Raw genomic sequence first — 144179 nt, 5'->3', positions numbered from 1 at the left:
TATGAATGATCTAACATGATAACTATATATATATAGCCCCTCCTGGACTACAATTCCTCCAACTCCCCTTACTCTGCCACAATTATATATATATATATATATATATATATATATATATATATATATATATATATATATATATAATAGAAAACTTAAATAAGGTTTACACACCACATAGAAAAGTAGCAACATAATTGTGTGTGGTATTTGAATTATATTTAATATAATTCTATATTACTGTTGCACCTTTAAGAGACCCCAAAAGTTAATGGGAGATGTAGCTGGAAGATATTGGGAACGGATATCAGGACTGCTCAGTCCCTGACCCCCTTCCAGTGCCTCCTGAAGACATACTTGTTCAGACAGCATCTGTAAACCTAACTTTCCACTATACTGGGCTATATGGCATCCAATTGTATCAGTACTTGCATCATCTTGTACTTGCACTTAACTTAAAGGTAACCATAATCACATTGTTTTTAATTTAATATCATTCTTATCCATTTATTGCACTTACTACTTGCTCTTAATGTAATTTACTCTTACAAGCAAATACCGTTACTATAAGTGTAACTTCTGTGAATTCGCTCTTAAACCTAATTATCTTTATGTACCCTTTATTTTGCTCTTATTTAAATTTGCTCTTATTTTCTTCTGATTTTATCGTATTTTATAACTGCTCTTATCGGTAATGTGATACTTGGTATTGTAATATTTTGTAACAACTGTAAGCCGCCATGGATAACGGTGTATGCTAATAATAAATAAATAAATAAAATAAATCTAAAATACTTGAATACTTGGAAAATCTTGTGTTACAAGACCCTACGAATAATGCAGCTACATGGCACCATTTTAGTCGAATCCATTGTTTCAAGGTTTGCAAAACCGTCAAAATAAGAGAGGGAAATTATCCAACAATCACAACCAGCTTCAATATACTGCCTTAATTTGGAATTGCAATAATCTCAGATTCAAATAACCCAATTTTGATTGAATCACGCAAAAGATCTTTGTCATATATAGTATGCTTATGTAACCTTTCCACACCGAACACTTAACAATAACAAATTATTACTAATTTAAAACAGATCCTTATCATCATAAACACATCAACACGGTTCACTAGCGCAAAAAAAAAAAAAAAAAAAGAAATGGAAGAATAGAATTATGACACACTGTGATGGTCCCACCACTTGTATGGCCGTTGAACATACAGCACATCGGTAGAAATAATTTTAGCGTGGTGGCAAGCAAATATATATATATATATATATATATATATATATATATATATATATATATATATATATATATATATATATATACAATCTCCACAATTTACCTTGCCTGGAGGCCTGGAACTAGGAAGCACAGTCAAGCAAGTGCAGTACCCAGCAAACTGATACTTAATCAACTATCTGAATCTTCAAAACACTGGATAACCTTCCAAAAACAAAATGAACAAATGAGACCTAGACATTATTTAGTCTAACCAAAAAATAGAGACCAAATCTTTTTTCCCACACACACCTAACTGAACTGATTGCATAGCAGTCTTTACAGCTGGACAGGACAAAACCAGGTTCAATTAATCAATCAATTGGGGGGAAAACTGAATGATCCCCTGGCCCAATCTTTAAACTACAAACTTCTTCACAATGCAAAATAATATGTACGTCTTATATTTTCAAAGCACAAAATTAAGCAAAGAGCAAATACACCAATTAGGGTGTTACCTTGACAGGTAATTATTTTATTTTTGAGTTTTTACATAATGCTGCACTATATGTAACAGTGGCTACAGGGAGACCTACCAAAACTAACTAAATACGATTGTTCTTGATTTTAAAACAGGCAACTGCATTGTATAAGATTGCATTTATTCAGAACTGTCTACCTTTACATGGATGCAAAAACAATGATGTGAGAGCTGATTTTAATCTTTTATTCTGGGAATATTCAGATGGTGTAATGCTTATAACATTCCATTTTTATTGATTTGCTCGGTAAGACTGAAATGAATAGCTTGCTTGTGAATCTATTGTATATGGAACTTGAACTTTTATAGTACTGTTTTATGTTACAAATATAATTTAGTCTGCCTGTAGCAGCACAGCAGAAAAGCCCTGCATGTCAATAGGGGAAAGGCAAAGCCCTGCATATAAATGTATTGTGTTTATTATTATTTAAGAGGAAATGAGTGCTTTGTTATTGTTAGTATTGGTTTGAATGTATTATGATTTAAATGTATTTTGTGTTTATTTAAAACAAATGTATTTTGTTTTTATTTTTGGCAATGTTTAGTTTGTTGTTGTTTGGCAGCAACTCTGTGCAGGAATGCCCATTTCCTGTAAACCCTGTGCAGAAGGTGACTATCTGCAGTTTAATTAATTAATTAATTTGCAACAATTAATTTGTTGCTTATTTGGAGATGGTCACTGGTATAAAAACCCTGCAGCTGTGACTGAGGGGGGAGTGGAGTGTCTAGGAGTTGAGAACAGGAGTAAGAAGAGTTAAAGAGAAAAATAACTGAAAAAAAAAACAAATGCTACTCATGCTGGCTTTAAAACCAGCACAATACTTGTTGGATTTAGTGTTCGTCTTATTTTGTGTTTTGTTTGTGTTTTTGGTTGAAAACCTTTTTGTTTATTTATTAATCAATCCCTATCCCAGCTCTGTGGTCTGTGTAAAAGAAAGTTGTGTTTAATTAAAAATAAGTGAGCAATCTAGATGTTGGTATTTTAAATCAGGGGTCCAGTGTAAAAACATGATAATTGTGTGAAAAGACTGTGTGTTCCCCCATTACATTTCTATGTGGCAGTAGTAAGTCAGTGTTATGTGCAGTTCTAGTTGTCTGTTGTTGCTTTTTATTTCCGCCTCTGCAACACTTGCTCCTCTGCAGCTGAGTGTCCTTTTAGCAACTGGTAACAAATTGGTCTGCTGCAGATGGGACCTTCCTTGTGAGTCGCAGACATGTTTGGGCATGTATTGACTTGCCATTTGCCTTTCTAGAAACATGTTAAGCTGTGTTTAGGAGAAGACTACACATCATTATGTATAACTCTTCTCATAGAGATCTTGTCAAATCAATATTAGTACTAGTATGAGGTGTGTTACCTACATACTGCTTTGTAGGTGTTAGAGGTGTTACAAAAACGTATTATCTTTATAACATCTCTAACCTCTAAGTAAGCTACTGATATTCTTTGGTATGGCAATATAGTGAGTCCACTGCCCCGACATGCCTTTCAGTATGAAGCTCTCTGCTCGAGGACACTTTTATTAAAGAAAGCACAAAACACAACATCAAGGAGCACATAGGCCTAGATTCTGAGTACTTACTCCAAATGGTCATTACCACATTTTTTCAGGTAGTAAAAACTCAATTAAGTCACCAAACCATGAATAAACAACTCAGACATCTGATTTAGGGTGTTGTGTGCAAAATAAAGCTGTTTCTTATTTGTTTTGCTTTTTTTTCCTTTCAGTAAAAAATTGAGCTAATGACAATGTGAATAAACGGGCTTTCGGAATATAGCCCACATACTGTAAGACTAGTTTTCTCATAGTCTACTGCTATCCTCTCCCACGTTAGGGTATTTATGTTGACCTAACTCGCAGAGTCACTTGGTAACTCTGTTTACAATATGGAAAACAGTAAATGTATTGAGCGACTATGCTCATTTGGAAATGTATTACATATTATGTGATGTGAGTGCTGGTGTTTGTGTAAATACCAAGGAGAGGCTGTGTAATGTTACTGAACTTTGCCATCTACAAAGATGCTTTTGTGGAGAGGATGGTGCTGAACTACTTTAAGCTGCCTAATTTAAGTAAAAGTGGGCTTTGGCCCTTAAAATACATGTTAAGACTGTGCTGTGATTTTAAAAAGCAACGCTGAACTGCCATTACTCACGACATGGTGCCCCAATAATTGATTCTAAATGTACCACGTTTTGTCAAATAGCCCACAAATAAATAAATTGCCTGCTTAAAACAGCAACGTTTTCAGATTACACATGGCAGGGGTCCCTCCTCTCTCAATGAAACAGCTATTTCTCAGTGGGTGACAATAGTTATGGATCCTGGTTGCAGGAGACAAACTCCCCTCCCATTATTTTATGAGAAAGACACATGCTGTGGCCAGCTTTGGCTTTTGCTATGTGTAATTTGCTGCACCTGTGATCTTTCTGTGTTTGCGTCTGATGTCAGCTGTTCCACTTTCCTACACACAGGCCTATTATCCTTTATTTGACCCTAAAACTAATCTTCTTAGCTTATACATGTCATCATATTCTCCTGTGAATAGGTTGCATAATAAACAGACACCATTCAGTAACAAGGAAAGGAAAGCTGCAGGGTCCCACAATCACATTCAATATTGCACAAAAAAGTGTGAGAGGCGCCTGCTCTTTCATTTAATAGGGAACCATGCTGAAAATGTCTTTAAAATGCATTTTACAAACAGTCATGTAATGCACATGAGTTAGCAATGAGGGTGCTTTTCAAAACTCATAACTTACCAAGCCCATGGCTTGAAGTTGAACAGTTCCGTGATTGCTATTAGGGCAGGTTAGTATCTGAGAGGGTGAAGCAGAGGAAAGATAAGGGGGGGTTCCCTAGTTTCCCCAGTACCTGAACGATATCCTAAACCAGTTCCTTCGGGGGGGGGTGGGGGGGGGGTTGGGGGGGCACTTGCGTAGCTACCTTAGAATCACTTAATACCTGAGGCAGGCATACTAAATGTGTTCCCACAAATAAATATATTGTCCAGCCATATAGCCTCATTTTAAAACCCATCAATATGATTCAGTTACTAAGGAACTCTGTATAACACCCACCACCTACCACTTAAAATAGAAAATAGTGCATATTTAAGGGCAGAAACTACTGGAAATCCAATCAGAAGACCTTTGTCTACATTTTGATACCAGGAAACCTTTGTTACCAGGGGGTGCAGCAGATTTCCCATTGATCTGATCTTAGCACATCAGTTATAAATGTAAGGGACTTACTATATGTGGTCTGGAAAGTATGATATGTTGGTTTATGAATTATTCCTTTTCATCTTTGAACTTACAGTATGCGACTAACATGACAGTTTTGTTTTACTTTCGTGTTGCTGCAAGGGCAGCAACAATAACACAGACAGGCAGGTTCCATGCAAGCTTCCCCTCATAACTTTGACTTGGATTCCCATGTTGTTTAGTCCTGGTAGTATCTGTTTGAAAGGCATCCTGGACTCAATAGCAGGTGTTCAGGTCTGGATACACATCAGGGATGTAAGTGCAGTTCTCATGGCACCTGCCAGAACTGTACCTAATTGTATTCTTTGCCTGCATTTCTCATTGTAAGCAACTAATGTAAATTCACAAGGGGCAAGGGTCTATGAGACTGGATTTTGCTTTCAAATGACAGCCAAAAGATTTTGCAGAGATTTTTTTCACCTTTAATTAAAACTACCATACAGTATTTGTAGAAATGAACTTGTCAATGGCCACAATCTTATTTTTTCCATGTGTATTGAATCATGTGAAGGGCCACTTGTGCACTGTTATTACTTTTAACCCAATTTGACCTATTTTTTTTTTACCTATTGTTTAATATGAGAATTATTTTTTAATGCCAACTCTGTATAAAAACCTGAAAACATCAGCAGAGCTGTATTTTTTAAATCTGCCCCATACAGTATGATGTGCATTTGTTTTAGTAATTAATATCAGTTCTTTACCCATTTGGATTAAATTTAAATATGAAGGTCCAACTTGTGTGAAAGTGAACATGTACAAAAACAAGATGAATGCAAACAATATATTAAGAAAAACCCAATAAAAAAATAAAAGTTTTAAAAAACCAAGCTATTTATCAAGCTAGGCTGCTTCTGTCCATATCCTCCATTGTATTATTATTCCACATGAGTTCTACACTAATACAATGCAAGTAAGGATGTGTGATATGTGTAAAAGCTTACAGTGCATGTGCCTTTGTATCTCTGAATTATTTCTAAAATATGTTATGGGCCACTTTTATATATTTTATTCTAGTGTATTAAACACAGACTATGTCTAAATAATACATTGTATAGTTGCATAATTCTAACTTTCGAAAATATAAGTATACACAGTGTTTAGTCTTATCTTTTTCCTTTAATCTGACTGCACCAGTAAGTCACACATAATGAACACAGAGATATATTGGTTAATACTGACACCCTAATCCAATACAGAATGCGTTTTCAAATAATTACCAGCCTTTGCTATTCAAATACTAAACAAATGTTAACACAGTAGCTTTGGTTAATTCCGAGATTAGCAGTTGTTCTTGATTATCACCTGACTTTTAAAACAGATCCCTATAGCACGGGTGATCCTTATTGAATCAGTGTTGTACTAAGAATTAAGGGAAGGGAGTATTCTGTAGAAGGTGATAAGGGCCCATCTGTCAGTGTGTTTGTATCTCTGTCCAGTACGGCTCTGATGACCAACAGCATTAATGACTGTTTATCCATGCAGAAAAACACCTTGAGCACTGCCGCCCTAATTGCCCCCTGAATAGACCATCCCAGCAGTCTGTTAAAAGGCCAGATGCACAGAAAGGTAACAAGCTCATTCGCATTAGCCAGCCCTCTTTTTATGTTAATCAGACCAGAGTTTAAGCACTGTAACTGAGCATTATAAAAGCTTTCTAATGCCTCATAAAGGATCCCCACAGTTCAGATGTAAATCGAATCAATAATGATTGAGTCTCAAATGCACTTTGATAAGACATTAACAAAAACAGTTATAAGGTACAAAGATAAAGATCTTTGACATACAAAGACACTTTGGCCCATTAGTGTGTTCCGTTTGGGGACTATAAACTTAAATAGGCTGTTAAACATAACTTGACCCACACGTGAAGACTGACCTTAAAGCATGTACATTTTGAAGTGGTCAAAGGGGGACCATTTGACATCCCACGGTCAAGCAAGGTTGTATTTTAAATTGTAACTAGAAAACTGGCATAAAACCTACCCATATGTTAATAAGTTTAAATAGATGGGCCCAAAGTTCTGCGCATGTCTTACCAGTAGGTTTAACTAGCTATAGACAGGGTTACTTTCACTTACTGATAACTTTTTAAAACTCAAAAGAGCTGTTGCCTGAAAAGGGATCACCAACATGTCTTCAGTTTGTACACCAGATTGTAACCATTAACTTGGCCCTGCACAACACTGCCCTCACTGGAAATACCACATCTGTTCTCAGACATGTTTAAGAGCTTTATTTAGTCCTCTGGGGTCAGGATGGCACAGAGTAATACATATAATAAGTATTATTATTGGACAGCAATCACATAGACACCAATATTGTCGTGAATCCAAAGCACTGTTTGGGTTGTGTTTAACTTCGATTAGCTGCTGCTGTCTACTGTTTTACCAGAATCTCATTGCAGTTGAGCTACAATCGCAGTGTGTTTAAGATCCTATTCTTATTTGTCTACAAATACTGTCAGGTTCACAGAAGCGTCACATTGGCCACATTTGCATGGCTGAGCCATGTGTCTGCAAATAAAGTGGCACAATCACCATGATCTCATTACTATGAGGTAAAAGAGCTATGTCAGCCTTGTACAGTACAACAGCATCAGTTAAAAAGGCCTTGCTTGAACGGGATATGGTAAGCAATCTGTAGAATCAGCATCAGTCTGCTGGAAACCATGACAAGGTGGGTCAGCAGACATATATCCAACAGCAACCAAAGGAATTAGATCTTCACTCTAGAGATCTAGTACAGATTGCTTCTTTGTTTGACAGTAGCATGTGACTGTGATCTTCAACATAGATCAAAGTCAATAGAAGCACACAGTAAAAGGCTGCTACCAGCATGCTTGGTATTACCGGACACTAGATTAGCATCAGCAGGATGTCCCAATCTTGCATGGGAGTAATCCTGACCCCAGTATAAATCATCAGCCTATACTTTATTTACAGGAAATAAACTACAGCTATGGCTAAATGTTTTGCATCGCCTGATAGAATTAACTAATTTTGCTTCATAAAGTGGAATGAAGCCTACTGAATAACATTAAATACCACTTTGTAGTCTTCCATATACTTAATAAAACACTGACAACAATTTTAAAATGAGACATTTCGAAATCTAACGTGAAATACTGTACTACTATTATGGGTTCTGGTGGGCTTTGTAGTTTCCTTGATTGTGTGGAGCACTTGATAAATATTGTTCTCCAACAGCTTCAAATAAATTACCATTCAGAAATTTTCCTTTGCCATAATGTGTGCATTTTTCACAAGGAAAACCTGAGACCAACTAAAATTATAGCACTATACTGTATAGTAGGTAATATTTACTAGGGTTATTTTGTTAGCACCATGTACTTCAATAGCAGTACCATAGGGTATATTTGAAAAAAACAGTTCACATTAAATTTTGCTGTGATTTAATGTGAACTTTAATCAATACCTTTTTTTATATTTATCTCATAATGATAAACAACAAAATGGATTTGGAAGCTATTTGCTCTCTAGGTGACCTGTCTTAATTTCTGACTATGCTTGATTTATTAGTAAAGGTTTTATGTATCTTTCTCTTTCTGTCCATGTGAGGCCCGTAGAGTGCTAACTGCACAGAAAAGCAATATTTGATCTGCCAACACGAATAAAAAGTCTCCTATTACCTTGTTACTGTGCTCTCCTTCTTTCAACCACATTTATTCTTCGGGGAGGAACAGCACTGTATATGATGTTATTGCAATTTGAACAAAATTGGATTTTCTCAAAAGCTTTGAAAGGTCATGCTGACATTGGTTGCTTGAGATATTTAATATATATTACCTACTAACTGACTTTTAACATCACTGTTAGAGACAGATTATCCCTCCTTATTTGGAAAGTAATATTTCTATCAAAGGTAGAACTAATGCATAATGTTTTGTTTTTTTTCCCCTCAAAACAACAGTTCTTATCATTCTATTATAACAGCTATGAGATCATAGATGATTGTGACAGAGATGGAATGATTCTTGGTGATAAACTTTCACGCAGGCATGGCTGTTTGTTATTGTGTCGGCTCACGAACAGCCATCAAACATTTTGTCTCGCTCAACCCGGGTCAAATTGTGTCAACCCACATTCTGAGGTGAGCCACTGGTTAACCCAGGTCCAACCCAGGTATATGGTTTCACACAACGCAGATTTTTACCCAGTTAGGCCCAGGTAGGAGTGTCAGTTTGAAAGGGGCTGAGGGTGAAATGTACTAAACAAGCACAGTGCTGTTTGTGACTTTTTCAGGAATGCTTTGTGGCAGCAGTTTTTCTTTGCGGTTCAACCTTACACGTGGTCAGGTTAAAAAGGCAATCAACTAACCAAATTTAACCTGACCACATTCCACACCTGAATCTTTGCCAAACAAGGAAAATCCTCAATATTAATGCCCAGGGTCTTCAGGCTATCATAATGCAATCATCTGAGTTGCAAGCTTTTGATAAACAGTTAATTTTTTTAAACAAAAAAAAAAAAAAGGTTTATGTGTCCCTGACAATTGACATGCATATTTCTCAAAGACTCTCCGACAACTGCACTGTCCTTGTTGAACAAAAACACACTTATAGTGGGAATGAGAGTGTACTGTACATCTAAATATATGTTTGACAATTGTTTTTAAACTATTTTGTTATATATAATTAGTACTACTGTATTTCTTATAGCAATTGTACATTTGCCATATATTTCTATTATATATTCTATTTAGATTTAACATAGATGATGTGTTACGCACATATGAATTCCAAAGCTCTTGACATATTGTCACTGTCTTCAAAAAATTGTTTTATATGACTGGGTGAATAAACAAGGTCAAGGAAAATGAGTTAAGTCTTGAAATATTTGGTATAGTGTATCTGGAACTGAGTAACTTTTCACTCTTCCTCAATAAATGTCCTCCTGTTTCTAATAATCTACACTCTGCTTAGAGGTGCCAAAGTCAGTTACCTGCTGCCTCATGCGCGCAGTTGTCTATTTTTGTTTTTTTGAGAAAACAAAACTCTTCAGCAGCTGTTTCCCAGCTGCGGATAACCTTTTGTGCATTGGTAGAGGCTGAATTGTAGAAAGATGATCTGAAATCAGATTAAAATATACATACAGGAAGCATAACTCATTGTAGTTAGGCCAGAAAGCAGAGACTGTGCTGAGACTGAAATTCAATAAACGCTTCATGTATGCAGGTTTGCCAAGGCCTTTCCCCTCAATATTTTTTTTTTTTTTTTTAATTTGTAAATTCAGTAAAACACTACAGTCAGTCAATTGTGAGATCCAGGCAATAAGGATATGTTCCTTCAACTCAATAATCCTATATTGTCAGTATCTACGTGTGCTAAAATTACGAAATGACAAATCCTTAACAAATGATTTTCAATCACAATACAATGACAATACATGACCGTTTCCAAGGACTGCATCTCAAACACATCACATCAACTTTCACCTTTTCTGTCCCTCTTATTGTTCCATCAATTCACATCCTTTCTCCTCCCCCAATACCCACCCTTTTTCAATGACCCTATGGTCAACCTCATGGGATCTACTGTCTTGCCCAAATAGCCTGACGAAGGACCCTCATTCCAAGTGGATTTTAACAAGGGCAGCCAAGGTGGTATCAAACATTGATAAATGATACCAGAGTGGTAAAGTGTTAACTTCTTGACACCGGTAATCCATTGCTGTACCATTGTACCTTATCATTAACTGAGGTAAAGAAACACTACAAAATGGGTTCCAAATCCTGGTAAGTGGTTGTCGGTGCTAATGGTTTGTTGGCTTGATTTGAGTAATGCACTCATATTGTAATGGTACCTCAGTACATTTCATATTTTTCTTTAAAGAAAGTGAACCACTAATATATTTCCATTGATTTAAGTGAGAGTGCATTGCATTAGAATTGCAAGTGCCACCTAGCCTCTAGGATAGACATGGCAAGAAATGAACATGATAACTAGACTTACTGGTTTTCGATATTAATCGGTAAAGCTTGTGAAACGTCGAATTCCAAAGAAATGAGTTGGACTGAAATATATTTATATAGGATAAACGTTGGTAAAACAACTGGCTATTTTTTTATTTTCTTTTTATTTTCTTACCAAAAGTAATCACTGTCACTGTCATTTCACCCTATTCTGACATCTCATTACCTGAAGCAGCGCTAGAATGCTCTCATTCGTTTAAATGCCTGACATCAGACCTGCACCGACTGTGCACTTTCGTTTGCCAACTACAGTGTCTGTCATTCGACTTTGAACTTAGCTGGTAAGGTGTAGCTAAGTTTTTGCTACATATATAGTGACAGTTACTTGTTAGATTTAAAAATGTGTTGCAATAGGAAACACTAAATGATTATTGTGCAGAATACCCTGACTTTGAAGTGAAAAATGTAAAGAAACGTGGGACAGGAGATGAAGAAAATATCCTGGTATGTAAACTGGTATGTAACTGCAAAGCAGAAGTCACCACGAAGGCAAACAGAATGGTTGAACAAATGCGATCAGAACAAAGGTCATTAAAATATGAAGGATAGCACTCAGAAACTGTCTTTAAAAAGTGAAATGGAAGCTTGCTTGGTGAAAATGCAGGAAATAAGCAAGAATCCAGTGCTGGTTTCCCTCATGATTTAATGGGTGCTCTGTGTTTTGAAGCGATTCTGCTCAGTGCTATTAGTTGAGGGAGGTGGTGTGGAAACATGGTATCTGAGTGCAGCTGTGAGAGGAGGGGAAGCTACACCGAATAATAAGTGCAAGTTAGTTCTGTAAACTGTGTTGAGTTCTGTGCATATTTTTACTAGTAAATGTATGCTATAAAATTCTGTGTAAAAAACGTTTATATGCTGCGTTTTCTACTGTTTATTTGAGACTTTTTTTTTAATTGTCTATATCTATACAAGGCATAGCTCCACACTGACCAAACATCATTTCAATTTGAATGTTGTTCTATTAGAATGTTGGTGACCATGGTTTTGTTGCACGTTGAATAATAAAGGGGTTTCGCAATGGCATAAGCAGTCAGTCAGTTTTTTTAAGCATAAAGGTTGACTTGATCCACTCTCTGCTTGAATTGAAAAATAAAGATCGAAAAAAAAAAACTGGTAAATTCTTTAAAAAAGAAACATCGATATTAGTCGTCGATTTGGCCACCAAAAAATATCGAATAGTCGCAAGCCTAATGATAATATACTGTATGATATTAGGGGGATATAATTATCTTAATATATTTTATTAAGAATAAATTATTAATATCATATATAAATAAGGCATATATTTAGATATTAAAGTACCCTACCTGAGAGGGGCCCTTATAAGAGTTACCTGGTAAATTTGCACAGTAATTTTTCAGTTTTCCCAATCTTTCACTATGCTTTACCCCTGAGGCTTACAGTGATTCTTTATGTTTTATTGGACTTTGTTATGCTTTTACTGTGGGAGACTTCAATTTGTTATGTTGTAATAATTGAAACATAACCAGTTGAATGCCTCCTTTGAGGCCCAATAAACTGGAAAGCTGGTTCCTCAGCAAGTTGAGAAGTTTCTAGTTACATGCAACCAGACAACTGGTTCTTTAGATAAACCTGTGGTCTATATCTGGTACCGGCTGCTTGCAAGCAAGCCAACAGTTGCTGTGTAGTTGTAAAGCCTATGGGAGCCTTTGAAAATTACTGTACATCCAATTATATGACATGGGCATTAGGCAACTGCATACTGCAATCAGTGTTTACTAATAATATGACATAATTACATTCCAAATGGATGTGGACATTATTGTCACTGCTATACATTGCCTGGACTATCCTATCTACACCACAATATTGTATCTTTGCAGTGAACATGTCTACACTTGTCTGTAGTTCAGGGGCATGTCTGTACACAGTGCCTGATCAGTGAAGTACCAAAAATGGTTTTTAATCTACAATGCACTAAAATGAAATGAACTTGGATAAAGTACAAGTTATAAATAGGGCCTGGCATCTCGGATTAGGCAAAGCACAAGTAGATCATATTTGGCTGTACTGTATGTACGAATTGTAGACAGTGGCAGCAGCGCGGTATTGAATGGAATATGTTGTGGACAAGGGGGACCACTAGACATTTTCAACATGTATCTGCTTATAGCCAAGACATCTGGCTGAAAAGTTCAATTAAAATAGTTAATAGAGCATGTTTGTCAAAGACTGATCTCTTGCCTGTTTACCTGTACTTTCTCTGTCATTACACTATAGCATCTGTGCTCTCTCTTTGAGGCTGAAAAAAAACAAAAAAGGTACACTTTCTACCACATTTTTTTCCATGGTTAGTCATGTTTTTCACTATGCTTTACTATGCTTTCACTATGCTTTATTACACTTTGCTATGCTTTTAGTTTACATCTTGTTTTCTCAATCCTACAAAATACTGCTTCCTTAAACTTGGAGGAGTATATAAGCTAATGTTTTGTTTTAACAATAGCACCATGGAAAGAATTGTACTAAGGCTTTGGTGTTTAGTGACGTCCCTTTGTGTCGTATCTCAGTGGGGGCTCTTTGTTGACACTCAGTGGAAAGCTGTTGCTCTGTTTGAGTAATTAGTCTGTATGGTGTTGCTCCTTCCCCAGACGAGTGGTCCCTGATGCTATGTCAGCTAGGACTACCTTCCTCGCGTATGTCCCTTTCATCCTCTAACAAAAACAGGCGCAGATAAAAACAGCTTGCTTTAAAATCCCACTTCTTAGCATTTGTCATTGCTGCCTTATTTCTTTAATGACTGGCTTTGTTTGAGATCCTGAAGGGATGAAGACAAGTTTTGATTCAAGTTTCGTGTGATATCGTCAGCACATACACGTCTGTATAGTATGGAGAATATATATATATATATATATATATATATATATATATATATATATATATATATGCACACAGGTATAATTGTTAATACATGTTCTTTCAGGTGTGAAATGTCTTTAAACAAAAGTTCATTTGTGATGTGCGGCCAACAGGGTGGTGACACCTCATGTAACACGACACATCCAGCATGATATATTATGCCTGATGTACGGGACACTGTGTGTACAATCATGCACTTGAGCGACACTCTATATTGGAATAGGTACCATTTTAATACTCCCAAATTAAATTAAATTACATTTAACAAATAAATGTACAAATCTTGAATGTAAATAATAAATACAGTATTGTGCTGCCTCGATTCTAAATGTGAATTGTCAAAACCCTATGCAATTAAACATTTTTAGTTACCACAGACAGCCAGGTTTCTATCTTCTTGGTAGCTTTTGAAAAAGTTTTCAGCTGAGAAGCACACCCTTTTTTCTCATTCAGTAGAGGTATTCACTACACTCTACTGGCTAAACATTATTAAACATATATCTTGCTTCACTTCTGCACAGACACTAAAGCCCTGTCTCTAAATTATAAAATCGCCAAACATTACATGCTGGGTGTTTCAAAGCCTCTGCAGCATTGAAAATGATTTTTTGAAGCAAGGCTGACTCCAAACTCCACAGAGACTAAAATAAGCTTGCTCAAATACAGGGAAATGAAAGCAGACAGATTCTGGGAAGCATTTGCACATCCAGTTCATGAAGTCAGGTTTGCTCAGAAATCAAGAATGTCAATATTTCCACAGCTAACTCCAGCAATCTTTGGCTCGGTGTGGACACTGGCGTTCAGAAAGGTCAGCATTGCTGAAGACATTTGGAAGCTGTTTAACTATAACAGGTGATCCAAAAGGAATATTAAATTCCTTAGACGTTTACATTGGTAAATTTGCATAATAATTTCCATATTTAACTTATACAATGCATTTCCTATATCATACCATACTTCTCTGAGATTTACCTTGCTTGCCTATGCGTTAATGCTCTATGCCTTACTACACTTTATAGTGGTATAATATATACTTTTAACATGTTGTTAGCAGTCGATAAGCTCTTAATTTACCAATTGACTCAATTTTACCACTCATACCAGTTGTAATAGACCTTCTCCTAGTGGTCGATGTGGTTATATTACTGACACCAATGTAAGACCTTTATTTACCTCTCAACTTTGAACTGTACAGTTTGCGGTTTGCATCTCACTCTTGCCTTTACACTCAGTTATAGAGCTTTTATACTAATCTTTTCACCAGCATTTGTCAACTGACAAATGTTATAAAACTCACTTTTATTGAAAAATAGGGGCATAAATACGTTGGTTTTCTATCTGTCAGGAATGTATTTTATGGCCAGTGTAAAAAAGCCTTAAAAATAAGAATCTGTGTCGGTTTATCGATATGTTGGATGTTGGATATATATATATATATATATATATATACACACACACACACACACACACACTCACATTTTGAAAACAAAAAACACTGAAATTATTATTATTGAAAAATGTATTCCCTATGTTTATTTCTCATGAGTTCAGTGTTTACCAAGCAGACTGGATGTTCCATACATATGTCTATTTGTGACACATATCTTTTAATTATATATAGCGGTAATTAGACATTTTGCAACATTTCATTTTGTTCATTTAAGCCAGCAAATATAAATATATTCTTATATCATGTTAAATATATATATCAAGAAAATAAAAAGCTGACAAATAGAGCCTGTTATACATATTAAATTACGCTTGTGCACCATTGGTCATATTTATACAAAAGAATCAGAGTGATTCTCCAGTACACAGGACTAGTGAAGTGAGGCAGATTTCAAAGCAATTACAGGCAATTTTACTAGGAACATTATAGTTTTAAACAAAGCACAGACTTTCAAAGGAGGCTGAATGATGAGCAAGCTGCATGAATGCATTTTGTCATAAAATAAAATAAAAACAAGCACTATGTTAACTCATGCTTTTGTGGGCATTTAAATCTGTATTTTTGCTACAGTACAGTTTCAGTGGTAACATAAATGTAACCTTTTTCAATTCATAGTACTATTTTAAAGACTGCATACTGGGCTGTATCCTTGTATTATTCTTCAGATTGAGGGTGTAGATAGCAGTTGCACACATTTATTAAAACCATTGAAAACTGATTTTCAGAGTTACAGAAATTTCAGACTTACGAACAGCCTCCATTCCCAAGGGGTTCGGAACTCTAAGCTTCTACTGTATACATGTATACATATATTTTCTCAGATATTGGTACAAAACTGCATTTGGGAAAATGTATAGACTGTTAAAGAGCAAGTAGCAGGATCTGAAAAATACAGCATTACACATTCCCACATGAACTATAATATGTACATGAGCCCCCTGGAAAGATGCTTCCAGAACATCTACTATCTTTCACAGCACTGGCTATTTTGTATGTGGAACATCAGGCAATGGAATGTCAAAGTGTCAGTAACCAGTTACTCTGACATCACTGCACCAAGAAAACCTAACTACTGTCAGTGGGGGGGTTGCATCTGTCTGCATGGGATGGTATTTATAGAGATAGCCTGTCTTGTGAAATCAGTTATCTAGTTACCCCCAAGGTCTGTCCCTGTGGTCTGAAATTTCATAAGTCTTTTTTAAGGGTCCTCATTTTAAAAAAAGTATCGCCCAAGAAATGGGGAGGGTGACCCAGAGAGCTGCAGGCGGCCGGGAGGTGGTGCTGTTTCCCCTGAAGGGGGGACAGACTCAGAACGGAATCCTCTGCTGGAAGGAGATCCCAGTCCCACTGACCTGTTGGCTCTAGCCTTAAGAACCTGCCTCTGGAACTTCCCACAGATCGTGCAGAACGTTCTGTTGGTCAAAGCCGAGACAGAGTGTTCTGGTCCGAGGCATGAGACACAAAACTCATGTGGGTCCTCTGGGGGCATGTTCCGGCTGCAAGAACCACACTCGTGGAAGCCCAGCACAAGCCCAGCACGGGGGTGCATGGGGCACAGGAGTGCACAGGTATAGGTATGGGTACGGGTCTGCACAGGAGTGCACGGAGAGCATGGGGCACGGGTGTGCACAAGGCACAGGAGTGCATGGGGCACAGAGTGCACGGGTGTGCACGTGCGCGTGCCGATGCGAGGGTGTAGTGAGACACACTTGGGGAATAATCCCTCAGAAAACCTGATTAAAATTTAGATCTAAGCTAACACACAAGGTAGAAACTCTGTGTGCAGCTTATGTCTGGAGCAGGCTATGGTCTAATAAAGATCGCTGCTGTAGTGTTCCGTCAGGCCCAGAGCCAACACACACACACCTTGTTTTTCTCTCTGAAAGAAAGAAAACAAAATGTTAGTACAAGTAATAAAATAATACAAGTAATAAAAATAAACTCTCAAATAATAACAAACGAGACAGACTCAAAGAGTCAGCAAGCTGAAAAGAGCAAGAACGCTCAAATAAGTGACTCAGCAGAGTGCTTAAGGGGCAGTGCCAGCTGGCACGCCAAATACGAGAGCTAAAAGATGGCACCAAAACCAACCGAGCCCGGTGATTTTGCCACCTGCGCACAGCAAACGTAAAACTACAGCTTCAGTGAAATAAACCCGGGGAAGGGGCAGCAGCCGGATTTCCATGCACAATTAAGGCAAGAACAACCGTATAGTTACGTTCAACCCTGATAAAGGCTGAAAGCAAAAGAGGCTGAACTTCCTATGCTCTGCATAGTCATTCAGCACCTGAGGGGTGGTGCGCTGACATCAGATCTATGGAGGTCTAAAGGCAGCTTTTAAGTTAAGCTCAGCATAATCCTATCACTTGACGGTGATACCCATTAATTGATGGCTATTTTCGAATTGAAAGAGAACCCTAACCTCGATGTAACAGGGTTAAGCTTTTTTTTTGCACTTTATTTTGTATTTATAATTTAAGATGTGTCGTTTTTCTTTTGCACTTTGATTATTTTCTATTGATATGTTTTTTAAAGCACGTGTGAATGTGTGTGAGATAATTGATTAATTAGTCCAGTTGTTTGTAGCTGAATACTTTATAAAGCTTCATTAAGAACAACAAGGGGAGAGCTAGGAGGACATTTAGAATCACTAGCAGTTTGTGTGAGTATGGATACCGGGCTGGGACGCAGGAGCAGCGATAAGGGTCTTTGTGTGTGAAGTTTATGAACTGTAGCGTATACTGGCAGTGGTGTGTATCTGCATGTAGCAATTGAAGCTCATGTGTTGCCGCTGCTGCTACATTCTTAGCCTGGCACCGGCTCTTCCTGTAGTGAAAGGGGTAGAGAGAGAGCTGGAATGGCTCCTATGGGATTATTTAACCTATAAAATGAAAATCCAGTTCCTTTCTTTGCTAGGTGTGAGAATGGGATTATTTAGTCACTGGAATGCGTGCCCGATGCTGGGTATCGGAACTCGATTGGAGGCGAGATTGAGGACTTGATTTGGATATATTTTGTTGACTGAGTCCTCAACCACATCTCCAATTCACCAGTGTAACTAACTGGATTGCTTTATTCTGCTTAGGTGCCCTTCAGTGCCTTACAAACTGTGATGTTGTTTTGCGAACAATGGTGTCTAATTGTATAGCTGATAAGTAACTATTTACAAAGCCCTGGGAAAAAAGATCCCTTTGATATATTCTATTTTTATAAATGTGAAAAGCATATTTTACCTTATAAATAAAAACATTGAACTCCATTTTGCTTGTCCTCTACTTTCCTTGTGATTCATGCATTGCTCTTTCTCAATAAAAAAACCTGTGCTGTTAAACTAGAGCAAAATTGGAAAACATTACATCTGAGTTGCTCTTTCTTTATAGAGCTGTCATAGTCTGATTACCCCATAGTACGCTAGTGGCTTAGCCTGAGCGTAATTGTCCCCGAGGTAGCTGTGCACACTTCTATGCTGGTTTGGCTTTGTTACCCCTGCCCCCGTTACACTAACCCTGTTTATATTGTTTCTGTACAAATGACAGAGAGGTAAAGCACCCTAGGCCAAATAAGAATTCCCTGAAAGAAGAAAATGTTACAGATAGCCCTAATGCAGAGTTTGGATCAGGCTGTGGCAGTTTGGTCAAATATTCTCACCAGGGAAGAAATGGCTCTTGGTAAATTCCTAGAAATATTTCCAATTTTCAATGTTATTGTTTTAAAATAATTAATAAAGTTTCGTTTTCATCATTGAGCTGTTGTTGGACTGTTGTTTCTAATCACTGCATCACCGATGGACTATGCCCTATAAACCCCTTTGCCACAGTGTCCTTTTAAAGCTGACATGCAATTCCAAAAGAAAAGCATTCACCATTGAAGATGATTTGACAAAGTTGACAAAAGATTCCACGTAAACCACAGACAAACATTGCATCTTTTATTGATGAAATGGACAGTTTGTTAACAGGCAAGCACAAATTCTATAAATCAAACCACAGCTTACAATAAAATATTGATTTCCAGCAACATCATGTGAATGCCCCTACAGGATGTGATGCCAACACAATGTAGGGGCTCTGTAATTTAAGCTGTCTGCTTGGCTGAGAACACACAGCCTTTATTTATACTTACATGGGGTTGCTGTGAACTGATTCTACAAATATACAAAACGTGTGTGGAATACATTGAGGATATGGAATGTCCAAAGATTACTGTAGTTTTGATAAGTGGAAATAGACTAAGTACAGAGGGTAGGAGACGTTTCTTCACACAGAGTGGTGAGGGTAGGGAATGGGTTATCTAGTCATGATGTTGAACGTAAATGGAATCCTTTGAGACCCTACTTCACAAAGTTTTCAAACCAATCAGCTTCTAGGAACCAGATATGAATGGAAATGTGCTTATGTTCTTATGCTCTACTTCATGGGTGTGTGGGTTGTTTACTGAGTGAAAGAGCCATGTATATTCATGGAATATTCTGTTTACATAACAAATACAATGTATGAAAGAGAAAGAATGATTAAACTTAAATTAAACAGATTCATTCAGAAAATGAATTTCTTCAGATTGATTTCTGCATCTTCTTGGGAATTGTCCACAACTCCAGGCTATTTCACTGCCGACTGTGGATGGGAATTCCCAGGGGGTGGCGCACAATTGGGGTTGGGGGCTTAGACCCCTGTAGTCTGGCCAGACGCTTGCGGGATTGACTGTAAGATGCATTGTCCTCCAACGCTGTACCTCTGAGGTGGCTACATGGTGGGAAAAGAAGCAGCCAACAGACTTCGGAGGACAGCATGTGTTTGTCTTCGCCGTGGCGGTGGAAGCGGTGAGCACAGCCTAATAATTGGTTATTCCAAATTGGGAGAAAATAATAAGAAAACAATTGCTGACTAGCAAATGTATAAAATAAATAAATAAATAAAACATATATGTACTAATGAAGCTTTGGGCTAGGTGTCCTCCGAATTTCCATTAGCACTTTTGTTCAGATGGTAGAAATGCACCCAATTTAAGGCCTCATTTACTAAAGGTTCTTATGCGATAACAAACGTGTTATCTAAGGATAAAGCGCATGCTAGATAATCCCGTATTTATCAACCAAGATAAAGCGCGACTTAAACCATAAGACATGAGTTAGCATGCACGCCTTAAAAATAATACGACGCGTGCATTAGCATCTGCTGACTATGCAAAATGCATGGTGATGTATTCGAATGAAGTGAGAGCACTAATGAGGCTAATGATATTCAGGCGATGTTTACTAAACTGTGCTAACCATGAGCCACACCTTAAATCGCGTGCACTGATGTAAAGCAGGTGTTACAAGCCGAGATATATCTGTCAGCACAAGGTACAGGTATACGTTTGAACGATACTACACATCCGAAACTCTGTAAATAAATAACTCATTTTAAAATCAATGCATTTATATAGTAAAACGCACATATACCAGCCAACTAAAATAAAGTAGTAAAGAAAAACAACTTTTGAACAGAAAAGCGTCTGTACACAGGTTATGATTAGGGGTCTACCTAAATCGCGATTTTGCGGAAATCGTGAAATTGAGGGGTCACCACGAAATTCACCTCTTTTATGGGCTAATGCATACCGGACAAGGAGAGAAAAAAAGGAAACCTTGTTTAAAAGAACTACTGCCAACGCAAGCGACACAAACTACATATCATCCTTCTGTCGATAGTTCTTTTTTATTCCTTTGTCGTCCTGTGTGCATTGCACTTAAGCAAAAAAACAAACGAACAGAAAATGTCCACAAATAACATTTACAAAAATTTCTCCGAAACTGTTAACGTTCTTGTTTACTATTCAAATAACAACAAAGTTTTAATCAGCCTATCAGTGCTTCTGTACTGCTTTTCTCTGACCTGTACTGTGCAGTAGGTAGTAGGACAAAGTCAGTGCTGCGTTGTTTTGATTTAGATTGCTAAAATGTAGTTTTCAGCATTGGAGGTAAAACAGTAGAAATGGATTACAAAGCAAAAAAGCAAAGTATATTTTGGTGATTTGATCATGTCAAGATATTTCCCAAAGAAACTGTACATGCAGATGGAGGTAATTGTTTTGCATATCTTAATGTGTCTTTGGAGAAAATACGATCGATTGCTATTTATCTTCAGAATCATACATTATTCAAAAGGCTACAGAGGCTGCTGAACAAATCATAAAATAAATAGCTTTCAGAAACCAAACTGGAAAGTCAGCCCAGACAAAAAGTATTCCTGTCGGCAAATTAAATCAGTACTATAACGATCTAGCACAGCCACCTTGCTTCAACCTGCTGCTTACTTTTTCGCAGTAGGAATTTTAGACCGGAATAGCCACGTTTTCTTTGTTTTGACTCGGTACTAATAAAATAAATTATTGGATGGTGTCTGCGAGATCCACATTGTAAAACACAATGTACAGCAAGGCATCGATCGCTGAAATATGCCACCTGGTCTAAATGCCAATTCCATACTTCGTTGTATTCACAGTTTCCTTAATGTAGCCTAAGGGCTGCAGACTGATCTAATCAATGATGGATTCAAGAAAAAAAAAAAAAAAAAGAATAGGCTACTATGAATGAAATGAGTGAAATGCATTTTAATATACTGCACATTCATGATGGTGTCTAGGTAGGATTGTTTATAACGTTTTAATTATTTATTTTTGCGATCCTGCCTTTCAAATATTGTTATTCAATACATATACAGTGCCGTGTATTGTCCCCTGTCTGATTTTCTACATTTTGCATATTTTCTGAATTTTGCATATTTCTGACACTGAATGTTATCAGATCTTCAACGAAAATCTAATATTAGATAAAAGGGACCCTGAGTAAACAAATAACACAAAATGTTGATACTTATTTCATTTATTTATTAAAGAAAGTTATGCAACACCCCATGCCCCTGTGTGAAAAAGTAATTGCCCCCTTAGATTCAATAACTGGCTATGCCACCTTTAGCAGCAATAACTGTAACCAACTGCTTCCTGTAGTTATTGAATTCTTATAGCGCCGTGGAGGAATTTTGGCCTACTCCTTCATGCAGAACTGATTCAACTTAGTGACATTTGTGGGTTTTTGAGCATAAGCTGCTCGTTTCAGGTCCTGCTGCAATATTTCAATGGGTTTTAGGTTTGGACTTTGACTAAGCCATTCCAAAACTTTAAATTTCTTGTTCTTCATCCATTCTGATGTAGACTTCCTTGTTTGTTTCGGGTCATTGTCTTGCTGGATGACCCAGCTGTGCTTCAGCTTCAGCTCACAGACGGATGGTCTGACATTCTCCTGTAGAATTCTCTGATACAAAGCAGAATTCATGGTTCCTTCAATGATGGCAAGTCGTCCAAGTCCTGATGCAGCAAAGCAACCCCAAATCATGACACTACCACCACCATGCTTGACCGTTGTTATGAGGTTCTTACTGTGGAATGCAGGGTTTGATTTTCACCAGGCATAATGGGGCCCATGTTGGCCAAAAAGTTCCTCTTTTGACTCATCTGTCCATAGAACATTGTTCCAGAACTCTTGAGGATCATCCAGGTGCTTTTTTGGCAAACTTGAGACAAGCATTCATCTTCTTAGTGAGCAGTGGTTTCTGCCTTGCTACTCTGCCATGAATCCCATTTTTGCCCAGTGTCTTTCTGATGGTGGAGTCATGAACACTGACCTTAGCCAAGGCAAGAGAGGCCTGCAGATCCCTGGATGTTGTTCTAGGGTTCTTTGTGACTTCCTGGACGATTTTACACCTTGCTCTTGGAAGAGATTTTGGCAGGACGGTCACTCCTGGGAAGATTCACTACTGTCCCAAACTTTCTCCATTTGGACAATATGGCTCTGAATGTGGTTTGGTGGAGCCCCAGAGCCTTAGAAATGGCTTTGTAACCCTTTCTAGACTGATAGGCATCAACAGCTTTTTTTCCGGAGGTTTTCAGGAATTTCTTTTGATCGTGGCATGATGTGCCTCTAGAACCTGTGTGCTGACAACTTCACTCTGATGGTAAGGGCCAAAGATAATCAGATTTATATTGGGCAGGGCTGGTCCAAATCAGGCCTGATTGTTAACCAAATAATTCAGACAGCTGACCTTAATTATCCCTTTAATTGGGTTGAGTTAACTAGGGGGGGGCAATAACTTTTTCAACCTGAAGATTGCATGTTTGATTACCTTGCACACCAAACAAATGAAAGAAGCACCAAACTTAGTTTTTTTTTTCTCTCAGACTCCCTCTATATACTACTACAACCTACAAAAAGAGCAGACCAAATTCAATGTGAAAAATGTGCAAAAATGCAAAAAATCAGACAGGGGGAAAATACTTTTTCACGACACTGTACATTTAGTAAAAGTCAAGAACTGACAACTGCATATCTCAATCTCTGCTCATTCCTTTATAGTCAGTGACCTCTATGTCATAATTTCATTAAAACACGTCTTATCTTCTGTGGTAAGGCACGTCTTAATATGCTAATGATTTCCATAGCATGAGTCTTAATAAGCGGCATTCACATTAGTAAATACCAATGTATTTATAGTTTTAAGACGCGTGTTAAGGGATTGTTTTAAGACACGTCTTATGGCTACTTTTAAGAACCTTTAGTAAATGAGGCCCTGTGACAGAAATACAGTGAATCTTGGTTAATATCTCGCTCCTGAACTGTAAGGGCATAAGCAGCAAGAACAGAGTTCTTTGGACGGGCTGACCTGACTGTTCTTTCCCAGGGTCGGGAAATTGTTCAGTCTGGAAGAAGGTGAGACTCTGCTGCAAGAACGTATTGACTCGGAAGGGAAACGACGTAGCAGCTGCAGATTATAGAGTCAGCTGCATTCATTTACCAAGGGGTCATGAGTGACAGCATAAAAGGGGATGGAAAATCACAATCTATTCCTTAACTTAGTTTTGATTACAGACTAGAAGGACCGTGAGAGACCCCAGTGAAAACTGCAATTGTATTTGTGAGTTTTTTTGCTTGTTTGTGCTTGATAGTAATTGTCTTGTTTGTTAACTACCAGACAGTTAAAGCATATCCAGAGCTGTCGCCTTGGGCCAGCACAAAGCCGGAACAACACTACACCACAGTCACAAAAAAATAACCTGTTATCACCCACTACGAGCACTACTGCATGCATCCAGTCCTGGTGACCGTGTTCAATATTATTGTGGGGCAGATAAAGTGTGTTTATTAATTGGACTGCAACCTGTTATTATTTCCTCAGTGCACTACACATTGTTGTTGTTTGGTCACCAGACCTGGAATAATGATAAATAAAAGTCCTTTTCCAAACCAGATTACAGTTTCTGTCTGTGTTATTCCTGCACCTGTACCCACTCAGCAACCTTGTCACAGGCCTGCAGTTACCAACCAAGAAATAAACAATGCAGACATTTAATTTAGTGGCTTGTGATTAGTCTAAATGTGTTTATTATTTGTTTTAGAAATGCATATTGTGTTTTTATTTTTCCTTTCTTTCAGACAAATAATACACTAATGAGGATTGGGAGTAAATTCATTTGAGAATGTAGCATATTGACTAAAACACTGACAAATAAAATAATAAGCAGCAGAAATGAAAGCGGGAACACAAGATGCCCAACCCTCACAGCAGTTGTATAAACATCTGCCATATTGCCTATATTGAATGCAAAATGTATTGTATTTAAATTGAGTGCTCATTCTTTATAACAAATACAAAAGCTAATGTTTGTAATATATGTTATGGTCTAGAGGTTGTCATTTTCTGCTAAGACATTTAGGCATTCTCAACAGTTTTTGGAGTAGTTAATAAAAAAAATTAAAATCCCTGTTGCCTTGTTCTAATGTGAAGTTGCTATTGCAGTGGCATACATGCCAGCCGTCACTATATCGTCGGGTCAGTCCCAATTTCCTAGCAAATGTCCCGTGTCCTGATGCACAGGAAGACAGTTCCACTATTTACCCATAAAAACAAAATCACTTATTCTGCACAGTAGAGTTAGTGAAAACCACACGCTGTGCTCTTCGTGTGGCTGACACATCTGCTGATCACTAACTTATACAAAGGTAAGAACGCTTCATCATGTCTATTTTTACTGTCATGATAGTCGTGTCGTGTTGAATATGTTAATACGTCTATTATATGATAGAGTGTTTTATGCGTCCCGCTGAACAGTTTTCAAATGTTGGCAAGTATGCAGTGGGTGGGTTTTAGGAGGTTTTTTAATTACATGTGGGGATGCTGTTGTTGTAACCCACATAGGCCCAGCCCAGGTTGTTCCTGAGCTTTGAAAGGACATGTTTTGTAGGTTTAATCCCACAGGATTGTGTGTTTTGTTAATAAGTGATGACTGAGCACTGAGGGCTGTATTTGTTTCCTGTTGCCTACATGTTGATTAGTGACTTTGTTAGTGCACATGCCAGTTTACATTTTCACAAGGAGAACCCTGGCTGGCTGGCCTTTAGTCTCTTACAATACTTGACCCACAATGATATTTAGAAAATATTACCTGTAAATCTTAAAAAACAACCTACCTGGTTACTGCTGCTAAAACCAGCTTTTCAGAATGGAGTCAAACGCAATACAAAACAAAAAGATAGAGGTTCTTTAAGCAGGGTGACAGTTCTGCAACTTTAACCTGGCCGCATTCGCACATGGCTTTACAGATACCCTCCAATCAGATCACACCTAGCCCGGCTATATTCTAACACATCACTTGCCTATTGAAGAACACAAACCATGCCCTGGTACAAACATAAATGCTATTGACAAAAATGAACTTTGCCCTGCCACATCTTCTAATCCATAACTATTAAACACTCAACCATTCTCAATGATTAAGAAATACAAAAAGAAACTAAAAGTTTTGGTAGAAGCTTTCTAGCATCTTTTAATAGTTATAGGCTTTCTCTTTTACTTCAGCTGCCTAATAGGATCACTATAATCACAGTTGCAGTAGCATTACTCCACCCCCACAGAAAGCGTTAGGAAATCAAGTGTTATTGTAATGAAAAACTCATCTCTAAAAGTGACCTTTTAATGAAGCACATGGAGGAGGTACTAGACTACAATGCAGACACTGAGAATGGGGGCTTGTTCTTTTATTTACAATAACAGCTGTGACTTTAGTAATGACTGTGGGCTGAAGCTTGCTGCTAGGTAAGCTAAATCCCCATGGTGTCGAAAACTCCCACAGGTTTTTATTTGAAAATACAATGCCTTATTTTAGCAAAGCTGCTCACTTAAAAAAAAGTCAAACCAAATATAAATAATTCATGGCAGGGGTTAAACCGGTCCCATCCCCCGCCCTCCCTGGATACTCCGGCACCACTCCTGACTTCTTGCGTAGTGTATTTTTTAAGCCTCCCCTGCAAAGTTAACAGGCCATGTTAAATCACAAGATTGTTGTTGGTCTAACAAGTTGCTGCCCAGCTTTACACTAAGATACTTACTGTATAGGCAAATGGTATAAGCAGTACCAGTAGCGAGCAGGCAATTTCCAAAAGAGTCTGTCATTAAACACCACTAGGTTTTTTTTTTTTTAGCAGGATTGTTGAATTAACACAGTTCTTCACTTTTTTTCCAATTGTTTGATAGTAAACACTGAGGTTAGGGTTCAGTTGTACGGTCCTTGTGTGTATTATGTAACATCTCCCGTCACAGTTGACCTAACATGCAATAGCTTCCGTTACAGTGAAGGCAGGCAGGGGGGGGTTGTGAAGAAGCTTCAAAAAATTATAATCTATTCTCCAAAAAGGAGAATTTCAGCATAAGAATTATTTTCAAGATTTAAATAATTTATTTATATTGAATTTCCAGTTGAATAATTGTCTTATGCGTAATCAAATGCTTATTTGCATAACAATTCCCCTCAATTCGAATTGCCATGCATGATCCACACTGAAGATTTTCAATAATGTTTTGTATGACACTTAGTTAACACAGTATTTTAAATGTACATCAACAAAGTGTAAAATATGCATTTATCCACATTTTAAGAAATTGTCCAGTCTTTTTTGCCTAGTGTTCTTGCCTGGCCCACTATTCATAATACCATTGTAATTCATTCCTTTAAGGGTTAACTGGCTGGTAACATATCCTTTTAGTTCAGGTGACTGTAAACACAGGTCATTTTGAAAATGCATTCAAATCTGTTAATAGTGTACAATTATGATGCTGCACTCCTTCAGAAAAATAAATAAATAAAAATCTATAATTCTTATTTATTTGTATACCTGTAAGCCACAAGAAAACTACAGCTCTGTGCTTTCTATGATAAATGAATGTATATATTTTGGCCTAAGCAGCATCCATTTATAAGTTCAGTGCAGTTTTTATTTATTTTTTTGGCTGCTTCAACGTGGACTTAAAGCTCCTTTTCAGTCTCTAAATCATTCTAAAATAGTCCTTTACTGTGTAAAAATAGCCACTTTAGCAAATTTGGCAACTTCCCTCGCCATTTCCTTTACAGCACAAGTATACCCACACACCAGCTTCTTGAGCTGAAAATGCCATCTGAGGTCTGTCTAAATAAATTCGGTGTTTTATACATTCATGGGCTAGTTGAGGAACTATATATATATATATATATATATATATATATATATATATATATATATATATATATATATATATATATATATATATATATATATATAAACACTATGTAACACAATTTTTATTCCTGGGTAGTAAGTGTTATTTCCTAATTGCTTATGCCTCAAAGGTATAGAAAATGGTTATTATTCCCCACAAACTTTGCTTTTGTGACCAGGACAGTGATATTTCAAAATATCACTATTTCCAATGGGAAAACGGGCAAATGTGTGTCTTTTTGTTCACATAAAGTAAAAAAACAACAACATATGAATCCAAATGAACATGTATTTATACTAAAGTAATACAAAAATGACTACAAAAGATTAGAAGTGAGTAGTTTTTTCTGTAAATACAGTATAATCGTAAATCTCGAAAAACTACTCACTTTTAAATCTTTTGTAGTCATTTTTGTATTACTTTAGTATAAATACATGTTCATTTGGATTCATATATTGTTTTTTTCTGACTTTATGTGAATGAAAAGACACACATTTGCCAGTTTTCCCATTGGAAATAGTGATATTTTGAAATATCACTGACTTGGTCACAAAAACAAAGTTTGTGGGGAATAATAGCCATAATAATTATTTCTATACTTTTGAGACATAAACAATTAGGCTTAACACTTACTACCCAGGAACAAAACCAAAAAAAAAATCATAGTATCATGTCTTTGTCAAATGGCCTGAGGTATTTGACCTTGGCTGTGTTTTAATTAGCTTCCTCTATTGTACATTGTTTTACCCAATGGATGTTAGATCAGATATCTTCTCCAATAGCAATACAAGTCATGGGTAGTATGACGCTAGGATCTTCATTTGATTAGTTAAGAACATACATATGGAAACAAAATTCTTACAAATAAATGTGCAGCATTACATTCTTGTGCATTTCCATTCTCCAGAGGTACAAGAAACACATATTATAGTAAACATGTATTTCAAAAACAAGGTATTTGATACAACATTAGGTTTCATAGAAGTGTTACACTTGTTTCACTGACGTGCGATTAGCCAGTAACATGCTTTGACCCTGAAGTAAAATATCCTAGGAAGTGTGAATGTAACACATTTCCTCAGAGCAAACCATCAAAACTGAGAACTTTCTTTAATCAAATGTAGTGCCATAAATCATGTTTTAAAATTAAAATAAAGGTTTGCTATAACTCTATAATAACTAGTACATAAAGTTGACACCACGTTTTATTTACTTTTTTCATTCCTTGCCATTTCTTCACAGTACCATAGACATGTTTTCATAAAGTAATAACATGAGGTTTACTTGTGCCATTTTGTAGCTGAACGAAACCAAACAAAAACTGAAATGTAACTTTAAACACTGGAAATGGCATTGTAAAGTGAGGGGGAAAAAAAACTTGTTCTCGTTTTGGTTTATTATATTCCACATAAAGTCACAATAAAATATATACACTGAACAAAAATATAAATGCAACATGCAACAATTTCAATTTTTACTGAGTTACAGATCATATAAGGAAATCAGTCAATTGAAATAAATTCATTAGGCCCTAATCTATGGATTTCACATGACTGGGAATACAGATATGCATCTGTTTGTCACAGATAGCTTAAAAAAAAAAAAAAAAAAAAAAAAAAAGGTAGGGGCGTGGATCAGAAAACCAGTCAGTATCTGGTGTGACCACCATTTGCCTCATGCAGAGCAACACATCTTCGCATAGAGTTGATCAGGCTGTTGATTGTGTCCTGTGGATTGTTGTCCCATTCCTCTTCAATGGCTGTATGAATTTGCTGGATATTGGAGGGAACTGGAACATGCTGTCGTACACATCGATCTAGAGCATCCCAAACATGCTCAATGGGTGACATGTCTGGTGAGTATGCAGGCCATAGAAGAACTGGGACATTTTCAGCTTCCAGGAATTGTGTACAGATCCTTGAGACATGGGGCTGTGCATTATCATGCTGAAACATGAGGTGATGGCTGTGGATGAATGGCAACACAATGTGCTTCAGGATCTCGTCACGATATCTCTGTGCATTCAAATTGCCATTGATAAAATGCAATTGTGTTCGTTGTCCATAGCTTATGCCTGCCCATATCATAACCCCACCGCCACCATGGGGCACTCAGACGCCATACACGCTGTCTGCCATCTGCCCGGTACAGTTGAAACTGGGATTCATCCGTGAAGAGCACATTTCTCCAGCATGCCAGTGGCCATTGAAGGTGAGCATTTGCCCACTGAAGTCGGTTACGACACTGAACTGCAGTCAGGTCAAGACCCTGGTGAGGACAACGAGCACGCAGTTGAGCTTCCCTGAGACAGGTTGAACGTACTGTCAAATTCTCTAAAACGATGTTGGAGGCAGCTTATGGTAGAGAAATGAACATTCAATTCTCTGGCAACAGCTCTGGTGGACATTCCTGCAGTCAGCATGCCAATTGCACGCTCCGTCAAAACTTGAGCCATCTATGGCATTGTGTTTTGTGACAAAACTGTACATTTTAGAGTGGTTTTTTATTGTCCCCAGCACAAGGTGCACCTGTGTAATGATCATGCTGTTTAATCAGCTTCTTGATATGCCACACCTGTCAGGTGGATGGATTATCTTGGCAAAGGAGAAATGATCACTAACAGGGATGTATTTGAGAGAAATAAGCTTTTTGTGCATATGGAAAATTTCTGGGATCTTTTATTTCAGCTCATGAAACATGTTGCGTTTATATTTTTGTTCAGTGTATAATATATGCAGTCTATATAAAAATCACTACTCAACATGTTCAGGAAGTTGAATACTGTTTTAAGAGAGGCATTTCAGTCCCATGAGATTCTGGCTCGTTCTAAAGCAGCACAACGCATTTTTTGTCCCAGATGGCTTTCCATAGAGATCACTAAGGGTACACTTGCATAATCTGGTTTGTTTACTTTTTGCTGTCTAAAGCTTTAAGCTAGAGGCTCAAGAGCTGCTGTGTTGATTGTGTCGCTGGTGGCACGGTAAGTAAGTGCAAGGTATTTTTGTCACTTGTAGTGAATATGAACATCTCACTTTTTCATCCGAATACATGTAAAAAAATATTTGTTTGAATATTCAGATATTTTTTCCAGCACTATTTGAAAGCATTGTTCCTCACTTACAATGATATTCATGTTCCTGGCCCTGCCTCTCTGTGTGAGCTATTTATTCTCTGTAAACCGTCTCGTACTTTGAGATCGGCAGATGCTGGACACTTGGTTATTCCAAGAACTCCATTAAAAACCTATGGTTCAAGGGCTTTTAGTTTTTCGAGCTCTTTCACTTTGGAACCCACTTCCAAATGTTATGTGGACTGCTGAGTTTTGCTGTGTTTTCTTTTTTTTTTTTAAAAGCACCTCGGGTTGCTTGCACATGAAACATACTATAGAAATAAAACTGGTATTGTATGATAAAGCATTTTGATAGCTTACAAAAGAAAAGTACAGGATCCTGAAAAGAAAACAGAAGGGATTAAGGACCATGCTGAATGGGCATGTAAAAATTGGCATTTGACTTTCCTAATAAATAACCAACCCAACATAAGACATGACCTCAATATGTTGGAGAAGTTGTATTACTAAAATGTCTTTTTATTAGTAGCGGCCTGCTGGAGGAATAGATTGAGGGTGTTCACAGAAAATATTGGAAGTATTGGATTGGCTTTTCTGGGAAATGGAAGATGAAGCCAAGATTCTCATTCCAACAAAGCAGTGTTTGTTTTTTTTACGGCAAGCAAGAATATGTTCTGTGTGCTTACGTGTGTGGGCAGGTAGAAATTGAATTCTTGTGAAAAGTGCCAGATAAACAAAGTCTTAGGTGAGCAGAAACCTGGGACAAAATATGTATTCTATAAATGCCCAACTGAATTACAAAAGCCCTTCACCCTACTGTAGTGAATTGGCATCTCAGCCCATTAAATTGAGTGGAAAGGCAAAGGCTGGAACTGTAAACCATATGGTTCAAAGACAGAAGTCTTAGTATTTAACTAAAAGGCCAGCTCTGTATTTGAGAAGTCTTGTGCTGATGTCAGTATTGTTAATTCATCAGCCCCTAGGAGGAGACCTATTACATATATGTTGGAACTATGGCAGATGTGGTTTGAGTGTTGACTTATTGATCCTTCATTCTACGTAATGAAAGCTGACCAGAAGCGTAACACCAAAAAATGACCACAAAAAAATCATCGCGGTGAGCTGGAGCCTAACCCGGCAGACACAGAGCGCAAGGCAGGACTACACCCTGGACGAGATGCTAGTCCATTGCAGGGTATCACACACACAAACAATCACACAGAGGGCAATTTAGAATGACCAATAAACCTGAACAGCATGTGGGAGGAATCTTTAAAAAGATTCTGGTGTATATATATATTTTAGACAGTGGGAGTTGGGATGGTACAAAAGCAGTTAATAACATGGTTTATTCATTTTAATCATTTTTTATTTAATTCTAATAACTGTATCGCTAAAAATAAATGTTAAATAATAAGTAGGTTCAAATTACATTTTCTTATTTTTGTTTATTGTACCTTTACCTTTATTTATAGATATATGTAATCTAGGCTAGATCAGGCAAAATGTCTTTATCTTAGTAAGCACTAGCTCTGGCAGACCTAGGCTGCATTACAAATATCTACGGGAGGCAACTAGAATTCAAAAGCAGCTCCTGAACTAGGGTGAAAGCACCTTAACACAGACATAAAAAGTATTTGAGAACGCGCAATAAGAACCATGTAGAATGATTGCACACATCATAAAAAAGGTAAATGGCCAGTAAAACCAAATTAATTAGCTATTTACCAGAACTCTTTAAATATGTTAACATTTTAATAAACACATACAAAATATGCTATGAGTTCTTTATTTTTAAATAGGTAGAATTTAATCTTTTCTAACACCAGAACCAGACTTTTACTGTGGAGTCACAGTCTTCTTTGTGTGATATGAAGTTTATATAATTCTTGACTGTATTTTAAAATATATTTTGTAAAGCAATGCATTTGCATCTATGTAGTAAAAAAATATTCCCCATGCAATACCAAAGAATGCTGCTGCACGAATGGAATTGTAGATAGCTTCCAAAAAGTGAAAACTGGCTTCCAATTCAATTACAAGGCTGTTTATGCTCTGGGGATGACACATCTAGAATAAATACTATAGAAAAATAAGGATATAAAGTTTTCACCAGGCGTCTACAAAAACATAAGAAAAGATCTAACAATCTACAGCAGATGCTGGCCACCATCCTCATGGCATGATTTCACATTCGTCTTTTCTCTTTTTAAACAGATGACATTATTTGGCTTTCTGTAAGGAAATCCTGGAACAGTGTGGATTAATAAAAAAAAAAATCAGGTGCTGAGCAGCATAATTAGTTTCAAATGGTGTACCTAATATGACCTCCAAGAGATAATGCAAATAGAATCACCCTATGTATTATTATTATTATTATTATTATTATTATTATTATTATTATTATTATTATTATTATTATTATTATTATGCAGTGTAGGGGCTTTTTGTCATATAGAATAAATATTTGCACAGGGCCAGCATTAGTAAACACAAGGCAAAGACTGCCCAAGTACAATCATGCACAAGTCTATCTGTACTCTGATTCACTAACACAAACTTCACTATACAATAAACAGTAAATAATGAGGGTACACAGTGGCAATACATGCATGGGGGTTACATTAACTCATATGTTTTTAAAAGGATGTTCATAGGACAAAATAAATAATAAGCAGCTTGGGAGTGCTTAAGTGATGTTGAATTATATTTCTGAAAATAGGCACTTAAAAGCAATACCAAGCCTGAATTTCATTTATATATAGTAACTCTAACAAACAAGGGGTGGTCAGGAGCCCGGTGGGATCCACCTGCCAATCATGGCAGTGACACAGAGAGGTTGGGTGAGGGTATCTCTCTCTCTCTTTCTCTCAGAGTGGTTGGGAGGTGGGTCTTGGGGGGGTCGATCGACCAATAAAAATGACTCCCTGCTGTTTACTCGCTCGTGCCCTTTAAGGAGAAACAACAGCAGGAGCTTGGTTCGTAAACCAAGAGTACACAAAATAAAGCAAGATCGGCAGAGTCTGGAAAGAGAAAAGCGGCAAGCAAGCCCAGCTGAGGAAGACAGCCGCTACAAAATATTGAATTATTTATTATGTACCCAAGTGAGATGTTTACAGTTTAGTTGGGAAAGTCTGGGCAACCCCATGAGTGATAGTGAGGGAATAACAAAGAGTCACTGAAACTCGAGCCGCACTGGAGAGCGGAGGCTTCAGGATGCTACAAGAAGCAGCATCTTATTTGTAGTTTTGTTATTGTGTTTTGTTTTCCTTTTTTCTTTCGCCTTCTGTTTTAATACTATTTCAGCACCTGCGTGTGCATGATTCTCTGCCTGGACTAGACACTTACCATTGTTGGTATTTGTGAGGACAGTTTGCCATACAACAGAGACTTACCATTGTTGGTATTTCTCGTCCACGGTACAAGATTGCCCCCTTGTGCCTTAAATAAAAATTGAACACCGGTGAGGCAGTATCAAATAAACTTTCAGACTCCCGTGTGTTGAGTGAACCCACACCCTCCCACAGTCCCACCACAAAGTATGATTGTTTTTATAAAGTGTTGTTAAATTGGGCAGGGATAGAGTTAATGTATGGAATGTGGTCAGTCTCAAGCTAGAAAAGTGATTGCCAATTTGAGTCTGACCACATGTATAATAGAGGAGCCAACTCCATTGTTCTCTAGCTCGCATGAGCAGGTTTTGTCAAGCTTAGAGGCGTCAAATCCTTTTACCCAGAGAAACAATAGGCAAAGAAATGGAACAAGCGAATTCCACTGAACATCGGGCAAGTTCTGCTGTGGGGACCAGGAGCCGGTTGCAATAAAGTAGGTCTGGAAGTCTGGTGCATTGAACGTGGTTAGCTTTGTAACACACCCTGGTGATTTTCTTTTGGTTTGGTTCTCTTTGTGCTGGTTTTCTATATAGACTTCATTCACCAGTCAAAATAAGTTAATGAATAAATATACAGTGCCATGAAAAAGTATTTGCCCTCTGTCTGATTTTCTGCATTTTTGCATATTTTTGACACTGAATATTATCAGATCTTCAAACAAAATCTAATATTAGATGAAAGGGACCCTGAGTAAACAAATAACACACAATTTTGATACTTATTTCATTTATTTATTAAAGAAAGTTATGCAACACCCAATGCCCCCGAGTGAAAAAGTAAATCGCCCCCTTAGACTCAATAACTGGTTACGTCACCTTTAGCAGCAATAAGCGCAACATAACGCTACCAGTAGTTATTGATCAGTCTCTCACAGCACCGTGGAGGAATTTTAGCCCACTTCTTCAAGCAGAACTGGTTCAACAGAACTGGTGACATTTGTGGGTTTTCGAGCATAAACTGCTCGTTTCAGGTCCTTTGACTAGGTCATTAAAAAACTTTAAAATTTCTTGTGCTTCAACCGTTCTGATGTAGACTTGCTTGTGTTTCAGATCATTGTCTTGCTGCATGACCCAGCTGTGCTTCAGCTTCAGCTCACGGATGCATGGCCTGACATTCTCCTGTAGAATTCTCTGATACAGAGCAGAATTCATGGTTCCTTCAATTATGGCAAGTTGTCCAGGTCCTGATGCAGCAAAGCATCCCCAAATTATGACACTACCACCACCATGCTTGACCGTTGGTATGAGGTTCTTACTGGGGAATGAAGTGTTTTCGCCAGACATAACGGGGCCCACGTTGGCCAAAAAGTTCCTCTTTTGACTCATCTGTCCATAGAACATTGTTCCAGAACTCTTGAGGATCATCCAGGGTCTTTTTGGAAAACTTGAGACGAGGATTCATGTTCTTCTTAGTGAGCAGTGGTTTCTGCCTTGCTACTCTGCCATAAATCCCATTTTTGCCCAGTGTGTTTCTGGTGGTGGAGTCATGAACACTGACCTTAGCCAAGGCGAGAGAGGTCTGCAGATCCCTGGATGTTTTTCTAGGGTTCATTGTGACTTCCTGGACGATTTTACACCTTGCTCTTGGGAGAGATTTTGGCAGGATGGTCACTCCTGGGAAGATTCCCTACTGTCCCAAACTTTCTCCATTTGGACAATATGGCTCTGAATGTGGTTTGGTGGAGCCCCAGAGCCTTAGAAATGGCTTTGTAACCCTTTCCAGACTGGTAGACATCAACAACTTTTTGGTTCTGGAGGTCTTCAGGAATTTCTTTTGATCGTGGCATGATCTGCCTCTAGAACCTGTGTGCTGACAACTTCACTCTGATGGTAAGGGCCAAAGTTAGTCAGATTTATATTGGGCAGGGCTGGTCCAAATCAGGCCTGATTGTTAACGAAAATATTCAAACAGCTGACCTTAATTATCCCTTTAATTGGGTTGAGTTAACTAGGGGGGGCAATAATGTTTGCACACCTGAAGATTGCTTGTTTGATTACCTTTCCCACCAAACAAATGAAAGAAGCACCAAACTTTGGTGTTTTCTCTCAGACTCCCTCTATATACTACTACAACCCACAGAAAGATCTGACCAAATTCAATTCGAAAAAATGTGCAAAAATGCAAAAAATCAGACAGGGAGCAAATACTTTTTCAAAGCACTGTATAGGTAGTGACTCAAGATTATACTCTGATGTCCAGGTTCAGAGACCAACGGCTACTCCAAACGAGCCAGGCTGCAATAGCAGAGCAGACAGACATGACTTTATATTCCTTATATAATCCGCTGGTGTCACAGGAATGTGCTATTAGCAATTTTCTTTATGTAACTGTAACCCTCCCCCTATTTACCATTATATTTGATATATTTATTTGTTTTACGGTATAGGTCCAGGATATGTTTAGTGAAACTATTAAAATGTATTATCTATACACACTTCTCTATTAAAAAATAAATAAATGAAATAGATAATATATTTTCTGTATACATTAGGAATATGTAGAGGTGTCAACAACACATAACTAGTCCTGACAACTGCTTCTTATCAGTTTCATCCAACGCATCGTAACAATTAAAGTAAAATATGAAGTTGTTTTATTTTTTTACCAATGCAAAAATACAGCACTCCTTGAAAAATACAATTACTGCCAGCCAAGAATGGATCTAACAATAATGACCCTTCATTTGATATTAGAAACCTCTTAACCCTTCAGCCCTTACTACAGCTACAGAGCAGCTCCTGCCCAGTGACCCCCCCAGAGCAGCAGCTGTCTGGATTACATAACAGCCAAGCCCCGTCACGTGTGTCAGTTTTGCAGGGGAGTTCAATTGCATGCTGGCTGAATGAGACTTCGTAATGGTTTATTTTATTTTCCAGGCTCACCTGGAAAAAGGGTTAACTGGAATAACATTAGAAACACTGCATGACTTAAATTACAACACCAGCCTGGGTAAAAATAAATAAACAAGAAACAGCTGGTATGCATATCACAGGATTTGCTGTGTGTACGCCATCTCCAGTTCAAGTAAGACACTGTGGAGATTTTACCATATCAAAAGGACTTCACAAGGAAACCTGACTGGGGAAAGTTGTTAATTGGGTATAAGAAACAGCGTCTGATGTCACAGAGCTTCTTGTCTATTGATGCCCTTCTGTTGTCACTGTAATTCTTGGCTATTGATGTCAAAATGTTGTTTGCTACTGAAAGTAAAGGGCAGTCAGTCCACTGCAGCATTTCCACGTCTTCTCTGATAGACGTGCTGCTCAGGATGACAAACAGATACAACTGCAGCCATCAGGCAATGCTGCCATCTAGTGGAAAGCTGTGTTTTTAGAAAACTGCAAAGAGGAGATGAAGCTGTGATGTACCACCATAGTCACGTTCACTTTCATACAGTATATACTGACATTGGCACACTGTTCAAGTTTCTTTAGTTTCACTCATGCAAATATGTTACGCAGAGTCGTTTCCACTGCCTGGCGCTACAGGCTTCAGCTGCCCACGGCTAGCTATCGAAATTAAAAGAGTGTTTCAGTGTTTTTTCCAAATTCTTGCCCATCGATGACAGATTTTTCTTTGCAAGGCCCCATCAAATTTTGGAAGTAACCAACCAAAAAAGGTCAAAAACACTGAAGACTTAAATATACAATACACCCAGAGGCAGTATCTGCAGTTTTAGTGCTGGAGTGCATTTTTATTTACCATAAAACAAAACAGGAATCAGAACAAAAGTTTCAAGCAACTTGCTGATCTTCACTGGGGACATGGTGCTCTTGCGGGTCAGTGATATAAAATCCATGTAGAGCCAGTGATCTCAAGCAGGCACCTGCAGGACTGGCATTTCAGAGGCAATTGGCTTGGCAGGGCCCAGGGGTGCTTACAGACATTTTAAGTTCTCCTGAGCTACTATGGACAGTTGCTGCGTTAGGGAACCTAATTAGGAACAGAAAATTGGGGGTCGTATATTTGGACACTCTGAATGTGTGTGTGTGTGTGTGTGTCTATATATATATATATATATATATATATATATATATATATATATATATATATATATATATATATATATATATATATATATATATATATAATGTGTATTCATTATGTATATTTTATATACATTACTAGAACGGCAGTGCTTTATAAATACAGCCCATTATTGTTATGAGAATTTTTGATATACTCAGGTAAGCTGTTCCTCACAGAGAGAGTTAACATGATTAGCAAATTTATTGATACCAAGGTATGTAAATGCTTTTATGAAATCCCCAAATCAGGAAACAAAATCTAATCTCTGCAATTTCATTTACCAGGTCATCTAAGGCCTAGGATAATCAGGTTGCATAATGCAGCTGGTCATACCACCAGCAGAATCATTTCTTCAAGCCATAAATTAGAGCTGCATTTTGGAGAAATCTTTCCGTAGATCCCTGGTATGGAACCTTGCCGGTTCCTTGCCACAAAGTAACCCTGAAACTCACAGACTATACCCAACTGCACTGTAAAATACATAGCCATATAAATCATAGGGATCACCAAGGATTAACTGTTCTGGAAATAGGAAAAACTAACAAATGCTTGCAAATCCATTTCAGCTAAGTAAATAATCTCTTGCCTATTCATTTTCAAGAAACGAATGAAATACAAAATAGTTCAGCCCATTAACAAACTGAAATGACAGTGTACCACAGGCCTTGTTTTGCAGCACAGCATTCCCTATAACCCTCGTAAAGAAACACAACACACATACACGTGATGTTACGTGTAAGAAATTGTGTGACCAGAAGTTGGTGCAATTTTGTATTTTATTATTTTTTTTGTAGTTTTCAAAAGCCTCCATTCAAGTAATTACCTAACAAAATATTTCAAGTGCCAGGAACACCCATCGTTAATTTGTGTCAAATGTGCAGTTCTGAAAGAAACACATGTTTTAGCAAACAGTATTTTCATTTAAATACATCATATCTGGTAGTACACTGGGTTAAGGGTTACACTGACTTGTATCTCCTGGGTTATTTCACAGAGAAGGGGAAACTGTCTCCAACCCTTCATGAGTTCAAGAGCTTCCGATGCTGATCAAGTTGCCTTTGTTTTTTTCTGGAAATACACTGCTGTGCACTAGTGCTGGCACTTACTAATATAAAGATGTCCGCTGATCTAGCCCATATGTCTGTGGCAGGCAACTAGAACTGAAGAGCAGCTCCTGAACTCTGTCCAATCACCTTAACACATTAACAAATAAAACAGTGTCAAAGTTAGGAATAATTCACAACGAAGATTATACGGCTCTGGCCAAAAGTTTTGCATCACCTAATTCTTAGGATTGTGACAATTTAAATGAACATAATTTAGATTTTTATTTTAACATCATGTAATCAAAGAAACTACAAAAATCGCAAAAGTCCACCAGAAGTCATAATAGTAGTGCAGCATTTCATGTTAGATTTTGAAATATCGCATATGTCAATTTGTCAGTTTTTTCATTTAAGTATATGGAAAAACTACAAAAAGGTATGCAATTCAAATTGTTAACATTACATTATTCAACAGGTTTCATTTGATGATGCAAAATGAGTTCATTCTAAAAGGGTGATGCAAAACATTTGGCCATGGCTGTAGAATCTGCTATCTCTGACATAATGACTCATCCTGCCATTGCCACTTTTTTTTTGTACTTAATTTGATTGCAAAAGGGAAATTAGTTAATTTGGGAGTTTTTGTGGTCTGAAGATAAGCAGAAGCTGCTGTAGCTCTAGTGCACTTTTACTTCTCTTATTAAACCCTAAAATATTACAGGGATAATAAATAAAGCAAATGAATTGGGTACTTTAAGATCTGAATTGGGTCAACCTCAACCTCGAAGGTCTAGATGCTGTTGATGTTTTTACAGGATCATTTTAGCTTGAAGTGAGCACATTGTATGAGTCATACTGAAGAAATTGCAAGTTATGTCCCAGCTATTTTTAGTATTCTATTTTTTCTATTATGCTGGCAAAGTGCAATGCCTGAAATTGAAAAAGCTTTTCTTTCAGAGAACACAAGCCTGTAATTGTTTTATAAAGAATGTATCATTTATCTCTGTTCTTCCGCTCCACAGAAATGTCTATGTATGCTCACACACAATCTAAAGAAACAGTTATTTGAAGGTGAATTCTAAGCTCAGAATCCAAATATTATTCAGAATAAGCTGAAACTATAGGTAATTTTAATGTCTCTGATCTTGAATTCTGGTGTAACACGTTTCCTGATATTTTTTTCAGTATACAGCACCTATCATCAAGTCATTGCTCGCTGTACAAGTATTAAGAGCAGTGTGAGAAGTATAATCAAAAGTCACACAGTTTGAACGGGCTAGATAGAATTTGTTCATCTTGAGGAGGAAGTAGTACCAGTAGTTCATAGAGTTAGGCACTGCACTGAGAATATGCTGCATTAAGAAGATAAACCCACTTTCTCTTTCTTGCATTGAATATCTCTTTCCTCTTTTCTTGCCATTGTAACTGGGAGGCACTAGACTTGACTGCCATGTCTTTCTCCCTAGCATTTGTGGAAAAGGATTCGTTCCCCTTAGATGCCATCTTGGGAAGGACACTCCAGGCTCATTTCCTTGAGTCATCTGCCTACATCGGCCATGTTGGTTGGGGCAGGTTCCACTGGTGGACAAACTACTGGCCTTGGTCAATTGGGAGGTGGTGCTTGGGGAAATATAGGAGGTGAGCCTTTGTTCAGAAGCAGAAGCAGAGCTTTTGTTAGCTTATCTGTGTTGTCAGACTTTTTGGAATCTGATACAAAGCTACTAGTATGGCTTCCTTATTCTTTAAGTCCTTCTCAGGCAACCTTTTAAACTGCATTGAATCTTTTTGTTTTCACTGTAAATACTGAACACTGTTTTTCCTGAAGAGCCCTATGCAGCATCACTCTGGATCTTCCACAGTGAACATTATTATGAACTATCTGGCCTTAGTTTTCCACAAAGTGTAGCTCCTGGCATGTTGTTCAGGTATGTCTTGTCCAGGGATGAAGGTTTTCACAATGATTAAAACATGGCAATCGAAATGCAATATCCAGTGTTACATTCTAGTCACAAAAATGTAGGATCCAAATACCAAATGGAGTATAGAACTGGAACAGGCTCACCAAGAGAAAGACTTTGGTGTTGTAATAGACTCATGGCTGTCAGTAACCAGACGCTGCGAAATGCTATGATGAGGTATAATGCAAAATCAGGAGAAAAATTATAATTGGACACACTAAATAAAAAATATAAATTGTATTGTTGAAACAATCACCTGCGAATTGTATCTTCAGGGTTTTAAATCTCCACCTGCCTAATAACCATGCAGCAGCTGCCATGAAAGACATCATATTGAGCAGATGGAAGAGAGAATCATATATTATCAGAGAAGGTGCAATCCCTTGTGATGAATTTTAATTGCTTCATCCCATTTTTATATAAACCACTGATGGGATGCGATGGCCCTGCTAGAGTTTCTGAGAAATCTGAAACTCCATTTTGCTAAATGACAAAACTATTGATTTCCTCCCAGATGAAGGAAATCTATAGCAGCAGGGGTAGCTTTACACAGGGAGTACTGACCTTCAGCCAAACTGAACTAATAATACACAGTGAAATAAAGTAATACAACATTTCAGAGCTCAGCAATTTCTAGTGTTTGTGCTATTTCAAAATTACATTTCTGCATATCTGACACCTTTTAAAATGTATGCAAGGCCAATAGTGCTACCACAATAAATTGCCATGTTTCCCTGTTGTACAGCTCAAATGTGGTTTCAAAGTGCTTGTACAAGACATAATCTAAACTTTCAACCTTATAAGTATCGAACAGTTTGAAGAAGGGTAGGCTGCATTATGGCTCAAATCTAGGGCATCTTGCCTGCCTCAAGAGGGCAAGAAATGCATAAATAAGCAAGAATCTGGATGGCAGCAGATATTCAGTTTGTTTTTTTCTGCAATATACTCAAGCCAAGTATTCTTTGTTAACCTTTTCACTTAACCTCCAGTAATTGAAAAGGTAGTTGAGATGTCCTTTTTTATGCACAGGGTGTCATAAACAACATGCTATGTGAAAAATCTCACAGGAAGCAACTTTGAATGATTCTACACTGGCAGGATGTGGCCCCTTTAAGAGTGGTTATATACTTCACTCTGACTTTTTGAATGATTGTATGCAGAGGCAGAGAGCAATGTTCTGAAAGTGTGAAGCTTTTCCGATGTCTGAAGGAATTAAGTAGTGATATAATGTAAGGTAATATGTTAACTGGAACCTACTTCCAGCTGATGTTATGCCCTGTTTAGCTCCTTAGCCAGCCTCCTATCTTAAGGGACAGTCCTCTCTAGTGTGAAAGACCCTCTCCTGCTAACCGGATTGGGAGATTTCATTACAAACTACATGGGACAATGTCATGTGACTTGGTCTGTCTTTATACTTTTCATGGAAGGACCCAGCTGCTCTACAGGCACTTTGCCTATGACTTGTGTACATCAAAGCACGTTCTTCGAAACTGAATGTGTTCCTGTCCATATTAACTAGTTACTCTTTGTAAATATGAAACAAAAAACGATTTTCTGTAGTAATGTTTTGTTTCTATCATGCATTGTTTAGGAATCACTCAGTATACACATTAAAGTGGTTGTAAGTGATCTTACATGTTCTATTTGCTATGTACTATAGGTCTGAAATGTGTTTTTCAAAGAAACACATGGTACAGCAAACAAGTCTGCATTTTAAATCCTGACATCTGGCACTACACTAGGTTAAAGAGTCTGATGTGTGCTTTACTCTCAGGTAGTCTGTTACTGCATCACTTCCATGGATGTTTCACCTCAGCAGTGTCTTCTGGGTCAAAGCATGTTACTGGCTGAAAGCATGTCAGTCAATAGAAGAAACAGCTGATTGGTTGCAAGACAACCAGATGTGTTGAACCTAGTCTGCTACCGAATAATTTTTCTAGATCTTTTGTATTTCTTTCATCAGAGAACAAAATAATGAATGGAAGTCAGCACCAAGTAGATGGAATTATTTACAACCACTTTAAGAGTGTAGTACAGTGGTCCTCAAAGTGGTGCTCGCGAAGCCAGGCCATCGTGCCTGCTGCAGCTGTTCTTAAATTATGGGTCGTGAACACTTTTCTAGTGGGTTGTAGCTGGGAAAATAAATAAAGCTTTAAATACATTTTCCAACAAAAGCGTCACAGCAGTCTGTTGACAGCGCCGCTCGCTTATGCTGTGCTTGCATATATTCGTTCCTTAAGGGCCTCTGCGATACGATCAACAAATTGAATATCTGCATTTTCTCTGTGGTAGCCCAATCGTAAGTTAGCTGGGTGGGACATGTCTGTTTCAGTTGCAGGTACTGACAGTAAGTGTAACCAATAAGAGAGTCAAATATCTGCCAAGTTTTACGCAGCTGTCCAATCATAAGCAAGCAGAGGCCGTTCACGGTATTCTGCATGAAAATTAAAGGTGAGTGAGTAGCCAAAGGGAAAGTGACAGATCTGACAGCTGTCCAATCATTCATGAGCAGAGGCGGGGTGTTAATTTCGCCGACTGTTATTGAGAAAAATAATACATTTCAGTATTTAGAATTTTATTTTCTCTGTATATATTTCTTAATTTCACCAGACAAGGGAAACACCGTAGTAGATTTAGTTACAAATCCACTTTCTCTGAATAATTGTACTGGAGATGACGATCTTTAAAACAGAGTAATGTTGACAAATTTGCTAAATTGAAACAAAGCGAGACACCATCTATCCTTTTTATTTTAGTTTATTCATGGTTATCTGTGTAAACATGATATTTAAAAATATTTGCATTGCATATTTTATTTAAATTATTTAATGTATAAGCGCAGAAAGCACAATTACTGCCTGAGAGTATTTAATATAAGAACCTATGCAATAGTCAACGTGCCCGCAAACAGCCAAGTAAGTTTCATTTATGCCCATGTCCAAATTACTTTGAGGACCACTGGTGTAGTAGAACAAAAATGACTCCTAATACTAGAGCTTGAATATATCCTACCACTTCTAAAAGAGTACCTTTGGTTCACAGAGACATGGAATGAGCTGGTTTCAAGATGAGCACAAACTCTCCTATAAAGTTACCATAGTAAAAAGACAGCAGTGTAGTAAAGCATAGTGAAAGCATGGCCAAACATAGGCAAGCATTGCAAAACCCAGAGAGATGTGGAAAAGCATATTTAAAAACATGGAAAACTATGATAAATTCATAGTATAGTCATGGTAAAAAGTATAGGAAAACTGTATAGTATAGTGCAAATTTACCTTGTTAACAGGTGCATTCTTCCCTACTGAAAATGATATTAAAGGACATAGAGGAATTACATTTGAATGTACAATGTGCCATAAATGTGAGACATTCTAGATTTAAACTGTGGTAAGAATGATGGCAATGGGGGTCCCCCGAGTGGCTCACCTGTTAAAAACACGGAGCAGGTTTGCATCCTGCCTGTGGGTAATTGCCATCTTCGCTGAGGATTCCTGAGGGAGCATTGGCTATGGGGCTCTCATGGAGGCAAAACTGGCAGAAACTGTTTCTCCTCATAGCAGCGCTACAGTGGACCTTACAGTCTGGGCTCCTGGTGAGCTGAAGCAAACACCAGCAGGCCTGTCTTCGAGAGATGGGGAGCTTCCTGGCATCCACTCTCCAGTTCCTGAGTGGAAAGAGGCAGCTTGATAGTGGGTTCAGAGGACACCTACATCAATTCTCCTGAGCTGTTGTGGGAAATTATTACAGAAAAGGAACATAATTGAGCATTGTAAAATGACGAGAAAAACAGGGGTAACATAATTGATAGGAACTGTATGGTCAGTTTCTGAAAGTGATAATTACATGCACCCTGGTTTATGTGCTGTGCAAGGCAAGGGTCTATAATCCCAGGTTAATCATTATTTGTCAGGGATGATCAGGGAGAGGATAAATGACTATTTTATCATAAGGCAAATCAATATGAATACAAATATTTTGTTGAAGTGACTTTGTATTTGTTTATTTGTTATTAAAGAATATCTTTATAATGCTAGCTTTACATTGTGTTGTTGCTTTTGAAAACACCTCTACTAAAGAAGCAGAAAACAGTTAGCTGTCAGACTGGAGCTGGTATGCCTTGTTAATTATAACCCGTACACAAACTTATTGTAATAGATTGTTGTTCCCATAGAAGGTCAGGATGTAGATAACAGCAGGTCACAAGCACAGGACAAATAGCACTAACTTCTCAATATCTTCTTATATGGGAATCGAAGAAAATCATTCAGTTTGGTGTTTTCTTCTCTACAGTCTAAGCACACAAAACGATTGTTCATAGACTGTCTGGATCAATGGATTTTATACATAAATACGTCCCTTGGTTAACATTCAAGCACCTAACCATGGATTGAAATGCTTAGTGCCTAAGGATCAATTCAAGGTAAAGGTTGCTATTTCACTACTGCAGGTGGTGTCACACAATGAATAACACATAGCAGAGGTTTAATGGAATTGAATTGTTAAAAAGTGTTGCAAGGATAGTGCAAAGTGCAGGTCTCTGCTGGGGATTCCGCAGGAACCATTGGAAGAGAGGCAAAACTGCCAGGAGCTGTTTCTCCTCATCATGCCACAATGCACCATACTGACTCCATGGTGTAAGAGACAATTGGATTGGTCATGGGACACCCACTGACCTTCAGTTCTCCTGAGCTGTTTCTGCAAGAAAGGACTGTAATTGGAGTAAAATAATTCTAAATTTATTGAAAAAAGGTGTTGTAAAGCATAGTCAAGATTGTGTGCTTTCAGCATCCAGTCCCTGGTGTCTTAAAGAGTAAGTAGCTTTTTAATTGAAACGTTACATTTCTATTACTTTAAGTGGTTCTGAGTTCTGTCGCTCCAATATTGAGCTATCGTCCTATCTGTCTTTAACTGAGCTTGCTTTAAGCTTGCCTGGAAATCCTAACTGCCAGCACTGAACAACCTTCCTCATTCCTTTCAACTCATTTACTCTAGAGATATCAATTAAAGAACACTTGAATTCTTATGTAGGACTGAGTGACTAAATTAGATGGACTTTTCTGTGATAGCCAAGTAGCATTTTATTGTCCCTTAGGATTATTCTGCCCGGCATCAACTGCTCTTCTACCCAACCATTTTCGGCGCAGTCTACAGCCCAGCACCTACAGCACAACGCCGACCCCAGCCCCGATTGACTTGCCGCCGGTATGACCATCTTCGGCACCGTCTATAGCCCGGCACCGACCTCAGCACAGATTGACTCTGCACCTCTCAACCTATTTGCCACAGCAGAGTCCACTCATTGCCCCCTATGGTTCGCCATGGAGAGAGACGGGGGCCCCTTGGGAGTAGATGTGCTAGCCCACCCCTGGCCACAGGGGCTTTTGTATGCGTTCCCTTCGCTACCATTATTAACTCTGACACTAGAGAGGATCAGGGTGGAGAGAACACAGGTTCTGCTGGTTGCACCCAGATGGCCGAGGTGCTCCTGGTTTTCTCTCCTCTCCGACATGTTGTTGGGTCAACCGTGGCAGCTCCAGCTGTGCAAGGACCTCCTGAGCCAAGCGGATGGGCTATTATGGCACACGAACCCCGCCCAGCTCCAACTCTGTCCGTTGAACGGAGCAGTCTATTCAGACAAAATTTGCCAGATGCAGTGGTAGAAACACTACAGTCTGCTAGGGCGCCAAGCACTAAAGCCCAGTACTCATATAAATGGAAAAAGTTTTCTAAGACTGGTGCATTGCCGAAGGTCACGATCCTGTGACCTGCCCTATTGAGACGATATTAACCTTACAACACCTGTTTGATGCAGGAAAATCAGTGTCCACTTTGAAGGTATACCTGGCAGCAATATCAGTATGCCACGACAAAATTGACTCTGTGTCCCCTGGGGCACATTTCCCAGCAGTGCAATTTCTTAAAGGGGCTCGGAGGCTTCGTCCTCCCATAAAAAGTATGGTCCCCAGGTGGGATCTAGAACTGGTACTGTGGGTCCTTACGGGTCCCTCATTTGAGCCCATGGCATCAGCAGAACTGCACTCTGTTTCCTTGAAGGTGGTGTTTTTAATAGCCATTGCGTCTGCCAGACAAGTAAGTGAGCTTCATGAGCTGTCCATTGATGACACATGTATGGATTTCACTGGAAATGACTCGCGGGTAACACTAAGAACAAATTAAGCTTTTTTTTACCAAAGGTGGTATCTTCATTCCATATTAACCAACCGGTGGTTTTGGAAACTTTCAGACCTCCCCCGCACAAGTCAGAGGAGGACCGTAGACAGCACATGATTTGCCCAGTTCAGGCTCTGCGCTGTTACCTGGATAGGACGGCGTCCTGGAGACAGTCCAACCAGCTGTTTGTCTGCTATGGGTCCCATTCTAGAGGTCAGGCCCTATCGAAGCAATGTGTAGCGCACTGGGTGGCAGATGCGATACGCTTGGTGTATGAACAAACGGACTCCCTCTTACCGGGGAACATTATGGCCCATTCTACCAGGGGTCAGGCAACTTCGTGGGCTTTCCTTCATGGTGCCTCCTTAGATGAACTATGCAATGCTGCTACATGGACAGGTAGTCAGAAATTTGCGCGATTTTACCACCTTGATGTTGCAAACCAAGCAAGACCCTCTCTGGGTTCTAGGGTGTTGCAGGCAGCATGCCCTTAGGCGTCATGTGGGCTCTGAGGCTATTGCCGTGAGGCTGTACTGTCGGTAATCTGGAGCCACAACAGCTTTGGTACAGCTTCCCATTCTGTAATGGTTGTCATTCCATTGAAAGGGAAATAATTTATTACCATAACCCTGGTTACCTGAAAGAGAATGACAACCATTACCCTTCGAGGTCGTGTCCCCAGCTGACCTCTGATTTTGATAGAAAATGGTGATATGCTACTGTGAGGACGTCCCTCTTCAGCAGGAGGTGGGAGCAGCAACTTTTTTTATATATGCTCAGGGATTTCTGGTCAGAGGCTGCTCTTCCTATTCGGTTATGGTTGTCACTCTCTTTCAGAGAACCAGGGTTATGGTAATAATCTAACGTTGAGGGTCGTTATGTGAAGTGGGTGGGCCATTGCCTTTCAACAATACGGCACCCCCTAGTGGCAGTTTTGTTTTTATTATCACACAATTTTGGGCTACATGTACTTGTGAACGTGTTACCCAAAACAAATGTCCCATACAATGTACCATACTAAAGTTATGTTTATTATTTATTTAAAATGTAACGCCTGTGAAATTAAATATGCTATTTATACAGTTGTACAGGGGAGAAGACAAAGTGTTTATTTATTTTATAAATACAGTATATTAGAATATGCGTGGTATATCTGAAGTGCTCTCTCAAATGCACCTCCTATTGGAAAGGTTTTTTATCCCAGCTCTGCTGACACCAGCCACATCTTTCTTTTTCTTCTATTAAAAGTTTGCATTGGAAATGGCCCAGGTAACTGGCCTGCCGTGAGGAGCATTAGCCCGTGACGTGAACTCTTGCTGATTTCTATTCAGTGACAGAATGTGCAACAGCCTGTGCAACAGTAAACAAATCACTTGTCTGCATTTAGTAACACACAAAAACACGGGGTGAATGTTTCTCTTCAGCCCCTTCCCACCTTTATTGAATGTAATAATGCCAAACACCATTTCCATAGCTTTTGCTATCAGTGTTTAAAAAATAACAAAGCCTTCTATTTGACACTTTGGTGTAGGTTCTCTATACCAGGTATGTATGCATTGTGATTGTAATTGGTGCCATTCACACAAAACCACAAGGTAAAAAAACTGACTGAACTTATAACACTAATGAAGGCTGTAATGGATATCCTCCTAGTGGCTGATGAGTTAATAATACTGTATAAGACACGTACTTACCTCTCCACTACTGAGACTGCTCTTTAGCGAAAGGACCGCAAAGCGAAGCTGAACGGTTATAGTCACAAAAACAAAGATCACAATTAAACACAAAAAACAACATGTTTTAACTTCTGTCTTTTGTTCTGCGGAAGGGATGAGATGTATTGGAATTGGTTGATTTCATACATTATATATCTATGTAGTGAAAAAATTAAGCTGACAAATGGTTTTTGATTCAAAAACACTATACACAAGAAAGGTATACCTCCAATACAATCATATAAGCACGAGATTTAAGCTGACTTTGGACGAGGCCTCAGTACAGCTCAGTGCATATGTTTGTATCAGAAAGCATGGATATCCATGGAGTCAATTTGAAAGAGATGGAAAGACTGACAAAACTTTACAATATTTGACATTTATACCTTTGTAAGCAACTGTTGACTCACCTTCAACCCAACTGGTTTCTGTCCAATAACTGAGGTAGTCATTCTCTCATCACACATGGCCTGCCACATACTTCCTCTGTGGGAAAGGGGGTGGTGCTCTCTGACCTCATGGTCTGCCATGTGTTAGACTGAGCAGGGTACATCCATTTAGTTCTTTAATGCCCCCCCCCCCCCCCCAATCTCACACTATCTCTGCAAGTCTCCTGCATTTTGACGTTTAGCTCAGACACCTATCTATGACTGACTCGTGGTAGGCTATGCAAGACTGCACATAGCTGGTTTTGCTGATGGGAAATGAAAGAACTCAAAACTTACACAATACAGTATAGAAACTGAATATAAAAGCATATTAAAGCAACTGAATTATTAAGCACATTAAAACGACTATAAAAACACATTCACACACAATTTAAATAATGATTAAAAAGAACTTAACTATAAAAGACACACACATACTCCAAAACGTGTAATTAATAACACCATTAATACCTCATGCAGAAAGCCATTACTACATTTAGAATACTTCTTATGAATTCTATGATAGCTTTTGCATACAAACAAAAGAAACAGGATCCATTATCTATTTCTGTTGTGCTTGATGCCAACCTTAAAACTAATAAGATTTAAAAAGAAAGTTAACCCCGAACATCCTGGAAAAAATATTACAGAACCACTGACATGAAACCTGTTTTCAACCCACAGCAATGGGGATATATTGGATGCAGATTTTTTTTATCTGGAAAACCGACTGATTGTGATGAAATTTGGTATGAACTTATTTTACCTAAGTTATTGGGAGTGTCAGATTTGTATTCCACAGACTGTAAATCAGTCATTGTATCCTATTCATTACATACTGTTAAAGTACATCATTGGCATAAGCCTTTTCAGCATACCGAAATTTAGAATTTACAGCCATGGCAGGAGATGTATGTTACTCGTACTTGTTTTACATACTTTTAAATACAGTTTCAGATTCCTTTCATCCTGTTATTTGCTATTAAAATACAATTTCTAATGAATAGGGTAGGCACTGTATTTCAGTACAAAGAAGACTCCTGCAATGCAGCAGGTTTTGATTACATATTACAGTCATAATGTGGCATACATAACTTGCAGTCCATGTAATTCAAAACCTCATTGAAACTGACTCTGGTGTCACTGAATGAGTCACACACATACTAAAGCCTGCACGAAGTAGGCCACAGGAGATCTTGCCCCAGTTTTAATAAAGAAAGAAATGTTCTGGCTGTCAAAATACAAAAAGACCAAGAATATGGCTCTGTGACTTGTTTTGTACAAAATATCTCATGTTGACTTCAAAAGGAAATTTAAAACTGGGTGTAAGGGCAAGGAATTCCTTTGTGATGTTTTTGTCCATATTAAAACAGTCAGGACCCGGAGAGACAGGTTGTTGTAGGCTTTAAACCTCTTGTTCTGACACCCCCTTACTGAGGGCTTTGAACTGCTTCATTGACACTGGCAACCTGTGGCAAAAACAACAGACAAACGGAATATGACCATTCTGCTATACTTCTTTATAAATCACCATAGAAAATAACTAGAAATGGTGAACAAAAGCAACGCATCCTTGGAAGTGTCATATGAGGTGAAATTGAAAAAATAAACAGTATTACTGATGTCCTGAGAAACAATGCGACAGTGAAAAGTGCTATTTCTATTAGACAAACCCTGTAATGGGACTTTGAGATAATCATAGAATACAGCTTGTAAAGTCACTGTCTGAAAGCCTGTTGGTATCATTAATATGATTTAGAGAATGTGGCACTCAGACTCGTTACTATACACCACCTGTAATGGAACTTGTTTGAGAGAACCACAGAATGCAGCTGTGTACCAGCTATAAAGACCATCTGTAAAAAGGAACATTTAAAATGAGGTGTATCATTGATATGGCTGGGGGATAAAACAATGTAGCAATAAAAAAAAAATTCTGCAACACCTACAAATCAGACTTGACTTAGAAAAACATGTAAAACGTATGTGCATGTGCGTGCGTTAGCTCCAATTATCCAGAAACAGGTCAAGGTGAAGAGTCATTAGATTTTGCCAGAGCACTGTCTGGAAAATAGACGAAGTTGCCAGCTTGAACGGTGTATGAGACTAGCAGTAGTACAGCAGGTGCAGCGTAGGTGGTGGATTTGCAAACTCATTCATGGGGAGGAGCATAACATTTAAATCTGATGATATTTTATCAATATGTATTTACATTGAAACCAAAATTAACTGGCCACCAAATGGGCTAAGTTTTTATATCATTAACATTTTCCTAATAGTACGTTTCTTACCTGTTTAATGGTACCTCAGGAATTGAAAAAGGAAAGAAGTGCTTGTGACTTAGAAAAGTCTAAGTCTTGTATTAACATTCTAACAACGTACAGTACCAAAACGATCACATTGCTGAGAATTATTATATTACAAATTGTACCCCCCCCCCCCGGTGGTTTTCCATTGTAAAAATAAAACACTAAAAAACAGGAAATTCTGAAAATAAATCAATAAATAAATAAATAACGTGAAGAGCCCTAATTATACTGCACGACCCTTTGCTATGTTTTTACCATGGTATAGCAAAGGCAGCTTTTACAAAGATGACTGCAGTTAATTTGAATGCTATACTAGCAACTGGAATGCAGAATAAATAAACAGAACAGGATACCACTCCCATTAAAGTTTGTATTCAGTTTAAATTTATTCAAAAGTACTGATAGTTGTGTTAATTTACTAAAGCTTATTTGAAATGTTATTATAAATTATATATATATATATATATATATATATATATATATATATATATATATATATATATATATATATATATATATATAGATAGATACACACACACACACATTTATTTTTTTAATGGGTTATTATATAAAGAGCACCAGTATAAACTACATATGTTAGCCTACTGCAAACTGTACCTTCAGGTGTCAATTTCCTTTCTGTTCAGAAGCAGCACACTGAGCCCATTTCATCAAGGCTAAAGGCTGAAGCAGTCAGCCTTGAACTGTGCATCATGCGTTTCATCTCCAGATGCCACGACATGCTCCACCTTCCTGGAAGCTTAGTGACACCACAGCCTTTAAGGTGGTATTTATGTTTGAAAGGACGCAGAGTGTCGTAACACAATCACCAATGAGTGTTTGAGCACAATGTTGACTGGCACTTGAAATAGGCAATCCTGTAAGCAAGAAACAACTATAAAATGAATGGAACGCTTTGGGAGTCTGTTCAATTACAGCAGTGGATATAAATTGGATCAATAAGACAGTGCCCTGTGCTCTCTGACAGGTTATTCTCCTGAGAATATTTTTCTCTTTAGAAAACGATTCATAATTTAAAGGGACAGCATTTGTTGAATCTGTAGCTATAGCCAAAAGTTTTGCATCACCTAGAAATGTAGGATTGAGACATATATATATAGTGTGTGAACATAATTTAAATCTTTTATATTAAACATCATGTAATCAAACTACTATATTTCAAAAAAGTCTACCTGAAGCCATAATAGGAGTACAGTAATTCACAACATTATTTACAACTTTATGAACCAAAATGAGTTAATTTTATAGAGTGATGCAACACTTTTGGACATAGCTGTAGAATAGTAACTATTATCATTTTTCAAAATTCCCGATAGGATTTTAGATTTTTTACTTATTTATTTATTTCTATAAAGTTTGTATAATAATGTGTAAACAAATGATAGAGACACAGCTGGCAATATCCCATTGACAAGTAGCTGTATTATTTATCCTTGCCATATTATATGAATTATAAAATGGCAAGACCAGAAAGAGCAGTCTCATTTGTTAACAAGTGTTCCAACTTGTGCAGATAGGTCACCCTAGCAACACAACTTGGAACTTTGGCTTATTCCCTTGTCTCATTAGTGAATAATATCTTTATCATGTATTACACTATGTGCTCAACAATACATTTGTGCTCTGGTACGCTGCCTCTGTCATATCTGTTTGAAGGAATCTCCAGTTGCTTTAGTAACATATATAGTGCCTGTAGAAAGTCTACACCCCCTTGAACTTTTTTTTCACATTTTGTTGTGTCAGTGCCTCAGTTTCATGCATTTAAATGAGGATTTTTTTTTTCCCCCCCCACGTATCTACACACCATACTCCACACTGTTAAGGGGAAAATGTTTTTATTGAGAAAACAATATATATTAAAAATTAAAAACTGAGAGATCATATAGTGGCTCTCAAATGTATTCACCCCCCCCCTTGGACTTTTCCACATTTTATTGTGTTACAAAACATGGAATCAAAATGGATTTAATTAGGAGTTTTTGCCACTGATCAACACGAAAAAAGTCCATAATGTCAAAGTAAAAAATAAAATCTACAAATTGTTCTAAATTAATTACAAATACAAAACAGAAAATAATTGATTGCATAAGTATTCACCCCCTTGAGTCAATATTTGGTAGAGGCACGTTTGGCAGAAATTACAGCCATGAGCCTATTTGGATAAGTCTCTACCAGCTTTGCCCATTCTTCTTTGCAAAATTGCTCAAGCTCTGTCAAGTTGGATGGGGACATTTGGCAAACAGCAATTTTCAACTCTTTCCACATATTCTCAATTGGATTGAGGTCCAGACTTTGACTGGGCTACTCCAGGACGTTGACCTTTTTGTTTTTAAGCCACTCCAGTGTGGCTTTGACAGTATGTTTGGGGTCATTGCTCTGCTGGAAGATGAAGCCTCTCCCAAGTCCCAGGTCTCTTGCGGACTTCAGCAGGTTTTCCTCCAGGATTTCTCTGTACTTTGCTGCATCCATTTTGCCCTCTAATCTTAATGAGCTTTCTAGGCCCTGATGCAGAGATGCATCCCCATAGCATGATGCTGTCACCACCATGCTTCACGGTAGGGATGGCGTTAGGCTTGCACCAAAAAGCTCTATTTTGGTCTCATCAGACCATAGAATCTTCTACTTGGTCTCAGCGTCTCCCACATGCCTTCTGGCAAACTCTAGCCGAGAATTAATGAGATTTGTCTTCCCCCCCCCACCAAACTCCTTTCGAGTTGCCATAGGCCTCTTGGTGACCTCCCGGTCTAGTGCCCTTCTCGCCCGGATACTCAGTTTTTGAGGACGGTCTGTTCTAGACAGATTCACAGTTGTGCCATATTCTCTCCATTTCTTAATAATGGACTTTACTGTGCTCCGGAGGATATTCAATGCCTTGGAATTGTTCTTAGATCCTATCCCTGATTGGTGCTTTTGAAGAACCTTATTCCAGATTTGCTTTGAATGTTCCTTCATCTTCATGATGTAGTTTTTGTTAGGAAATGTACTAACTAACTGCGGGACCTCCCAGAAACAGGTGTATTTAACTGTGAAATACCTTAATTGTATACAGATGGACCCCATTCAACTAATTATGTGAGTTCTAAAGACAATTGGGTGCACCAGAGCTTATTCAGGTGTGTCATAGCAAAGGGGGTGAATACTTATGCAATAAATTATTTTCTTTTTTCACTTTGACATTATGGACTTTTTTGTGTTGATCAGTGGCAAAAACTCCTATTTAAATCCATTCTGATTCCAAGTAATAAAATGTGGAAAAGTCCAAGGGGGGTGAATACTTTTGAGAATCACTGTAATTGGATAAGTCTCCACCCCCCTGAGTTAATACTTGGTGGAAGTACCTTTGACAGTAATTACAGCTGTGAGTCTGTTGGGATAGGTCTCTACCAACTTTGCACACCTAGATTTGGCAATATTTGACCATTCTTCTTTACAAAACTGTTCAAGTTCTGTCAAGTTCCTTGGGCAGCGTTGACGGACAGCAATCTTCAGGTCATGCCACACATTTGATTGGATTTAGGTTGAAGCTCTGACTGGGCCACTCAAGGACATTTACCTTTTTGTTCCTTAGCCACTGCAGTGTAGCTTTGGCTGTGTGCTTTGGGTCATTGTCATGCTGAAAGGTGAACTTCCGTCCCAGTTTCAGCTTTCTTGGAGAGGGCAGCAGGTTTTCCTCAAGGACTTCTCTGTACTTTGCTCCATTCATTTTCCCTTCTATCTTGACAAGTGCCCCAGTCCCTGCCGATGAGAAACATCCCCATAACATCATGTTGCCACCAACATGCTTCACAGTGGGGTTGGTGTTCTTTGAGTGATGCGCTGTGTTGGGTTTGTGCCAAACATAACACTTTGCATTTAGGCCAAAGAGTTCAATTTTAATTTCATCAGACCACAAAACTTTTTGCCACATGGCTACAGAATCTCCTGAGCTTTTTTTTTTTTTTTTTTTGCATACTTCAAAACGGGATTCAAAGTGGGCTTTCTTGAGAAAGGCTCTCCTTCTTGCCACCCTACCATATAGCCCAGATTTGCAGAGTGCTTGGGATATTGTTGTCACATGCACTTTGACCAGTCTTGGCCATAAAAGGTTGTAGCTATTGCAAAGTTGCCATTGGCCTCTTGGTAGCCTCTCTGATCAGTGTCCTTCTTGCTTGGTCATCCAGTTTGGAGGGGGTGTAGACTTTCTATAGGCGCTGTCAGTATATACACCACAGCCGTACTGCAAGTTCAAAATAAAAGCTAAAAGTAAAATTATAAGAAACTAATTCAATTAGATATTTCAGCTAGTGCCTTCTTCGGTGTACTAATTATGATTGATATTGAATCCAAAATTATGTGCTCATGTTGTCTAACGCAATCACTAATATTGTACCTTTACAAAATTGAAAGTTAAGAAATTGTGAATAACATTTATTAACACCAATAAAAAAATACTTTTTTCATGGTACAAGTGTGTAATTATCCAATATTATTTTGCTTGACGTACTGTTAAGATTTGGAGGCCAGAATAAAATGGAGGGTTAAAACAATATCTTACACCAACACTAAAAATTGCCAGCATGTATTGTTTAGAATGTATTTAGAAGAGGAATTACTGAGCTGTAGATATCTGCTACCACCTGTTGGTCATTTCTTGGAACTGCAGGTTAGGATAGCAAAATGTGTGATGAATGTCAAATGATAAATTCTGGACATGGTATTTTTGCTTTGTAAACATTGCCACCTGGTGGCTAAATGTTCTGTTTGCAGCAATGGTTGGTTAATATACACACCTTTCTTCCACTGTCAGGCTTCTGATGTATGTTATGCATCAAAAGTATGTGGAATATTGAACACTTTTTGACTCGGGACTAAGATTTAGAAAAAAGTTTCTACAGGGAATCCAGTCAAGAATCCTTGGTTGATGCAAACCTGGTTTATCATGTTTGCAATGTTCATATTTTTAATTTACAATGGCTCTTTTTTTGTACAATTTACAGGGGAGTTGTTCAGATTCTATATTTGATTACAGGTTTGCTTTTATTAATAAGAATTTCAGTTAAGTATTGTATGTGTCGAGTAGAATAGCAGTCCCACGAAATGAAGAAAGATAGAAGCCAACATCTTTAAGCATTTAATGATTTACATTAATTTTAATTTGGGATACTTTATTACAAGATTAGATTTATCAATTAAGAATTATTTCTAAGGATTTCAGTATGAATTTCAAAAGGTTATTTTTTTATGTAAAGGATTATAGTCAAACAAAAAAATCAATTGTTATGCATTATAATTTAAGATTTTTAACAATTAATTTGATCAAAAAGCCTGACTGAAAATCAGTTTAAAAAGGAATCCCCAAATAATTTATTTGATTAGTACAATGGGACAGAAGCTGTTTCTAAAGGATGAAAATGACTTGGCGGATAACATCGGCTGAGAGAACAATTACTTTCAGCAGACTCTGAAAGGTGAGGCAAATTGATGTGCAGAGCTAAGACGAGCAGGGTAAATCTCTTTTCATAATTTTATGTTTTATTCTTAAATTTTAACAGAGAAGTGATGAGAATTACAAGCCAATTTTATTACTTGCTATGATGAAACATGAAAGACCCTGACTGTTGAAGCAATTGGTCCAATAATCTGGTCTTAAATCTAACCCCACTGAGCAGTATCTGTGGTAGCGAGCAAGAACATGTTAAGTCATATTACAGATCTTAGCCATTAAATGTTAAATGTTCCTTGGTTTCAAAAAAGTTTAAAAATGACAAATGATTTAAGGCAGTGGAGCACGAAATCGCAACTCTAGACCTAGAGATCCATTTCAGTCTGGATTTGTATTCCAGTCAGGTCCTAAATTCAGTTAAATGATCCTTAGCAGGTTCAATTAACAAAGACCTTTGCTTGTGGGGAAAAAAATGACCTGGACTGAAATAGATAAACGGTCAGGTTTGTGCACCACTGATATAAGGCATTAGCCAGAACACTGTCTGTTTAAAGGTGCAGCACCCCACAAACATATTTAATTTCATAGTAATGATTCCTGGCTGTACGTTTAGTACCCCTGTTGGCTTCTTAGCCTATTTACATTCCCTAAAGGTAGTTTCAGCTGCCGAAGTCTTTACAATCTTGACAAACCCTAGTCATTACTATAAGTGCTGCACTGAAACCAGGACCAAACAGCTGGAAATGAAGTGAAGACAGACTTAGAACAGGGTAGGAGACATTTCTTTTCATAGAGTGGCGAGGATATGGAATGGGTTACCTAGCCATACTAATGCTGTATCACTGGGATGATACAAAAACCAGTGTGCACATTTTTTAGATCAACCGTTAGAAATAGGATGAGCTTAGATGGGCTGAATGGTCTCGTTTGTAAATCTTTATATGGTTCTTAAAACAGGCATGCTTCTGCTGCCACCTAGAGGTTAAAGATAGGGCCTGTGCTGCAGCTCAGTGTAGTAAGCAAATCAAATCAGTACACACATGGTCCAATTTGAATGAGGATGCTAATAACACTGCCTCCCTTCCCAAAGAAAACACTGTAGTGCTCTTGTTATACCGTTATTATGGACACTGCAAAGAGTTTACATCAAAGGTGTTGCTGGCTCCTAGAATAAGATACATATCAAAATCACAAATGCTGGAAAAGATATTGCAGGAACACATTATGTGCAGTGCTGGAGACAGAAAAGATAACTTACAAACTGGTTTGACACTACTTATGAACTGCTTTAAAACTACAGTGAGTAGTATAACTTCAAGGTCGTTTATAGATGGCTGATGATCTTTCAGCTAATCAGATTGCAAGTTTCACCTGCTCTATTCCATGACAGATCACAGAAAAACCCAACTCATGCATTCTCAATATCGGTACGGCCAATGTCACCTGTTATATATATATATATATATATATATACACACACACACACTTGCTTTATGTATTACAATGTTTTACGTCATATACGTTTCTGTAAATACTTGAAAATTAAAACATGTTACAATATACAAAACAAAAGGAGTATCAAAGCAACATTCAAGAAAATTAAAAATTGTCACTAAATCTTAGATTCCTCAAAATAGCCACCCTTTGCCTCACAAACACAAAGCATTCGGTTAACAAGTTTCAGCAGGAAATCACCCGACATGTCTTCCCAGCTCTTCTGCAGCAATGCCCAGAGATGTAGGGCACTTGTGGGTAACTTTGCTTTGACTCTTCTGTCCAGTTCGTCCCATACAAGTTCTATCGGATTGAGGTTTGGAGACTGGGCAGGCCAGGTCATTAGATTGAGTTGTCCTTCACTTTCCTTCATCGCCAGATAGTTCTTGCACAACTTTGAGGTGTGTTTCAGGTCATTATCTTGCTGAAGAATGAAGGACTGCCCAACTAGGTAATCCTGATGTATACTATGATAGCCATGGTGGTTGAGCTTGGCATGGACTTGGTAAAGATCAACAACTCTGTCACCAGCAAAGCAACTTGACAGTGGGAACTACACATGCAGAACTCATGCGCTCACCCTCTCTGCGTCTTACAAATACTCGGCGGTTGGACCCAAATATTTCAAATTTTGACTCATTGGTCCATAAGACGACTTCCACTCCTCAAACGTCCAGTTTCTGTGTTTTTTGGCCCAGGCAAGTCTCTTCCTCTTATTCTGCACTCTTAAAAATGGTTTCTTTGCAGTTAGGCCAGCTTCACGCAATCTCCTCTGAACAGTTGATGTTGAAACATCTGTACTTCTAGTAACATTTAGCTGAGCTTGTATTTCAGGGGCAGTTAATCGCCGGTTTCGCAGACTTGTGACTCAGATGAACTTGTTCTCTGATTATGAGGTCACCCTTGGCCTGCCTGACCTTGTTCAGACCTCATTAGTGCCAGTTTCTTCAAATAGTTTGATGGTCTTGGCCACAGCAGTTACAGACCCTTGCAAAGTTCTTGCGATTTATCTTAAAAATTGACCTTCATTTCTTAAAGTAATTACAGACTTACAGTCTTTTTTCTTTGCTTAACTGAGCGTATTTTGCCATTTTCTGCTCCCTTACATTCAGGAATGACAAACTTGAGCCTATGCTACCTATATTTATAGTAATCATGGACCCTCACCTGTTAACAATAATTGGTGACAAAAGGTTAATTAGGTAACATGCTAGTTAACTCAGAGAACATCTAACAAAGACACTTTTATACTTAGGCCAGTGTTCTAACACCGTGTTATACACATTTCAGACTTTTAACTGACTTGAACTTCAGACTGAAATCCCCTTGTTTTGGGTGACCATTTCATTGAAATTGACAAGATTTACATTTTCATTTAAAAATTAAATTTTTGAATGCAATTCACTTATGATTATCAGCTTATATAAGTACACGTATCATATAATGAAATATTAAGTGTTTATAGACAAGTCAATACAGTTAAAAGCATAGATAATCATGAAAAACCTGGTTTCAAGAGGTGTGTGTATATATATATATATAATATATATATATATATATATATATAATATATATATATATATATATATATCATCTGTGTCACTTTCTGAATTCCATTCAACTGTAAAATTAACTCAAGACAGTGGCAACCGGGCACCTACCTCAGCCACTTCACAGTGTTCTTGATCAACCTCTTCCATCGTTTCAATGAAATTCATAATGGACTAAAAGGTTGGTCAGGCATAGGAAACCATTAGAGCTGCATTTTGGTAACTGGTATATTAACAATAAAGCAGTATGTATTAGTTCTAGGTTATAATGGCGTTCAGTCCATTCAGTGCCTCTCAGTCCATTAATTTCTGTTTGTGACTACATTATTATAACAGGGTTGTGTTACATGTGTGGGTAGTCATTGCAAAATACCGACAGACACAGAGCATTGGTGTTGATACGCCGCACAGGCACGCAGATTTAATTTCAACACAGACCTGACACTAGGGTACCAGCAATTGTAGACCTAGCATCACATTTAATAAAGAAAATAAAAACAAAAACATAAAAGTTTGCGACACAAAAGCACTAGTCCCATTTAAAGAAATGTCCCACTCCAGGAACCTACTTCTCTACGGTAACCCTTGCTATACTGTTTTGGGATCCAAATCCCCTAAGCTGACCTTCTTCCGAGGGTCCTGGCTGGGCATTTGCCTTCACAGGCCCCATCTTGTCATTAAAGGGCTCCGTGGTAGTTCCGACAGAGAAGACACTTCCCTCCTGGATGTAAACAAACTCTCTCACTCAGCGCCCGCGTGTACAGCAATGGCCTTGCAGCAGCCTGCTTTGTGAGCTTTGCGCAGCATCCCCAGGCACGCCCCCCAGCCACTCCGGACCTCCCAGTCATCTTAGCTCAGGGCGAGCCTCCCGCTCAGCTAGTTGCTTAGTAACGCGTCTCCAGCTGCACGTTGCAGCTGACTTCTCACAGGCACACAAGCTTGCACAGGAACCAGCAACCCGGCTCCCTGTCACAAATTACACACAAACACTCGCTGTTCTATATCCCTATAATATTCTTTACAGCACTACCACCCGACATCAATTAACACATGAACTAGAGGAAAAGGTACATAAAAAATGTGCCCAACTTCAATTATTGTACACCGGTACCTTTTAACATCCTGCTTGGATTAGAATACAAATAAAAACGATATAAAAGGCAACACAGAATATTAGCGAGGGTTGTTTATTTAACTGAAATGCAACATTCATCTCAAATGACGAATTACAACTTTGTGTGATGGTCAGGTGCATTGATAAAAAGAACAAAAGGAAAAGTCAATAATGCAACTGACACTATACAGTTTCCAAATACAATTCAGTTTAATAGATTTTTTTTTTTTTAAAAACAGGCTACGGTGCTATTAAAAGCACATAGCTACCAAGGAACACCAGAGGCTGTAGGTACTGCCTGATCTATTCAGCACAGGCATCGCAACTGAACACCCCCTGCAATCAACATGTAAGTGATACCAGGAAAAGAAATGCTGGTAATCAAACAGGGAACTTGAAAATAAAAAGTGATGATCTTTGAAACGTGCATAGCTTAGTAAACAAAGGTAGGGCTTCAGAGTAAACAACCCTTGAAATGATCATTTTTGTTTTATTAATTTAAGTATGTACCTACTGTTGATCATTTCATTGTCACAAATTTCAACAATCACTCAGCGCAAAACAATAAAACCAAGCCACTTATGTTTCATATACATATTTATATATATATATTTCATGTACAAAGTTACATTCTGAACCATGGAGGCTCCTTAATAGAAATAAATACTGATATGGCTACACTGTGAAAAGGAGCTTTTCTGATCACAGAAATAAAGCCCTGTGTTTTGTTTCTCAATAGACAGTAATTTTAACGCTGTAGAATTGTTTTTAAATTACAGAGGCAGGTAAAATACAGAATAAAGTGTCTAACAGACAGAAACGTACAAAACAAAAATTACATAGACCATAAAATATTTAAAAGTAGGCTTAAAAGTCTCAAAATGCGGCTTTATCAACAAATTAATAAAGAAACAATTCCTTTCGTTACGTAATGTGTATAAAATGACGAAGTGTAACCTAGGTTGCCCCATTACTGTGTATTCCTGTCAGCGATGTTTTTTTTTTTTTTTCAGAGATGTGCATTTCACAAACAACTGGAGAGCTAGGTTAAATTTTAATGACTGGATCTCTCTTTATACACCACAGGGCTCACACAGGACCACATAAAAAGCGGTCTATTGAACAGAGATTGCTAAGTGAGGTTTTTCCTTTGGTAACTGCAACACTCACATAGAAATAAATATTCACTTACACATCACTGTAAATTACAAATGTAGTTCCTTAGACAGTTAGCATAATTATTTAAAACTAAATAGTTTTTTGTTGTTGTGTGTTTGTTACTAAGGCAGCCTATGTTATTTAAAAGTGTCAACAATCTGCAAGCTATTTCTCTCAAAGATAGGAAGACCTATACAGGGATGGAGGGAAAATAAGGAAACAGCAGCTCAGGAGAAAAAAAAAAAAGAATGAACTTCACCATGCACGTATACCTATCCCAATATCAACTAGGTCTGCTACTTTACAAGACCGTGCTCAAATGTATACACATTATCGGTACACAAACTATCAAGCTTGAGGGATAAGAGTATTAAAAATAACAACAATAAAACGCATTAACAATCAGTTTGTGAAGTACATTGCAATAGAATCCTTAACTGTTAGTGACTATAAGCAACACAAAGCAACGTCATTTCACTATCCCTGCATTACATCGTATAGGTCCAAAGGTTGTCTTTCATGTCTAATATACAGAACATTGAATGCACAGCAGCGTTAAAGCCCAGCATTTGCAGTCACAATTCAAAATTAGGACACTGACTGCTACATCACCATCCACTTTTAGTCAGGAGATCAGTTTTTACAATGGAAAGAGTACACATAGTGAAACCCATCAGACATTCTGGTGAAAAAAACATAATCAAATACATAAAATAATCTAAAATAATATTTAAAAAAAAAAAAAAAAAAAAAAAACACAACATGCAAAAGGTTGTCTCAGTCTTCCTGTAACTTGCTGATGGCATGTGTGGGTCACTCGCTGCTGTACATTACCTGCCACACTATTAGATGGCTACGTTCTGCTTTAGCCAGAGAAGGCTGAAGCTGTAGTGTATCTCCCATTTCCTCTGACTCACCCCCTTCATCCCCTGAAACAAAAGTCAGGATCTCAAATAACTAAAACTCAAAATATTAAAACAATCACCAATGTCATTAAATACTGCAGGACTACATACAGACAGGGGACAGACACATTTAGTAATATACTTGTTCAAACACTGAATCTCAGTTGACAGATGTCATCTGGGGAGTTGGGAGTCAGTGCAACCCTCAGTGACGTTAGGTTGGTTCAATGTTATTTCCTAATTGCGCGGAGGGGGGGAGGGGGGGAGGGGGGGCTCTCGAGATCTACCTTGACTACCTACTGTATACAGGACCAAACTTCATGGGGAATCTAGGTACTGCACTAGCGATCACAGTTGTTTCAGTGCTATTAAAACTATTTTTCTTAACAGTTCTAAACTCTGACATCGCATTCAAAACAAAATTTATATATCTCTATCACCGGCAAAGTATTGATACCCTACACTTATTATACTATAAATCAAAACAACAGTAAGGACGTATTTCTAGTAATTTAACAATCTATTTTATTAAAGTGTTTGTTCATGACAAAAGTAACAGAACCTTAACATTTCATGTCTTCCTTTTGCTTTTATTACAGCTGTCAGACATTTATGATCATTCTTAACCAATATTTACATCTTGTTGGTGAAATCTGGGCCCATTTTGTCTTGCATATTTCTCTCAGCTCAGACATTCATTCTTTCCCTGAAGAATTCCAGAGTTGACTTTACCACATGCTTTGTGTCTTTGTGTTGGGAGATAAACTCTACCAATCAGCCTATGAACAGATGGTATCCTTGTACTATGTAGAATGTTTTGATACATGCAGTCGTTTGATCTTCAAAATCACAGGAATGTCTCCAGTCCCTGAACTGCTGAAATACCCCCATATCATGACTGAACCACCTCCTCATGTTTAACTCTAGGTTTTTGTCATTGAAGACGTCAATAATGACCTCTTTTTCTGGCTCTTGACTTTACAATGCAGCTTAGTTACTGTTTAATGTTTTTCAATCAATAAATATATATTGTTAAGTAGTTCTATGACATTTTTGGACTTTGAATGAAAAGATGCCAGTACTTTTGTCAGGAAGAAATATTTTAAATTGTTTAAGTGCTTTGGGTTTTTTTTATACTACCAGAAATTGTTTATTTTGGTCTTGGTCATACTAATTAGTGGCTAATGTTCACTAAATGCTTGTATTTAACATGTTTTCGTCATGATTTTATATTAAATGGGTGCCAATAATTTTGCCTGCGACTATTATTCTTGAAAAGGTAAAACATATAGTGTACTGTGGTAAATGAAGACAGCCCTGCATGGAATGAAACAGGGAATGCAAATGAAAAAGTTAAACCAGGCACATTTGGTCCTACTTTTACATTATTACATCTTTACAGGGCCGGACCTTGTTGTATTGAACCTTGTTGTAGATATCACAACCTTTAATGAGGTTAATTGACATTAAGCCTTACCCATTCTAAAGTCAATGTAGCCTTCTCCTCCACTCATCACTAGCAATGATTTCATGAGCTCCTGGCTCGGCTGCTCAGGGGTGGAAGGCCCTGCTTTGTCTCCCATCGAGTCACCTGCAATGCCACTTGGGGGGCAGATCACCTGGCCTGTGTGGAAGAATTGAGTTATTTGTCAGCATTAAACCAATCAAGCAAAACACCAAACTTTAAAATTATAATAGAAATGCAGTTGTAAGACATTAACTGTAGCTTTTTTCAGTAAACCAGATTATATATAGGGGTCTTCCTAAATCGTGATTTTGCGGAAATAGTGAAATCGAGGGGTAAATTGCGAAATTCACCTCTTTTAGGGCCCAATGCATACTGAAAAAGTACAGAGAGAAAAAAAAAGAAGAAATCTTTTTTAAATGAACTACTGTACAATGTAAACTATGTATCTTCCTTCTGTAGATTTTTGTAGATAGCCTTTTTTTATTCCTTTGCTGTCCTGTGTGCATTGCAACCCCCCCCCCCCCCCCCCCCAAAAAAAAAAAAAACAAAAAAACACATCCTTAGACAAATAACACTTACAAAAAAAAATGTTGTTCAAACTGTTCAAAAGACAACGACGTTTTAAATCAGCCTGTCAATGCGTCTGTACTGGCTTTTCTGCGATCTACAGTAGGGGGTGGGACAAAGTCAGTGCTGCATTGTTATGATTTAGGTTGCTAAAATCTAGGGGGGGTTTTTTGGAGGTAAAATAACAGAAATGGACGACAAAGCAAAAAAAGCAAGTACATTTCGGTGATTGATTATGTCAAGATATTTCCCAAAGAAACTGGACATGCAGATGGATGTAATTGTTCTGAACATCTTGTAACGTGTCTGAAGAAAATACGATTGATATCGCTATTTAGCTTCAGAATCACACATTAAACGAAAAGCTATTATACAGAGGCTGCAGAAGAGAACGTAAAATAAACAGCTTTCAGAAAACAAACTGGAAAGTCAGCGCAGATAAAAAGTATTCCTGTTGATGGTAGCCAAGTTAAAATCAGTACTTCTGGTACGATCTAGCACAGCCACCACGCTTAAAACAACCTGCTGCTTACTTTTTAAGCGCAGTTGGAATTTTAGACCCAGATTTTGACTCTGTACAACTAAAATAAATTATTGGATGGGGCAAATAACATGACAACGAACGTGCTGCATATAGTGACTTTATTAAAGTATGCCAGATGCCCATGGGTAAACAAGTTTTGGGACTGTTTCTAATCTATTTCCACATTTGTATAACATGGCAAAGCTTTGCCTTACACTTCCAACAAATTCAGTGGATGCAGAACGTGCAGTCTCAATGTATGGTCAAGTCCACACCAGATAGAGAATGTCGGCAGCAACTGGCATGCTGCATGGTTGCCTTTAACAAATGACAGCACTCTGTTTTAAAAAGGAAGCAAGAACTATTTGTAGGCTTTATAGTGCTCTGAAATACTGTCTAGGTTTATTTAATGTTTAAACAGGTCCACTAAATCCTAATCAATCCGGGCACGTACCAGCTTTATAATTTTGACTTGCCGTAATGAAAGCTCACTTCACATCTGTTGGACAGCAAAAATACTAAACCAAGACAACTGCTCCACATTTATTTCAGTCCTGTACTCGCAACTGCAGAGTCAGCCAATCACAGCCTGTCAGCTCGTGAGTTCAGACAGCATCTTTCAACAACAATAAACTGTCCAGAAAAACTATAAGTAACTCTGACAAATAAAAAGTAATCATTCAACAGTTATTTGTTTTTTACCCTCATTATGTATGTGATCCAATATGAACATTTGCAGGACTATTTTGCTAAAACTTCTCCACGGAAGGGTATGAATCATTACAAGTTCAAGGTAAATAGTTTTTTTTTTTTTAATGTTTTTTTTTTTAATATTGAGAAATAGTTTTCTAATAGCGATAGTGCCATCTCGATGAAGGCTCTACTGTGTGGTAGTTGACATTGATTTTCGTTAGCACCCTCGCTTTCGTCTCAGGATGCAGAACTCCAGTCACAGTCAACCGCCACGTGGTAGAGCCTTTATTGACCGGCACTATCGCTTAATTAGCAAATGCCATTTAAAAAAAGATAACTAAAAACTGTAGCGCTATAATAACCCGTTAGTGGTGTTAGTTTCTGTTTCATTTCCCAAACCATTATAATCTTTAGGATTAAATATAATGTTTTAAACATATTGGGAATGTTTGTAACCAAATCAGAAAACTACTGCAACATGTCTTTATATACAAGACTGTATCTGTACAGCATTTCACTGTATATGGAAGAAATATTGAACATTAAATAAATTGGCCTACACTGTATAGTAAGGCCAACACCTATATTTGAACTTCATATTTCTGACAACGGTTAAACGTTTAAGCAACATTTGACTAACACTTAAGTGTTTAAAATCTAAACCATTAATACCCCTACCACTCGTTAACACAGATGATCACTGACAATGCTGTCATTTTCCCTTAAGAGAAAGAGAACATTCAGATCTCATGAACAGTGGAAGACAGTGGAATTAGGCCCTAAGCAGAGGCTCACAAAAACAGACTGTGGAATTGCGTTTATGGGATGAACTCTTACCTGGCACAGCTGCAAAGAACTTGACAGCATCTCGATGTCCATGAAAGCAAAGCTGAGCGTGGGCCATCGAACAGTAAGGGATAAACGTGCCCGGTGTCACCTTGTCACTGCTTTCATCTCCATACACTCGGATTACACCCCCTGGACGGTTCCCGGTCCCGGCTAGTATTTTATTAGCTAAAAACAAAACAAAAACATGAATATATAATAAATTTGCCTTTGGATCATCCCATTTCTTCCCACTAATGAAGTACTGAGTTAAACAGCAGTGAAGCCAAAATGCTAAAGGAAAAGGAATTAAAATGAGGCACAAAAAGATGACAGCAATGTTCATTTCAGCTCGGTTGCAGTGAACTGAAATAAAAGAATGCATGCTTAAGTTATCTTGATACAAGCAATGGAGCATGCTAAAGTTACCAAACTAGCCACTAAACAGGAAGTTGCTAAATCCAACGCTAGTCCTGTCGCATAGCTCCAATACAGTTACAGAATGTTGACTTTTGTTACAGAGAAAAGAAAGCGAGTTAAAATGAAATACATCTTTTAAAAAGAAGAGAGACATACCAAATGAATGTGACTTGAAATAACTGGCATACAAATAATGATGGAATTGTGGAGAAGCTTGTCTGCTGCACAGTATGATACAACTAAATCGCTTAGCAAGTTTGTGGGCATTTAGCAAACATGAACCTGCTGCTATGCACTGACCATTGAGGAGCGGAGGGAAGTTTAGGAACAAACAGGAGGGGAAGGGGGGGGTCTAACAAGGCAGTGAACAGCCTGAAGTGGCTACAGGAAGCCAGAGAGCAGCTTGTTTTAGTTTGTGGTCCGCACTTACCCCTGAGCCCAAGTAAACGTCCCTGGTGGAGGATTACAGCTACAGTAAGAGAGTCGGAAAGGGGGGGGAGAGTGGACAGGTATGACAGCAAAGGAGAATTAATGAGAAATACGAGGATTCCTTTAGTCTGAACACCAAGTAAAAGGGACTTGATATCATCTGCTTTTCCATTATTAAATGTCTTCCTTGTTTAGAATGTGTGTGTGTGTGTTCTCTATTGTTTGTTTTGTTGCCATGTTTATTAGCTGTTGCAAAGCTAAATCTGAAGAGACTCCTCAAGGCTGATTTTTCTGAGGGGATTCATGTTGTGTTGAAATCCACAGGTGAAGCTTCATTTCCACACAATTCGGCATGATGAGTTTTCAGAAGTATTTTTTGCTGTAATTTAGTAAGCAAGGCAAACAATGATCTACGCTAAATGTAAGGAAAATATAAAATATGTAATAAATGTTTTTTATTTTTTAATCTTAAAGCCAAACTTCTTAAAAGGTTCATTCTTTATTTAATGAATTAATGGTACAGACACGCTCAGACTTGAATGAAAGGATGTAATGTAATGGAACATTGCATTGACAAATGTTTCCAACAAAACACAGAATCCTCCGTTACAGAAGAATTGTGCTTTTTCACGCGAGTGTATAATAATAAAATCATTGATTGTGATGCATTTAAAACTTGTATCTCCACACCAAACTATTCACATTCTACTGTATATTTACAAATCAAGCCAAAAAGGGTTCTACATTCAACATTACACAATTTACTAAAATGGACATGCACAGCCAGGCCACTTTATTGGGGTCTGTATCTAATAATAGGTTGGACCATTGTTTGCCCTGATCACGTCATGGCACAGACTCCAAAAGGTGCAGGAAGGTATCACGAGGGATGCTCCATTCAGTCTTCACTACTTCATGCATTACAAATGCATTGTTCAAGTTCATCCCAAACACAATTCTGACTCAGTGGGTGAGTAATCATCTTGAAAGTAGCCACCAGGGTACAAGTACAATATTGTTACGTGATTCAACATTAAACTACAGCAGCTGTACAGTGGTGCAGGCATTACATATCACATGACCATATTTGCATCTCTAATTCAGGGCGATGGCAAATCCAGTGGGAAAGACAGGCTCTAATACAGTGACCAGGCAGTGTACACAATTCTAAAAAATCTGATAAATCAACATCAGTGAGAGAATACAAGTACTGCATTTGTATACAAGACAACTGAAAAGCATTGATTGGGAAGATGACAAAAAAATAAAATCAAAAAAGTGAATTGACTTACTTTCAGTGAGAGGAATGGAGATTATCACCCCATTCCCTGTTCCCACCCACAGACGATTACAGGACACCATAAGTGCTGTGATTCTTACAAAAGAGAATCCAAGTTTGCCAGTACCTGGGAGACAGAACAAAGAAGCATTAACAGACAAAGATACACTCATCAAATGCAGAGCAAGTCATGGTAAAATTACTGTCATTTGTACTATAATCATTTCAAAAAGTGCAATCCTTAAGTCCCAAAATGGCTTCAAATTCATACAGCCACATATTTGCACACAAGGAGTGTCAAGTATAAAAATGTAAACTCTGTTAAATATTACATTTTGCATTTGAATTACACTAAATTCTTTAGAACCACTCATAGACCAGACTGGGCTGTTCAGCTGAACAGAATAACACATTCCAGAAAAGGGAGGTCTTACAGAATAATGTCTTAAATTCACAGTATGTTATTCATTTGATTCACTGTTACTTGAGCATCTTATTGAAGTACATTCTGCATTATTACATGGAAGCACTTAAATATACATATAAACATCACTAAATCGGGTATTCAACATAACAGTGGTCACAGTTCATTCCCAATTTCTTATCCATTTTCAATGGGCAATATTAAAAAGCCACAAGTTGCTTCAGTGGGTCTTGTGGTGTGTTCCTTCTATCCCTGTCAGGTTGTGTCGAGAAAAAAGGAAATATGATCTCAATGTCTGGGGCTTTACCGTCCTACTGAATGTCTTTATTCTACTGTAATGTTACTGAACAAAGTAAAAAAAACTTGCATACCTAACATTTTACTGACATATGGCTCAATGTCCACATCTTGTAAGTGCTGATAGGTGTGTGCATGGTAAAGCCGCAGCGTGGAGTCCAGTCGGATGGAGACCCAAACACCATCTCCTACCCACGCCAGCTGCCTCACCTGGCTTTCCTTTCGAGGGTGTGCATCAAATGATTTCTACAGGAGAGAAACGCATCACGGGTGTAGAATTAGAAGAAAAATATTTATACTGCTGCAAACAATTACGGCATAACTGTACAGGTACAGTATATTAAGGTAACAAATCCCCAAACCAGGTACTGAAATGACGTCACTCCTCAAGTCAATTTTAGAGGTATGCTAGAAATGACCGTCAATGAATGCTTGTATACACATGCTTAATTTATACATATGGAAATCTTTGAATGACAACAGGCTGTTCAGCCATGTTCGTCCGGTTCAGTGACTAAACATCAACACGAGTATCTGAATATCAACACGAGTATCTGAATATATTAGTGATCAGGAGAGGATTTACCAGTATGCACGTCTATAAAGAGATATGTGAAAAATACAGCAAACGAGGGGTGGGGCTTGGCTGGAGATACAGTACTGAGTGTCCTTTTTGCGATTCAATGTCTTTAAACCTGTTTTACTCTGAAAAAAAATATTTTAAACAGCATGTGTAAAATAAACAGTGCATGTGAAAAAAAACTGGACCCGACGTGCCTGACGAGCGCTGAATAAATGGAGTGCAAAGGGTTAACATTAAGTAACATAATGTGCTGTAGCAGCAAAGTCCTTAAAAATGAAATCCTTATTAAATGTTTACCTACATTAATAAGAATAGAGGTCAAACTCTCCCTAAACTAGCTAGTCAAACAGATACTCAGTTAATTTTAAAATTACAATTGGAAGGAGTGCAAAAAATCCCTTGGGCTGTGTGTCAAACTTCTGAAGTGTTACGTAAATCCGTAGTTCATTACTTTACCCCAGCTTTGTTATTTTAAGGGATATTTTAATTACATGCAATGATGCACTGAATATAATGCAAATAAAAGTTTTTTTTTTTCAAACAGATTCACCCTTACTTCTATTTTCATAGCCTTTGGCTGCACAACATAGATCTTGTTCCTGTAACCACACCACACTTTATCATGTACAACCGTCATACAGCGAATCGAGTGGTGAGGCCGACCCAGATCCAGAAGGTGGTAATTTGTTAAATCCCACTGGCCATCTGGGGGGAAAATATATATACACAGTCATTATTAACTCCTTCAGCCCTGCAGACTTCTCTGAAAAATAACTCTACTCAAAACAGCAGACCAGTAACACACCCAGTTTTGGAGATTATATGCATGTATCAAAATATATATATATTAGTGTACGACGTATTGATGTACAAGATACAGAAATAATTTATTAGTTGTATTTTTATCTCCAGGCAACTGAATTTGTGCCCTCCTATACACTGGTCACTAGTAACAGAAGCTTGGTTATTACACTAATAAATCACACAGCAAATAACAATTTCAAGATCCAGCTGCAAATGGGGCTAACCAATCTAAAAACAGTTGCTTGATTCAAAACACTTTTAATAATGAAAAGAATGGTGCAGCCTGCCACTAATCTAAAAATAAAGCATGGACATGGCATACGTACACACACACATACACATTGAAGTTTTGCTATTTAAAACAAACCTTGCGCAATCATGTATATGTTCCCTGACAATTTTCCACTAGTGAGGTTAACTTCCAGATGAATACCTGATTATCAAAATCACAGCACTAAGTCACCTAAGACCAAAACCAATTGTTTTTACAGAAACGCTACGATATGTACAAATGACTTTCAATGATGAAGACAAGGTCCAGTAATGTAAGTATACTGTTGCCTTGTTTTTCCTCTCTAGACAGGTTCATACTTAGATCTCAGAATTTCAAGTTTTTCTGTTTAAAAGCACCATCACTGAATCACATTTTAAGCGCACCATGAAAATATTCTAGGTGACCTTTTAAATCAAAAGAATATACGATGATCTTCATTTTTACCCATGCCTGAAGCCACTCATTATTCATAAACCAACTGTAGATGATTGGTGATAATCTGGAGGCTACACCCTCTCTCATTTTGTCAATTTTTTTTTTTAATAAAAAAACTCATCTTACCGACTCCCCTGTGAAAGATGGCTAAAGTTCCATCGGCTAGTGCAACTAATACTCTTCCTTTAACATGTCTGCAAAAAGAATACAAAACAAATCAAAAAAACTAATTACACAATTATTTTTGAAGAACTCTTAACTTAATTCAAACGTTAACCAAAATCTATTAAAAACAAACACCTGTTTTAATAATAAAGTTAAAACGATGTTACTAAAACGCTATCATGAATGGATGCATTACCTTTTGTACAGAAAATATTTTAGGTAAAACTACATAAAACACAGTAAGGTTTCTGTGAAAACTAATAGATTCTGATTTATGCTGTGATGATAGCAATCTTTTATACCAACATCATACCAAAGTTCCTCAAGATCAATGAATCATGCTATTCCTGAAGCTTACCACTAGATGGAGTGTTCTAATAGAATAATATCATGGACTGTCTTTCTTTTTCTCAACGTTTGCTGCAATGCAATTATCCACTCTTGGATGAAATTACTTACACAATGCTGAGAATTGAATCTTTGAGTTTAATTGAATGGAGACACTTCCTCCACTGGGCCACAGAAGAGTGAACATACAAGCTGAAAATATCAGAGACATATTTTAAAAGAGATAGTGGCATCACTACAATACAGAGCCACTTTAACCAAATGCATGATTTAAAAGAACAGTTTACACTCTAGCATCCAATCAAAGTATTTTTGATTAAATATGTGTGCAATATTGTTCTTCACTAATAAAGGTCTTTACCTTTTCCGTGTCCCATGTTGTCAGCATATATATATATAGACACACACACACACATATATATTAGTCACCAATGTGAACATATTTTGACATTTTTAAAATCACACATAAATCAAGTTCTCAAATTACTCATTTGCGTTAACCAGGAGAAAATAAATTCTAGTATAATTATCATATTGTATGCAGACCATACTCCTGCAACAATGCTGGTTTTCTGTTCCCACAGCATGTCACTCATTTCAATCACAGCAGCAGCAGTGTTGCAGCTGGCATCATGCACTGGATACACTGCGATACTAGAAGGAAAATTCTCTCTCTCCTAGTTAACGTTACCAATTAAAAATAATGTTGAGGGGGGAGCAATTCCCTAGTTGACCTACCTATTATGTGAATAAAAACACAAACAAATCGAGATTATGTGATGATATTGCTGCAACATCGCAAACATGAGATGCAGCAAAGGTAATGCGTTTATTGTAAACACTGCAGGGGTTCTGGAACTCTTTAGTCAAAAGAGACAATGTAAAATCAACTGACACAAGCCCTGCACCAGGTATTGAAGACTCTGGCAGACTTATCCATGCTGTTTTCTGTGTAATCAGTCCAAAACAGATTTAGCAGGGAGCCGATTTCTCCAATTCCTGGTATCTGGTCATTTGAATAATATAACATGGCTAAACAATGGGGAACTCTGGAACCCAGAACTGGGTGCAGGACTAGTGTAAGTTTCTAATCCTGAATACAGTATATTAGTACTCAACTATTAATGTCATTTACTTTTCTCTTTACCAAACATGTTTCTAAAAAGCTGTGCTATGTGCATAAAGAACGAAGTAGTTCTATCACTGTTTTTTTGCCATTTCTCATCAAGCTGAGGGAGGTGGGGGGTGGGAAGCATCCCTATTTCTCCACTAACTACTTATGTAAAATGAAATTACATTAAAATATAGGATCTAACACAGTGGCACAAACACAGATATTGAGAGAACAGAGTAGTAGATTGCAATGGCTTAAGTTCCCCTGCCAATACAGCTGTCTTGCAGTATCTAAGACTATGTTAGTTGCACAACAAATCTGCCCATGGGCACAGCTCTGAGGACCAGTGTTCTACAACCTATATTTATCTTCAAGCAATACCCACCATCCGTTCTGGGCCCCGAGCCACATTGTAGGCAAAGCGCTGCTCATCTTCTGTGCCTCCTCTCTCACAAGGTCCTGCTCATCGGGAAGTGCAGAAACGTCATCTTTAAATAAATCTGACTCCCTGCAACCAAGGAAATGAAACGCAAAAACCTTTGAGAGCACATATGAGATGGGAATATTAGAATCCTCCTCACCCGTGAATCTGAAACAGCTCATTCATTAGTTTAAATGTAGAATTGTTAGGCCATGGTATAAATGTGTAACTGATATTTGGGTCAGGAAAGTGAAAATCTACAGGTGATATTAATTTGAATTAAATAAGAAAAATAAGTTAAATAGGTTTTTTGCAAAACTGTGATAGAAATTTCAATGTGATAATGCAAAAGTGAAATGTCTAGAAAAAGCTGGATTGTAGGGGAACATTCTTACAGTATAAAAGGGTCAGGAATAGGATAATTGCTGTCATTACCAGTAAGGCAGAAAATTATTTATTGTCATAACGCTGGAGAAGGATAAAAGAAAATTTCCAAGCATTTGAGAACCCCAATTTCAACTATTGTTTCTATTATCAAGAAGTACAAGACTCACGGTACTGTCACAACGCTCCCTCGGTCTGGAAGAAAGAAGGGTCTTTCACTAAGAATAAGTAGTGGAATTGTGAGGAAGGTTAATAACAATCCGAGATTGACTGCCAAAGATACTCAAAGTGAACTGGCTGCAAGAGGGACTGGGGTCTCCATTTCAACCATAGGTAGAGTATTGCATGGTGAAGGTCTCAATGGTCGCAGGCCAGGCAAAAAGCCATATGAAAATGTCACATGGACAATTGCTTAAAGTTTGCAAAACGGCATTTGAATGGTGGATATGGAAAATCAAAAGCAATCTGGTCATGCTGATAGTCACGTTTGTTGAAAGTCTGGTGAGGCGTACAAAGAAAAGAACACCATACCTGCTGTCGAGTATGGAGATGGTAATATCCTTCTATGGGGCTGTTTTTCCTCTAATGGCACAGGAAATTTAGTTCCAACACATGGTAAATTGGATTCCATTACATACCGAAAGATACTGGTCAATCATCTGAAAATCTCAGCTAAACTTGGTGTAAAGCACAACTGGACGTTCCAATGCGACAGCGATCCAAAGCCCACATCAAAATCTACTTCAGAATGGTTAAACAAGAATAAAATCAAGGTTCTGGAATGGCCTTTTCAAAGTCCTGATCTAAATCCGATTGAGAATCTTTGGTATGAGTTGAAGAAGGCTGTGCACAAAAGTCCTCAGAATTGGAATGAACTGGAACAATTTTGCATTGAAGAATGGTCAAAAATCACTAAAGAATCATGCCAAAAGCTCATTGACAAATGTCCTAATCATTTAAAAGTAGTTATTATTGCTAAAGGTACCTCAACTAGCTATTAATTTCATTTTCCTTGTCAGGGTATGAATAATTTAGAATTAGCATTTTTGGAGTTTTGTAAAGAAAATGCTGAAATAAATAGACATATATTTCTTCTAACTTTTGTTCCTCATCCACAAAAGCAAAACTTGCTAAAAAAAATTCCTATAATTTTTTGTTTGAGAAATTTCTAGAAATTATGGGGTATGTGAACTTTTGACTACAACTGTATATATTAAAATGATTCCAGAACTTTTTTCCACAATAATGTATATTTTTAAGACCAACTTTTGTACAATGTGTTTCTTTTCAATAAGGGTAGTACAATCAGAACAGGTACACTGCAGAGATATACAGCTTGTTGTATTGCACCTTCACATTTCTCAGAATACCTGTTGTGGAACACTGGCAAGCTGTCGGATGTGTTCTGCACCCCCAGGGGGTCGGTAAAGACATGCTCTGTGTAGATTCCTGGTTGACTGGTATCCACAACATCGTCACCTGACTCAGCGTTGACTTCTGTTGCCTCTGTGGCCTCCTCTGCTGTGAGAACACCATCCTCTGTAGTGACACTGCTTTCTGCAACCATCTCATCTGGAAAAGAGAAAAGAGAGGTGCTCAGTAAAATAGTCTACCCCACTTAAGCATATATCATTTAAGTGTACAGCTATGGCCAAAAGATGTCTTTGAAGTCTAACATGAAATACTGTACTACTATTATAGCTTCCAGTAAACTTTTGTGATATCATGTTGCACTTTCATTTATTACATGATGTTATATATCTAAATTATGTTCACATAGGTTTTTTTTTTTTTTTTTTTTTTTTTTTAAATGTCTCAATCCTAAAATTTTAGGTGATGCAAAACTTTTGGCTATAGCCTGCCTAAGTCTATTAAATTCCCAGATTTCCTGTGACTTAGTATTATGCCTGCTTTTCATAAAGGGCAGGTCTCACTTCATGCCCTACTGTTACTAACTAGCTTTTGAAAAAACTGAAATGTGAATGGTTGTTGCTTCCCATACCCGTGAGGCGTTCTGCAGTGGGTGAGCGGGTGACCGGAGTGCGAGCGGTCTGAGGTACAGCGGTGCCCTCGGTAGTGCAGCCAACTACAGTGATCCCTCCCAGCATGCTGTCACTTCCTGCTGAGGTGTTACTGGCTACACTGCCCATCAGGGAGGCGTTGTCAGTCTGGCTGGGTTCCACATCTCGGGGGATCTCCTCTCCTACAGGATAGTCTGTCTCGCGTGCGCCTGAAAATACATGCCTGAATTGGAAACGCACAAGCCACTGAAGAATTTCATATAGAAAATATATCACTTGCACCTAATTAGTGGATTGAGGTCAGATGGTTTGTGCATAGATAGGTCAAGCCTCCTCTTACATTCTTAACTATTAAGTGATAAACAAATATATATATTAATTGTTAAAAAGAAGCCACCCTTGATTCTGTGCCTTTCTAAAAGTGGTTTGATTTTTTTTCTTTGCTTGAACATTAAAGTTTTCTTTAAATATCCAGCTGACTGCCTCACCTGGTACACTAGCAATGCAAAGGACTTGAGAGCTGCAAGCAAAGAAATTATCCAGGATGGTGCCTGGCTGGTTGGCATCTATGACTATGACTTTGGTGGTAGAGTGCGTGCTTGTGCAGATCCAAACCAGACTGGAGAGCTCCTCATGTTGCCTCAACTCCTTTTCCTGCTCCTGTGTGACATTATAATATAACTTGGAGTTATTGTGAAGAAAACAAAGCATCCCTGGCTGCAAAATCTAATGGATTTGTCATATGAGATTAAATGGTAAAATGGAAATGGAAAAAAGATATGTGCCATTGATCTGTCCAGAGGTTAAGAACAGTATGGGAAATCGAACTTGATTTACAGAATACATACGTGTACCATGTATGCCATCTTTTGTCACAGGGCAGATTAACCAGCATTGGGCTTTTTTGATTTTAATGTCAAGACATTATGTAGAAAAAAAACAATTTATGCCTTTATTTTTTCCTTTGAAAATAAACTTTTTAATGTTGCATTCTGGTACCTTGAGTTCCTGTTCCAGTCTGTCCAAACTGCTCTGTGATCCTTTCCTCTGCTTGATCCCATCACTTTCTGATCCAGTGACATCATTATAGAAAACACTGGCCCCAACAATGGAGCCTCCATCCCGGGTCTTTCCTCCCGACAAGTTCACCCCCGCTGCACACCACAGCTACAACACACAGAAATACAGGGACTCAAAAAACACAGGTAAACAATGTATTCCTTCATGGATCGACACGTGCTACCTTATTTATAGATCTAAGTTGCATATGCGTGGAATGCATTGAAGCATGTTATTTATGATTTATTTTTCAAATTTGATTTGCTGTGATCGTGCAACAAACACTGGGGCGCATGCAAGCGTTGCGCTCATAGTTTCATGCGGTATTTGAGTGAACCGTGGCAGACCTAACTAAAGCCACTGGATTATTAAAATTAGGGCCACTTAAACTGATTGATGATAACCCAGTATCTGCACTTTAAATTGGCATTTCTTTTCAAGGCACTGGTACAGCTTCTCTAATAGGAAAAAAAAAACTATATATGTATAGAAAAATCTAACTTAGAAACGTGAACAATTTAATTTGATGTAATTTTCAAAACACATGTATTTGTTTAGGTAGCAATAACCACTACATACATTTTTCTCACAATAATGAATTACAAAAATCGAGACTCTCTACAGTGAAAAGTTACTATTTCAGTTACTTTCCTCACATATTAGAAAACAGCAATGTGAGCTATGAAATACTGGGGCTGCTTCTATCGGGTTTATTAATTTTTCACCGTTGTTTTTAAAGAAATCCTACATACCTTCATGGAAGCATCTTTTTCATCAAGCGGTCTAAGATACACTGGTACTGGTAAATTTTTCATCTTGATTTCTGCCGGTCCACTACTTGCTCCCTAGAGACAGACAACAAACAATAAAACAAAGCAAGCCCTACAGTAATAATAATAATAATAATAATAATAATAATAATAATAATAATAATAATAATAAATCATGCCTAAAAACAGGCAAGTTAGAATACAGGAGACTGTCCTAAAAAGATAGTTACATAAAGGGCCACATTAAACAGCAAGTAAATTAATGTTTAAGAAGACATAATTGGGACTAACAAGTGAGTCTGACAAATGATCCTTCTTGTTTAATACCAGAATTGTAAAATGGTTGTAGCATTTTTGTTTAAGACTGTAATAACCTGCTTGTACTTCTGGGGCAGACTCCATCCGTAGGCCTGTATTCTGCCATCTTCTTTCTGTACATGTGCCTTGACTTGTTGGTACTGTACCCTTTTCTGTTCTCTACGAGAGGCTACATTGCCAGAGTCAATCCTAGAACAAAATGCTTAAACAATCAAGCCCCAAGTGACCATCAGTCCACAAAAACCACCATATAAATTGTCACAAATGTTTCTCATGTTAACACCTTTCTTTAAATGTTAATGTGCAAATACCTGTATGTGACTTGCATTTTTAAATAATTAATTTGCAATCAACGAGAACAGGTTTTAAAACATGTAAAATAAGGCCCTTAAACCAGAAACAGCAAATCGCTAAACGTGCACTTCTAATAGACAGTGGGTAGGTTTTGTTGGTGAACACCTTGTTATAACACTCGCAATTGGGTATGCATTGTCACCCCACAACTACGAAGGCGTATTCACATTTTCAAATCAATCCAACAAGTTGTTCACAGGTAATAAGTGAGTCACAGGCTTTCACAGAAACAAACATCCACACAAGAAAGCATCTTCTCAAATTTGCGCTCTATTTTCGGAATCCCCCTGGTACATGCGAATACGTGACTGAAACCTGTACTTACTCATCATTGAGGAAGTCAAATGCTTTTGATTTGTCACTTGGTAGTTGAGATAAAGTGGTGCTTCTCTTCTTAACAGTGGGGGTGATATGCGAGGTTGGTGCATTATACTTAACATTGACTGGGGGCTCTGGCTTCTTCGTGGTAGTACTTGAAGGGCTGAAGAGCCGGCTGAAACTGGGATAAACAGAAACGAGAGAGAAAAACTAACAGGAATGCAGACAGAGCAGCTGAATCAGCTGGATCAACAGTGGAGCACATCATTGGATTGAATTCCCTGACCCCCATGCAATGCTACAGATAGTGAGATGTACCAGTAAAACAAGATTCCCATCAACCACATTTTGTTAAAAAGTAAGTAGCTTAAATATTTTATTTTATATATATAATTTATTGTCTGTTCTCTTAACTTTTTTAGGATGTTTGCTGATATTCTCAGTAGTTCTTATAGCAATTACTCAAATACTGTGCAGTTTTTAGTTTTTGATATATGTCATTTTTTAATGTGCTTTTACCCGAGTTTGGGGCTGCTCTTTAGGTGTGTTTTACTGCCAAAGACATATGTAATGCAGGCTAGTGTCTTTACGTAAGCACCTTTATCATCTACTTGGCAACAAAAAAGGGAACAATCCAAAGTAGTTGATCACTAGATGGAGCTGGCGTTGATTTCTACAAAATTCTACAAAGACCAAGACTTGGCTGATCTATGGTCTCTGGTAGGCAATTACAACTGGAAGGCAGCTACTGAACTTAGGGTAAAAGCGCTTGACATTTGAGTAATCGCAATAAGAACCATTTAAGACAAACCAACAATCAAATCTACTTACACTTTAGCTCAAGTACTTCAGTGTAACAACTCCCAGATTGTCAAAACCTCATAAGAAGCCTCAATGAAAGATAATCATCATCACACAGCATCAACTGTAATTGTGAATACAAAACCTCTGAACTCCTAACTTGCAATAAATAAAACCAGACGTTTCCATATTACTGCATATGCATATGGTGAGATATTCTTAATATTCTACATGCACATCCCTGAACACTGCACACCAGGCTCTCACACTGCATTCTGCTGAAGCTTCACACTTAAAAACAAGCACACACTGCCTTAACATGGATACCAGACATAAGGTTGACAAAAGAAACTGGGGAAAAACTTTCAGCTGCTTGTTGGGTCTCTTTTTGCAAAGACGATAAGGATTCCACAAATCTGATTCATTCTTGAAATCTAGTACTGAGGTTAGACTACAATCTCGTAATGTTGCAGCTAATATCAAAAGTTCTGGAAATGAATTGGGAAGGAATCGGGTCATCCTCGTTCTTGACTTTAAATGTACCAACTCGCTGCTTCCACTGTTGACTGAAATGCTTTGCAGCCAATAAAATGTTTTGACAAAGAAACTGCTGAGTTGAAATGAAGTCAAACAGTGACAAGTCATGCAAACAGAGAACTTGCTTTACCAGAGCATGACATCAGATCTATATTTTTAAACGGAAATACGTTTGTTACAAAATCGTTATAAAAACTGCACATACGAGACAGATTTAGCTAATGGAAGTGCACAACAGGAAAGGATTTATGGATTTATTTAATTAGCTAGAATCAAACAACTGAAGTACCACTATTCATGGCCTCTGAAGCACTCTAAAGAGTTTTACTTCTCAGTTTCTATCATTTACAAAAGAGTTAAAGAGTTAAAGACTAGAGTAAACGCTCTGGACCACATTTAGGGTTGCTAATAAATGCAGCTGCAGATTAATGCTTAACTAGCAGTGAAAGTGTCTTAAAGTTAGCAGTGTCTTTTAAAACTAGTCCTACAAGATCACCTGGCTTATTACACGGAAAATAATGACAATTACTGAAGGCCTTCCAGATTTTGTTCAACATTTCCACATTACAAATCAAACTTGCTTTAACACAACTGAGCCAGCCTTTCTTGGAATTCTCAATCTGTGTTATGCGGTACTGATTGGGGGTGTCCATTTTTTGTCAACCACATGAATATGGTTTATTAAGCAAACATGCTTTTTCAGTACTGATCATAATTTGGAGAAAAAAAAAAAAATTTGATGAATTCTAAGAATAAAATAACTAACCTAACCTTTTTTGTTATGTCAGACATTCTAGAATTGTGTGGTATTTACAATTTATGCACAATTCTGTTGCATATGTTAAGTCCATTTTGATAAATCAAATCAAGTCTGCAGTTCTTTTAAGATGGTCTCACTTTTTCAGAGTGCTGTTTATAAACAGTTAAGGAAATAAGTCTTTAAAACAGTCCTTCATTTTTAATTTTTTTTATTAAACAATTACAGGAATTGTGAATCCACCGGGATCGCATCAATTATTTTAATAATAAGCCCAGGGCAACCACAGACAGGGGTGAAACCTCAACGCTGTAAAATGTTCCACTAAAATACAGCTGTGGCTTATCCCGATTGGGTGTAGGCTTATCAAACAGATCCCGAAGACTGCAAGATTGCTTCCCTATCCTCATCCAAATAGGCAATAAAATAAGAGACTAAATATGAGAGTGTTAGGGGGGGGGAAGAACACAATAGGTTTTGGAAAGCATTGCAAATAAAAACAGAACCGCACCACATAACCATCTTCGTACATTTCTAAAAACCACCAAAGAATACCAGCAAGGGGGCTGCATTTTTTAATTTTTACCTCAGAATGAGTAAAAGTTTTGAACTCACTAAACATTTTATACCATGTACATATTGTTCTCAGATAATAAATAGATGTTGATGTTCTTTCAAAACTTAATTTAATCAAAACCTCATAAAGCAATTATTCAGCCAGAAGGCATTTTTCATATTTGGAAACATTCACTGTAAATAGACCCAATTGATGTCTGCTTTGTTTCAGGACAGGCAACACTGTGAACTTTACTGGCCTTGCACTACATGTTTTGTAAATGTTAATTAATACTAAAAAGATAGTGCTGGGATGAACATGGGTTTTTCATGTTCAAATATTCTTTTGTAACTTAAAAGAATATATACATTTATTCTTATATTTTTAATCTGCTGGAAAAGTATAACATATCATAGTAAAAAAAAAAAAACAAACAAAAAAAAAAAAAAAAAAAAAAAAAAAAAAAAAAAAAAAAAAAAAATCTTTTGGGATTAAGTTGTCCGAGTACCATATCAAATGACCTATTTAGAAAAGGAGACTAGCCACCACCTAGATTTAAACACATTAGAAGTCAATAAATATAAATGAAAAACAGACAAAAAGCTGATATATAGAACCTGTTGTGGTTTTAACGTTTAGAATGCTTTGTCACGGACATTCTGAATAAAAGGTTCCAATGGGGACATGACTTCTAATGTGCAGCCGAATGTGTTAATTATTTCTGACGTCATTTATACACTGGTTTCCTTTGAATGGCAATTATTTGAATATTTAAATATTTGTTCCAGCACTTACTCAAGGTCCTAGTAAACCTGCAATGTCTTAATGTAAAAACACAAGTTGCCTGTTCTCAAAAACTGAAAACTGAAGAACTAAACAAGTGAGGTTTTGTAGGAGCAGCAATGCACTCCCTAACATTCGTTTAAATGCAGTCCTGAGGCTGGTACCACTTTTGCTGCTGTTAATGGTAGGGTAACTGACTGAAACAAAAGAGGCTTAAGATTTACCTACATGCTGGAGATCAAAAAGAAATAAATAAAACAAAAAAGGGGGAAAAAATTAATTAATAAAAATCATAAATTAATAATGTTTTTCATAAATTAATAATGTTTTTTCCAAAGAATGTTTTAATGTCTATATCTATCTATCTCTCTATATATATATATATATATATATATATATATATATATATATATATATATATAGATATATATATAGATAGATAGATAGATAGATAGATAGATCGAGATAGATAGACAGATAGAAAGATAGATAGGATATAGAGATAAATAGATAGACAGATAGAAAGATAGATATAGATAGGTAGGATATATTTTTGGCTGCTTACAACTGCCAGATACTGGATTTTTTCTTTTCACTCATTGATGGATTCTCTCTTGAAGCTCTGTTGAGAAAACAAAAAATCAGTTAAGCTATTGTACTAGAGGTGATTTCACACCAAAAAACTGTGTTTCCATCTAAAAAATCCCATATCATTTCCAAATTCAACAAATACGTCAGTAGCATACATCCCCGCCATCGCTGCGTGATAAAAAAGATGATCACCACGACAACATCACTAGTATTACAGAATAGTATTTCTCAATTCTCAACTTTACTTAATAATGTACTGCCAAGTTTCATTGCAACTGAATAAGCTTTTCCTCAAAATATATACAAAAATGTAAGAGCGACATATAGATGGACGGATGAACGGACAGACAGACATCCCTGGATAGCCCAAGAATCTGACATTGTCAAAAACATAATATTATTAATACTATGTTTAAAGACAATTGGATAAGCTGTTCTCCAGATACATGCAAACATGTACAAAGTGTGACAAACATAATACTGCCTCCACTATATCCCCTGGTCAGAGGAGAAAAAGCTCTCCTACTGATCGGTCAAATCGACACAGTCCACAACAATGATGTGTCGCAATGTTTACTTTTGTAAAACAACCTTGTGATGCCCATCACAATTTGTAATAATGGCTGGGCATACTTAATAGCTGCTGCATGACTTGGATGCATACTGATTCTTCTATGCTTCATGTGTTCATGAGAGTACAGGTGAAAATCTACAGGAAGAAAGGTGGTTTACCTGATCATCTCAGTCCATCGTACTGCCTCCTGCAGTTCCATTAGCCTCTCTTTATACTGATTGCGCTCCATCAGCACGCGTGCCATCTCAACGCGAGTGAAGCGCTTTCTCTGGGCTGTGGGGACATCGCTCTGCAGGAGAAAAGGAGCACAACTTCAATTTTGCATATTGACAACTATTCATATTCAAAAGGAGGGGCTTGCATTATCAGAATTAGCACAGTTTATTTTCACAAATTTAACAAAAAACATTGCTTTGGTTTGTACAGGTGCAAGATTCCTGTCCGTCAGGAAAAATACATCAGCAAACTATGGTGTTACTAGTTGTATATGTTAGTGTTAAAGAAACAACTACTATACTGAAGAACTAGGATTAACCAGTTCATTCTAGCATCATATGGTTAATTTTAAATTAAACGGTTTCAGAATTCTCTGGATAATTCTAGCATCAACCAAGTAGGGGCTGGGAAATCTTAGAATGAATCAATTTTTAACAAACAGTAACCTGTGTATTCAATTTTAATTTAGGCACTAGATTTTGCACATATTTAATGTAGAGAACAAGATTCATATATATCATATTACAGTATATTGGTAAGAAATTGTGTGTTGAAATCTATACTCTTGTAATGGTGAGCAGGAAAAGTTGAATTAAAAGCACTAACCACTGAACTGTTAAAAGTCGATGAAACACTTACATCATCATCACCATCTTTAGATTTCTGTCTTGCTTCTTCAGCTTCAGTGCGGATCCTAACAATAAACATGGTATGATTACAAATGACAATAACAAATATTTGTTAAAGGCCTCCCACATGACAAGATTTACAGTAAAGCAGAAAAAAAAATGACAATCACATCTTCAGGAACCTGGGCAATACTATAAATATTCACAGCCAATACTGTACCATCTGTTTTCAACAGCATGTCAAACACAGCATGGTTTGAACAGAAGAGGTAGTCTTCTCTATGCTAACAAGCTTGTCATTACTACCTAACTGAGCAAGCGAAGTGTTCTTATAACCAAAGTGTTCTCCAAGACTGAGTTAGCCATCAGACACAACATGAATCAATAAACAAATAGATAAATATGTATTGCTTTTCATGACGCATGTGCGTCAACATATAAAATGAACTGAATAAGTAAAAGCAAAACAATAGGCAAGTGTATGTTAATAAACTGTAACAATAAAATAACAGACAAACTAACATTAATGAAACTAAAGCAAAACAACACTGTCAAAAAAGTTTAAATTGCTATGTACTATCAAATTAGCTGGTGGGTGTGTTTCGGGCTATCACAACAGCCAAGGCAAAAATAATGGCCGTTACTTAGGGTTAACGTAACGTTAATAAACTAACTGTCAAACTAAATTAACAAACCGCCCCTACACACGTTACAAAAAGCAGCAGCAATATGCAAGACATGCACATTATTTAACAGAACGGTGAAGCACCTCACCAGAAATGGGAAACATCAAATTGCTCGACGACTTGTGTTTGATTCAAGTTTTTTTCAAGAACTCGAACAATTTCCAACTTTGTCTAGCAAGAGAAACAGCAGCGCATTTTGTCGTTTATTTACATGCCATTTTGTAGCAATGAGGTGCACTCGTGGAAATCAGAATACAAAATAACAATGATATGATGGTGGTTCTGGAAAGATTTAATAAACCAATCGGTGTCCCTCAAGACACCAATCGCGATGACAAGTTGCTTTTTTACAAAACAGTACTGTATCAGTTGTGAACTAATCGCTGTCGGTGCCAAGAAGGTGTTTCTTTAAGCAAAGTTTCTGTACCTTTAGCCGGAGCATTTACAATGGAAAAAATTAGTTTCACCGCAAGAGTGTTCCGTTAGGCGAAGTGTTCCCTTAGGAAGTATTCTTATATGCGGAGACTGTATAATTACTTAGCAAACCATTATTTTATGCAGATAAAAGTACAGCATTTTAATAACCACACAGTAGATTTACATGCTAAACACTCAACACTGTCCACATTAAAATTGTCCAAATTAAAAATAGTAGGAAGTCATGGTATGAAGGCTTAAAGGAATTCATTACCCAAATGACCATTAAAATTAAACATCAATAAAAAAAAAGTGTCAGAGAAAATATACACTTTGAGGTCTAAAGTTTAAAGCAGAGTGACAATCTGAGAGAAAGTTTCTGTACGTCTCAGATAGTGGGTAACAGTAAGTTCTAGAGTAGCTATCCTCACCAGACATAAATGTGTTTTGAATCAAAATATAAATATAAAATGAGGCCAACTATATAGGCCAAAAAAAGCAATGTGACAGTAATTGAATGCACTGTAATTTTCCATTGGACTCATTCTCCATTCAAACCAAGAGTGTGTCTGATAGCTGCACAAGTCTCAAGTGTATACCATTCACACTCTAGGCTATATTTCATCAGCTGTGCAAAATGTACCCCTCGTTACAGCCCTATAAATTAGGAACAGTAGATCATTACATCATGAGCTACAGTATACAGTGAATGTCATCTCAAAGACATTAGAGTTAAAGAGAAATAAAAGAGTGGTTACCATGGCATCAAATGCCTATAAATACCTCCAATGCCTGTTTTCAAACACACAGACAGAGAGAGAGAGAGAGAGAGAGAGAGAGAGAGAGAGAGAGAGAGAGAGAGAGAGAGAGGAGAGAGTCTACACCCCCTTTCAAAATTTCCACCTTCTGTTACCTTATAGCCTGGAATTAAAATGGTTTGTTTTTTCTGTTTTGTTTTTTGTCTGTTTTTTTTTTCCATTTATCTACACATCCTACCCCACAACATCCAAGTGAAAAAATATTCTAGAAATTTGTAGAAAATTAATTAGAAAATAAAAACTGAATTAGCTTGGTTGGATAAATGTCCACCCACCTTTGTAATAGGAATCCTAAATTTGCTCAGGTGTAACCAATCGCCTTCAAAATCACACACCAAGTTAAGTGGCATCACCTGTGTTACATTGTAGTGATTCACATGATTTCAGGATAAATTTAGCAGTTCCTAATGTTTCCCTCTGTTGGGTAGTGCATTTCAAAGCAAAAAGACACACCAAAGTGCTTTCAAAAGAACTCCGGGACAAAGTTGTTAAAAGGCACAGACCAAATATAAAAATATTAAAAGGTCTTGAATATCCCTTGGAGCATGGTCAAGATGATTATTAAGAAGTGGAAGGTGTATGGCACCACCAAGACCCTGCCTAGATCAGGCTGTCCATCCAAACTGGATGACCAAGCAAGAAGCAGACTGATCAGAGAGGCTACTAAGAGGCCAATGGAAACTTTGCAGGAGCTACAGGCTTTTATGGCAAAGACTGGTCAAAGTGTGCATGTGACAACAACATCCCAAGCACTCCACAAATCTGACCTGTATGGTAGGGTGGCAAGAAGGAAGCCATTACTCAAGAAAGCCCACCCTGAATCCCGTTTTGAGGTATGCAAAAAAAAAACTCAGGCGATTCTGTAGCCATGTGGCAAAAAGTTTTGTGGTCTGACGAAACTAAAATGGAACTATTGGGCCTAAATGCAAAGCGTTATGTTTGGCACAAACACAGCACATCACCCAAAGAACGCCATCCCTACTGTGAAGCATGGTGGTGGCAGCATCATGTTATGGGGATGTTTCTCATTGGCAGGGACTGGGGCACTTGTCAGGATAGAAGGGAAAATGAATGGAACAAAGTACAGAGAAGTCCTTGAGGAAAACTTGCTGCCCTCTGCAAGAAAGCTGAAACTGGGACAGAAGTTCACCTTTCAGCAAGACAACGACCCAAAGAATACAGCCAAAGCTACATTGGAGAGGCTAAGGAACAAAAAGGTAAATGTCCTTGAGTGACCCAGTCAAAGCCCCAACCCAACTGAAATTGGGTGGCATGACTTGAAGATTGCTGTTCATCAATGTGCCTCAAGGAATTTGACAGAGCTTGAACAGTTTTGTAAAGAATGGTCAAATATTGCCAAATCCATCTGTGCAAAGTTGGTAGAGACCTATTCCAAAGGACTCACAGCTGTAATTGCTGCCAAAGGTGCTTCCACCAAGTATTAACTCAGGGGGTGGAGACTTATCCAATTATGATCTTTCAGTTTTGTATTTTTAATATATAATTTTTTTCTCAATAAAAACTTTTTTCCGCTTAACATTGTGGAGTATGTAGTGTAGATAAGTGGAAAAAAAATCCTCATTTAAATGTATGAAACTCTGAGGCATATATATATATATATATATATATATATATATATATATATATATATATATATATATATATATATATATATATATACACACACACACACACACACACACACACACACACACATACACACACATACACACACACACACACACACACACACACACACACACACATATATATTATTATAGACACACACACATTAAATAAGCTCTTCTTTAAGTATATGTATATATAAGGTATAAAATACCAATTGATATATAGCCCAGATTCAGATGCTCTTAACATTTAAAGAAAAATCTAAATTTCATCATAACTGGGTTAGCAGTTCAAGATATTTGCATCATCAAAATCAGTATCAAAACACTTTTTTTTATTTTCGATCTTTACCTACATGGATTAATTTATATATATATATATATATATATATATTAGATGTATTAAAATATAGATATATATATATATAATATATAATATATATATATATATTTATTAAATATATATTATCATTGTACCGTGAAAAAATAGTTTAAATATTGTAGACATGGCAGGATTGCTGCTAATCTACTGGATTTAGACTGTCCTACAGCACAGGAAGGGATTAGTATCAATAAAAAATGTTTTTTAGACTTTTAAACTACATACATACATACATGCACACACACACACATTTACATAGATACAGTTTTCAGCAGTTTGAGTTAAAGGAACGCTGAACATCTGCTACTCACTTTTTGAGCTCCTCCTCCAGCTCTTTGTTCTTTTCCTCTAGCTTCTGTTTAGCCTGTTTCATAGCAACAAGTTCCTCCTGAAGCACCTCCTTCTCACAAGACAGCTCGTCCACTTGGGCAATCAGGTCGTTCTTGACCACATTCAGCGCGTTTCTGTTTAGGACCAGCACAAGAAATGAGCTACTGTAAACATATTCATACATATAGTATCCTTTAATAGTTCTAGATTAAAAAAAGCAAGGTGTGCTACGTGAATGGTACACTGAATAAATACATTTCTGGCAGAGGTACTACAGCATGTGTCTTTCAAATGAGTCTCCAATATGATTTCAAATATAACACTGAGATATGGACAATACGGGACACAGCAAAGGTAAAGTAATGTGTTTCTTGTAACTAGTTCAAATACTTTAAATAGTCATTGTCAGCAAACAGGTGCCCAGATGAGTTTGTGAAATCAAGAGACTGAAAACATTTTAAGACTTACTTCGTCTCCAAAAGTTGTGTGTTCTCCAAAATAAGATTTTCAACCTCTCGGCCCATGCCTGGAGAAATACAGACAAATTAAATATTTCTAATAATAAGCATCGTATCACTACAGTATAAACTTTAACAATTACCAGGTTTTCTTGGTATTTTGCCTATTGTAAATACAACTTTGGCGCCTCTAGAACAGGTAGTATTTTGGAAAGAAACTGCAGCAACTGAAACTATTTATTTTTTAACTGAATGCAGTAGTAGGTGCTGCATAATACCTAATCAAGCTTAGGAAGAGTAGTCAAACCCACAGCATGAGTGCATGGAGAAGGCTGATTTATTGTCTTCACAACCCACTACCTCAGTAAAAGTACAGAGATTAGAGCATCTATAGAGCATAATAAAGCTGATGGAATCTTACCAAAGAAATTTTGGTCTGTAAAACCATGCAATCCATGTAGAGCAGAAAAAACAGAAACATTTACACAAAGTGAGCAGCAGTGAGACAGAAAGCAAATGCATGGCAGAGTAGCACGGAGAAGTGCATGTGTTTGAGATGTATGCCGAACACTACACAGAAGAACTGCAACCCCACTCACCCTGGAAACGGAGCAGCTACAAAACTAACAGTGCACACTGCAAGCTAATGGTTTTTGTACTGAAACACAATGGCACAGGTAGATCAAAATCTTTTTTTCCTTCTAACTGAGTTCTCAGTTACTTAACTAGACCCTTAATTGAACTGATAATTTGCTAAATTACACATTTTTAATTGCTTTCAGTTCTTAAACAGTTCCAGATTTCATGTTCGCTATAACATTTTATAAGTTATTTTTTTCCTCCATTCAAATTATTGCACATAAAACCACAATAGGAAATACAGGGCTGAATTGACATGCTCACACTGACTAACAGTACATATTCACTTCTAATTTATAAATAGACATGCAGATCTAAAATATTGTATTCTATATCCAGCACATGCAAAATGCATATTACGTATACTTTTAGGAAATAACTGATCCCTTTACAGTTAGTTTGGACTGATCAGCACCCCAGAATACTATTGAACACTCAATTGACAGCATTCTCTACTGAGTTGCTTTTAAGCAACTGAGTTTAAAAAAGGAAAATTACTTCTTAAAATGAAGAACAAAAGTGCATTCTAGAAGGAAACTGCCAATAGCAAACTAACAAATAGTACAAAACATACACACCAGAGTATTCCCCTAGAGAAACGACCAAGGAGAAAAGGAGAGCAGAGAAAAAGAAACCCTAGTTAACTTCACTGAAAACACGGATTTAGGAATAAGGTTCTGATTTAGGAAACAGTGTTGCTTAATAATAATAATAATAATAACAACAACAAACAACATCACCACTAACAAATTTCACATTAACACATTGGCAGCTGATATAGATAATTGATGCATTTATTTTATAATTAAAAAAACAATATTAAAAGTTTCTCTCAGCCATTGAAAAGTGCCTGAATCACAGACACTCAAGTAAATTCTATACTGCCTTCAGTATTCAACCAACTGCATTGTAAAACTGAGAAATACTACAGCTGGAATAAAATGCATAATTAACTATATATTAGCTCTGTTTTTCTTCAATTGAAGCTGATTTATAACAGCGATTACGTACGACCATTATGGCAAGCACTGACAGTGCTCATGAGAAGATATATGTACTATGAGAGATATGCACATTAATGTACAGTGCTCCCTCACTATAACAAGGGTCCCGGGGGAAACAAAATATGAGCATTATAACCAAAGAGCGTTATAAACGGTGGAGGGGGTGGGGGGTGCCGCGGGACACATAACACACATCTGACTAGAATACAAAATAAAATACCTCCCTATAATGCACATATAGTGAAGCAAAAATGTAACTTTCCGTGAATTAACCATGGACAAAACACCATGTAATCAACATATTTAAAAAATAAATTAAAAAAGGTAACATTCCACTATTGGATCGTTTTAATTATCAGTTTTTAAAATTATAAATAGCCTGGCTAAACGGCGGTCATGAGTTCAGTTTGAAGAGACAGACAAGCAAACCAAGTGCGGATCAGCTGATGGGAAGAGGGAATGGGCTGCCCCAGGTTCAGCTGCTGGAGTGGGGCTGAAGCGAAGCTTAAGCGTCTCCAGGTAAAAGCTGCAGCTCCTCTCGCAGCAAAAAAGTAAATACATTAAGAAAGATAACCATGCAATAGGCATAATATTTATTTAGTTATTAAACGAATGCTGAATAAGATGTCTGTGTTATAAAGTGTCAGAGCAGCTTTTCTTCAGTTCAGATACTGTATCAAAAGGGAGAGACAGAAACAGAAGTTAGACTGAGAAGTTGTTACAGTTTGAACACCGGTACTGTATTTACTGTAGAAATACTGCACTAGTATATAGAATCGCTAGTATAGGGAATTGTGGGACATGCTGTAGGAGCGTTATACCCGAGGCGCATTATAATCGAGATTAAATAATCAAACGCCAAGCACTCACCAAATGTCAGCTATCAAGCTTGTATCTATTAATAAAAATTTAATTTTTATAGAAACTGTAGAACAAGAAAATTCATGCTCATAATCGTGAGCCTTATAGCGAGGGAGCACTGTATATAATATTCAAATTAACATTTTCAGCAGCTTACAGAAATAACCTTGACTTCACTTTTATAATTTGGAGAAGATTCACTAGAAAAATCTTAGACATCCTAAAATATTCCATTTCAATATTTTCTTTATTTTTATGTTATTAATGTGTTGTATTGATTGTTAAAACATTTTGGGGGAGATTTTCTATTTTGGAAGCAAGGATGACATGCTGTAGTACAGTATATGTTTCCAGTTATTAGCCATTGACCCAACATCCACACACAGACACATACTGATTTCATGCTCTAGACTTCTTGGACAGTGTGAAAACACAGAAGCAAACCAAATGATTAGCAAACGTTTTCTTTGATCAAAGATAACAGAAAGCAATACATTCATTTAAGTTTCAGCCCATTACTTTTCAGCCAAACAAGTACCTCTTTACATCTTATAAAAACACAGAAAAATAAAAGGGCTTAGAAGTGAGTGATTGACACGTGGAGTTCTTCATCAAGGGAATATGCCAGACGGGTCATTTGGGGAAGGACTTTACACTTCCTTAAAATCCTTCAAATAGCATGCATTATTTACTAATGCTGCTACTTTACGGTAATTTTAACAAGTTAACTGTGTAATGGAATGCCCCTTCTTGGCCATGTGAGAACCCATCTCCCAGTACAGTATTCTGTGTGAGATTTCTCAGCAATCAAGTGAAAGGGTTTAAAATAAAGATGCGACTGGGAAATAATGTCAGATCTGAAGATGTTTATTCCTCAGTTCACTGCAGAAAATCATTAAGGACAGTCGGGTCGACATCTTTATCACAATATCATTTGTAAAATCGTATCAGTAAAACGGTAAAGAGGGGGCGAAAGTTAAATATCGTGAGATGCTGACAAGGTGATTCGGCTCACAATTATACCCAGTAGCCCTTACCTATCTCTTCTAAATCACTCATATTTTATGAATGTGCTTATTTAGCTTTATTTTTGTAAATCTTTTAAGCTGCATTGTTCTCTAGAGTGAGTTTATACAGAGAATTGCTTCCATTTACTCAGAATAGGCAACTGTTGGGGTGCACTAGCTGATTTGACTTTTATTTAATCTGCCTAAACTGGATGTGCACTTGACACAGTCTCCAGCAATCTGTTCTGGTGAAAACTCCCAGTGAGTTGAACCTTGTTATCAGTTGTCCTGCTACAGCAACAGAATGGAAATTTGTATTGCACTCCATCTGAAAACTACAGTTTCCACTTATCCAAATAAATTGCTTCTTGTCTGTTGGGGCGCCACAGAACATTCTAACAAAAAATCATGCAATTGAACTTGTATAACAAGTTGTAATTTACAGAAAGATATCTGTTGGGAGGGGGGACAATTTAAAAATACTACAAGGAAATCTGTTTTATCAGAGTTTGTTTCAATGAGAATCGGCTATATCGTGGTATCTTTGCAATATTAAAAGTATTTTCTTACCCAGCAAGTCTGCACCCTCATCCACATCCCCAATGAGCCCAGAACCTGCAGAGGACAGCTCTTCAAACAAAGACTCTGTGTTCCGGTCAAACGCTTTGTTCTCAATGCCTTTGGTTGGGGTGCTTTACAAAAGAAACCAAGGAGAGGAAACAGGATCACTTACCAATCCCTGTCATTTACCGTTCAAAAGAGTTTCTTTCTAAAACTTTGAACTTTAAAATGTGAGATCTGATTGACCGCAATTGACACTGTGCAAGCCCCACATTCACAATCATTATTGAAATGGTATTTTAAAAAGGTTCAGCTGCTGTAAAACAGAGTGAAACCATCCAGAAAATGATTTTGGCATTACAGCTTTCCAAGTTATTTGAATGTTAAAGTTATAACATTCTCACACCTTTGTAGTTACTTGTTTGTGTGGTCTTTTTTTTAGTCGTTTAGTTTATTTACACTTTAAATGCATATGTGGAGCTTCTGCAGCAATAATAATAACTGGTTCAGAGGAGTCAAAACATTCAACGTGATTGTAGCTAGAAAAATAAACTTCCACTAGCTACACAGTCTCGAAAATTCAGTTTTGAATTAAAATAAATAAACAATATATTCAATATAACATTAGGTTAAGGACGTTCTCAGTTCCCATCCCTTATTCGCAGGACATCTGTTACACTTGCACTTCCAGGGTTATTAAACCTCAGGAGTGTCCTCTGGTTCAGAGCCTGTTACTGGTTACAAGCATGTTAGTCATTACGGGAAATAGCTGATTGGTGACTGACTGGAAAGGAGGCTTTAAAGGGGTTGAGACAATTTCACTCACCCGGTAAAATGGCCAAGAAAGTGCAAGGCTTTCTGAAAGCAAAGCTTTCCACAGAGATTTACTCAACATAATGTAGCACTTGATGATATGTTTCAAAATGAAAATACAGTATAACAGAGGTTTCTTTTAAACTACACTTTTGAGAGCTACAATAGGGAATTGAAGTGCGTGGCTTGCAGGGAAGTTTATGGAATTATTTTAACTACAATCAATTTAAGGCTAAAAGTCCCTAAACGTTTATACACCAATTGTTTTTTTTGTTTTTTTTTTTTGTAAAAGAATAAACTGGTAGGATTATAGAATAAGATATAAAATGCTTGATTGAAATTGCGTGTTGTCTAACCTGGCTCCTTTGTATCCACTGAGGTCCATATCCAGCTCAGGGGTCGACTCAATAATGGCCTGAACTTCTGATTTATCTTCATTTTCAGCTGAACCTTTAAAACATGATTTTTCTCATATTTTACCAGATCCACAGTGAAACCCTCATGTCATCATGATTGTATACCCTCCAATGAGACTTTGGAAGCACTTACAGTTGTGGTATGTGAAGTGCAATAACCCAGCCTTGGGCTTCTGAGTTTCGGTTTCAACCGATAAAACCCGACATAACACCCAGATACAAAAAAAATGAAATCAGTGGACAGCCAATAAACACCAGAAAAACTGTGGAAATGGTTACTCAATTCACATTGACTTTACCCTTTTTCCATTAAAAAGTAAAACCTACTACAAAAATAATAATAAATATATTTCCCTGTGCTGCTGGGGAATGTCCCGCCTTCCTAACTTGCACCTATCATTGACTCCTTCTGAATATGTTAAACCCGCCCCAACTACTGAGTGACAGCACATTCCTGCATTTCTATTGGAGACTCTGCTTGCGAGATTTAAAACGAGATTACAAAATCAGGATGGAGGCTTGTTAGTGGGATTTAAATCTGTACTACAGTTAAGATACGGAGGATTTACAACATAAATGTGGATAAATTTACAAAAATGCTCACACAAAAACCCCAGAAGAATGTGCCTAGGGATTTCGTTGTGGAAGACAGCAAAGGAAAGAAGGTACAACTTAAGTGTGCAAGTACTGCCGAGTTACTACTATACATATTTTGACAGAAAAAAAAAAAAGCTCAAGGATTTTCGAAAGTACCATAAACACTAACTTCATACAGTAGATCAAAATCGAACACCCCCCCCCAAAAATGATTTACATAAAACTCAAATAGCTAAAAATAAGCACCGAAAAATACAATTAATAAAACCCGAAAAACAGAAACCCTAATTACATTCCCATTTATCTTAAATTGGAATTTCTGGTTTTGATTTTGTATGACTTGATACCACCTGTAATGGAAATTTACTTAAGCGAGGAAAAAAAAAAAAAAAAAAAAATCACTTTTTAGGAAAGGGTTAAGAACGTTTTAAGCATATCCACGATCAAACTTGACTGATAGAATCACATATTAATATGAACTCACTATCTCATAGCATTAAACAAACAATTCACATGAGCTGTCTTAATTCACAGGTCATAAGTGTAGTTTTAGATTTTCTTTCTATATCACCAAGCATATGAAGTTAAAGTGGTAGTAGCAAATACATTGATGCTGGTTTGGCCATGGATACCACTGAGACTATTTACTGCATCCTGGTGATCATATTACAAATTAAACAGAATCCTAATCGCTCCTTTGGCCTATTTTACATTTCTAAAGATGATTTCTCAAAACAAAATCACTGCTATCTGGAATCTTATTGTGCAAACAAATGTCTATTCCCAGCAGTCCATAACTGTATTACATACCCCGTTTTCGGACTTATTATCATCATCATCAATCAGTTTATAGATACAACAGTATTCAGGCTGGGACTTAGATAAAGGTGCATTTATCGACAATGGAGAACAGAAGACCATGCTGTCTGGAATACAAGACTTACCTATTGAGACCGTCCTGGTGCCCGGGGTTACCTGACCTTCTATGACTTTGCTACTGTCCGGTTTCCTGCTTGAAGTGTTTAGGTTTTTGGTCAGCCCCTCTGCCTCATCCTTTATAGGAGTGTCAACTGAGTGCATGACCACATCCGATGCAGCAGTCGACAGTGGAGTGACAGAATTTGAGCCTCCTTGGCTGACGTCTGAAAGCTCATCCTAAAATGAAGAAGATGTGAAACAATTCAGGCCTAGAAGAAAGAAAGATGGGAGGGGCAGGTTTGAATCCCAATAAAACCACGGACTGGCTATGTCACGTGTTGTGAGGAGTCCCATAATAACATACTAGATAGTAGCATTTTATTTGCATTGGTCTCCAGTTTCTAAGTTGTGATTATTTTGCTTAAAATTAAGAAAGTACAGTTTATATTTGCCTTGTTCCCATCACCTGGCGCTAGACTGTGGCTGCCCACAGCTAGCCGCTGAAATCAAGAGTGTTTCAGTTCTTTTTGCCAAACCCCGCCAACCTCAAAAATTCTTGCCGTGTGTCAAAGGTCGCTGTGGGATTGTGGGATCGTATTGCGTTTTGTTTTAAAGAAACCAGTGGTAACAAATACATTTAACCATAGGCTCAATACAAATAAAAAAGAATCTGGTTAAGAAGGAGAGCACAGCCCAAACAAACAGCTGGGTTTTATCATTGTGTTTAACATGAATAATATTTTTTTTTTTTTAAAAAGGCACTGCAACCAGACTTTTGCCTTGTGTGAATACGGTTTAGCAAATACAATAAAGAAATGTAATGTGTGTGGCTTTGGCTATATGAAAGAAAATCAGCCACAAAAGGTAGTGATTTTCCTGTTGGTTTCTTCTCTACACGCACCTGCTGGCTGTGTGATGACACACTTCCTTTGTAACCAGTATGGCTACATTGAGTATGAGTCAAAACCTGAAAAGATCCACCACCTTGGGTGAGCAGTGGAACCCTGTTTGTTGCCACGGCCAGCTGTAGCTGGGAGCGCCAGGCAGTGGAAATGGGGCAACAAAATCATATATTCAGACAAACTTAAGAGTACATTTTTAATAACACAATGGACAGAATATGGACTTCACAACTAGATATACAGGACTCCAGACAAACTTTCTTAACGGGGCAGGCAGCATTTCTGGGGTTACAGGTGCCAATGGCACCTAAACCCAAAAAGACAGTTACCAAAAAAAATGTTTTAGTCACATTCTGGAGCCCTGATACAGGCCTAGATAGAAATGAACTGATGGACACATTAATGTATTTGTCATACTGTACAATACACTGGTCACAGACAAACAATCACCACTATGAATACTTTAATAAAAAAAACATCAACATTAATCCTCAAGTTGCATCAGAATTACTCAATAAAACAGATCAAAACAACTAGACAAAATTAAGAAGAAAATAAAACCAAAACGGTAGTATTGCTAATCAGTCTAAAAACAAAAAAGAGACACGTTAGCATCACTAAATTAGTGGTTAGAATAGGAAAACTACCATGTTTAATAATTCCACCACTTGGTCAGCAAAACAAAACACAACATATTGCATGCAACTTAATACAGTTAACATGTGACTAACCAAAGAAACACCCTAGGAGTAGCCTGTGCAGAATCTGTCATCACTTTCACAGTGTAATCTCAACCAGGGTTTTTGTAATACCAAGAATAGGCTACCAATTGGCAAATAAACTAAGTTGCATGCGACAGTTCGTGCGTTGCCATGTAGCCCTATTCTTTATTTTATTTTTTTACGTTACAGGTTGCATGCAGTGCATCAAGTTGTGTATTGTGGGCTGCTAAAAACTCAAGAGACTAGTGAAGGCCACAGCACACGTGGTAGTTGGTTACGGTTTCCAATGCGGACTACTTATTTCAGCTACCTTGCTGTCAGCGGCCATCGCATTTTCCCAGCCACCCCTTTGCTTTTGAACATCATCTGCCTCCAACTGCTTGGGAAGAGAATTAAAATGAACTGCATTTTAAAGATGCAATAAAACAACCAAATGCATCTTGCATGTAAACAGGTCCGGTGCTGGGTAGTTTTCAAAAGGCTGAAATGGGGAAAGGATTAGGCTTTCTATTATAAAACAGGCTCTGAATCAACTGCATATATATTGTAACATGTATGTCAAAGTAAAAGTAAATAAAGGGGTGCACAATTCCAGTTCTTGAGGTCCAAAGCTCTCCTGGTTTGTGTTCCAGCTGCACCATAAATTACTTGGAATCTGAAGTGTGCACACTGGGGTACGCGTTCATATTGTAATTTAAATTAAAAACTCATTTTTGAACTCTCTGAATATAAAATAAATTGTGATTGTTATACAAAATATTTATTTACAGTGACAAATACAAGCTCATAAACGCCCAAAATTGGTAACGTTTTTGCGGAAGGACGCTCACCACCACCACGAAAGAGGTTCTGCATCACACAATTACAGCAGTTTACAAACTATATCCATTTCCTTTGTGTTTCTAATAAATACTGGCATTTAGTGGAAACAGGACGAAATTTCAGCCCAAATACAAACCGAACAACACAAAAATGAAAAGATTTTCCAATCTGTCATAAACCAACCATTTAGTGCTGTGAACCACAACTACAACGATCACACAGATAAACTAGGTCACATACAGAGTTCTTGTTCCTTAGTCATTATAAAAGTTAAATGGAAGTAGACCATGTCTATCATCTTTCGATAGGCACATTGATATCAATGAATATAGGGATTCAGCATTCTAGTTTTTCTTTTTGCATAAACACCTCACTGTGTCCTACAGGATAGACTAATCACAGCAGTCTACATGTTTTCTGCAGAGAATATGGCTTTCCAACACCTTGTATCCTCTTGATACGTAATCAGGGGTTCACATAACTGGTACACAGGTGCTGATGAGGATCAATAAAAAATGCAGACTGTTATTATTGTATAAGACGCAAGCGTACTGTCAGTACAATTTTAACAGGAAAGCATTTATAATAAAAAGGCAGAGACGCTGCTCGCGGTTTGAAGGTGAGCTATACATGCCTAAGTTATGGGTTATTCCAGGAGTGGGGGGTCTACATGCTTTGTCAACAATGTCCATGATCAAAAAAAAATTCCCTGTCGGGTTTAGGTCTGGACTTTGGCCATTTGCTACTTTGACTAGGCCATTCCAGAACTTAAAATGTCTTTTTCTTCAACCATTCTGATGTAGACTTGCTTGGGTGTTTTGGATCATTGTCCCAAACTTTCTCCATTTGGACAATATAGCTCCGACTGTGGTTTGGCGAATAATTAAATCTACAAATTATTCTAAATTACAAATATAAAAACAGAAAATAATTGATTGCATAAGTTGTTTCACATGATTTTAGGTTAAATACACCTGTCTCTGGGAGGTCCCACAGTTGGTTAGTACATTTCCTAACAAAAACTACATCATGAAGATGAAGGAACATTCAAAGAAAATCCGGAATAAGGATCTTCAAAAGCACCAATCAGAGGTAGGATATAAGAACATTTCCAAGGCATTGAACATCCCTCGGAGCACAGTAAAGACCATTATTAAGTCCACTCCACTCCACTCCACTCTTTAATGGAGAGAATATGGCACAAGTGTGAATCTGTCTAGAACAGACCGTCCACAAAAACTGAGTATTTGGGCGAAAAGGGCACTAGTCAGGGAGGCCACCAACAGGCCTATGGTAAGTGTAATGGAGGTACAGTCTTCCATTGCTGAGCTGGGAGACACTGTGCATTCAGCAACAATAGCCCGGGTGCTTCACAAAACTTGCCTTTATAGGAGAGTGGCAAAAAGAGCGCCATTGTTGAAATAAACTCACATAAAATCTCGGCTAGAGTTTGCCAGAAGGCATGTGGGAGAATCTGAGACCAATCGGAAAAAGATTCTATGGTCTGATAAGACCAAAATAGAGCTTTTTGGCTTCAATGCTAAGTGCTATGTTTGGTGCAAGCCTAACACAGCACATCATCCTGAGAACACCATCCCTACCGTGAAGCATGGTGGTCGCAGCATCATGCTATGGGGATGCTTCTCTGTGTCAGGGCCTGGAAAGCTTGTGAAGATAGAGGGCAAAATGGATGCAGCAAAGTACAGAGAAATCCTGGAGGAAAACCTGCTGAAGTCTGCAAGAGACCTGGGACTTGGGAGAAGATTCATCTTCCAGCAGGACAATGACCAAAAACATACAGCCAAAGCCACACTGGAGTGGCTTAAACAAAAAAGGTCAATGTCCTGGAGTGGCCCAGTCAAAGCCCGGACCTCAATCAAACTGAGAATATGTGGAAAGAGTTGAAAATTGCTGTTCACCAAAGGTCCCCATCCAACTTGATGGAGCTTGAGCAATTTTGCAGAGAAGAATGGGCAAAAACTGCAGTGACCAGATGTGCAAAGCTGGTAGAGACTCATCCAAATAGACTCATGGTTGTAACTGCTGCCAAACGTGCCTCTACCAAATATTGACTAAAGGAGGTGAATACTTAAGCAATCAATTATTTTCTGTTTTGTATTTGTAATTAATTTAGAACAATTTGTAGATTGTATTTTTCACTTTGACATTATGGACTTTTTGTGTTGATCAGTGGCAAAAACTACTAAATTAATCCAACAATAAAATGTGGAAAAGTCCAAGGGGGGGTGAATACTTTTGAGAGCCACTGTAGAAATGGCTTTGTAACCCTTTCCAGACTGATGGGCATCAACAACTTTTTTTCCAGAGGTCTTCAGGAATTTCTTTTAATCGTGGCATGATGTGCCTCTAGAACCTGTGTGTTGACAGTTGGGCAGGGCTGGCCTAAATATGCCCTGATTGTTAACCAAAGTATTCATACAGCTGACCCTAATTATCCCTTTAATTGGGTTGCGTTAAATAGGGGGGCAATAACTTTTTCACACCTGAAGATTGCATGGTTGATTACCTTGCACACCAAACTTTGGTGTCATTTTTTTTTTCTCTCAGACTCCCTCTATATACTACTACAACCCACAAAAAGAGCTGACAAAATTCAACGTGAAAAATGTGCAAAAATGCAGAAAATCAGACAGGGGGCAAATATTTTTTCTTTTTATATTTAATTAGACACCCCCAGCGTGCTTTAGTAGTAATTCCACAGGAAAAGTGAAACAGGTTTATAATATGCTTACTAACTGCATTATCTCATTATTAATGCTGCTCTGTTGCTATAGCAGCAAATGCTCTCCAGTGTGGGCTTTGCGAGATATTACATGTTAACCTTTTCACCCTCTCCTCAAACACAAAGTACTGGTCTGCAGGGAACAACAATGACTCAAATGTTTTCAGGTAAAATAATAAAAATAAAACAAAATCACAAGGATTTCTTTACCTGATTTGTATCCCAATACCTACTGTGGAGTAAAACATTACATGTAACCTTCTGTAATCTGATTACATTTTACAGTAATTTTTAACTAATGTTTCCTTTTTTCAGACAGGTAATAGAATGTGCTGGTTACTAAAGATTACTTTTTGTTACATGTAAAAATATCTGACTAATGCATAACATGGAAATCAGAAAGCACTTCAACAGTGCAAGTCATACCAAGTGACAAGAATGCATTTTTTAAATATTTTTGTTAGGAAATTATGTCAGAGGAGGGTCTGAGTGTCTAATAGCTGGATCTTTAAAGCAAAAAAAAAATCTGTAAAATGTAAATTGTGCCTGAAAAGTAACTACCAGTTTCAGTAACTAAAAACAGTAGTTACATTTTTTCAACATAAGTTAATGTATCTAGTTACTGTTACTGTAACTTGCCTAACACCTAGTCTTGCCAGACTCTTTGCAATATATTCATTGTACACTGAAAAAATATATAAACGCAACATGTAAAGTGTTGGTCCCATGTTTCATGATCTGAAATAAAAGATTCCAGAAATTTACCATATGCACAAAAAGGTTATTTCTCTCAAATTTTGTCAACAAATTTGTTTACATCCCTGTTAGTGAGCTTTTCTCCTTTGCCAAGATAATACATCCAACTGACAGGTGTGGCATATCAAGAAGCTGATTAAACAGCATGATCATTACACAGGTGCACCTTGTGCTGGGGACAGTAAAAGGCCACTCTAAAATGTGCAGTTTTGTCACACAACACAATGCCACAGATGTCTCAGGTTTTGAAGGAGAATGCAATTGCTGACTGCAGGAATGTCCACCAGAGCTGTTGCCAGAGAATGGAATGTTCATTTCTCTACCATAAGCCGCCTCCAACGTCGTTTTAGAGAATTTGGCAGTACGTCCAACCGGCCTCACAACCGCAGACCACGTGTGACCACGCCAGCCCAGGAGCTCCACATCCGGCTTCTTCACCTGCGGGTTCATCTAACAAATACGTTTTTAAAACTGATTTAAAAGATTCGACTGTGCCAGTATTTCTGATAGAAATTGGGACAGAGTTCCAGAGGCTTGCCCCTCCTGATTTCAAGCGACTTCTGGGAACCACCAATTGTTCAGTATTTACTGCTCACAAGCTGTGACTACGTGTAATGCCAAAGCCAAATGGAAACCAAGAAGTCCCAAGAGCATTTACTGTTTACCTGCGAAACATACATAGTGTTCTGATTTGAATTCTCAAAGATTGCCCAGGCGATGTGATCCTTACTATTTGATTTCCCTCCGTAGACCTTGGTATTAAAAGTAGCAAGTTTAAATGAATATTCACAAGCATCTTACAAAAGCTCAGTGTCCCTCCTCCATGTCTCTTCAAGTGTTGGTGTGGATCAAGTGAGACAAGACTATTTTTTTTTGTACTGACACCCAGTTTTATATGCTTCAATAAATTGGGGTTGTATTTGTATGCAATGTTCTCTGTCTAGGCATTCTAACATAACCTTATTAAAATGCAAAAAAAGCCCCCAAAACAACAGGCATTTTTTCTACTGTAAATAACGTTTACCATCTTACCATCCTTCAAGCCTGTCAGTATTTTCATTTGGTTATCACATGTTTTTGAGGTTTTATACATTCATAGACACGTTTAAATACAAGAAGCAAAAAAGCGTATTAAAGGTAATTTTGTCCCAGGAATTCTAGTCATGCGCTGCAGAAAATAGGTATTATGTAGTATGTAAAATCAAATCACTAAAATATGCGATGAAGTTTAGAAAAATTATGTTGCACTGGATCAAAGGCCAAGTTTCTCACCTTATTCATCAACAGTACAGTTTTTTTTGTCTGTTTCAACTACTGTAAAATATCTGTAATAAATGTGCTTCCCAAATGAAAAATCATATTCGTCTGTAACTGCAGTGACTATCCAGCGTACATCCCACTACAATAAAAATTGAAGGGAACTGGTTGAAACAAAGGTATTTGGGGGAAGACAAGACTGGCTGAGTTGGGCCCTGTGAGTGAAGAAGTGAAGCCTGCCAGCCCGCTCGGACCCACCTTGAGGCTTGTGTTGGAGCGGGGGTGACTGAGGTTGTTGAATCTCCAGAGATCTGTCCCGGCGGTCTCAGCTCCGTCTCGCTGGGCATCCGGTGTGAGCAAGGGGTCTCCTCCAGACAAGGGGAAAATCCCAAGGGAAACAGGCCGATCTTTCCTGTGCACATGGAAAATTAAATGAATAATGAAAACAAAATAACATAGCACTTAGTTAATCTACACTGTCAGAAATATCACTGCTTCAGAAGTGGCAATTACCCTTTACAAAAAAAGCACTGTAGATATTTTATTATTATTCTACTGTATATATTCGGTCATACAGTACAAGAATTTTACCAGGCAGTACTTTAATGACAACAAGAAAGAGAGATTCACTATAATACATGCTTTTATTGGTTCCAAAAAGACAGAACTGGTAGTGTTGATTATACATTTTTTAGACTATTTCATCTTCTAAAAACAGACATCAGCCGATACAGATAAAATTCTACCTCTTCCATAATTGACTATCCCATGTGATGGAGCTATGCTAGACTTAAAGTAATCTGTTGTATTAAAGAAAAGTGTTTTATTGACGCTGTAGAGAAATGCATTGTGGTTGTTACCACTCATTAAATTAGCTGATTTTACTTATCTAGTCCAACAATAGGAGTAATAAGAAAAAGAAAACCAACACACAAACTGTTCCCATGAACCAAAGGTCTAGAGAACAGATTTAGCTTGTTCTACTTTGCAACTTCACAATGACATTCTACTGGCTTGTGAGTCTCTGCAGAAATCTGGTGTTGTTTTACTTGGAGTAATGTGAAATGACATGTTGAGTTGGCAGTTTGTTTAAATGGCAGCTTGTGTGACATTTGGTCAGGAGTTAAATACAATGCCAAATGCATTAGCTGGATAAGCATTAATGAAGAGGTGATTTAATGCACGCACATAATGTGTCTAAGCAATTCAAACTTTCTTGACTACTGGGTAATCTATCTGGAAAATGGAAGATTGAAAATCAAAAACAAAGTAAAATCTAGCCTATCCTGTAAAACAGGATTTTTATCGTAGCCTACTTTGTCATTCATAAAACGGAAGGGAGATATATGCTGCTCTCTGATTGGTCAATCACACACCTCAACCTTTATTGATTTGGGAGTTCCATTATTACTTTGTAACATGCCACAGCAATGCCATTATCCCTTGATAATAATGGTGTTTGTTTGAATAATAGCACATACTGTACACCTGTACATCCTTGAAATTAACATCCGTTTACTAGGGATGAGAATTATTAATGTTTATGCTTGTAGCAGGCGTGGTATAGTATCAATTCCACGGCAGGGTTAAATAACGTTGATGACTAGAGTTTTATTTCCTGAGTTTGTTCTATATTTAAAACAAAGGAAGCCATGTTTGGGAGTATTTTGCAGAACGGAAGAGAAAACCGTGATATGTAAATAATTATGTCAAACAAAATTGCTGTACCACAAAAACACAAGTTCAATGCTTCACAGTTTGAAATGAAAACATTCAGAAAATTGTGGATGGAGTTACTGATGGCAATAAAAAGCAAACATCCAAACATCCATAACAACACTGCTACACCATTACTACAGGTCTGGCCGAACACTGGGTGTGACCACATTATCCCTTATGTGAACAGTGTTTGTGAATCGTGATTGCTGCAGTTTATAAACTGATTTAAGGTTATCGCAATACTGTGCCGACCCATAAAACAATAACATCGTGGCTGGAAAAACTTGAAGAAGATCATGCTTCAGCTGTTCATACAAAACTTTCAAAAGGGCTAAAAAGTTGCAATTACCACAGACTCGTGGACCCCATTCCCCAATCTTCCTATAGGTGGATGGCTTTTTTCACTTGAAATTGCTCTGTAAGCCTTTGGACCGAACGGCCGTTTATGTTTAGTACAGTTTTTATTTGTATGTTGAACTACTGCACTAAAAGGACCACTGAGACACAGTTCAAATAGGTAGGCCAGGCATCTCTTTTTACAATTTAATATAAAGTTGTGTGGATATGTGAATCTGAATACTTCACGTTATTTAGTAATAGCTGAACATATACAATTAACTGCACAAGGCTGCAAACATATTCATTACTTAATATATTACTTGATTGTGTGTTAACTTGGCATTTAAAAACAACAATATATCTCAAAAATCCCACCTCTACTATCAAAGACCGCAAACTTTTAAATCTCTGAGGCAGACTTTTAAGTATCAGTCACAGTGGTCTTTAAAATTCCAAAATATTGTGCTATTTTATCACTTCTGGAAAAGGTAATAAAATTACCTTTTCCAGAAGTGAAAGTATTTTCAACATTTTTTCAATTGCAAGCACAACCAGATTTCGCACTGTACAGTGGGTGATGTTCGTCTTTAAAAAAAAATGAAACCATATCACTTGGGGCAGAGTTTAAATTAAAAAAAAAGCGTAACAGGTTCCTGTTTTGTTCTCATTAAATGAACCTTTAAGAAACACACTATTCTAAAAAACATTATACTATCCAAAAATGTGTTCAATATGTACATAGTATAAAGTTACATCTTCACTAGCAACTTTAATTACAACCATAAATATAAACATTTCAATATACTTTAATGTTTTTTTTTTATTTTTTTTATTTTTTACATTGTAGTCAAGTCTTTGCGATGTTAAAATGTTATTTGCTTATTTTGGGTTTATTTACTTAGAAAATAGTAACCAGGGCTGTCAGGATACATCATAATGTAAAATATAGAGTGTGTGTGTGTGTGTGTGTGTGTGTGTGTGTGTGATTGTGTGTGGATATTGTTTAAATGCTGACATTGCAAAGAGTTTAAATGTTCATAAAAATTTAACAAAAGCACATCCCTACCATTTACTACGACTGACTTGCTTTCCAGGATAACCATGACACATGCTTATTTTCTAAGTAAGATTCTGATAAGCCATACACTATTTCTCATACTCACTATTAACATGCATTGTGTAAATGTACCAAAATACTGAACAACAACATATGCAGATTTTAACAGGATAGTTAGGCTATATACAGGAGGCTACACAAGCTGCTCCACTCAAGCACCTCCAAATCAGTACTGTTCATGTCTGACCACGATTGCAACTTCTGACGAGACTGTACTGGACAGATGCATGTGTCATCAACCTTACAGTCAGGGCAGTTTAAATAAACTCTTCCTACCAACACAATAAGACGATTATGTTTTTGCACTAGCACATTCAAAATGCAGCATTTTGAACATGTAAATACGTTATTCTTTATACATTTCACTGCTTTGAATTGTTGTGGTGAAATATTAGGATGAAAAACAGGGGTAAATTGGGTTGTCTAAAATGTTGGGCAGTACAGTAATTAATAAAATGCTAACATTTGTAGAAAACCACCACAGGTCGCAAGCAGGTCATAATTTATCAAGTCTTCCTATTTCCATTGGAAGAGAGAAACAAAAGGCTTAACACTACGTTTTTCACTTACTGAGGCATACAGCATGATATAAACAATTTCAAAACAGATACAGAATATAAAAGTACTGTATTGTATAGTACTTTTTAAAGCCAGAGGTCATTCGTTCAACCATTGTTTGAATCCAGAATCCATTACATTTTTGTTTGAAATAGGCCTATACATGACAAAAATATTTAGTAATATTTTAAGAGTACATGGACTTATGTGCAGCCATTTAAAACCACATGCCCTATTCTAACAGTTAAGCTTCTTTTGGACTTGCAAGGCCATCACTATCAGGCAAAACATATTTATATGTTATTCTTATTCTTCTTTGAAAGGTGGGGGGCCTATTCAAATTATCTAAAAAATACAGTAATTAAAATGCTTAAAATAAAGAAGAGGGACATATTTACACAGGAGACATCACTGAGAAAAAGGAACCCCATGGGCAGAGAATCCAATTCATATCTGTGGATGAATCCTATGTAGTCTACAGGTCTTACAGATTTAAAATAATGGAAGAACAAAAAGCATGGCACATATTTCCACATTGCTGCAAGCAGGTCTAAAGCGCCGAAGTTTTAAAAAGCAGATGTCTGCCTGTTACCAAATACAGTGGTTCAGTAATGGTCAGTTAATTCTTTGCCCAGTAAATCGGCCATCATGCTTTCCATTTCAGTCAGTTCTCTGAACACAATGAGAATGCTAATCTAAGTTAAGTCTAACCAGAAACATTTGATTTAATGCTAGTAATGCATGTTTAGTTCAGATTCTTACCAATTTATATGGATTTATATACATTTTAATTTCTTAAATGTATATCTAATTCTGATTAGCAAAGGACAGATTTACATCTTAGTTCCTGGTACATCAAACTAGCTTTTCTTGCGAAATTCTGAAACATCTGAACAGCAAACTACTTTCATCAAAACGGAATGACTGCCTTACCTTCACATAGGACAATAAAACTGATTCTAGCATTGCATCAATTTCTAGCTTATGTTACAATAAGTATGATCATTGAAAGGAGGATGAATATCTTTTAAAAGGATAAATGTACCCTGAAGTTATTTTATTTTTTAATTTTTTTAAGGACACATTATACAATCATCTGACCGCTAAAACACAACGCTGCTCCTGCCAAAAATCTGTTCCATCCTGCAGCAGCAAACCCAGCGAGGCTGTCAAACCTCTCTGATCAGCTGCTCTCTCTGAACCCTTGCTGGAATGAAGCAGATTGGAACCATCATTAACTCTTTGAATGCTAAACTGCAGCATCTGCTAATCATAGCATAGTACCAACAGACATGCTTTTAACTGTTTGTTAAAAAGTGAAATAGTTATGCTTTAAACGGCATGCATTTTTTCTTCTCTTTTTAAAGTAGGCTTTGTAGCGTCAGAGGGGGGGTCATCATATTCTGTTCATGAAAGTAACAGAACTGGAATATATAGAGGGTATCTTAAACCATTCTCTGCGTCTTCTTGGTCTTGTCACAAACTCCCCCACTGACAAAGAATGTTTTTAGAAAAAAAGAGTCGGAAACTAACTGCTGGACAAGTGTTTTATCTCTACATATCACTGAATGAGTCATTTCGACGCCAGTAGTGTTTTGCTGAGGGCAACAATCCAGACAATTCGGAGTACCTTGACACTAAGACGAGAACCAGTCCTTGTCCAATGGAGAACAAGTGGCCGCGTCGGTACGAGAACAACCAGTGAAAGACACTTCACGTGGACTCAGCCACTGCCCAAAAGAACCAGTCTAACCAATCACAGGGTTGAAGAGAAAATCACGAAACCCGCTGACTTTCGAAGTGAGCTGCGAGCTTCTGCTGCGAGCTGAGGTTTCCAGTGTGTTGCTCTGAACAAAGCTGCAGAGTCATGGGAGCACACGTGTTCGAATTTACAAAAGGCAAGAAAGAACCAATCTTCTGACTGGCTAAAATCTGTTCTAGGAATAGAATATAACTTCCCGTTTTAGAATGTGTAAGAAATGTATTATGTTTGTTTGAAATGTGCAGCTCAAAAGGTGTTGCCTCAAATGCAGAGAATTTCATAATTGCCCCATTTGAGTTAATTTGAATATGTAATCAACCGAGGTTGATAACATATTATTAGTTTGATACATCACGTCTAAACTAAATTAACATGGTAAAACCAATTTGCTAAACTAGGTATGAGAATGTTGGATTCCTTGCTGAATGGGAAGCTGAATTAATTCTCGTGCATACTGACATGATCGATTTCAACAAGAAATGGGTATTGAAAATACTAATGCAAAGTAGACACTTTGTGCGATAAGACATATTCAATATTAGTATATTAACCATGTATGCTAATGATGTTATGGTCGTTTTAATCGTTTGACTATGGAATCAATAAACTGTATACTATTCACGTATCTCTAACCAATAGCCTTTCCTTTCTGTAATATTAATTAGTTGTGCACTCCTTTTTCCCTTAAATAAACTATTGTTTTATATTTCTGACATGTTGTGTGGATGTCGCCTAGAGACTAATTTATATATATAAATAAATTGTATACCAAAGTCACTACAGCTTACTGTGCGAAATTCTATTCCTGTGAGCAATACGTGCAAGTCATATTTTATTTAATTAACAATTTGCAAAAAGGCAAAAAAGTGTTTAATAATTTTATCATCTATCAATCATGGAACAAGAAATGTCTTGTAATACAGGGTTAACTGTACTTTAGCTAATTAGCTAAATCACTATTTAATAATAATAATCATAACAACAATAAAAATCGACTGGATATTTGGAAATGGTTTCAATTTTGAAAGATAGAATACATATTGAATACAATGAAAATGTTTGAAAATGAAAAACGGCCAAGGAAGCCAATTAGATTTTTTTTTTTTTTTTTTTTTTACATAAAAAAAATGAAAACTTGGAGTTGGAACCAATAGTATGTGCATTCAGGATCATTTCCTATTTCTTCAAAAACAGAAACTAGATCCATTATAATAAACATTTTAGACAAACTTGTCAACTAACATTCAACCAGTCTAAGCTCCTTCCGTTCCATCCAAGCAACTCTTGCCTCAACAACATGACCAGGTAGCCCATTCCATACTGTCACCACTTGCTGTGTGAGGAAGTGTCTCCTTCCCTCTGTCCCAAGTCTATCGCTACTTAATCTCCAACTGTGTCCTTTGGTCCTGGTTTCTGTACTGTGCTTAAACTATTGATCAGAGGCGGACAAATCGGTCGTCCGGGCGATGGGGGCTACCAAAAATTGGGTCCAGACTACCTGACTAATGTTGCAAAGCCAGCGGGACTACTGACGCTTTAAAGATTTTTTCTTAATCAGTTACTTCAAAGATTTTCTATATAGAAGATCTCTGGTTATTTTGTACAGACAGACTAACAAACCACCTAAGTTTACTTCCCGTTTAGTACATGCCAACTCAGTTGAAGCGGTAGCTATAGTAACCAGCGAATCCAATCGTGATTGGTTCATGCCTTAAGATTCATGACATTTTTTTTAATCATTCATTAGTTGCTTGCAAGATCAGTGACATGACAGATATATATATATATATATATATATATATATATATATATATATATATATATATATATATATTATATTATATAGATATATATATAAATATATAAACAATTAAAAACAAGAGAGAACACAAACCCTCAGCGGCTATCACAGTGTTACTGAGGTGAAGGGACACTGCAGCTCCAGCACAGTAGAAAGTTAATAAAGGTGCACTATTTTATTTATTTCCAACTGAACAATTAGCTAGCGGTATTGTGAGGGAGCCCCCTCACATGGTAATGTCTTTATAAAGTGTGCAATGCATTTGTACTATTTTAAATGTATACCCTGACTTTGTTGCTTTTATTAAGTCAGCACAAAGCAGTGCTCATGTTTATATTCTGTGTACACGTTTAGGCCATCAAGTTAGTTGTACTGTACTACTGTATATTGATTGTATAATAAGAATGCATTTGTTTTCAAGACGCAACACTTCCAGAGTTTAGTCACTGAATGCGCAGTGGGTAGTGTGAGTGCACAGGGTAAAGAAAAAAAAATATATATTTTATAGATATTTTTATAATTATTTAAAAATATAAAAGTAAACGGTACAAAATTGTTTAGCTAGTGAAGACTGGTAAAAGGTTTTTACATTTTTATGAAGAAACTATTATTAGCTTGTTACTGTTTGGTAGAAATATTGCCAGAAACTAGGTTGTTAGCAAACTTTGGCAGTATCTGGTTATATATGGTTTAAAAAAAAAAAAAAAAAAAAAAAAAAAAAAACATTTTATTAGTGGCCCTCAGAAGTGATGTGGGATTTCTTTTCTGAACCTAACCACCTTACAATTACCAAACTTTGTGGTGGGCTACCACAGTTTACTTTTTATTTGCCCATCGGTCTACCACACATAGTAGTGATTTGTCCACCCCTGCTGATGTTTACAAATACCTCTACAGTAACTCATTTTATCACAGACCCCTCAGTTGTATTAGCGAGGGTATTATAGCTATACAAATGTACAAGTAGATCTGACTGCATCTTTAAAAAATTCAAAACTAGGGTGTAAAAATCACTCAAACAAAAATGTTTTCCATTTGATTCAATGCAGGGTACCATCATAACTTGCATAACCACCAGTTCCTGAAATCCAATCATTTTAATATCTTCCCAAATAAGGTTTCTTAATGAATATGTAATTGGTTGTATATATGTGTGCTTTTCAAACTGAGCGCAGTCTCTTATTTCTTAGATGTTATACTGCGTACTGCTCACAGCCTTCAGTGATGTTCACTGTGTCACATTAACTACTTAATAGTTAGATGTCAGATTAACAAATAAAATTGCCGGCTAGTTGAATTAGAGATCCACTTCTACTTTACAAGGCCAATCTTGCTCTTTACCTGTGAAATTACCAGTTACTAAGAACATACAGGAGCAGATGATATAGGTTGAGTACACAACACAACATTTGCATGCCAAATAAAGCTTTACAATACAACTAACAAAGTAAAAAGTTGACAAATATAGCACACAAAACATTTTTCCAAGGGATGGGGTTTGGCGTCGCAAAGCATCCAATTTGTTAAAAACTGATCAGAGGGCAATTTGGCACAGACATTTCTGTGGCCTGATCTATAGCATCAGAGGGTAAACTACAGTAGCTGGTTAGAACCTTTGTGCATCATTACTCCATAAAACAGCATCCATGCCACACTCGCACAGCAAAATGATTTCAATGAAAAAGCTCTGTTACGCAGTACAACAAACAGGGTTTATTAAAATGCAGCTCTGGTGACTGACGATGCTTACAAACAAACAAACAAACAAACAGACAGACAGACAAAATAGTCTCAGTTCAAAGTCCAAAACGGTGAAGTATTGATTAGTTCCACCAGTAAACAAGACTTAATTCTGTATCCCTTGTACAGCATCAACCTATTTTAACTGAGATTCAGCTTGTAGCACTGTAATCTGCATAGAAAGCTGCAGAATAGAAAGATTATAAAGCAATTATATCACTTGAAAAATATTGTACAGTAGTATACACAATACACAGTAGCCTATACTTTGCAAAACAATCTAACATCCTACAAGTAACAATTTAAAACTATGATTAAATAGCCATATATGATTCAAGTTTTCCTTCCGAGGGGAGAGGTAAAGGAAACACAGACAGGGAGGCAGGCAGGCAAAGTGGGGGGTAATATCTGAATGCCACACCGGTACCTGATTATCCTTGGAAGGTTCTGCGTCAAAGCCGGCAGGCCAGTAGAAACGGAATAGTGCACAAGCAGCAAAACGGAGAGAGAAACCAGGATCGCTGAATTAATGACCACCGCCCCGCCAACAAAGCCAAACACAAACAGCAGCATGCAGCCGGGACTCATGACTATGCCCTGGCATTGTGGAGCTCAGGCAAGGAGAAGAGATATTCAGTGGGGAAGGCTGCACAGGGGAGCTCGACGTGGGTGTATCCTAGCTCCCAGAGACTGTCACTCTCCCACAAAAACAATGCCATCAGCAGCAACAGTAGCAGCAGCAGCTCTGTGCAGCCTATTCCTGAAGCAGTCACTGAGCAGTGACATCATTGCTCTGTGAAAGGCATGCAGCTCGCAGACTCCCTCTCCTCAGCATCAATGCAGCAACTCACAAAGAGAGCCAATTAAATTGTGCGCTTCCCTCAGGAGAGAGCGTTCAACTTATTGGCTGACAAACACAGATCTGAACAATAGAGTTCCCGGAGCCATCAACAGATGAAGCGCTTGTTTAAAAAGACAATATATTTGTGTTTTCTAAAGAAAAATTGTCATAGGCTTTAAAAATTAACAGAGCCCCAAAATATTAAATTTGTGATACAGCTGCTTTATGTTAATTTCAGTACGTACTGTATTTTAGATTCATAATGTTTCAAATAATCTAAAATCTTGTGATTTTTTTTCTCTTTCCGACATTTACAGTTCTACATTGGAAACAGTGTATTTTACAACATACAGTAAGCTGCCATTGCTTGCGTATGTCCTCATAAGAAGCTGAGATTATATTTCCACCCAAACAATAGAAGTTAACAGAAGAATATATTAAACAGTGTTTATTTAGCCTTCAAAGCGATAGAAAACAAAAACACAGGCCCTTCTCTGTACTGAATTGTCTCCTTTCTCCCAGATTCATACACAAGAAAAAACACAAAGTCATTGCTGCAGACACTACACACTACAGTAGCAACCCCCAGCCAACAGATGAACAGCCTCCTCTAACCGGTTGGAGCAAGTAGTAGGCCTCTTGTTTCAGCCAGTTGCATCATAAGTCATGTAACAGAGGTTATAATAAATCAAGCCCTGCTTCTGTCTCCAGATCAGAGGTTCAATATAATTGTATTTCTGCAGTAAGTCCTGTATATTGGGATGTGCAAGTCCTGTTTAACCCTGGCTCCCGTCACGCTGTATTTTCATGCTTAACCCATTAAGTGCCATTGTCCTCATTTGAGGACAGGCAATTCAGTAATCTACTGCTATACTGTTATGATAACTTACTCTAATTTACATCTAAATCTAATGTATGAAATAACAAATACAACTTGTGTTCTGATTTTTTCAAAGAAACGTATTTGGTATGGCTTAATATGTTAAGCAGACAGGAAACAAAGCAGCATGCGTATATTCAACAGGAAATCTTATGTTTTCATGTGATTTAGGCTATACTATATTTACATGAATTGTAAACTTTGTGTTTTTATTTTTATTTTAAAACGGTTACAAAACAGGCAACAAAAGGGCAGTGGCCACAGCAATCTCTCAAAATATATTTTTGAAAATAAAATTTCTTTTTTTTTCTTCAAAAGCCCTGCTGCAAATGCACAACTCATTACACAGAATATGTCTGCTTGTGATACGGTCTTACTGCGACGCCCCTAAAAACTTTGTGAACCCCTAAACACAACAATACAAAACCCTTTGAACATCAACAGCAGGAACACATCAATAAACATCTCAGTCCTTGATGTGCCCAACAGATGTTTACTAGACAACTGTCTAAAAGGTAAGCAGACTCAATATTCCATCAAAATGTAATCCAGCTTTTAAGTCTATAATATAAACACATAAGATAGCATTTGAGCAATACATAAATCTTATTAACACTATAATCCACAAACAGTTACATGTTTTCTGTGTTGTTAAATGTATAGATTACTTATATCAAGCAAAGAAACACGTTACTATACTTACCTAACTCTTCCAAGTGTCCCAGATTCTAGAGTATCGCCCCCTGTTAGCTGCTGAATTTTGATGCGTTCTAAGTGTTCCATATAGTTGTGAATCATCTGTATAATACAAAAAGAATACATGCTGTATAAATCAGACATACAAATTGTATTACGTATATACAGCTGATCTTCCATCATAAGACAAGTCTTCTTGTGAAGCACCAGTTGATGTGCAGGTGAAAAGAGGGTATTATAAAAGGATATTTTGTTAACAGGAAAAAAGGTTTTAATTTTACTCTTAATTAAAAACAGAATTTGTATTGGATTGTAAATTGATTGTTCTATTAGGATTACACTTTTGGCAAAACAAATTGTATGTTTGTATGACAGGCATTTAATGGCTATCTGTTTCTGTCAATGCAGAATTAAGAGCCTAAACCTTAACAGCCTTTATCCATTTGCAAAATAATTTTCAATTAATCTGTTTTATTCTAATATAATGCTTAAATGGAAATCAGACAAGCACCATACAACACCATTACTGACAGAAGCAAGCACAAAGAATGAAACTGTATGTATGAGAAGTCTTCTGTGCCAAATATCCACAATATTGAGACACTCTAAATGCAGAATAAACATGCTTGAAAAAAACAGACCGGAGAGCAGTGTGAACAGCCGGCATTTCATATGTACAATACGAATGTACTTCCTAGCAAGATCATTATATTTGGAAAGCCACTTATTAAATTGTGTTGAAACCTGGTATGAACATTTTCTAGCATATGTTATTGGGAGTATCACATTGTGGAAATACATGGAGGTGTCTGTAAATCTGTCCGTCTCTTTGTCACACATTGCTACATGTAGCTTGTGAACACAATAAATTATTCCACATACTTCTAAAATCAGTCATTGTAACATACTATGCCGTGATACTAAAATCCCACTTGTTTACCAAATGACATCTAGGTCCTAAATAGCACTTATCAAATTTTCATTAAACTATTCACTGGCGTTTCTTATTCTATACTGCTGTGTACATTCTGTTGCTATTTCATGGCTGTCAATCATATTGACAGCTAATTTAGAAGTTTACAGCCGCAACCAGGGGGGGGGGACATGACTGTATGATACTTGTTTTTCAAACTTTACAAATGTCTTCAAACTGTCAAATAAAATATAATTTGTGTCTTATTTGACTAACATGTAGAGCAGTTTGTTGTTTTTTTTTTTTTCCCAGTATAAAGATGTGACTTGTAGCCCTGGGCTGTTCTGTTAAAAGCTGATAAATTGAACGTAGCGGCTCAAGAGCATGACCCAGTTCTGCTGCTCTTCACTTCGCAGTCGTTTCAAATCTACAAGTGTAAAACAGTTATAAATAGAGTTACAGCTTAGATCTGCCATTTAAATATTACTGTACTCAATTTTATTAAAGGTTCATCTAGTCTCTCTACTTAAGGGGGTTTAGTTCATACTTGGAGGTAAGCAGATGCTGCAGAAACAAATTCATTTTAATTACAATTAAAAAGGAGTGGTGCTGTGTCACATGCATACAGGCAGATAGACTGTAGATGGACAGGCACCTCCTTATAGCCCCACATTCCAGTACTCAATAACTTGCTAAAGAATGTCCTAACCAAGCTTCATCAGCATTGTGACAGCGGTTCTTTAGATGCTGTGACAGAAAGACAATGATTCTTGGTGGTAAATCTCCCTCCCAACCTGTGAAGGCTCTAAGTAATGGGAAGAGAGTACCCTGGACTACTTGGCCTGTGAAGCTAAATAGCAAATGACCTTATTTTCTCCAGACACATTATGACATGCAAAACAATTACCTCCATCTGCATGTATAGTTTCTTTGGGAAATATCTTGACATGAACAATCACCAAAATATACTTAGCTTTTTTCCTTTGTCATTCTACTATTTTACATCCAAATTTGAAAACTAGATTTTAGCAACCTAAACCAAAACAATGCAGCCCTGACTTTGTCCCACCCCCTCCTGCACCGTACAGGTCAGAGAAAAGCAGTACAGACACACTGCTAGGCGGATTAAAACTTTGTTGTTAACTACTCTGGAGAATTTTTTAGTTAACGTTATTTGTGGACAATCATTGTTTGTCTTTTGCTTAATGCAATGCACACAGGATGGCGAAGGAATAAAAATGGGCTATCTACAGAAGGAAGATAAGTAGTTTGCACCACTTGCGTTGTGCAGTAGTTCATATAAATGAGGTTTCTTTTTTTTTTTCCTCTCTGTAATTGTTCGGTATGCACTAGCCCATAAAAGAAGTGAATTTCGCGGTGACCCCTCAATTTCAGGATTTCCGCGAAATCGCGATTCAGGTAGACCCCTAGTCATGTGTGACAGTATAAATAGGGGTCGAAGAGAAGTAATCTATTCCTTCATTTTGGTTAATGTAAAGTGACCCGGAAGGACCTGTGTTTTTGTGAATCAACCATGAGTGTTTGTTTTGTACTATATCTGTTGCTTGTTATCACTAGACAGCTAATACGTTCCGGAGCCATCGCCAGAGGCCAGCACAAACCCAGAACAGCACTTCACTTGTATTGTTTTGTACCACAATCACTAATTCAGATAAAGTGATGAGATATGGTTGAAATGTTTTCATGTCTTTTAGTCTGTGATAAAAACGAACATTTTTCTGAGCCCTAATCTGTTGTAGTAAATTTACTTATATATTTATTTATTTAAATACAGTAAAAATCAAGATAGCTTTAAAATCCCCACATATAATGTGATATGTAATGAGAAACAGGACTTGGGTATAGTTTGATTAGATACAAACCTACAGTAACAACCTAAAGTACTTCTGTTCTATCGAACAAGGATTCAGGCAGCCCAGCACTGGCCATGTTGTTGTTGACATATCCAGTTTTTAATCACAGAGAGAAAAATAATAATCTGTGCTTACTCCTCAAATTTACACACACATGGTAAAAGCAGACCATTCATGACAACTTTAATCTGACAACCGCAGATCCTTACCAAAAATAATGAAATCGAAGTGTTCCATTTTCATAATAAATCTAATATTACTGAGGGGTGTCCCCAGTGGCTCAGCCATTAAAGGCGAAAGATGAGATTAGAAGCTTGCTGGTCTTGCCAGGTTGATGATCTTGGCTGAGGGCTCTATAGGACATGTTACATTGACTTTTGCGCTCCCTTGAGTTGGGGATGAAAATTGTCTTGTTGCTTCAGTGACTCCGACTGATCAGCTGCTACATGTGTGTATTCCAAGGCTTTACCTCAGAGGTCCTTTGAAACATCTGATGCTTGGTTTCGGTAAGTCAAAATAACCTGTGGATATTTAGATGTAGTGACATTACAAACAGGTCTCGTTTTGGATTTCTTGAAACTGACAGGACACAGCACAAACCACACCTTGCAAGGCATGACCTGAATAAGAGTGAATGGAAATAATCCCAGCAATAGAACCACAACATAAAGAAAAAATATCAGCCACAGTGTTTTATAATAAACAGATGCTGCAACAATAATACCGACCGCACGACAACAGTAAGCAAGGAGGACTTTGGATTGTGATACCAGATCAACCACTTCCATTAAGCGTAATCAGATCAGATGCACACAAAGAACTGTGAGCCTTGCATTATTCATCACTGGACAGCATCATTGTGGGTGCTGGGTAAAGATACATTATCAGATAAATAATAGTCAAACAAACTATATGTTTTCTTTTAGTTGCTCACTTTTGGCCTTCCTAAAGGGGGTTGGCAGTCAAACTGCCTTCCTGACTAAATTTCAGCATTGGTTGAGAGATTCAAGATGCAAGCTTCTCAGCCTGCTCAGAGTACCTAAGAAAGGCAAGGCCAAACACCAAACAAGCTAAATGATGTATGCTGAAAATATCAAAATGTCTAATCAGTTAATAAAATTAGTTGTACTAACTGAAACAAAACAGTCAACCGTTGGTGACCTATTAATTCAGGTTTGGCTATACTTAGCCAATAAAATAAATTAAAAAAAGAATGATTTAATCTCACCTCGGTGTGTCTCAGATGAAGTGAATTGTACTCTTTCTTCAGCTCTGCCTCCCGTTCATCTAACCTGCTGACTAAAATGGAAACAACTGTTAAGACACTGAGCAGTAATGGTGAATTACATATGAAGTACTGTTTGTATTGTTTTATCGTCCAATTAACAAATATCAAAAGGTGACACAGAGGATCAAAGAACACAGCTGTGTACCATATTTTTACACAACATTAAATATAATAGTGGGAATAGTGCACTTGAACCATTTACATTACTTTATCTACACTAAGACAAATTCTGTTTTTAGTTAAACAGGTAGTGCTACACACAGGTCCATGTAGGTACAGTATATATATATATATATATATATATATATATATCTATATATATATATATATATATATATATATATATATAATCAGGAGTCCCTCTTTAAAGGCAAAGCTATTAAAAGGTAAAAAAAAAAAAGTCCCTATCAAAGTGTGTGATATTACATTTTGCTACCACCAGAGGGCATCTTGTGAGAGAAAATAAACACCTGAGTTTAAAAGCTCTGCTAAAGTATTGCGGCTTGCAACAGCAACGGAGAATGCAGATCTGGGCAGAACCTCTTGCATGACAGCGAGGTCTGGTATGAACTGTAATGCAAATACTAAATATGATCTGAAAGGTGACTTTGCACAGTTAAGATGTATGATTTAGGTCTGAACTTTAGTGCCACCTACACCCTGGGGATTACCACGTATATACACTGCTTTGAGGAAGGACTATTTATTTTTATTTTTTCTTACGTGCCACAAAAAAGTGGTTCCTTCCTTATCTACACCTTATGAAAGGAGTTAAAAAAGAAGAAAGTTCTAGAAATATACAGCAGGGTTATACTTCAGATTGTACTGAGGGGGCCTTCAATGAACTAGAAGTTATTTTAAAGCGATGAAACCATTGTCCAAGACTTCAAAATTGGTTTTGGTTGGTGCTTCTTACTTGTACCTATGCAGTAATGATATATCGATATCGATCAGCATATCTATAGAAAGAACAAAAACATCTATTCCAAAATTTTAAACGAACACTGATAACATGCTTGATGAGCAGGTACACAAAATTAATTTTAAAGCCTTAGTTCTCACTCCTTTAAAAAAGATTATACAGTAGTTAACCATTCATACAACTTGAAATTTTAACGGAAGACTGCTAGGTCTTCAAACATGATAGACCTCAGTAACAATTTATTTTTTTTATTTTGGCAGAAAGAAGGTAATTTTGGCCTTTTCCCAAAGTCTTATTTCAATGTTGCTGTACTTTTTTGCAACAGTGGATTTGGCTGCCTCCTGGAGAGTATGAATACTTTAACTTGAGATTCACTATGTGCGCTAACCCCATGCATTCATCTGTTCCAGCAGCTGGCACTAGTGGGCAGTGTTGTCTCAGGAGTTATATGAAGGCTAAAAAACTTGGCCATGAATACCAAAATGTAAAACCATATTTTATATATATATATATATATATATATATATATATATATATATATATATATATATATATATATATATATTCATTCTGAGATATTGTGAAATGTTGGGTATACCTTCCAGTTGCCCTTTTGCTAAGGTATTTAGACGTACCCCCTATTTTTCAAGATTTATTTTTTGCACACGATTTCTTGATACCGCATTCTGTAAGATTAATTGATCATTTACTTTTGAAATCGATCAAAGCTGGTGGCCCCAAAAATTAGGGAAGCATAACATACTGGCAGCGGGTCTGACTTTTTCGCTAAGGTTTTTACATAAGAAACGATGCTATACAATACAAATGCTGCAATTTACCTAAACACTTCTGTTTGTTTATTATACGATACACCAACAAAGCAAAACGCAAATAACTGAATATGCAATTGTGAATTAATACATATAATATAATAATAATAATAATAATAATAATAATAATAATAATAATAATAATAATAAATAAAGCAGACATTACTATGCCTATTATAGAAAAAACTCCAAGAGGAGACGATTACGTTTTTTTTTGTTTTGTTTTGTTTTTTTAATTAGTCTAGTCTAATTCACCGCCAACCAACAAGCTTACTCGTCATAAATAACACCATGTCATTCAGACTTTAAATTATTACTGAAAACCAAGTGTTGCACATTTGAAATAAAGCACTTTATGCATATGTATGTTTGATTACCCCAAAATATTTACATTTAGTGAGATGTAATGCAATTACATTATTTGATTATGTATTTATTTTTATTTAGTAAAAAAATAAATAAAAATAAGTTATAAGTATCGTCTTTCGCTGCTTCTCGTTCCTTCTCTACTGCCGCCTTCCACACATCAACGCACGTTAGAGGAGTTTAGGCAAAGGTTAAGACCAATGATTGGCAGACACAGAGGAAGGAGACGTGGCTGTGTTTTTTTGTTTTTGTTTTTGTTTGTTTTTTTAACGTGTGTGATGTTACGAGATGAAAGTAGGAGGAGTATGATTGGTTAATCACTCTGCAGGAGTAGGTAGAATCTCCCTTATCCTCCGCTCCTCCGGCGACTGTATGGCAAGCAGTACAGCACAGAGAAGATTTTCCATCAACTGATATTGCTTTCAACCACGTTCATGTAGTATCTTGTGTGCAAAATAATTAATACTTATGCAAAAAAGAAAAATGTTTGGGATCACTCAGTATGTGATTTTTTTTCTTGCTTAAATTTGAGGCTTCAGTGCCTCCCTTGCTTACTCAAGGAGCCATCTGGTGGGACAGACTTCTTATTAAAATCTTTTGCATATTTTTAAAGAGCAGACAATTATCTATTCTCTAATTATTATCTATTATCTATTATACAATTATCTATTATCTAATACCAAGATATATTTAGTAAGTAAGGACAGAGTGAAATTGTGTGGCAACAGACTCCCTATCCCAAGTTGTACTGCTTTCTAAGAAAAAAGGGGAACATTTTAGGGTACCATTCAACTTGTGAGATGCCTGCGGAGTAAAGAAAGATGTTGAAAGGCGCTATATAAAATAAATATTGATTGATTGATCATTCATTTACTAATAAAGAGAGGTAGTTTCTAAATGTTTTGCTTATTAATAACCCTATTTTACAAGCATGCTGTACTTTGGCAGTGAATAAGTTGGTCACACACCTCTCATGTGGAAAACTACAATTGCCTAGAAGGTATTCTTCCACTTAAAATGAACTTTAGCATCAGTGTGTAAATTTAAAGATGCTGTGTTGCACATGAGCAACATACTGTATGAAATAAAATGTTCCTTTTTCTACAATCCAATCTGTAACTAGAAATCTCTCAAAATGTCTAAGACTATTCAGGTATAATTCCCATTTATAAATCCCTCCAATATTCTTGAGTGAGTTAGACATTTCAACTGGTTTCAACTGAAAAGTATGCATTAGATTCAAATACAGACCCTGATTTTGATCCATTCCAGGACCCTTAAAAACCATTTGAATTCTTAATGCTAAGTGGAAAATGCCTACACACATGACACTGAAAACAGTCCTACTAGGTGCACAGTTATCCGTGTAGATGTTTGCTGCTGTACTTACTCTGATCTGCATAGTTCTTTGCTTTATGCTCCAGCTGTCGTGACTGAGACTCCAGTGACTCCACTCGACCCTGCAGGTCTTTCTTCTCTTGCTCCTGAGAATCTTCAAACTCTATGAATTTCTGTTCAGGTAAAGAAAAGAAGGCAAAGTCATTTTAAAGTAGGACAGCAAAGCACGATGAACTTCCACCAGCTGAACACTTGTGCCAACTGCTGTGTACACTTAGGATAGTGCTGATAGTGCTAAAGTGCTGCTCAACACTAACTGCTGGAGTGCTTTGCACATGTTTTTTCAGTTGATCCGTTTCAAATGAGGGTGGCGTTACACTCAGTCCAGGAGCTGCCACTTAAAAAGATGGCTTTTGGGGCTCCTGAGTAGCATAGCCTGGACGTTGCCGGTTTGAGTCTGGGCTACTCCACAGTTCCCAGAAGGCGGCGCTCAATTGGCATAGCTTCGCCGGTGGGGGGGACGGGGGCGAGCTTAGGTCGGCAAGGGTGTCCTTGGCTCACAGCGCACCAGCGACCCCTGTAGTCTGGCCGGGCGCCTGCGGGCTTGCCTGTTAGCTGCCCGGGAGCTGCGTTGTCCTCTGACGCTGTCGTTCCTAGGTGGCTGCATGGTGAAACCGCAGTGTGTAAAGCAGCGGTCGGCTGATGGTACATGCTTCGGAGGACAGCGTGTTTTCACCTTCGCCCATGGGTGGTAGCGGTGAGCCAAGTCTAAATATTAATTGGGCATTTCAAATTGGGAGAAAATAACAAAAAATAACTGGCAACGACTAAATTAAAAAAAAAAAAAAAAAGATGGCTTTGACAAAAAAAATTAAACTGAACACACAGAAGCCACATAACTTTCCAATAGTGGTTGTGCCTGCACCACCCTGTCATCCTCCCATTGACAACCTACCTGGAACTACAGTATACAACAGCTTTGTATGGAAATGAAGCTGCCTAATCCTTCCACACTACAGCTCAGGTGGAAGATCATTTCAACAAGAATGTCAGTAAAATTAAATAAATAAATAAACAAACTACCAAAACGCCACAATATCCAAAATTCAAGCCTAGTATGAGAAAATGTTATGACAATTTAGCGATTATCCATACGCCAAAATGTGTGCAAAATACAGGAGGATGAATGAATGGACACATAGACAGATCCCTTATATCCCCATTCTCACTAACTTAATAGCAAGTTTAATGACATTTGGATAAGCAGGTATCCAGATGTGTATGTAAAGTGTGCGTATGTATGACCACCTCCTCAAAATCCCCTTCGCAGGAAATTTCACCCCCAGTGGGGGAGAATTATAAGGAAACCTGGGAGAAGGAAACCACCACCATGTGTGACATGCATGTGAACTGTATGCTCTCTCTTGCTGGTAAGAAAGGCAACCTTTGTTCACTAATTATGTGACAGAGTAAACGTGTTTATCAAGATTGAATGTTATGAAATTGACTGATCTGCAAGAGTAAAAAAACTGTAGTTGCCCACCAACTGCAGGCTCAGAAAAACATACATAAAAACAGACCAATCCATAAAGTAGCTCTAGAGTCGTGTATAAATATAGCCTGCATGGGAATTTGGTCCAATGTAGGTACAGCACGCAACATTTTTTATTTTTTTAAAACATACTTTATCAAAATAAGGCAATAGTGTAACAAGCGTTTACTGTAACTTTACATAATCTAGATTCAACTGCCCAGTTACTAAGATAATGTGAAATTTGACCTGGAGGTCAATGATTCAGTTCAGTGGGTGGTAAAACATTCTTTTAAGAGTCTGATGTTAAGTTCTGTGCTGCAAAATAAACGGTACACACCCGTACCAAAACTCTGTACCAAAACTCTGTACCAAAACACTCTGCAGTAGCAATACAAGGGATTGACTGCTCTATATCAACATTATCAATTCTAGGACAGTATCAGTAAATTACACTGTTTAATTTCACTAACCCTAAAATCAATTTGAGAACTTATTTTACCTGTCCAAAAGTCTGTCAGTCATCACTTGGTTTAAATGTAATGAACTATGTGAATAATAATTTTAGACTGTTTTAATCCCCGTTTCCCTTTCCAATTAAAGGCCTGCATCCTCAGACTGACCCTTTACCTGTCTGGTTAGCTTGACAATCAGACTGTGCACTACCCAGTCGCTACTAAAACAGCAACAGTGCCTGTATTCACTGTAAGCATGCATTTACAATACCTCCTGGATCTGTAAATTAAGAAATTAACTCCTCTTTTTTTTTTTTTTTTTTTTTTTCTAAATAGGCAAAATATTTTACAAAACTAGAACTAAACAACTGAAGTAATATAACCCAAGTTCTCTTAAGCACGCTCAAAGCGTTTGTTTATCATTTTGTAACATTAAAATGAGTTCTCTCCTTTCAAAAAATAAGATTTCATTAAACACTGGACTAAACGCTTTAAATACATTCTCATGTATTTCTAGTCATTTCAGACTTGAGGACGACACCAAGCTCTTTGTTTTCCACCCACACAATAAAATGTGATAAATGAAATCTACACCCTATCAAAGTCAGCAATGGTGTATTGAAGGTTTTGTAGTGCTGCAGGTCTATTAATTAAATATAGTCACTGATGTGTTAATGGCCATATCCATTTTTAATGAGCAGCATCTGTATTAATTCTTAGCCGCGCAGGCAGTGCGTGGATGGGTCTAGGTCGGCCAGGGTGTCCTCGGCTCACCGCGCACCAGCGACCCCTGTAGTCTGGCCGGGCGCCTGTGGGCTTGCCTGGGAGCTGTGTTGTCCTATATATATTTGTTTGCAGGTTAACATTACTCAGTTTGTTTGTTCTCTAGAGCTTTTTGAGTAATGAAAGGAAAAAAAAAAACATAGTTAAAGGGCATTTTAAGTTCTGCCTGCACAGCAAGATTGTTTAGATTTTTTGGCCAAAAGGCACAATTTATTTTCTCCTATGGACAAACGCCACAATTTTTGTTTATTACTTTAAAAAAAAAAAAATTCTCAGGCGTCCAATGTTGAAATGAAGAAGGTTTAAAGTGGTTTGCTGTGTATTGCCTGGGATTCTAATTTGCAGTTATAATGACCTGGATTATAAACTGTATCAAATTAAACATTGTTTGGAATGTGAATTTAAGTGTTTGTCATTACTTGAGCACTGCATTGCCTCTACACCTGCACACTGCAACCCACTTTGCCACATGCCCCTAAGCCATGCTGTACTGTATCGAAGACTGTCTTATTTATTTACATAAGTAATTTGCCATACTAATAAAGTGGCATCTCGTAAACGCTATGCGACAACCAAAAGGGACCCCAAATGATACGTCTTAACCGACTGCCGCAGTGCAGTGGTTAGAATCAGCCAAATCACAAAGTTTATTTAGAACCCACATATTCTCACTTGTTCACAATGAATGATGAAATATGTACCTTATTTTGGCTCATTTCCATGCACAGAAAGCAGGTTCTGCTTTTCTGTACATATTTTTCATAGCATTGCATCTACTGATAGAGGCAGCTCACATCACTTTAAGGTAAATTATATTATAATACAAGTAGGCCAAGTGTGCCTGTTTATTTTGAAAAAAATACATTAGTCAAACAGGACTGTATTCTTGAAGGTCTAGTTAGTTCAAGAGGCTGCATTTTCATAACTACAAAGGGAGAGCTTTGCACTAACCACCCTTCTTTGCATACTAATATATGGGTGTTAAATTTCGTTTTACTTGTTTTATAATAATATTTACCGGTATTCCTTTAGCAAATGCCTTTAACCAAGGCGACTTACAAAGAAACAGGGAGAACTGACTGACGTTCTGAGGAAAACTAAAATAAGAAGCGATGGAAATTAATTGTAGGTCAGTTTTTATTTTCATTTGGTTTAGTAACCCCTCCCCCAATTCTGAAAAAGTGAAATGAAATGCAAGCACTGCTGAACATTTTCAACACAGTTGCTCTCTTTAAGAAAACTGACTGAAACAGTTAAAGCTTTGTCTTCTTAGGGTCATGCAATAATGGCATTTTTGTACTGGTTTAAATAAAACAACATAGTACCTTTGTTCTTTCATTCAGCTAGTTTTTCAAGGCATTTAAACAAAATCTGTATCCTGTAACGCAAAACAACAAATTATTTTGATTGTCAGATTTATTTTAAAAAAATGGTTTAGGCAATCTGTCAAATCATTTTATTAAATGGTCTTTTGGCTCATAACCAAACAGTTGAAGTTAGGCTTATCTGGTCAAATGACCAGCATACTGTATACATACAACAATACTTGTTATACATAAATAATAGCACCAATAAATATTATAAATTTATATTTTTTATACTATATATTATATATTTATATATATATATATATATATATATATATATATATATATATATATATATATATATATATATATATATATATATATATATATAGTGTTAAATCTTTTCTAAAAATTAGCAATGGTATATCAGAAATTAGTAATCATCGGTTTATAAAATGTTTTGCAATTTCTAGCATTATTAACAGTTAGACATTGAAATGCATTTCACGTGTCAAAATGAAAGATACTATTACAGTAAAGCTTCCCCTATAAAACTGTCAAATCAGCTACCCTTACTATTTATATATGCATATCCAGTTTGCTGCTCTGCTGTTGCCCTTTGTGCATAACTTTTCATTTTTTTCATAACTAATTTTTTTCAGAATTTCTTTAGTAAGTAAATCAATATGCAAATGTTACAATATTAACATTTTAGGGATGGTTTCTTGGAAACTAGAAGTTAAAATACAAATATTCTGTACATTATGTTTGAGATTACTTTAAAACAAAGCATTACTCTTTTCTTTGTTTATTTTTTTCTATCTCTACATTGGTAACCAAGCTTTAGTGCAGGGGTCGGCAATTAAATTTCATGGTGGGCCAAATGACTTGCGGGCAGCCGCAGAGCGGGCTACTTACATCCATCCCCCACCCCCAAACAGAAAGGAGCTCTACAAATGTGTTGCTGTATGGCGCATGGCATAAAGAACACATGAAAAAAATGTCAATGTATTTCGATGAACATTCATATCAAAGTCCAGGGCACACAGCAGATTTTACTAACTTATGTATGGCTGCTGCCGTATTTTTGGTGTGTGTACATTAAGATGTGCCTGCATGCATCCTGGACTACATGAGCCTTAACTGCACTGCTGGCGGCAAAGCTGCATCAATAACCTTTACCTGCATATACGGCCCAATGTAATCTATCTGTTCCATGATGGGGGAAAAAAACGACAGATTAAATTGTTTCACCAGCAACCAGCTCATAAAAAAAGCTGCGGCCAGTTGAAAACAAATCAAAAAGGAATAAAATAAGATTGACAGTGTGTCCTTGTAAACTCCAAATACATATCAGTAAAAACAATACAGCACCTGTGTCGCATCTCTTAAAGAGACAAATTAGTTTACTTTAACATTCCGATATGTTGAAAGTGAATCGTAAAAAGTCAGCTGTTCAGCCGGTGCCCCCTACATTTGTCAAGTGGTTTTGAATGATATATTGTGCACCTATTTATTTATTTATTTGTATTTCAACAAAATAATGAGGGGCGCGTACATTTTTGGAGGACTGCCTACTATCGCTGTCAAGTCTGTCAAACTCACACCTGACATTTTAAAGCTAATCACAAAGGAAAGTGCAATTGTTCTAATTGAATTTGTTAACGCAATGAAGCATTTAAAATACAAATGTGTGCTATTTTTTAATTTACTTTTTTATGTTTTTGTGCATTCCTGTGTATGAAGGCTATGTGTAGTGAGACTTAAATGTATACAATGTATCGCTGTATGCAAAACCGGATATATACAAATGCATTGTTTACCCCACAATCAGCAAGCACTTTGGAATCAGTATTGCAAAACACTTAATATTCTGCTTAGTGGCAAGAAATATATTGCAGCGGCTGGCTATGGAGGTCAATGAAGAGACTGACAACAGGGTGTGCAGCAGGGAAAGCAGTAAAACTCCTTTTTTATTTTTAAGAAATTGTTTTTGCGCCGATTTATTCAGAGTCAGTCTTTGTCTCTCTCTCAAACAGACTCACATCGCACACCCACTCACATCAGCGGACTACACAGGAAACATTGTGTACAGTATACAGTTTATTGTGTTTGACCCACCAGCTACTACATATGAAGAGGTAATCTCCCACGACGGCCCCCTTGCGGCAATATTACAATGAAGCACTGCTCTCGCTCTGCCCTTGATATTCTGGAATGTTTTTTGGGCAAGTCCCATAACTCCAAAAAAGCACAGAAAGCAAAAAACAGGTAATGCGAGTAAAAAGGCGTGTATTCTGTGTGCTTATATCAAGAGTCGGATACTGGTTTAAGAAAGCCTGTGCCAGGTTTTGTCACAAAATATAACAGACTTCTTGGCTTTTGTTTGTTTTTTTTATCCAGAATTTCATGATGCATTGAAAGATCAGATCTACTGTATGTTGCAGATATTATTAATTTGCTAAGAACCAAAACACAACTGTAGGGCCCTGTAAATTAAGCAATTAGTTGGCCATACCTTGCTTTCTAAAAAATATATATCAACTTGTTTAAAGTTAGGATTTTATTCCAAAGCCTATTGTGTGTAGCCTCTTTTTCCTTCTGTCATATCAGCCCCCACCTCTACAGTATTGACTCACTGATAAAACCTTACAGAAACACACCAACTTTTAAAAAGAAATAACCTTGTATCCCTGGGGAATCAGATGGAATGGTTTGTAAGTAAATGTGAAGAAAATTTACATTATTTATGTGTCCAGAGGTTAAAAACAACGTATCAGAGAAGTGGTTAGCAACTGTAATGGTGCATTATATTACTTGGAGAACGAGAGTAAACAACAATGTGATAAATCTTAAGCCAATAACTTACTTGACACTAAAAATCATGCAGAGATAGACTAGTACAGAGCCTGGCCATTTTCTTTTAAACTTAAGCCGCCATTTTGGCACTGTTAAATGAACATGTTCTGATAATTTGTGTGCACAACATATACAAATTTCACAGGTATGTGTGGAAATCCCATATGTACTGTATACTCCTTGTAGAAAAAATAATACAAATGTTCTCTAGTTTTCACTGGATTTGTCCTGAGCAGGTGAATCTTATTACTTTACAGTTCACTGATCTGAGTATCTACAGGAGGGATTTGCTGGACAGTATGCAATAGAATTTTCAAATGTTCATTTATATCACGTGACCTAAATAAAAATCAATGGCAAATTTATATATATATTGTATAACACACAAATATGGTTACAGGACTCCCATTACATTGCAGAACATGCTGGCTTTGCCATGAGCATAAGTGTGCATGTGAACCTGAGCTCAATCAGATGCAAAAGGCCACAGGATTAGGCATACCTAACTTGGTTAAAAAAGTCAAATGATTTAAAATCAATTGTTCTTGCTGTCTTTAGAAAACAACTGCCAAACATCGAAAGGCATTGTAGCTCAGTCGATACAGTATATGTAATTGTAGCACACACTCTTAACTCCTGCACAGATACAATCCCTTCAGTAAACACTCACAGGGGGCGGGGCACGGGGGCAAAGGTGAGCTCAATCTCCTGCAGGTTCAGCAAGTCAAACCTGAGGGGAGCAGAGAAGCTCTGCGCTTAATGCAAAAAATAATGGCAGATTCCAAATTTAATAAAAAATAAAAGCTTTTCTTTGCTTAAACCCTTTATACAAAAACGATGCACAGGCTTGACTATGGATAGTTGTCAAACAATACGATGCATCGATAAAATCGATACATTGCCTCAACCTTACTCTAAACTACAAAATAAATTAAGCATGGTTTAACTAGCTACTGTAGAGAAAATAGTGCCATAGTTTAAAACACATCCAATTTGAAACTGCACATTAAACCAATGCTACATGCAGCAAGCTATGTCAGTTCTATGTCAGTTTTAGTACTTTTTTTTGCACTTACTGTAGGAAGATATTTTTCTTGCCTTGGGAGCCTCCAGTCTAGATCCAAAAGCACATTTTTCTTTCAAAAAATTTAAAAAACTGCATTGCAATATAACATTCCACTTCTCCAAACAGAAAGTGGTGAGGGTATGGAATGGGTTACCTACTGTAGTCATGTGGTTAATGTTCAATCATTGGGCTCCTTTAAGGCTGAACTTGACAAGTTTTTTAGAACAATCAGCTTCTAGGAACCGGACGAGCATAGATGAGCTGAATGGACGCGTTGTTTTATTCACTGGTTGCTCCAGCCTATGTGCTCGCCGAACTGTTGTTAAAGTGCACCACCAGACTCATGAGAAAAAAAGCTGATGAGATTCAGTAAACAATGCATATAGATGACCCCATGGAATCTGTCAATGTGGACTGTGGACAGACTAAATTAAATATCTAGTGGACAAAAATACTGTAGTAAAAATCTAAATGTAGAGCCCTGCATTAGGTGCTACTGCAGACCTGTTGCCATTTCATGCTTAATTTCTCTTACTTGTGTTACTACTGCCATACATCTATGTGGGTATTATCTAAGCTGCAGGCCTACAGCTCAATCCCATTGTGAAGTTTCAACATTTCTATGCTTTCTAGTTTAACATAAAACCGTTTGCCTGCGTCTGTTGTATAGTACAGCCTACTTCAATAAGGGGATCTGCTGTACGTTACAGTACAGTAAAGAATTGTAATGCATTGATCAGTAATGCTGTTTACCAAAGACAGTATAGAAATCATTTAGCGCCTTCGCTGAAGAAATCGCTCCTGCTTCCACAGTTACAAACTTGTTAAATGGCATTCCTCTGTTCAAAACAGAATTAGGCCCTAATAGTTTGTGTCAAATACATTCACTGCTAGTACAAGACTAATTTAATCTGGTCTTGAACAACATTTACAGCAGTGCTGTGAAACCACGCCTTTCTCTTTGATATACTAGAATTAGATTGTGGAAAAAATATTACCAGAACTTTTTTTTCTTAAGACCAGGATTTTTTTCTTTTTATTTAAGCATTACAGTACATGTAATTAGACTAATTATTTCTACAGATGAGTTGAAAGTACAGGATTTAAATTGTGACTTCTGCCAACCTGGGTCAACCTGGCACATTATACAATATTTATTTTTATTCAGAATTAGGAAAATAGGAAATAGGAAAAATAAACTTGCTTCCTATAAAAAAAAAAAAAAAAAAAAATTAAAACTACACCTCCTGCTTCTTCTGTCTGTAATCCAAGGACATTCACAGAAGAGGAGCGATTTCTCTTGACTGTTCACTGGGAATCCCCCCTTTCTGACAGTTGAGTTTAAAACCATAACAGCCTCTAGTTCTTTTAGTTGAAAACAGAGATTCTGGAGACGAACAGAGAAAAAAAACAACTGGGACATGCAGAGGTTACTGTCTGGAATCTTGTGTTCCTTCAGTTTTTCTGCCACTTATGAGACCTTTTAAAACTGAACACAGCGGAAGTTATAGGATTCTTCCTCAACATCCATAGCATAAAAAAAATATTAAATAAAATACAAGGATTCCAGGCAGTAAACCAGTCCCAGTCTTTTCCATTCACGGTTTGTGAGGCCAAACATTGCTAGAAGTGAATGCTTCCATTAGTGAATGCTTCAACTTGCCTTTGTTTACCCATGAGGTTAATGGTATTCTATATAGGGGCACTCCCACTAAAAAGGAACAAAATAAAAACTGCAGGAAGTTCTTTTTTCCTGAAAACTCCTGTCTCCTCTTGCTTCCTTTATTTTAACGAGCAGACTAAGTTTCATTTAAAAGCAGGCTCTCAATTCCCAACAGGTTCTGGAAATTCCATAGATCCTGTAACCTGACAACCAAGTGCTCCATTTAACATGGGCTAGAATATGCACTGCACTCTACTGCAGTAGGACACACACACACACACTCTGAAGAAACAAAGAAATAAAGCATCATTTTTAATTGATATTGCAGAAAGGTACAGCAGATTTCTTTAGCACCTGCTTATTAATTCTGCAATGTTTTCACTTTTAAAACAAATAAGTTTCCATTTAGTAGTTGTATCATATACTATAGCCATGAACCCTGGTTAATATCAATGCAGTGGACACAACATGGCTAGAGAAAGATTAAAGAGCAAGTCAAATGTCATTTGTTTGATCCTCTTTCCTTTGTCTTTGTGTAACATTTGCAATGTTCCATTCCATTCAAACCATGTGACCTTTCAACTCATTGGCGACTACGGGAAGCCAGCGAGATACAGTATTGCCCCTCTAAATACAAACGCTACATTGCTGCATTACAAAAGAACTGCTGGAATGATATCCTCAACAGAAATCTGGTCAATTCTACTCAACTGCCTCTAGGGGATTTGTTAACTTTCCTTAGAGCCAAGGTACCTTGATGTATCCAGCCCTGTCTGGCTGAACAACCAACACTACCTGGAAAAAAACTCAAAACACCACAACAGAACAGCTGCCCATTTGAAATATTGCTTTTCAGTTTAGACTTTACAGTATGTAAACATTTGGTATCATTGGTGTATTATGTGGGTATCTGAGGAAATCTTTCTATGAAATTAAACAAAGAAAAAATTGATAGGAATTCACTTATCCTATAATACAGCATAGATCACAGCAAATGGAATGCACAACACACCGATTTCTAATTGCCAGCAGACCTGGCGTGTATCGGAGACCGGCGTTTTATATTGGATCATAGCTTGACATGCTTCATGCGGTCACTGAGAAGCCGCTAACACAGACAGCCTTGTAGCAACATCATAACAATTGAAACATTCCAGCAACTTTGTTAAAAAGTTGTGTGTCACTGGGAAATAAGTAACAGTTTTGTTTTATAACAAAATTACATTTTATAGTACACCCCCCAAGTATAAAAGCGAAAGTTTTATTATAGTCTTTTTATAGGCACTGGTTAACAAGAATATGGTATGCAAAATGTTGGAAAATGAACAAGCACATATCAGAACACAGGCGTATAGGCTACATTTACAGCACATAATAATAATAATAATAATAATATAATAATAATAATAATAATAATAATAATAATACAAACTTGTAAAATGTTTTTTAAAATTAACAATAAAAGCAATAAGTATCATTATCAAAATTAATTTATTGGAACGTAAACAGGAAAACATCTCAAATTAGCATTTTAAATGAACAAACATTCAATTATATTGCCTTAATGTTGCCCCTGAACCCACCATCATATAACTGTTAAGAAATCAGATTATAAAATGGAGTTACCACAATCTGTGAAAATGAAATGTCAAACTGTATAACTGCAAGGTTTTGTAAAATGTGTCTAATGTTTTGGTTTTTTTTGTACCAGTTACAAAAAGTTTTTGTGATTATCTTCAACAACCAGCACATCTCTCTCATGGCTGATGGCTTCTCTCCAGTTTATTTTATTTTTTTATGCAGCTTTGGTCCCACCATGTCAAGCACCTCCTCGAACTGTTCGCAGCAGACATAAAACAATTGGGACAATTTGCCGACAGCCTGGGCCCCCACTACAAATTAAGAAAAATTGCCCTTGATTGGGGTGGGCTCTTTCAACTCTGTGATTAAAGGGTTGTTCACACTGGATGCGGCACAGGCAGCAAGCAGATTTGTGGTGTTCACACCGAATGTGGCGTGAATACTGACTCAGGGAGGCAGACGCAGCATGCAATTTTTTTTTGGGGGGGGGGGGGGTATACACACTGCAGAAACGGGGGAAAATGGAAGGAAGAGGCTTCATTGCCGATGTTCTTGAATTGAAAAAGAAAACTAAAAATTAAATTAACCAAAAAAGAAAAAGGTTTGGGGAGTACCACCGTTTAGTTCAAGAACTGAAACTGGACAGTGTAAGATTCTTCAGGTACTTTCGAACTGGAAGTGGAAACAAGCTCAAGTGAAGTAGGTTTGGAGTTCTCTCCTTAAGCCCTTGTAACAGGAGGTTCATGTCAAATTTGTTTTATGTTTAGTGCTGCCCTTGACACAATATTAGGTTGTGATTCTGCTTGCTTTTTAGCAGCCAACCAGTCCCAAAGATCGTACTAAATTATGATTTTTTTTTTTTTTTTAACTGTACCTGCCCAACACCACATACATATCAGCATGTATTTAATTTCTTTGACGCGGGATTAAAAACTAATTTGTTCAATGCTGCACGACATGAGATGGCATTCAAGCAGACAGACAGGCTCATATATTCACAGATCCTGACAATTGATATGGAAACAAGTTTAATCCCAATTGAATGGCACGCATGTAAAGTGTAGATAAAGACAGATGCAAAGGCATCTCTATTATAAAGCCAGATTCTGATCCTCTCCTTAACTAGTGTCCCAACAAAGATTCAATTTAAGATTTTAACATTCGGTTTAAATTGGTACATTGTCAATTTAGTATTTACTGTACATATTTTCATATTAAATGAGACAGTATGTTGAAGTTATCCATGTACTTACATGGATAACTTATCAGTGTATAAAAATACTCATTCTGACTCACTCATTTCTAGTCATTGATTTGACAGATATCCATTTGTACTTCATCTGTATAAGTCATATTAAATTTCTCAATGTCCATTTTATTCCAGATGTTTTTTTGTTTTTTTTTCCTTTGCTTGGATCTGTAGTATGGCAATGAAACTTATGCCAGAATCAATTTGTTCACGTCCTCAAACAAATAATGCTTCATCAAGTTGCATAGCAAATGTTACTTTGTCAGTGTTGGGTTGTGAGGTTTTGCAAGGTATATCTCATAATACAGCACCTTTTCACACAATGTCACTGTCTCAAGCAAAGTCTGAGCCTTAAATGGTTGCTCTTTATCACATTTACATTTTAGGGCATTTAAGATATTAGGTCAAGATAAGGAAAAAGCACAATATTTTCCAGAGTCTGCAACTGCATTGAAATGCATCCTTGACTCTGCAGCTATTTTCAAACTATATCATCACAGACTAATACTATTCCGTATTTAATAGTCCTTTTATAGCCTTCCAATAGACTACTGTAAACTGGATTAAATGTGCACAACTTGATCTGTTTGGTTTGCAGGAAATATGCTCCAACAAAGGCATCACTTGAACAGATACTAAACCTTGAGCAGTGTTTTCTGAAAGACAGAATAGGGTTACTTTTCATTTGCTGTTTAAAATTGTATGTCTAACTGGCTCAAAAAATGTAATTCGAGACCAAGCTGACAGAACAGCTGTGTGACAGGCCAAACTACGGTCTACACTTTATAAATCTTTTAAGCGATCCAACGCAACAAGCTACAGTACACCAATATAACAGCTGCAGACCAGTCTTCTTACCGAACTTAAACATTGCTGTGACACCATCTCTGATATCTGCAAAGAAACGTCATCCAAATTGCAAGGCTGAAGTCAATCATTGTATGTACTGGAACAAGCCAACCTTAAACTCCACCAAAAAAATAAATAAAAATTGTATTTAATTGATTGAACACTTTTCCCATGTGTGCCACTGTATGTTTATCGTTTATCAAGTACAGTGGCACCTGAACTATAGCGCAGTTAACAAAAAGGGTAGCCTATACACAGTTGTTTCTGCATGTATCTATCAATTTTTAATTGAGATTTAATTTGCACATAAACCCTCTCATCTGAAATGACTTGAGGCAGAGGCCCTGGTTCCAGTACTACTGGTACTGTTGGTATGCTTGTCCTTTGCAGCTGATCACACCCTGACACTGCTGCGGATTGCAAATAGGAGCAACAGGCATGTGGAATGGTCTCCTTTCTGAAACCTGTCACTGCATTAAAAGCTAACTACATCCCACCAGGGCAGTTTGACTGACCTACAGCATTCCAAGGGGGCACCCACAGGCTGACATGAAGTGCTGACAAGATATTGCATTATAGTGTATTAAATAGTTGTAGAACATCTGCAAGGGTAAGGTGTTTTTTGGTTTTTTGTGGGAGGGCACTATTGCGTGCCCAAATAGACAATACACTTGGGTGAGGAGTATGGGGTATTAATTCTACTAAAAAGAAGCAACCGTATTACCAACTTTTTTTCCTCATGTACATATTTATGTAGCAACTTTAAGTCAAAAGAATTTCCAACAGGTCAAATGTAATCTCATACAGTATTCTACTAGCAAACAGCTAAATATGCATCCTTTGATAACAGGAGGTGCCACTAAAGGGGCAGAGCACCAGAAAAAAAGGCAGGTGGAGCACACTTATTTTTGATTACATTTTATGTAAACCTATTCTGGCTGTCCATAAAAGTTGTGATATTCTGAGCTGTACAGAACAATTACTGAATTAATTACTACTAGCCAGGGGGTAACTATCCATTTTCAAACACTAGTTAAAGTAAAGGAAAGTTCTTGATTTGCTGCTTTAAATTCCTGGAAATCTGTTACACTTGTACTTTTTGGGTTACTTCATACCATGTCATATCTTGTATTAAAATGAAAATACATGTTGGCTTGTGGCAGGCAATGGCTGAGCGGTGACGTCAGGCCAGAGTGAGGAACTGAAAACACAGAGCACTGCAGGTACGATGCAATGGTGCTTGCACCATTTTATTTTCAAATAACAAATAAATAAAATAATTTAAACAAAAACACTTGCTTGATTTAAAAAAAATTTAAAAATATTTAAACAAAACAAAACCACAAACACAAAAACACAGGTCAGACTGGGCACTCGCCTTCACTGGTCCTATACTTTAGTTTTAGTTTGTTTTGTTTCTATCCTCTCGCTCTCCCGTTCCTCCTCTGAACACCCCACCTGGAGTGCAGAGAGCTGCAGGTATTTATACAGGTGACCATCTCCTGATCAGCAACAAATTAATCACTTAATTCGGGAGATGGCCACCTTCAGCACAAGGTTTCAAATTAGCAACTGGCAGAGGACGGGCTGCCAATCTCGTCTCTGCAGGAACAAAATAAAAACAAAACAATAACAAAACAAACGCACGGCTACGTCGTTATATCCAAATACAATAAATAAATCATAATGCTCAAACTCAAAACACAGGGGCGGAGGGGGAGACCCCGTTCCAAAATAAATAAGCAAATACGTGTACAGGGTTCCTCGTCCTGTTACATGGCTAAACAATGATTATTTTCAAAATCATCTGACAACTAATTAGTGAATGAATGTGCATTGTGAAATTAACCGAGAGCTGATAATGGTATCAGAGTCTAAAGGAAACACAAGCTTGACTTTTAAAACATTTAAACAATATTTTCTTTGGATTAAGGTTTGATGGTGTTTGAAAGATTAATTGTTATACAGACTATCTTACTTAAAAGTCTTAAGGTACACTATGTGTAGAAACTTAAAAGGAACAGATGTTATTGCTTAGGTCTGCATTTGATACAATCAGACCTTTTTGATAATAAATCAAACAACAAGAATTGGGGCTCCCAAGTGGCATGTGTTTCAATATATATATATATTTTTTTTTTAAGTATATAACAAGAATGGTCCTTACTGATTTACTCAAAACTTACTAGTAAATGCATGGATTTTGCTGAAACCAAATTAAGAAATACAGGACGGGGTCTCTAGAAGACATTCAACTTCCTCATTAAGCTACAGACTTTAGTGATAACTTTAGATTTTTCTTATGTTGTACAAGAGGCCTTTCAAGTTCAATAGAAAGGCCTACTTTGCAATGTCATGGTTTGGGTGTGTCCATCAGGAACATGATTTTCCTGGCTTCAATTCAAAACGAGGTGGTTTTCTAATACCCATTCTAAATCCTTTATGTTTGCAACTCAGTTAATTATAAGACAATGACTAAGTGTTATTGTGCAGTAGGCAGCTAATGTTAGGTTCAGCTGTCTGTTGGTAAGGCTAAGTGCCAGTGAAATGTCAGAAAATGATTGAATCCCTTTACTGCTGTTTAGTTATATCTTCCAAAAGCGTTAATATCTCAAATAAGAAGTGACATATTCAATTAAAGTTTTACTGTGTGCAAGTCAATACAGCACATCCAATGTATTGAAATTGAAATAATATCTTTAGCGCTTAGTAGCAATTAATGACGGCATCAGAGCAAGGGCAGCCACCCATCAACCAACAACAACAATGTTCAGTCTTATTTGTTTGTGCAGTGAGGCAAACTGTGTCCACAAATAAAAAACAAAATCATTACAATAGTCTGAGTTTTGAGTTTGATTTACAGGATGGAAAGTAACCTGCACTAAATACATAAGGTTTAATGGTCACAATAAAATGTGAACTGTTGCAAAATGCTACTGAAACACATGAGGAACTGTAAAGTCAAAGGTTTCTACACCCACACAGATCAGGAATTATACATCAAAAGCTAATTTCCATGAATTCATTTTTGGACCTTGGTAAAACTAATTAACACTGGTCTTAACATTATTCTTGACATTTTTTCAACACGTATGTTAGCAGCCCTTGCCACAACTCGCCTTCAAGAAAAAGCAAGTCACCACAACATATATCCGCCGTACCGACGTGTCGAAGTCTGACTTTCAGCCCTCGTTTATGAATGTGCAAGCATAACTTTACAATATGCAGCCTTACCTCCAGGTATCAAGCCTGTTTGGCAGCACAGCCAAGGTGTGCACAAATACATTTTTGTAAGCACCAGGTACTACTAATATTCACACAGACTCACAATATTACAGTATTTAAGCGAGGGAGCTCTAAGGAGCTGTTTGTACAATTATGATCAAACTTGAGAAGTATCTTCATTAGCTCACATTGCTTATCATAGTCGGGGTTGTATTGAGGCACCCTACATGTTTAAATATATCGAGTGAACCGCTTATCCTGTGAGGATGAAACAGTCTGGACATACTTACCAGAATACTGGATTATGTGGAGGCAGCATACAATAACGATTATGAATTTACCACCTTAAAGCGGTCACAGACATGCTTGTTATTGTGTTACCACAGTTTGAAGATTGGACAAATGGACAGTGAAACAGCCTATTTATTTAAGAATGTAATAAAGACACATTATTATGTCATTTGGTAACTAACAACTTGCTTTATAGTGTCTGGTTAGTAACACATTACACTTGGTACTAATAACATTAAATTACCAACTGTGTGTTTTGGTCCAAAGAGTTAAACAACAAGTTGAGTTGACTTTAAAAGCCCAAGGGAGGCGAGTGCAGCATATGCTACTTGTTTACTGTTAATCACACTGTTCACTGTCTTACTCTACAGAACGTGTTAACGATCTTACCAGGGCATCTTTGAAGCATTTCACTCATAGCAATTGTAAAACAAGAAATAGTTAACAACCCGAGAACTAACCACTATTTTGTTTTGTTTACTCCAAACAGAAACTCGTGTACCGCCACAACAAAGCACCCTGCAATTTATCACGTCTTTCACTGAAGGCCTCTGGAGGTGCAAGAAGCTTGGGGTGTCTAGCTAAATATGACCGTTACTTAACTACTTCTACAGCCACACAATGGAAACGGGGTGAGAAGCATCCAAAGGAACAGAAGTAAATGAAACAAACTAAACAAAGCATGCACATTTAAAAAAAAAAAACACGTAACTGCTTCAACGACCAAAGTCTTCCTGACGTCACGACCCGCCATACACGACATTGGCCAAAGACTACAGCAGAAACCCGTCGTTGACAACGCCGTCAAAACATCTGTACCTTATTAAAATCTATCAATAGGTAGATGAGTCAAACCGTGTCACACCGGTGGTAAAACAGCAGCAGTTATGTCTTAAGACGGCGCTGCTCTCTATCAATCATGTTTGTGTAGCCGTTGCCCACTGCCATTTGGCAGGTCTATGTCCTACATCCCGAGAAGCTCGAATATTAATATATTTTGAGAATGAGTGGCCTAGCACTAGATGTAATACATCCCCCGCTCTTCCCAGAGCTGTTATCCCGGCTCACCTCCTCGGCTTGTTTCCTCAACGCCTTCTCCCGCTCGTACTGTGTCATGAGCTGTTCGTTGTCCTCTTTCAGCAGTTCCAGCTCCACTTCGTGCTCCTGGTTCTCTGCAAAAACCGAGTCCAAGTTCTCTAAGACGGCCACCACCAGCGGCATGAGATCCTTCACCACGTCTTCATCGTATTTCCCGATGAGACGCTCGAACTCGCGGTAGATGGAGCTCGCCAGGCCCGACACCCGCTCAGACATCATAGCCGCCGTCCCCGGATCGTCCTGGTACACAACGCTTTCCTCTAACTCCATTGTCTCCCCCTACGGTCCGACCTAATTTATCTACCTTTGAAATGCAGTTCAGATCTTATATGTTTGAGATAAAATCCAGACGAGTAGTAACAGTCCCTCCCTAAAAGGGACCGAAGCTCTGTATTTCCCCAACACTGTTCCTTTTCTCAGTCACTCTGTGCACAGCTGAGTTGTTGACTAGAGTAGACCGTCACGTGATGACGTCACAAGTCAGATTCTAAATCAAGCACGGCTCGGGATTTAGAATAGGGGATCAGGATCAGAATTGGTGTGATGTGTCACGTCCCTAGATCATGTTTATTTTTAATCATGGCTTCCTATTTTAATTGTATGGACTTTGACATTTAAGTCATTTTAATGTGGTCGTATGCATATACAAGGTATATATATATATATATATATATATATATATATATATATATATATATATATATATATATATATATATATATATATATATATATATAGTAATCTATGTATGTACGAATAACAAAGCTGTATAAATGATGTAGTTAAATATTTTAGAATATTGGTGAACATCTGAAGCTAAGCAAATTTAGAAAAACCTGGCAGTTAAATAATTGGTAATAATTGATAGATGGAATATTTGGAAGATAAACTATTTACAGTCTTGCCCCAAAGTGTTCATGTGACACTGACAAATATAACTTCCACGAGGGTGAAAATGCTGAAATGTGTCAGTTTACCGATCTCCTGGTATTGTGGGTATGACTAGAAAGGTGGAAAAACAGGCAACAACATTGCAGTGTTGTTAGCAACCTAACGTATGCATGTCGTAATAATACTGTAGTCTAGTAATGTATTTGATAACACCCGACCTTGACACGTAAACACTGTTGCCTGTTGCTTGTCTCCTGCTTCGGTTTCTCCAGTTTATAGGCGATGTGTGAGAAAGGATTGCTTAATTATGTGCGCTCTCTGCTGGTCTATCCCGCAAATGCAAGCTGTTTAAAATTCTTTCTTAGGCATGTCTAATATTTTGATGCATATGCCACAACATTACAGGTGACAAAATTTTAGATAAATAAAAACTTGAACATACAGTAGTGTGCAAATTTATTAGAACACCCATCTATAGTCTGTATTTGTTGTGCATATGAAATCAAACCACTGCAACTGAAAATCTTGAAACATTGTCAAAATAAGCAATTAGTGATTGTCTAATTGAATTGATAACTTTAATAGGCCACATATGCAATTAATTTATAATAGTAAGAGGAAAGGAACATATAACCACAAATTATAAAATGCATAAGACTTTTTAGAAGCTGTTTAAAATGCCTAATTTAATCACAAAGTGGTCTAATATTTTCCATGAGTGCCTATTGTTTCTATATGATTGATTACTAACCGAAAAATAATTCTCACACCCTGAGGTTTCCATGCAGGTAGGTATATAAAATATGACTTCACTGCTAAATAGAGTACAGTACAGCTAGCACTGTTTGGTGATACACGTTTAGTGACCATTGAAATGCCAAAAAAGAGAGAAACTACATGATTCTCAATAAATGACAAGCCTTGAGGTGTTCTACTGTATATTTCTCACCAGCCTGTGTACCTACAAACTGATGCCAGCAAGAATATATGCAAAAAGTTTTGATGAGCAAGCCATCTCAAAAGAGCTGTCGACTGTACCCCAAACTGCTCTCCACATTGTAGGAATGACGAATAACGTATGACTGGAGGTGGGACATTTATTTACAATGAATCCCACTCAGACCCCTTGTTAACTGAACGTCTTGATATCCATAAACAGATAGTCGTCCCTTTTTCTATTTCAATCATTTTTAATAAAATCGGTCTATTTATTCCAATATAGAATAAACCATGTGGGATATTTGACTTTTGCTTTCTTTGGTGTTAAGTAATATTTTGGATAGACTTCTGTTTTTCCAGAATGGTGTTGCCAATGTATCAACCAACACAAGCCTAGGCTCTCATTTGCCTGTGCACTGTGTTATTTATTAAATGAAATGAAGTATTCCATAAAACCTCTCTTGCACCTCCATTAACTACTTCTTTCTAAACTGCTAATTTAAGACCTATATCACAAATGGAAGTGCACAACAGGTACAATTTATGGAATTATTGTGTTAGCTACAATCACTTTAATGGTCCCAAATACAAAAATAGGATTTCCAACCCCTAATTAGAATTAGATTATATCAAATGATTCTATTTGGAACCAATTTAATAGAACCCTCTGTTATTCAGCACGTAAAAATGGTTCTAAATTGAACCTTAACAAATTAGGGCTTCCAAAGAAAGTGTGGAGGCTTAATTAAAACTTCTAAGGGGGTAGGTTTAAATTCAGATTAAATGCAGTTTGTCCTCAGTACCTAAAGAAAATGGAGTACTTGGACTGTGTTAATGATTAAAGGAGTGTTTCAGTAAGACAAGAGAAAAGAATGCTGCTAGCCAGAAGTGATCCAATTAACTGATACGATGACATTAACTTCTGTGATCATTTTCGGATGTATAAAGAAAATCTAGTACAGCTACTAACGTTTCTTGAGCCAAAGCTGTCTCATACATCTCTGTGGGGGAAGCCTCTTCCTCCTGTTTTGATCATCATAATGTTTTTGGCTACTGAAAATCTTTATCGGGAAACTGGGGATTTATATTATTGTATAATGTTGATGATGGAATAACATGTTGACAATAAATACCACAATAAAAGAACATTTTACCAAATGTATCATAATGCAACTGTTCTTCTTCTGAGTCCTTGGTGCTGTTCATGTGATCATCATCAGGGATACCTATCA

General features: G+C 37.3%; 1 protein-coding gene across 14 annotated transcripts; it reads right to left on the bottom strand.

The window, feature by feature from the left end:
* Window positions 1-50736: 50736 nt before the first annotated feature.
* Window positions 50737-141567, bottom strand: LOC121296614 (C-Jun-amino-terminal kinase-interacting protein 4-like). 14 transcript variants are annotated; one of them, XM_041222339.1, is made up of 34 exons: window positions 141088-141567; window positions 123213-123333; window positions 119645-119715; window positions 115637-115731; window positions 104435-104588; window positions 98909-98974; window positions 97001-97211; window positions 95400-95493; window positions 94240-94361; window positions 91376-91387; window positions 90580-90594; window positions 90169-90226; window positions 89682-89834; window positions 85450-85504; window positions 84753-84883; window positions 83995-84051; window positions 83658-83660; window positions 80003-80176; window positions 79380-79512; window positions 78988-79080; window positions 78176-78343; window positions 77665-77836; window positions 77158-77385; window positions 76526-76727; window positions 74736-74858; window positions 73348-73428; window positions 72850-72917; window positions 71767-71915; window positions 70702-70873; window positions 69920-70033; window positions 68629-68667; window positions 67791-67967; window positions 65180-65326; window positions 50737-51198 (listed from the first exon to the last, which is right to left on the bottom strand). In XM_041222339.1, the coding sequence occupies exons 1-34, from the start codon at window positions 141385-141387 to the stop codon at window positions 51182-51184; spliced, it is 3975 nt and encodes a 1324-aa protein (XP_041078273.1). In that variant the 5' UTR covers window positions 141388-141567; the 3' UTR covers window positions 50737-51181. The 14 variants fall into 14 exon arrangements, with proteins under 14 accessions (XP_041078273.1, XP_041078264.1, XP_041078268.1 ...); XM_041222330.1 differs by lacking the exon at window positions 50737-51198 and adding an exon at window positions 61831-63726; XM_041222334.1 differs by lacking the exons at window positions 50737-51198; window positions 68629-68667 and adding an exon at window positions 61831-63726.
* Between the last annotated feature and the right edge of the window lie 2612 nt (window positions 141568-144179).

The sequence above is a fragment of the Polyodon spathula genome, chromosome 21, assembly GCF_017654505.1.
Source record: "Polyodon spathula isolate WHYD16114869_AA chromosome 21, ASM1765450v1, whole genome shotgun sequence".
NCBI lineage: Eukaryota > Metazoa > Chordata > Actinopteri > Acipenseriformes > Polyodontidae > Polyodon > Polyodon spathula.
The sequence above is the reverse complement of the archived record's forward strand: the minus strand, read 5'-3'. Positions and strand labels throughout refer to the sequence as shown.

Excerpts from the sequence above, each read along its gene's own strand:
- LOC121296614 (XM_041222330.1), bottom strand. The coding sequence starts at position 141,387 with ATGGAGTTAGAGGAAAGCGTTGTGTACCAGGACGATCCGGGGACGGCG. Across the intron at positions 89,835-90,168 it reads ACACAACTTTTGGAGACGAA|AAACGCGCTGAATGTGGTCA; the intron begins GTAAGTCTTAAA and ends GGTCCTAAACAG. Across the intron at positions 84,052-84,752 it reads CGATGGACTGAGATGATCAG|AGCTTCAAGAGAGAATCCAT; the intron begins GTAAACCACCTT and ends TTTTCTCAACAG.